General features: G+C 45.1%; 2 protein-coding genes and 2 long non-coding RNA genes across 4 annotated transcripts; all 4 read right to left on the bottom strand.

Annotated features, from left to right (window-relative positions):
• Positions 1 to 1,048: 1,048 nt before the first annotated feature.
• Positions 1,049 to 6,307, bottom strand: LOC310695138 (toxin 3FTx-Lei1-like). The gene is made up of 3 exons (XM_083479129.1): positions 6,154 to 6,307; positions 3,808 to 3,927; positions 1,049 to 1,308 (listed from the first exon to the last, which is right to left on the bottom strand). Exons 1-3 carry the CDS (start codon positions 6,203 to 6,205, stop codon positions 1,169 to 1,171), a joined length of 312 nt encoding a protein of 103 aa, XP_083335255.1. The 5' UTR covers positions 6,206 to 6,307; the 3' UTR covers positions 1,049 to 1,168.
• A 923-nt stretch (positions 6,308 to 7,230) lies between these two features.
• LOC310695839 lies at positions 7,231 to 12,824 on the bottom strand. The gene is made up of 3 exons (XR_014520272.1): positions 12,482 to 12,824; positions 9,994 to 10,113; positions 7,231 to 7,414 (listed from the first exon to the last, which is right to left on the bottom strand). It is a non-coding gene; the product is annotated as an uncharacterized lncRNA (long non-coding RNA).
• A 3,207-nt stretch (positions 12,825 to 16,031) lies between these two features.
• Positions 16,032 to 22,013, bottom strand: LOC310695886. The gene is made up of 2 exons (XR_014520335.1): positions 21,903 to 22,013; positions 16,032 to 16,564 (listed from the first exon to the last, which is right to left on the bottom strand). It is a non-coding gene; the product is annotated as an uncharacterized lncRNA (long non-coding RNA).
• Positions 22,014 to 32,556: 10,543 nt separating this feature from the next.
• ACRV1 (acrosomal vesicle protein 1) lies at positions 32,557 to 60,383 on the bottom strand. The gene is made up of 7 exons (XM_083480764.1): positions 60,310 to 60,383; positions 59,386 to 59,443; positions 58,072 to 58,193; positions 39,119 to 39,238; positions 35,176 to 35,264; positions 33,842 to 33,976; positions 32,557 to 32,802 (listed from the first exon to the last, which is right to left on the bottom strand). Exons 2-7 carry the CDS (start codon positions 59,416 to 59,418, stop codon positions 32,654 to 32,656), a joined length of 648 nt encoding a protein of 215 aa, XP_083336890.1. The 5' UTR covers positions 59,419 to 59,443; positions 60,310 to 60,383; the 3' UTR covers positions 32,557 to 32,653.
• Positions 60,384 to 111,528: the final 51,145 nt, after the last annotated feature.

Genomic DNA, 111,528 nt, shown 5'->3' with positions numbered 1-111,528 from the left:
TCTCCAAGGATAACTCTAGTGCTGGGTCCTAGGGGGCCACCTTCCTAACATCATCATTCTTATTTCCAATGGAAAGTAATGGGGCAAGGGGAAAACCACTCAGAACCATACCTAGAAAGTGTGGAACAAGCAGAAAACCACTCGGACCCATGCTCTCTAGGCATGGGACAAACGAAAGTGCGGGCGAGCCCTCAGCCTCAGCCTTGGATTTCCCCAACTTCCATAAATGAAGGAACTGCACGAAAGATTGTCTGAAAATAGGTATGAGTGAATCTGTCAGTTCTGGTTTCTCTTGTTTTTCAGGCTGAAGTAAAGTTATCCACATTCGTTTGTGGGGGAGAGGAGTTGTTGTTTTTAAGTCTTTGTGGAAATTTCTCCTTATATACACATGTCTGTATGCAATTTTGCCCAATACAGTCGTACCTTGGATCCTGAACACCTTGCGAGTCAAACATTTTGGCTCCCGAACGCCGCAAACCCAGAATTGAGTGTTCTGGTTTGTGAACGTTCTTTGGAACCCGAATGTCCATCACAGCTTCCGTGACTTCAGGAGCTTCCTGCAGCCAATTGGAAGCTGCACCTTGGTTTCCGAATGTTTTAGAAGTCGAATGGACTTCTGGAATGGATTCTGTTCAACTTCCAAGGTACCACTGTATATACATTTTTTGCAAAGTATTGCTCCCTAATCAAATGCATTTTGTGTGCTTTTTTCACTATCACATGCATTTTAATGCACATTTTACTTTAGTATATGCATGTTTGTGCAAATTACTTAGCTGGATAACTGCTTTGCCAAATTCAGAGAAGTGTGATTTTTTATGGAGGAAGGCTGTGTTACAGTTCATGTGTTGTTTTAGAAAGTGTGAATTACATTCTTTCCCCATTAAATGCAATGTGAATCTAATTTCTCCCCTATCCTTATCAGCAAGTAGCAAATAATTTAATCTGTGGGGGAGCCTCCCATGATTTGCACTGTAGCAAGGCATTGAAAAACATTTCCATGGATTTCGTGACGCAGCTGGCTGAGGGGGGAAAACCTGTAAGAATATTGTGTTTCTCAATTGCTGCATTTTATTAACAGACCAGTTCAAAAGCCAGAGGTTCTGAGAATCCACCTGATTTAACAAATCTGTCCCTGGTCAGTGTTCTTTTTCCTTTTTATACTGTATTAATGGTTGGCCCAGTAGCTGTGGGTGTTGCAAAGATCTCTCATACAGCACCGCATAGTTTCTTGATAGTTCTCTCTTGGTCTCTTTATACTATGGCACAGATAAGTGCAACCCCGGTCCACAATTGGTGAGACACCATCTGGAAAGGGATAGCATGTTTAGCATTTAAGAAATCAATCTTTACCCATTTGCAGAACACCACTTTACCAGTTATTTTTAGTTTGATTTTTTTTTGAAGGAGGGAGCAAGAGTTGTACAAATTCTGGTGTCGTGTTTAGTACACTATAACACCGAAATTCTTTTAAAATCTATTGGCTCTCTGTTTGTGTCAGTAGAGGCTGGTCCTGAAGATGCAGTTAGCTGACCTGGGTGTAGACGCATGTTTCGAACTGGCTCCTGTTTACTCTTACCTATCCTGACACCAAGATGGGTGTCATTTCATGACTATGTTTGAAAGAGCACAGTTCTGGGATTCATACGAATGCATCCCATTGGAGGTGCAAAGGGTGCAGGAATTGGGGCCATTTCAGCATGTTACTCATTTGGTATACTCCAAGTCATTATAGAGCTGTTGTTTAATGAGCATGCAAACCAAACCATTGTAATGAGATTAAGGGTTGAGCTGGATGACCACCAAGTCCTTTCCAGTCTCTTGATTGTAGGAATTAAGTATGCTACACTGGCCAAAACACTAGGATTGCTTGTGATTCCTTTGATAGCCTGTCAAAGAGTCCAGTTTTCCCTTTTGTGGGGTGATTTGCACTGATCCCCCAAGAGCAGCGGTTCTCAACCTGTGGGTCCCCAGATGTTGTTGGACTACAACTCCCATCATCCCCGACCACTGGTCATGCTGGCTAGGAATGATGGGAGTTGTAGTCTACCAACATCTGGGGACCCACATGTTGAGAAACACTGCCCTATAGTGACTGGCCTCTACGTGACTAAGGAAATGGCCATGGAGTTTCTAGGAGTGGGCTTGGCCCACCCAACCACCCTGGAATGTGCTCATGCAGAGTGAGTTTTGGAAGAAAACAGCTTGGTTAGTTGCAACCTGGAAATTAGGGAGCTAAGAGGAACTCTGGCAGATCTGGGGCATGGGTGCTTACAGCTGTGAACCTCCATCTGTGCCCACCTTGTATAATGCAGTATGATCACATCATACATGGGACTCGGTTCCAAGGGTTCTGAGTAGTCACAAAAACCATGTTTACTCAGACCCTTGGAACTGCACAATGACTAGCAGGTGGAGGGGACAGAGAAAGCATTCCCAACATTCCCAGAGCCTGTGCACCAAGCAGTCCTTGTCCCCCAAGTAATGTGGAGAGCTTAAAAACTCTTTTTGCATTCAGCGATTCAAGTGGAGCCAGGACAAAGAGAGCTTTTAACATCTTTGCCTTGCTTGGAAGGAAGGTCTGCTCAGCACACTGGGTCCGGAACGCTTAGGATGCTTGTGAGAGATCTCTCAGGAACCTCGATGGCCCCATGAGATCTCGCAAAGGCACCCCCGAGCCTGTGTGCTTAGCAGACCTTGTCCAAGCAAAGTGGATAGCTCAAAATCTTGTTCGATGCTAGTAAAACCGCAAGTGGACTTAGCACAAAAGGAGATTTGAAGCTCTTCCACTCACTTGCATTTAACTTGCACAATTTCAGCCAGACAGCCTTCAACAGGGGTACGGTTGAAATTGCACAGGTTAAATGTGTGATTGTATGATATTGTACTGCACAAAGCCAGTTGCCTGCAGGAAGTCCTTGGGGGGGAAAACCCCAAACCTCTTTTGGTTCAGAGAAACCAGTATCTGTTATCCACTAGGAAATATTGGAAAGTATTGCAGGGTTGGCAGCAGGGCCCATAAGTTGGAGTGAAGCAGCCACCCTTGGGGGAGGGGGAACCCTGCAGGGTGACCCCCCCATCCCTGCTGCCACTGTGTAACCCTGTGAGGCTTTGGCAGAGTGACTACAGGGTGGCAGTGGGGGTAACAGGGGACAGTACTTTCCCATTATGCCTCAGACAGGATGGGCTGCCCCTGGTTAGCAAGCTTGACCTGACAGCTCTCCTGTGAATTTGACAGCAGGTGCTGATTATCTGGGGAATTTTAGCTTCTTGTGGAGCTGTGCAAAGCATAGGAGCCCCGTCAACTAGCAAATCTATAGGAAAGGGCTGCCTGCCTGCATAGCAGAGTGTCATAGAGAATGAATACAGGCATCACGTATGCGTAGGATGAAAGAAGAAGCAATGACAACATAAGAAATATTTTTAAAATCTATGTGGACATGGCAAAGATGACAGGAAAGAAGAGTTCAAGGGATGACATGGACTTGGAACTCCCTATTTGGGCATCTTGAAATATCATATGTTAAATGGCATTGTGGTCAGGATTTAATTTTGAGCAGCAGATGGAAACTAAAATATAATAGTAATGAAATTACTGTGGAATAGCTAATTTAATACAGCATAGAAGGGTGGGATTAACACCACCATGGAAGAAGGGTGGGGACAACTTTTAAAGTATGTATTAAATTTGATATTAAAATTAATGTTAATTTGTTTTTTTAAATGAAAATCAATAAAATTCATTGGCAGAGAAGAAGAAAAGAATGAGTACTTTATGCTCTAAGAATAACAGTCTTCTGGATTCACCTTGGGTAGTGAGACGAGTGAAGCAGATGTTCTGCGATGGGGAACTGCACTGAGTTTCAGGCACCATGCAAGAGTTATCTTCAGCAACACTTTTACATTCAATGCATGTGATAGCTCCAGCTGCGCAAGAAGAAGACAAAGGGGAAACAGTAAGAAATTGGCTGCTCAGAGAATTTGCCCTATGGCCAACACTAGATATGTAACAAAGGAAATCCCCTGTGTTGCAAAAACAGACAAACTTAAGCAATAACAGGCAACACCATGGCTAATTATATACTAACAAAATCAATATTGTATGAACAAAATTAGAGAAGGTAGTCAATCAATATCACAGAGGCAAAGAAACCTATCAATAGTCCCAATCCTGTAATCATGCGATAATAGAAGCTCCAAGCGTAGCATTTCTTAAACAGAGAATATGTAATAGAAATACAGCACTGTTGCATGAACAAAATTAGACAATATAGTCCATCGGTACTGAAAGAGGCAAACAAGCCTTTCAACAGTCACAATCATGTAACCGTGCGATAATGGATGATCCAAAAAACGTAGACAGTTTTCCCAGATGACAAACTGTTTCGATGGTAATAATTCTTCATCAGCTAGCAATGATGTAAAATAAAATCCATTATATTTGCATACAATATACCGGTAAATATAAGAATGACAATCCTGTAAACATAACCAATCATGAATAATAAATACATACCATATGAATGGTCCTAACAGGTACATCAAGTAGCATAAGATCAGCACTCACTAAGGAGTGTAGAAAACTGAAACTAGGGGCCGAATCTGAGGCATTATATAGGCCATCCCGAGAGTGCTGAGTCATGTACAAATTCAGAAAATTTAAAGGTACCTAGGAAATGGACATGCCTGTCTCAAAAGCAACACATCAAGCTAGGGATCAATGTGCATCAGGGCTGCAGTGATTAATCCAGTAGACTTAAAAGCATTGAATTAACAACAATAAAAAGTCCCCTTGAAGAAATGACCAGGAGAGTTTTATGGGGGTTTTAAAAAAAATTAGTAGGACTGCTTCTAAAAACATCAGATGGTCAACACACCATCATAAAATAGGCTCATTTCCTTTTCTCACAGGAAGAATGTTGAAACCAACACAAAGCCTACTAGGATACATAGATGCAGTGGGGTTTTCCCTGGGGGTACTCAAGGGTATTCAGTGCTGGCACCTCCCCCCCCCCAAAAAAGTTGAAAGTGTAGCACTTACTGGAACAACTTCATGGTGAGTTCCAGAGCCATTTCATCCTTTTATAAAGCACTGCACAGATGCATCATTTAAGAGCAAACAAACTATGCTTCTTGCTTGAGGACTGTGTTTACCAAGCTATGCGTCAACGCTAAGAGATGAATTGGGGTAATTTATGGATCTCTCCCCCCGCCAGTCAGGATGCATTGTCAGTAAGACCCCCTCCCAAACGTCATATCGGAGCCCCCACAAACCTTTGGTCACCCTGTGCCCTGTTGTTTCTGCAGTTCTGTATCAGTTATACCTCTGTATTGTCATATATTTCTATTTTTCTCTACGTTCGTGGGCTTTGCAAAAAGCCAAGATACCCAAAATGTCACCTGAAGAACACTGAAGAACTCTGCTACATTAGTTTATGTTAGAGCACAGCAGTGGAGAAGTATCCCACCCTTTTAAAAATCTACTTTGTTCCATGTGAGGAGGCAAGAGTGACTGGTTCGTACCTCTGTCAATGTTTGCAGGAAGCTTCCCTGGTAATAATCAGTGTCAGGTTAGAGGGGACACCTCCTCCTCCGAGTGTGCAGAAATAAAAAAGAAACATTGACAGGGTGTTGTGGGCTTCAAAGAGAAAGAAAGGGGTGGAATGGAAAACAAGACAACTCCAGGAAAAACCCAACTGCAGCTGATGCTTACTTCAGGAATGTAATAAGGTATGGAGAGACGTTTTCTGGATGCTTCATAAAGTAGTAGCAATAAATGATAACACAGCATAAACAACAACAACAACAGCAAAAGGTAAGAATTTCATTAAATACCCGGGAAGCAATGCAAGCAGGATTTAAATCTCAATTTAAAATTGAGAGGCAACCTTTTCAAACCCAGTACCCACTTTTAACCCAAACAAGACCCATTTCTTAACTTCATAGAATATATTTGCAAAGTGGCACAGCTCCTGTTGCAACCCAGATTGGGTCAGGCCATGACCCATAGTGGAAGACCTGTGCTCTAGGACAGCCTTTGCTTATCAAGTGACCAGCACAGGTGGTGGCAGCTGTAGTCCAAAGTATCTAGAATGCACTGGGTTGGCAAAGGCTACTCTCTAATGTTTTGTTTGTATTGCGTTTGGGACATACCTGTGTTAAAGCACAGCCAGGCTAAGACACCCATTTCCAAGGCCTTGTTCATCCTGAGTTCCTTTCTCCAAGCAACAGTGGAAGAAAAGCCAAGGACCTCAAATAGAAGGGGACAGTGCGAAGTGGCGATCTTTCTATACTGGATGATGGGAAGAACAAAGTGGGTGAATTTCATTGGCCATCCTCATTATTAGAGCCTTATTATTGTGGGCACTGAGCATGAAGGACAGCAAGATACACATGTACTATCTGAAGGTCTGTCATGTTCCTGAGGAAGAATGGTGTGGGTGGGTGTTCCTCACGGTGTGTGAGGCCTTCACTTTTCATAAGACTGAGTCAGAGTTGAGGCCAAGGATGGACCTCAGAGATGAAGTCAAATGAGCCCAACAGTCCTGGAGTCTCACAAATGACCACCCTGAAAGTGTGGTCCCTTCCAACCATGAAGTTCTTTGATTCTTTGACATCTTGCCCTGAGGGGAAGGGAGAAGAAACTGTAACAGCTTTTTCTGAGCAAGCAAGTTGTCTATTCTATTCTATTCTATTCTATTCTATTCTATTCTATTCTATTCTATTCTATTCTATTCTATTCTATTCTATTCTATTCTATTCTACCTTCTACCTCAGTGAATCATTGTGCATCAAATTTCACCGGTTCTCATTGTGCATGTGCTGTTAAGAGCCATGTGTGAACATAGCATTGGGGGAACTTCAGACCTGGGGAACCACTGTGCTTGACCCTCAAAACTTTCTCCAAGCCACACACCTCATCAGTTTCCATGAGTGTTTTTGCCTGACTGGAGTGTTCCTTGAAACTCTGATAATGGCCTCTTGCTTGTCTGAAAGGAGGATGGGGTGTGTGTGTGTGTGTGTGTGTGTGTGTGTGTGTGTGTATGCATGGAGTTTAGTCTACTGCATAAAGGTAAAATTTACAGTAATTGTTCTCTCAGGACCTGCCCACCACGAGTCTGTGGCTCCTGGAATAATGCCCGGAAGGGAAAGTGGTCTTGAGGCTGAGAAAGGTTCCCAACCTTTGCATCCATAAGTCTGCTACTGTGGAAATTCAGGCAAAAACATAAATTCATTCCCAATAAAGATTTATTCTTTATCTCTCTGCTCAGAACTATTTATTTATTGTGCCACATGTTGTGTGTGTTGCAAAGGTTTCTCACGCAACACATCATTTTCTCATCGCGTTGACTTTTCATATTCTTTATGCTGCGACAAACCACAGAGCATCCCCGATCCACACTTGAGGTGGCTCCTGGATAAAAGAGAAAGAAAGACAAAAATGTACCATAGGACACCCCAACTTGATAAGCGTATTTCCCCCGAAAAAACCTTTCCTCCCTTACCATCTAATCACAAGTAGGATTAGGAAGGGTCTAACACATTCATTGCCATTGTGAGCGACACCCTTGGGATATTCCAGGGTGCTGGGTCCCTGCCCATGGGTGCTTTGGGTTGATATTGGAGCTGAGTTGCCCTTGCCTCTTCCCTGAGAACTGCATGCATTCCAGATAATAATAATAATAATAATAATAATAATAATAATAATAATAATATATTATTTATACCCCACCCATCTGGCTGGGCTTCCAACAAAATATTAAAATACAGTAATGCATCAAACATTAAAAGTTTCCCTTAACAGGGCTGCCTTCAGCTGCCTTCTATATGTCATATAGTTGTTTATTTCCTTGACATCTGATGGGAGGGTGTTCCACAGGGCGGGTGCCACTATCGAGAAGGCCCTCTGCCTGGTTCCCTGTAACTGTAACTGCCAGAAGGCCCTCGGCACTGGACCTCAGTGTGCGGGTAGAATGACGGAGGTGGAGACACTCCTTCAGATATATGGACCGAGATGTCTCCTGGTAGACAATGGCCCAACAGACTTGCAAGATTAAAGCAAAAAACAAAAAAAACCCCAGTCATGTGGAGTTTCATTTTTTTTTTAATAGTAAGCAACAACAAGCTAAATAAATTGCATTAATGATAACTATAACAGGATTAGCAGAAATGCCTCAGTTAGTACAGTGGGGAGGTTAGCTCTGAAAGGTCCTCCTGAGCTTCCTTTGGGTACATTCAATAGACATGTGATATGACATTTCTAGACTTGTGTCTCCCTCTCCTGTAACAAACTTCAGCCATTTACAGAGGACAAACTCTTACCAATTACAGCCATACCTTGGGTTGAAGTAGCTTCGGGAGAAGTATTTTTGGGTTGCACGCTGTGGCGACCTGGAAGTAACAGAGCACGTTACTTCCGGGTTTCACAGCTCGCGCATGCGCAGGCGGTCAAGATGAGGTCACATGCATGCGTGGAAGCGGGTTGCATTCGCTTCTGGATGCGAAGGGGCTCCGGAACGAATCCTGTTCGCATCTTTAGTGGAATGCAACCTTAACACACATTCCCCCCCCCATTTCCTATTTCTATTTTTTCAGTTGAGATAGCGAGGTGGCAGGGTTTTCATGGCAAATCACCTATGTATTTAACAGTACAGGTGACAAGCAAATATCTACCTAGAGCCAGTGTAGTGTAGTGGTTAAGAGCAGTAGTCTCGTAATCTGGGGAACCGGGTTCGCGTCTCCGCTCCTCCACATGCATCTGCTGGGTGACCTTGGGTCAGTCACACTTCTTTGAAGTCTCTCAGCCCCACTCACCTCACAGAGTGTTTGTTGTGGGGGAGGAAGGGAAAGGAGAATGTTAGCCGCTTTGAGACTCCTTAAAGGGAGTGAAAGGCAGGATATCAAATCCAAACTCTTCTTCTTCTTCTATCTTGGGACGCGGGTGGCACTGTGGTCTAAACCACTGAGCCTCTTGAGCTTGTCAATTGAAAGGTTGGTGGTTCGAATCCGCATGATAGGGTGAGCTCCCATTGCTCTGTCCCAGCTTCTGCCAGCCTAGCAGTTCGAAAGCATGCCAGTGCGAGTAGATAAATAGGTACCAATATGGCAGGAAAGTAAACATCGTTTCTGTGCACTCTGGCTTCTGTCCCACTGTTCCATTGTGCCAGAGGCAGTATAGTCATGCTGGCCACATGATCCAGAAAGCTGTCTGTGGACAAATGCCCGCTCCCTTAGCCTGAAAGTAGGATGAGCTCTGCAACCCCATAGTCACCTTTGACTGAACCTAACCATCCAGGGGTTCTTTACATTACCTTACCTACCTATCTTGCAGTCTTTTGAAAGAGAGAGTCTGGAAACTGGTATGCTTGTATAGTGATATACAAAGGGTATATATCGGTATAGAGAAGCAGCTATTCAATCGATAGACAAATTAAACATGCCAAGGATGACCATTCTTGAAAGATTGGAGTAAATATACAAGTTATCTGAAAGACAATTGTAACCAACTGACTACGCTTGTAGGACTACAAGAAGTTTTGTAAGGAGAACTATATGAAATATTGCAGAAACGATTTATGAGAATGGATTTTAAGCTATGGATTATTAAAAGTAATAGTTAGGTTCAAATATAAGATTAAGAGATGAGGTTTGAAAATCATTAGATGTGGTTGATGGAAGTCTCAGGCTAAAATAGCCAAAATGTTGTATAAGATGAGATGAGATTATATGTTCTGTTTGGGAAAATATGTAAAAACTAATAAAAATGTATATTAATAAAAAATAAATAACATGTCAAGGGTGAGTGGCACAGCCCCCCAACATCAGTAGGTCTTCACCAATAGGAGGCAACATCAGAAAGTGCTTTCTGTATGTCTGCAGCAAGATCTTGCAAAATGTATTTTAAGAACAAGATGGATTATAACTATTCCAGGAGAATTCTCTTTCCATTGTGTGTGCAGGATCCCAAAAGTAATCATTGCCTCCTGAACTCACCTTCAACCTTCAGCCGGGAATAGCAGAATCTCCACAATCTCGCTGAGCATGTTTTTTCTTCATGCGTACAGGTGTTATCTTGTGCAACTTTTTTACATTCCAGGCACTTTGGAGCTCCAGCTGAGCCAGATGAAGAGAAAGGGAAAACATTCAGTGAGTGGCTACTAAGAATGGGAAAATGTGTCATCATCTCTTAGAGTAATCAAATGAAACTTTAACACATGGCGTGATAAAAAGTCTGTAATTTTATCAAGACAAATTACTTGTGGTTTACTGTTGTAGCAATTGTTTTCTAAAAAATTATTTTCTGTACCATGAAAATGAATGAAAACAGGAAAGAAAGAAAGAAAGAAAGAAAGAAAGAAAGAAAGAAAGAAAGAAAGAAAGAAAGAAAATGGCTCCCCAAGCTAGAACAGGCAACAGCCATAGCTGCATGAAAAGCAGCACACTCGACAAGGGATCAGGAGAAGTTCTCTTATGCACAAAGTGGGGTGGAGCTATCTAAGATTCTGACCCCCCCCCCAAAAAACCCTTCAAAGCCATGGTTCAGCCATCACAGGAGAGAGCAATGATGACCTTTCGGCGCATGGTCAAAGCCTCCCCTCAGAAACCCCTTTAACGGGAAACCCTGGTATCACCGCTTCAAAGAGGAAGGGGGTGTGGGTCACTGCTGCACGCACCCCCCATTCAGGATGATAGACAAAGGATTCCGCCCAAGGCCTGATACCGCCAAAGTTGTGACGTTTTGCTACGGGAAAGGCAAAACCTGCCAACACACTCAGCAAGAGATCAGGGGAAGTTCTCTTATGCTCAAAGTGGGGTGGAGCTATCCAAGATTCTGACCCCCCCCCCACACACAAAAACCCTTCAAAGCCATGGTTCAGTCTTTCTCCTGTCACAGGAGGGAATCAGTAGCATCAATATATTTCCAATTACTGAGAGCCTTCTGTCAACCTTCTCTGCTTAGCCAGTCTAAAATCTCTAGCAATGGATCCCTTTTGACTAGAAAAAGCTAGGGAGAAAATGTCCGTGCCCACTTGTCCCTGCTTTTCTCATTGTTAGAAACCATGCCTCAAGGCACATAGCCTAAGCTCAGGCAGCAGGAGCCACACGAGCAGCAGATCCCAGTGTAGATCTTTCTCTGCCCTGCCCCCTGTTCCTGATGTAGATCTTCAACCACCCCGTCTTCCCTGACAGAGAGGGGGTTCACTTCTGGTGCCAACATGTCTTGGGCCAGACCTGGGTACTTGATTTCAGAGGGAATCTATTTTTCTCCAATGGGGGATGAAGGAAAGAGAGAATTCTGGAAGCTTCAGTTGAAATTACAAGCTGTCCAGTATACCGTATTTTTTGCTCTATAAGACTCAGTTTTTCCCTCCTAAAAAGTAAGGGGAAACGTGTGTGCATCTTATGGAGCGAATGCAGGCTGCGCAGATATCCCAGAAGCCAGAACAGCAAGAGGGATTGCTGCTTTCACTGTGCAGCGATCCCTTTTGCTGTTCTGGCTTCTGAGATTCAGTATATTTTTTTTCTTGTTTTCCTCCTCCAAAAGCTAGGTGCGTCTTGTGGTCTGGTGCGTCTTATAGAGCGAAAAATACAGTAATTTTCTTTACATTTAAGTGTAGAATGCTCTACCTGGGCTTTTTGTGGTGAGGAGGGAGGCAAACATTTAAGTTTCACGCGACACATTTTAACATGGTCTGATAAAAATAAAATTAAACTTTATTACTGAGCATTTGCTCAAGCAAACTTGGGCCTTGGGATAAAAATGGTTCCTCACTCCTGCTATAATTAATCTTGGTTTTTACAAATAGCTTGATATATTATAGGCCAGTGGTGTCCAAACTTCTTTCAAAGAGGGCCAGATTTGATGAAGTGAAGGGCCTTGGGGGCTGACCAAAGGCCAACCAAATTTTTTTTAGGATTGAAGTTGTTGAGCTGCTTTTTTGGAGTTGGAGCTGTGAGGGACTTTACCCAAGGAAATAAACTGCCACAGGGGCTGGTGGGCCGGATTAGGGCCCCAAAACGGATGGAATATAGGCCATCCAAATGTCCAGTTAGGTATCCAAATGAAGGTGGCACTTATGAAAAGTGTGTTCAAATGCAGCCAGGGCGTTAATGTTTTCAGACCCCTGTGTAATAGAGAGTGGGTGTTTATCTTTGATGGTCAACATACCATCTTAAAAGAAGCATGCCCCCCTTTCCCCCATGCAAGCCCCCAACTTGCAAGAGCGCCTTCACACTTAGAAAGGCTGAGCATATGGCAAAGGGTAAGAAATTGTGCAGGGAGTCTCCACTGCTAAAGAAGATTCTCCACTATTATTTGAGATGCATTTGTTACTATTATTCTCCACTACAGCAGTAAGCTATAGCAGCTTCAACAAGCACTGGGGTTCTCAAGACTAGGTGGTCTGAGTTAACTCAGCTCTCCCCAATGGCTTTTGTCCAAGCAGGTCCCTTTTACAACCCTTTGTTCTTCTTGACTTACCAGCATGAAGGTAGAGCAGGGCTAAGAAGCCTATTGCCAGAACGTTGCTCATCTTTTCGTTTCTTTCTTCCAAGGAAGGAACAAAAGCCGAGGACCTCAAAGTCAAATAAAAGCAACCGGTGAGACATTGCAGCCTCTTTGCTCTGGGTGATGGGAAGCAAATTCTGGAGGACTTCATTTTACAACCTTGACCCTGGTGAGTTTCCTTTTCTTTTTTTTAAAAGAGCTTTATGAGGGCGAAGAACAGTTAGAGACTCGTGTAGATTTGGCAGGCTTGCCGTGTACTTGAAGAAAAATGGTGTGGGTGTCATGCCTGAAACAATCTTACTGTCTTCATGTGGTTGAGGTTAGAACTGTGTGTTTTTATCACCGACCATTAGGGAATGGGAAAGAAATTCCATTCAGTTCACATTCAAAGCCCAAACCAGCAAATTTGGAGCAATAAGAGAACCAAGATGTAGTCATTCTCTGAAATTTGTCCTTGTCCAAAGTTTGCAATGCAGCTCTCCCACCAGTGTTTATAAAATGCACGTTTATGGGAAATGAGTGCATAAAAATGAATATATTAGTAAAAATACCAAAATATTAGAAGATGTGACGGGATGTGTAGATCAAGGTGTGATCTCAGGATACAAAGGCATCCTGAGATATCCGACAAGCTGGAGTGCATAAGAAAGATCAAATCTGATATAGGTCTTTAGCTTTAGGAACTGTGTCTAGATAGGGAAAACTGGATTATGTTTACATCTATGTTTGTTTGGCTGTACTTTTGCTCCATTAGGAGAAATTGCTTGTATGCATTGTAAACTGTCTTATGTTTAAACCTTTTTGTTTCTAAGAACAACTTTTTTATCCCATTAGTAAAGTGTTGATTTTGTTTCATCAATGACTTGTGATCTCCATTAATATTTCACTCCATGCTCAAGAGTCAAAGTCTAGGCCATCTTCAGGGTTCTGGAGGAGAAATGAGGAGAAGAAAGGAGGTTTTAAGCTGTGCTATTTTTCTACAGGGATGTGGGTGGCGCTGTGGGTTAAACCACAGAGCCTAGGACTTGCCAATCAGAAGGCTGGCGGTTCGAATCCCTGCGACAGAGTGAGCTCCCGTTGCTCGGTTCCTGCTCCTGCCAACCTAGCAGTTTGAAAGCATGTCAAAGTGCAAGTAGATACGGTAAATAGGTACGACTCCAGTGGGAAGGTAAACGGCATTTCCGTCCACTGCTCTGGTTCGCCAGAAGCAGCTTAGACATGCTGGCCACATGACCTGGAAGCTGTACTCCAGCTCCCTCGACCAATAAAGCGAGATGAGCACCGCAACCCCAGAGTCAGCCACGACTGGACTTAATGGTCAGGGGTCCCTTTACCTTTACTATTTTTCTAGAACAAGAGGTGCCGGAACTCACCATGAACACCTCCCTTGTTCTCTCATAATGGAAATAGCACCAATCTGGGGGGGGGGGGAGCTCTGGTTTTATGGGTGATTGGTAAAAGGCATCCTGTAGGAAACAAACTTTTTCACCTGGTGGCAGAAAGAGACTAATGGGAAGGGTGGGCAAGCAAGCAGAGAGAGAACACCCTGTTTTAGCTAGATCCCCCTTCCCCTCAGATTCCGCACCCAGGGAAGCTGTGGTGCCATGACTGGCATGTTTTTCATGTACATTTAAAAACAGGTTGAAAAATCTGTAGCACCTGGAAGTAACCAACTCAGAGAAGTATGAAATCTAAAGGATAACTATGTCTTCATCTGTGCATTAGTGTGGAAGGTATAAGGTAAAAAAGTAAAGGTAAAGGACCCCTGGACGGTTAAGTCCAGTCCAAGGCATCTATGGGGTGCGGTGCTCATCTTGCTTCAGGCTGAGGGAGTTGGTGTTTGTCCGCAGGCACCTTTCCAGGCCATGTGGCCAGCATGACTAAACTGCTTCCGGTGCAATGGGACACTGTGACGGAAGGCAGAGCACACGGAAACGCTATTTACCTTCCCGCCACAGCGTACCTATTTATCTACTCGCACTGGTATGCTTTTGAACTGCTAGGTTTGCAGGAGCTGGGAAAGAGCAACGGGAGCTCACCCCATCGCATGGATTCAAACCACCGACCTTCTGATCAGCAATCCCAAGAGTCTTTGTGGTTTAGACCGCAGCGCCACCCGCCATGGAAGGTATAATGTAGGTTAGTTTGCTTTAAAATGTGAACCAAACAAAATTATCTTCCCTCTGTATCTTGCAGCATTTTCAGTGGCGAAAATTTCCCAGTCTCCATGTTAAGGTGACAAGAGGAATGTATGGTTGGAAACCCCATTTCCCCTCTCCCATGACATCTTATTTTGTCCTGAGATGTATGGTAAAGAGACTGATGACCTGAAAACACAAACAGGCGTGACCTATAAACATAGCTTTTGTACCTACAAACAAGGGAATTTCTGAAGTGATAAATGAGTGGATTGTTCCAGTCTTTCAAAGTAGCTACCATGTGTCAGGTACATGATGAGTTACTTCCACCTGGCAGGTGTATAGACAGCAAGCAATAGCAGTGAGCTCTGACCAAACACAAAGAAAACAATAAGGTTTAGGTCCCATGCTGGGAGGAACATCCTAAGAATCAGGCTGGTGAAACGCTATGTCAGGTTGCCCCATGATTCTCTTCCATCACTCAAGGTCTGTAACAGGAAGTTGGCCAAACATTTGATTTTGGTGTGGGACTCTATCTATGATACAAAAAAAGATGAAGTGAGTACTCTCTTTAAAACAATATCTAGGCACAACAAAGAAGTGTTTCAGTTAAATGCATTGTAAACCTCATACACGGTGTGGGTTAAACCACAGAGCCTAGGACTTGCCGATCAGAAGGTCGGCGGTTCGAATCCCCGTGACGGGGTGAGCTCCCGTTGCTCAGTCCCTGCTCCTGCCAACCTAGAAGTTCGAAAGCACATCAAAGTTCAAGTAGATAAATAGGTACCGCTCCAGCGGGAAGGTAAACGGTGTTTCTTTGCGCTGCTCTGGTTCGCCAGAAGTGGCTTAGTCATGCTGGCCACATGACCCGGAAGCTGTACGCCGGCTCCATCGGCCAATAAAGCGAGATGAGCGCCGCAACCCCAGAGTCGGTCACGACTGGACCTAATGGTCAGGGGTCCCTTTACAAACCTCATACAGGAAAATCCGGTAGGGAAAGATGGGAGTCCACAGCGCCATCTGGTGTCACAGTGTTATATCACATATATATCACATATAAAACAATTTTTCTTTACTGATCTAGCTGAGTTCCTAGTTCAATATATTTTTGTGACTGTCATTGCCAATGAGGGGCATCTCCAGGTTTTAGGAGGCCCTTGGCAAAGTGTCCTTGTGGGCCTCTCCTCATAGCTGTCAACTTTTCCCTTTTCTTGCGAGGAATCCTATTCGGAATAATGGAATTTCCCTTTAAAAAAGGGAAACATTGACAGCTATGCCTCTCCTACTCTGGTGGGTTTATCTAACAATGATGTTGGTGATCTAATCTGTCTTGAAAATTGCACTTTAGAAACCCAGTGAGTCAGGGGGTATAGCATAACTATTGATCAAGACCAACTGCTTTGATATTTTATTACAATCAAGTAGTATATAAATCTTGTGAAATTATATGCATTAATCAGGCTGCAGTAGAAATTAATTCATTGGCTTATTGATACACACTGCTTCATCCAGAAAATGGATGAAGGAGAAAATATTATGAACTTTGAAGAATGATGTAGGGAAACATAAAGGGATAAAGGGAAACATTATATAGCATTTACAAAGTAAAACGGATTAAAAATGGCATAAATGTAACATGTAATTCCGTTGACAAAGTAATGCAAGCAAGATGGGTTGTGAATGGGAGTAGGGGAGAGAATGGGCACATTGCTACACAAGCTCCCAGAATCCCCGTCTCAAACCATTGTTATGCTATGTTATGTTATTATTAGCTCTGATGGGACATCATGGGGCCAGATATTTTCCGTATTGCAGAAATTAGTTTGACAGCACCAGGTAAGATTCCTATAGTGTGCATCTCGTCGTAGATGAATACAATTACCAACGCATCCTCGGTCCACGAACAGCGTTGCATCATCTGTGCCCATGAAAAGAGACAAAAATAGAGAAGAGTCAGCCTTGGGTGGCAACGAATTTGTGGTGGAAATATTTCAAACATTCCCGAATGTGAGATAACTCTATTTGGACAGGCATACAAAAATGTAGTTATGGTTTCCTAAGTACAACTGCTACCGCTAATATTTGAGGAGGTTCAAAAACAAACACTTCTCCAGAGAGGTATATAATTTAGATAAAAAAGTTGGCTTCCAGGTGGAAAAATCAAAGTTGGAAACAGAATTGTTAGACCCCAATACCAAGATTCTTTCATGAATGTATAACTTGCTGTTAAAATGGAATACTCAGGATGAAACAGTTAAATCTGCTATGATTAAATGGGCACAGGACGTTGGTCATAAAATTATGTTTGCTGACTGGGAACAGTTGTGGACCACAGGTATGAAATTTACGGCATGTAATGCCCTAAGAGAGAATATTATGAAAATGATTTATAGGTGGTACATGACACCAGTCAAGCTTGCAAAAATCTACCATTTGCCCAATAATAAATGTTGGAAATGTAAAGAGACTGAGGGTACATTCTTTCACCTTTGGTGGACGTGCCCAAGGATTAAGGCTTTCTGGGAAATGATATATAATGAATTGAAAAAGGTATTTAAATATACCTTCCTGAAGAAACCAGAGGCCTTTCTCCTGGGCATCGTCAGCCAATTGGTGTTAAAGAAGGATAGAACTTTCTTTATGTATGCAGCAGCAGCAGCAAGACTACTCATCGCGAAGTATTGGAAGACACAGGAGCTACCCACACTGGAAGAATGGCAGATGAGGGTCATGGACTATATGGAATTGACGGAGATGACTGGCAGAATCCGGGACCAGGGAGAAGAGTCGGTGGAGGAAGATTGGAAGAAGTTTAAAGATTACCTGCAGAAGCACTGTAAAATTAAAGAATGTTGAAATGACGTTTGATTGGAAATAAGTGGTACTGGTAAAGAGATGCTTAAGGAAATGTAAATAGGGATTGATAATTGGAAATGGACATTTATAATAATCGATTAATATATGGAGTAAGGATGAACATTAGAGGGTAAGGATTTGCTGAATTTAATATTTGAACTGGAATACAAAATGGGGGGTGTGAGGAGGTCAAGAAACTAGTGAAGAAAATATAAGATTTGAAAATATTAATCTATTTTTAGTTTTGATTTTTGGTTTTTCTTCCTGTCCTTATTCTTTATTCTTTATTTTTGATTTTTTCTCTTTTCTTCTATCAACTGTATTTCTACTGTGTATTTTTTATTTGTTATGTTTTTGTAGTTTAAATGTTGGAATTTGTTTTTATTGTCTGTGAAATATTAATAAATATCATTGTAATAAAAAACAAAAACAAACACTTCTCCAATTGCATTAATTCACTTTGCATCCCCCTTTACAGGAATTCAGGAGTCGCCTGATTAGGACACCCAGGTTTGCTGCTGTCACACATCTAATTTGGCCTCAGAGTTGCAGTGCGGGCATTCCACACAGGATTAACTCGGCACATATGGCGTTCAGCAAGGGTGAATCCACAGCAAAGTGCTCCACAAGTCAGCACTTTGAAAGGGGCTTCTGAAGTTCCAACAATGCTTTCAAAGAGGCTTGGTGAGATTTGGCTGCCAGCTGATTGTTGGGTCTTTAGGTGCCCCATGCAAAGCACTATCTTTGTAAGACCCATGTGGGCAAAAAAAGGTCAACTGGTGTCATTGTGACATCAGCATTTGTGGCTAGTGCCCATCGAAAGCAGACAGGCCAACAGTAGGTGAACACAGAGCCAATGATAGGCAGACCAAGCTTTAGTTTCTGCAATGGGGGATGACTACAGATCCCAGTTTGTTGACATCAAATAAAGACATGGCTCTAGTTCAGGGGTCAGCAACCTTTTTCAGCTGTGGACTGGTCCACCGTCCCTCAGACCATGTGGTGGACGAGACTATTTTTTTTGGGGGGGGGAATAAACGAATTCCTATGCCCCACAAATAACCCATAGATGCATTTTAAATAAAAGCACACATTCTACTGTACTCATGTAAAAACACCAGGCAGGCCCCACATTTTAAATAAATGCATTTTAAATAAAAGGGCACATTCTACTCATGTAAATGCATTTTAAATAAAAGGGCACATTCTACTCATGTAAAAACACACTGATTCCCGGGCCTTAGAAGGCGATTGGGCTGCATCCAGCCCCCGGGCCTTAGGTTGTCTACTTCTGCTCTAGTTTATCTAGCTATCTGTGCCTTTCCCTTTTCTTCTGGTCTGTGGTGGTTGGTGCTCTTTGGGGCTGGTGGGGCAGCAAGCAGGGAGCTCTGACAGTAAGTGAAACCAGAGTTCATGGAAGAGAGCCAATTCAAGTGTCCTCCCCCCTCAATCCTCCTCCTCATTGAGATTCAGGAGGAGGAAGCTGACCCCCCCCCCAGTTTCACCCTCTGGACTGTTTGTAATTAAGAAGGCAGGTGTTATGTACTGAGTTGATCCAAAAAAGCAGCAGTCTGATTGGTCCTAGAACAATAGGATTCAGAATGCAGCAGTCTGATTGGTCCTAAACAATAGGGTCCAGAATGCAGCAGTCTGATTGGTCCTAGAACAATGCAGCAGTATGATTGGTCCGCAGGAGCCACCCAATCCAGCTCCAGGTGGAAGTGAATCCGCTACCTGATTGGCCTATAGGAGAATCCCCAGAATTAGCCAATCACATGCGACCCATTGTGTAAATAATGTATAGAAAGCAGATATTTTGGGGGAACTTTCATTCCTCACTACTATGAGCTGAATAAAGAGCATGAAATCCATACTCGACTCCGAGTATATTTCAGCAGGGCAAGTGAGGGCTGGCTGAGGGCAGACTGAGTTTGGTGGGGCAGTGTCTCCTTGGCCCTAATAGGCCAGCCTTCACTGGGGATCAGGTGACTGAAAGTAGGATAACTCTGTTCACCTGTCAAAACCTGGTCTGCAATGGCTGAGGGAGATAATAATCTGGCTTGCCAGTCAAATCCAACTCCCCATCCCATTTTCCCTTTAAGACTCACCATAGCTCACCATTCTGTTGTAACAATACCCAGTGCTTTCAGTAATACAGGTGAATTTGTGTTTTACGCATTGATTGTCTGGTTGTACATCTTCACAGCCATGACACATGAGATCTCTGCTATTCGCTTTTACCTCTGAGGGGGGGAATTCAATACACTGATTAACTATGCAGTCCCACCAACCACTGTTCACGCAGCAGGTGATGTGATGTCATCAGTGCCATTTTTCTAGAAAAAGAGGGGCCGGAACTCACCATGAAACACCTCTCTCATTCTCTTAGAATGGCACTGGCATCCACCTGAAAGTTCTGACTGGAAAAAAATAATCTCTGGGTGTGACCAATACATGTCCACACAACTAGAGTTCTCCTACAAGAGAGGGGAACCTGAATAGACCCGAGTCTTCCTTCACACACTGAAGCTCTTAACACAGAGTCCCTTCATCCACTGCTGTGGGACATGTTCACTGAACACCACAGTGAGGGGGCAAACCTAGCCCGATTAGGCCTAGCCTCTTGCTCATTTAGTACTAAGACAGGGGTGGGGAACAGGACCCGGCTGGCAAGACAGACCTTGGTTTCCCTACCCTTGGGGGCCCATATCAAGAGGTGAACAGAAACTGCCTAGCCAAACAGGGCTTGAAGTGACTGCTAATGTTCAGCTCTGCTTTTCTGCTGGGATCAGTATTGCAGCTGATCCTTTTATGCTGAAAGCCAGTGCCAATCAGCTGATTGCCAGTTCACAATCAGGAGCATGCTTCAAGCCCCCCTGCATTGCACATTGGCAGCCACATTGCTACCTGACCAGCACCTGATGTCACATATCACATCAAGTGTGGGGCGGGGGGGGGTGTAAAAAGGTAAAGGTAAAGGAACCCTGACAGTTAAGTCCAGTCGCAGATGACTCTGGGGTTGTGGTGCTCATCTCGCTTTACAGTACAAGACAAGGGAGCCAGTGTTTGTCCGCAGACAGTTTTTCCGGGTCATGTGGCCAAATTAGACTGAGCTGCTTCTGGTGCAACGGAACACCGTGACGGAAACCAGAGTGCACGGAAACACTGTTTACCTTCCTGCCGGAGCAGTACCTATTTATCTACTTGTACTTTTTGGCATGCTTTCGAACTGCTAGGTTGGCAGGAGCTGGGACCAAGCAATGGGAGCTCACCCTGTTGTGGGGATTCAAACCGCCGACCTTCTGATCACCAAGCCCAAGAGGCTCAGTAGTTTATACCACAGCAGTCTGGGGTAAATGGTCCCAGGGGAGAAATGGGGACTCATGGCATGTCCAGTTAGGCCGGGGGGGCAGACATCCCCACCCCCACTAAGAGAATATAAGCTTGTTCCTCTTGTTGGGTCTCCTAAAAGGGGGTGACTATATAACCCCATTCACTTCCTCTTCTGTTAGTGGGGCAGTGAAGCGATTGTACCAGCTGTTCTATTTCAGTCCCAGTGTGGGATCTCCTTTCTGGTGCTTCTGGCAGGAACCTGTGGAAGAATGGCTAGTGGCCAACAGACCTGCCTAGGAATTGGCTTTGAAAGTGGCTGCTCTAAACCTGGCTTGCTGGGAATTGCAAGAAGGCAGGAGAAGATGTGCAGAACTGCCTGCATTTCAGTGCCAGGTGCAAGAGAAAGCATAGTTTGTGCTCCTTGATGTTACAAAACAGCCATCACAAATGTAGCTTTTCCTATCAAGGGTGGAAAAGATGCCTTTACATTGGAATTCTAAAACAAGGGGCTATGACCTTTAGAACTGGCTCAACAGAATACCTTTGGGAACAAGAATCTGTTTGTTATGGATACAATGTGGCATATATTAGATTTTTGTAATTGAAAATGAATAAAAAATATTTTCAAAAAGGAACAATAATCTGTTTATAGTGAATCTCTCTCTCTCTCTCTCTCTCTCTCTCTCTCTCTCTCTCTCGTGTGTGTGTGTGTGTGTGTGTTGCAAGTGACCTTTTGTTTTCCAATCATTTCCCCCCTTGATTTTTGAGTGTATGGTGAATTGGACTTTGCATTCCTGCCTATCTGCTTGCCTGCATATGTGTATATGGCAAGTTGCAAAGCTGGGTTCACACCACAGCTATTATCACTCTGAAAAATGTTCCCATAGCTTATGACTTCAACTTTCACTGAAAGATCTTTGTGAAAGATTCACAGCTTAATCCTAAGGGTGCTTACTCAGAACGAAGTCCTACTGAACTCACTGAGACTTTTTCTCAAAAAGGTTTGCACAGCCTTGCGGTTTTAGTGGCAATGACACCTCATTTGGACTGAGCAGACAAAGACTTACCAATGGTCTCCAAGCAGAGAGCAACTAAGAAACTGACAGCTGGCATCTTGTACCACATCTTCATTCCACTGATTCAAAATGTGGGACGAAGTTGCAGCAATAACAGAGAATCCAAAAGTCAGCCAAAGAATGAAGTGCTATTTATGGTCAAGGTTATAAACTGGATTGTAGGATGAATGGAGGTGGGTTTATATATTGGATCTTAAGCAGTAATCTATTAAAAATATCAATGTGCAAATTCATTACTGAAACACAAGGCCCCTCATATCTCATGCCCTTGGTAGGAATAATCTGTAACTCAAAGTGGTGGTAAAATATTCACTTACAAGTAGCATGCTGTGATTTCTAAAACCAGAAGAATTCCAGATCATTAGAACTTATCCCCGCTTAGAATCATAAAATTGTAGAGTTGGAAGGGACCCCAAGGGTCTTCTACAACCCCCTACAGTGTAGGAATAAAAACAGCTGTAATCCAGATAAATGCAGAAGTGGTCTGGTAGGATTTTGTTAAGGTCAAGCATTATTGAGTCTACAAAACCATGAACTTATTGGATAAGGAAAGAACATATAAAAGGCAAGTTGCAGAAAACGGCCATTTCATCAAGGGAGAAAGGGGTGGGGTGGGGATGCTAAATCTTAGCCTTATCCTGCCTGAGTCTCAAAATTCATGTGATGGCTCAGTTCTTCTCCCCTTGACAACGGCGCTGTAGTGGCAAATTCAGAAGTGCTGAAGTGGGGTAGTCACAGCTGTGCCCTGTTACAACCATGCACCTCATACATCCTTCTAATATTATACTTTATTTTACAATTATACAGTAATAATAATTTGGGGTGCAGCAATCAATGTATGTTTTGCCTTTGAAGTAGATCTATTCATCTGTTATAAGACCCAAGATCTTATGGCGAAGGGGGGGGGGTATATAAATGTATATACAGTGGTACCTCGGGTTAAGTACTTAATTCGTTCCAGAGGTCTGTTCTTAACCTGAAGCACCACTTTAGCTAATGGGGCCTCCTGCTACTGCCGCGCCACCGGAGCCCGATTTCTGTTCTTATCCTGAAGCAAAGTTCTTAACCTGAAGCACTATTTCTGGGTTAGCGAAGTGTGTAACCTGAAGCGTATGTAACCTGAAGCATATGTAACCCAAGGTACCACTGTAAATAACATAATAAACAAAGCTGTTATGAGAAGGAAAAAATGGACATAGGGAAAAACCAGGAGCACTGTCCTGAACTCCTTGAAGCATGGGCAGAATAATAATAATAATAAAATGAATAAAATGTCTCTGTAAAGTTTAGTTAGTGGGTTGTAACAATAATAAGCATTTCTCTGTCCAGTGTACCTATCACCTGGGATTTGGAGAGGCTTCTGTTTGAGTTATAAAGTTTTAAGCATATATGACTCACAGCTTGATTCTGTCAATGTTCATTCAGAATTAAATCCCACAGAGCTCATCACAAGGTGCTGCATTGTAGTGCAACCAACTGTTGTATGGATGCCCGAGAATTCTGGCAAAAACAACAACAAACAGAAGTGCAAATTGCCAATGTTCATTTTCTCTCTCTCAAGTCCGGAACAGAAATCAATCCAGTGAATGCCAGTTAACTGTTGTTGTTGCTTTCAGTCCAAAAATGTTGCATAACTGGTGGTCTTTCTCCCTTCATTGCATGGGATCTTTTTGCTTCTGGTACTTTGTATATTATTATTATTATTATTATTATTATTATTATTATTATTATTATTACTACTACTACTATTATTACTACTATTACTACTACTACTACTACTACTACTACTAATAATAATAATAATATTTCTTTACTGCCCTATACCTGGAGGTTTCAGGGAGGTTCACAGAACAAAATCAAAATATAAAACCACAATATATATAACAATATATATAATCAGAATAAAAACAACAACCTAATAACATCCCCCTGAAAAAAAACACCCACATTTTAAAAGAGCAAAGGATGTCAATCAAATCAACCAAAGGCCTGGTTAAAAAGGAACGCTTTTGCCTGGTTTTTGCCTAAAGGTGTATAATGAAGGCATCCCACAGACGGGGAACCATTGCAGAGAAGGATCATTCTCGTGTTGCCACCCTCCAGACCTCTCGAGGAGGAGGTACATGAAGGAGGGCCTCAGAAGATGATCAGGTAGGTTCATATGGAAAGATGATAACATCACTTTTAATCCAAACTGGCAGAGGAAGAAACAGAAAATGTAATTCTTAGATGATGAATAAATGGATCACTTTGTTCCCCCTTCAAAAGGTTGAACATTCACAGAGGGACCCACACATTTTATTTCTCCCGCAGGTGTTTGCTAGATCTGCCAAATACATGAAGGTGCCTATCTCTTCTATCTTCAGTAAGATTTCAGTCAAACTCCCAACTGTGGCCCGGTTGGGGCCTGCCTGCCTGCCTTTCCCATCCTCTAGTGTAGGAGGTGCTCAGCAATTCACTTGCTGCCTGTAGCCATCAGATTGCTTTCCTTCTCCAACCTAACTTTTCAGGATGAGCACAAAGTCTATGACTCTGGGGCTCCTTTTTCTGCTTTGCTTTGAACTAGGTAAATTGCCAACAGAAAACCCAAAGTCCTCCTCCTCCTGCTGCTGCTGCTGCTCAAGAAGCTTTTCTGTTGATACAATAGCAGGCTGAGGATAGAAAGCATCTTGAAGAAATGGTAGCTGTGGAACGGTTAGTTCCAGAAGACAAAATAAGGACCCTCGAATCCCTCCCACAAAATAGTGGCAGTTTGCAGACACAATAAGTGTGCATAGGACCTCAGTCAATATGAGGTTTCAGCTCAGTCCTGGAAACTGCTTCTAGTGCACCTGCCGTACAGATCCCCTGACATGACATAGATGAGTCCTTAAGGAGATGCTTTCTATTTTCTGCAGAATCTTTGTTGCTTCTCCATTCTAAGTGACCATCTTTAATGACTCCCCTTCCCTCTGCTGCTTTACACAGATGAAGCTATCCAATGCCATGTCTGTGACAATGTGAAGCAAGACAACACCTGTTTCCATAAATCATACATCTGTTCTGGGGGCATTACAGAAAGCTGCTTCACTCGGAGAGTTTCTCTAGGTGAGTCTTAAGAGGAGAGGTTGGAGGTTCCATGAAAGACCAGCCATGCAATTGGTTGCTCTAATGCTGGTCAGAACACAGTTTTATCCTGATACTAAGGAGGGGTGAATCTCTCAATTGCAGTTTCTCATTTTCCCAGTTTTAGGGTTGCATCCCATGCTAGTCCTGCTCAGAGCAGACCCTCTGAAGTTAAGAGACATGGCCACCTTGGGCCCATTCATTTCAACGGGTCTACACTGAGTAGGTTAGTGGAATATTTTTCTGTATTTGACTTCTTAACATTTCCCCATCAATTTCTGAATTCTTTTAAATCCCCATCAAAAAAATTCCACAATATACACATTTTTGCAAACTGTTCTGGTGAATATACACTCTTTTTGCAAAGCAATTTCCCCTAATAGAATGTATTTTATTTTCACCAATATATGCACACTTTGCACTAGCAGATGCATGTTTGCACAGATATGCAGCACCCTTCCAGGTTAGAGGGGTGGGGAGAGGGAGTTACAGTTCTCCATAAAAATTCCATCTCTCTGATCAAGGGATCAATCTACTCACGTCTGGCTTCAGGAGATTGTTTGTGGTGCTGGGCTAGAGAGACAGAATAAGGATTCTGTTAGTGCACGACCTGCCCTGCTCCTCTGTAACCTACCTGACCAAGTTGACAGAGGTGGTCTCAAATATGGTGTTGGAGAACCCTCACACATGTTGTTGGGGGACCTCAAAATCCAAGCCGAGGCTGCCTCAGATGAACTGGCTCAGGACTTCGTAGCCCCCATGACAACCATAGGGCTGTCTCAGTACCTCAATTATCTAGCACATGTAGTGGGGCATACCCTCAACCTGGTCTTTGACACAAAGCAGACTGGTAATACTCTTTTGATTGGGAGGCTCGTTGTGAGTCCATTATCAGGGATGGATGGAGTGAATGTAGCTACAGCAGTCGGCAAGAATGGGGGACCCATTGAGTTGGTCCACCCTCAGAGACTGATGGAATCTGATGGATTCTTGAATGGATTCCTCTGAGGGATTTCCTGGCTGGCATGGCTGGCACTCCTGCTGAGGCTCTTGCCTCACTGTGGGATGGTGAGATGCCAAGAGCCCCTGACTCGATCACCACTGAGCAGCTTTGCTGTTACTGTGGAACATGTAGATCACCTTGGTATTCTAGTGACCTGCATGCAACGAAGCAAGGGGATTGGAGGTTAGAGGGTAGATGGTGCAAGACTAGGTCCAAACCTAACCGAGGTGGCACCACTGTGCCTACCACATGGTGGTGGAGGTGGCAAAGGAGAAGAAAGCTTACTTCTCTGCTACCATTGCGTCTTCAAGTAGATGTTCAACAGAGCTTTTCTGAGTGATGAATGGGCTTTTCTCAGCTGGCCAAGAGAAGGTTCCTCTGACACTCTAGGAGGCCTGATGTAACCACTTTGCCAGGCTCTTTGGGGACAAAATCACTCAGATTTGGACAGTGTTAGATGCCATAGTTAGAGCAAGTAGGTGTCTAGAGCAAAGTCTGTTCCATCTAAGCTGGGTCAGTTTATATTGTTGTGGACGAGCTGTTGGAAGAAGTGTGGCTGATCACCGTGACCCTTGCCCATTTGAGCTTCTTGGAGGTAGCCATAGCAGGTTGACTGGGTGGGTCTAGTGAGTGATTAATGCTTCCATGGAGGTGGGAAGTACCATTTGTCTTGAGGGAGGCATAAAATAAAACAGAATGATATACAGAGATTTCATTCCTTTCTGCTCCCTGCAGCCCTCTGGCCAGAGAGATAAGCTCACAGACTCCCACAGACACTGGCGGACACTGAATCTTTCCTCCCACAGACATGCCCAGATAAAGAAATCTGGGGAGAATTCTCATTCCTAAGCAGAGTTGGCTCAAGTACAGATCTCCCCGAAGGATCATTTCAAGTTTATTTTGGAATCCACCAAAAATAAATACACTGTCATCCCATTGAGACTTCTGCTCAGGGTGACATAAAACTCTTTCTTACTGAAGGTGGCTGGTGAGGAAGCACACATGTCCCAAGCCTCATAATTTGGGGGAAGTAACAGTGACCATTAACCAAATGTTGCAGCTCCATCCCCAGCGTGAAACACCAGGCACCTTCACAGCAGTGCATCTCTTGGAAGTGTGCACTGCCAGCTTCTTCCACTTGAGGGCTTTGCATGCCTCACAACTGCTTCTCTCTCTGCCTCCTTCCTTAGGACCGGTGGTCGTGAAGATTCAGCGAGGCTGTGGTTCCACCTGCTATACAGTTGTTAACAAGCTCCGCTTCCGTAAAATAGAGTTCTTGTGCTGCAAGAAAAGCTTCTGCAATACCCATAACATCTGGCCTGAGACCCCAGACAAGAATATTCCATGGACTTTCTGAATATGAAACAACACAAGAAGAGCCCTGCTGGATAAAATCAAAGACCTCTAGACCATTTCCCACAGTGAGCAACCAGTTGTCTCTGGGAGACCAGTCAGCACAATGTGAGGACTCTTAATCTCAGGGTTGTGAGTTTGAGCTCCATTTGGGCAAAATATTCCTGCATTGCAAGGGGTTGGACTGGATGACCCTTGTGGTCCTTTCTTCCCCAGTTCAGATGTTAATTTGAGCTGGAGAAGAATTTAATGGCTTGCAGAGCTCCCCTGTCACTTGAAGCAGGTTTTGCAAATCCCATAGCTGGAGAACTTCAGCAACATCTCACACCACAACATGACATAGGGAGCGGGTTGTAACATTTGTTATTAATGGCAGCGTCACCAACCAAGAGTTGTTTGTTGTACTCACACAACCCAATTCCAAACAGCATATACAAAAGGCCACAGGATTGCCATGATTTTAAAAAGTCAACATCCACATGGGACCTAGGATATGGTTACCAGACGTCCCCGTTTCCCGGGGACAGTCCCCGGATTTACAAATCTGTCCCTGGACAAAACCCATCCCCGGAATGTCCCCGGATTTCGTTTAATGTCCCTGGGTTTATATTTTAAGTGTTGTAGATTTATTAGTAGGGAATAAATGTTGTGTGATTGGTTCAACGGCACAAGACACATCATATGGGGACTTCCGGTGAGGCAAAATGGTGGGCGCCATGACAGTGAGCAGCTCCTGAAGCCAGCCAGAGCCAACTGCGCTACCAGGCTGGCTCTGGGCTGCTGAGACTGCCACTGCTGAGAGGGAACTGGGGACGCCTGGCGTGTCAACTGGGGAAACCGCTGACCACCAACCCCCGTGACCCAAATCGAGCCGGGAGTGAGAGCACCTGGCCACCCGGCTGATGGCCCAGTGGTGCTCCGGGGCCAGTAAAACCCCTGGAGCTGATGCAGAGAGAAGGAGGAGAGGAGAAGGAGAAGGAGGAGAGAGAAAGAGGATGGAGAAAAAAGAGGGGAGCCCTGACCTTCTGCGCTGCCGCTGCCGCTGAGGAGGAGAGGTAGGAGAGCACTGGGAGGGCAAGGACCTGTGGCCAAGCCCAGGCCCAATCCGAGCCTACTCCACGGGGGCTAGTGCCCTAAGAGGGCAGGCCAGGGCCCAGAGGAAGGCCGCACAACAGAGGAGACCACAGAAGAGAAGATATTACTTATTTTATTTTATTTTATTTTTAAAAATTAATAACTTTTTTTCGTTTTAAAAAAAAAGTGTCCCCGAATTCTTTGAAAAAAATCTGGTAACCTTAACCTAGGACAGGGGTCTGCAACCCGTGGCTCCGGAGCCGCATGTGGCTCTTTTACACCTTTGCCACGGCTCCGGGATGGATACTAGTGAGGGGAGGAGGCGCATTGTGCGCCCCGACACTCCCCACTGTGGCGGGCGCTGTACTGGCTGTGACGTCGCATGGGGGCAGTGCGTGCGTTAGTCACCTTCCCACCCGCTGTCAGATCGGAGGGCAGCAGCGTGCATGCTTTAAATGTTGCAATGGTTTTGCGGCTCCCAGGTGTTTTTTTCTTCGGAAACGGGTCCAAGTGGCTCTTTTTGTCTTAAAGGTTGCAGACCCCTGACCTAGGATAACATGACCCCTATTGATGAATGGCCTTCATCTTCATCTTGAGTGAAGCTAGCCTAATACTAGCCAGCTGCTAGTCATGATGGCTACATTCCACCTCCACTGTCAGAGGCAGTATGGGAAGTTGTGGGAAGTCACAAATGGGGAAAGCACCCTTGCATTCTGGTCCTCCTTTGGCGTGCCTCATAGCCATCTGGTTGGTCACTGCGAGAACAGGATGCTGGTCTAGACTGGACTCTGGCCTCATCCACCACTCCTAGTCCTCTATTAGGTTGAATCTGAAATTCCAACTTTGCATTTTCACAGATTTCACAGACTCCAAATACGATTTAAGAGGGCTAAGAACCTAGAGAATTAGTAAAGCAGTTGCACTGTCTCACCAAGTCAGAAAATTACCTCTGCAGCCAAGAAAACCTGATGAGATTCTAATGCTAGCTGGGACAGGGTTACTGCCTACATCCAGACATTTCTCTTAAAATATCTCCAAGTCCTTGCTACAGACCATGCTATTGTCCTTGGGTAGAATGGGGCATTCTGACCTCTGTGCAATTGAATTCAAGGACAGCTTTTTGGCAGCTCAGGGTGTTGTGAAACTACAAAGACAAATGCCTTGGGTTTCTGTGGTCCACCCAGGATGAGAAATCTTTCTTTTTTCCCTTTAATGTGATTACTCTGGTGCTAACAAGCCAACTCTAATATCAGTGAAGGTTTGCCCCTCAGCCCACCCTGTGCAGAGGTTTAGCCTTCTAGTCTGGTCCCCATCTCTGACCTGGTCAATAGTTTGGATATGATGCTTTATTATTTCTTTCCCATCTCCAGGTATTATTACACAGAAGCTGATTTTTTAAATAGATCATTACCTCAAGCCACTGCATTTTGTTAGTTCCTATTGCAAACCAGCACATATATATTTTTTTACAAAATCTGGGCCCTTTAACTTCCGTCAGACTCAGAGCAGATCTATACTATGTACCTTTTCTCCTTTTTTTGGAAAATCAGGTTAACAATCCTGGCTCCCCCCCCCCCAATAATCCTGTGAATTACAATTTATTGAATAAATGAGACTCTTTAAAGATTTCTGCACACCAGGATTCCCTGAGGAATTACAAATAAACTGGTGCAAGGCTGCAATTGAGATATGCCATCATTAATACAATATCAAATATGAGCTAACTTTCAACAAAAGAATTTGACTTTACCCTCATTTTTCATCAGTGACAATATTGTTATTGTTATTGTTATTGTTATTGTTATTGTTATTTGCATGCACATCTTGGAGGCAAGCACATCAGTGAAAAAATAGTTAAATGTGTTTTTAAAAACACTAAAAACAATTAAAAGCATCTTAAAGCAATCAAAAAACTATAAAACATTAAAAACAAAAATTATTAGTTGCTTTATACCAAAAGAAAGTCTCAAAGCAACTTAACATTACAAGTAACTAAATCATGTACAGTGGTACCTCGCAAGACGAATGCCTCGCAAGACGAAAGAGTTTTTCATTTTTTTAGTTGCTTCGCAAGACGAATTTCCCTATGGGCTTGCTTCACAAGACGAAAACGTCTTGCAAGTTTGTTTCCTTTTTCTTAAAACCGTTAATACCGTTAAAACCGTGCTTCGCAAGACGAAAAATTCGCAAGACGAAAAAACTCTCAGAACAAATTAATTTCGTCTTGCGAGGCTCCACTGTATTTGGATATGCCTGCTGCAACAGATCAGTTTTCTTTTCTTTTTTAATTCAATCTTTCTTGGTTTATAAACAGCACAGACACACAAAGAAGAAAAAAGCAGCACATAACTCACAAAAGAAAAAAAGAAAAGAAAACAGTACCATGAGAAAACACAAAAATACTTCAGCCATCGACTTTTGACCTCCTTGGTGTGGGTTCTTGGTTTCCTTGTAACTTGCCTCTATTTTTCAATAAACTTAGCCCGTATTATATCTTATTTGTGTTCTTTATACCTGGTGCAATTCCGAGAGTTATTCAAAGCATTCTAAAGTTTTAATATGGGGACAATGTTCTTTTAAATATTGCCTATAAATCTTCCATTCCTTTTTAAACTTTTGGGTCGGTCGATCCCTGATCTTTTCCATCACATTCGCTAATTCCATATATTCAAGCAGTTTAACTTGCCTCTCCTCCTTTGATGGAACATACCGTATTTTTATATATATATATATATATATATATATATATATATATATATATATATATAATTTTTATTGGGTTTTCATAGTTTATATAGACATAACACAAACACACAAACACAAAGACAAACATGCATAATTTCAAAACCTTATTTTTTTAAACTACTTTCCATGACTTCCCCGCACCTCCCCTTCTTGCATCCTGATTCCAATAGTTAACTCAGCAAGTTCTTATTTTTATTTTTCGCCTTATAGGACGCACTTTTCCCCAAAAAATGAAGTGGAAATGTGTGTGCGTCTTATGGGGCAAATGCAGGCTTTCGCTGAAGCCTGGAGAGCAAGAGGCGTCGGTGCGGCTCTCCAGGCTTCGCGCAGCTCTCCGCAAGCCATGGGAGCCCGGCGCTGGGCTCCCACGGCTTGTGGAGAGTTGCCTGCATGCCGAAGCCTGGGCGCGCTGAGCTCAGTGCACCCAGGCTTCGAGCTTCCCGCAGCTCTCCTCAAGCAGTGGGAGCCCGGCGCTGGGCTCCCACGGCTTGCGAAGAGCTGCCTGTTCTGGGGGCTGGGGTCGGGGGAATTCCCCCCCCCCTTATTTCCCCCCCAAAAAACTAGGTGTGCCTTATGGTCCGGTGCGTCCTATGGGGTGAAAAATACGGTATTTTCAACAGATATCTACTGAAGATTCCTCCCTAATGTCAACAGGCAGAAAATTCCAGGCCACACTAAAGGAACTATTCCTTCCAGTGGTGTTAACCTGAATAAAATATGGAGTGAGGGGCAGGTAAGCCCCAACCCACATAATCACATGCACACTACCTGAATGACAATGCCCATCAACTTGGGGGGTGGAGCCCCTCAAATATTTTATAGGGTGCATGTGAAGGGACCTCAGCCCCATGAGTTGGCTTCTATGATTTCTTATGAATGCAGAATAAACCCAGTGAAACTTGCATGAAGATGGGTGAGAAATTTGGTTAAGTCTGCCCTTTCATAAGAACCCATCTAATTCACATGTCCTGAAAACAATGCATGAATCAAAAGGAAACTATCGTTCAGAATCCATGCTTCTCAGGATTTTGTAATACAGTCACCCAATTAAGAATGCATATAAAAATTTGTATATTAAAGGAAAATGTGCACAGAAGGACAAACATAAGTGAAAATACAATGTATAAGGGGAAAGTCCTTGATGAGTGTATTATGAAAAATTATATTAAAAGGTGGCAAATATTAGGAGAAATGCTATAACTTCTTTTTGCGAGGACTTTTAAAGAAAACCATAAAGTTGTACTGAAATATGGTCAAGATTTGGAAATACAGTCACAGCTGGGAAATGAGGAGGGACCAAAATTGCCAGACTCTCACAGCACTATTTGCAAATAAACATGTTTAGGGAGATCAAACACTCTTGAGTCTGCTCAAAGATGAGTTTATTGGACAAAGAGTTCACGTTCTCCATATATACAGAAGTTCTGAATTAGGGATGGGCAGCTTACCGCTCCAGCTTCTATTAGCTGTACTTGGAATCATCCCAGATGTTCACATCGTTGCACTTAGGGGTGCTGCCACAGCAGAAGGTAAAGTTCCTATAGTTTGAGTTTTCTTGTAGTCGTCTACATTTGGAAGTGCAGCCCCTGTCCACGAACAGAACTTCATAATCTGTGATGATGAGTTGAGAAAGAATGAGCAAAGAATGAGCTTCAAGGGCCAGTAACGTTCTGCAGGAAATATCTCAAACACTCCCTGACCTGAACACACACCCTCCAAGATTTCTCTGATAAAAATAGGGATGCCCTGTTCAACAACAACAACAACTTTTTTAATTTATACCCTGCACATCTGACTAGTTTGCCCCAGCCATTCTGGGTGGCTTCCAATAGCATAATAAAGCTATTCAGGGCTGCCTGCAGATGTCTTCTAAAGGCTGTATAGTTACTTATCTCCTTGATTCAGGGATCGCATAACTCCACACCCTCCAAGATTTCACCCATGAAAATAGGGATGTCCTAAGGAAAAGTGGGACATTCCGGGATCAAATCAGAAACAGGGATGGTTTTTGTAAATCCGGGACTATCCCTGGAAAATAGGGACACTTGGAGGGTCTGTGAACATCAAAGGAAATAACAAACACAATGTAATTTTTATTTTTTTCTAAAAAGAAATCTACATGTGCCTGTGACCTTTTTTTAAAAAACCAAACCATACCTTATTTATGTACCCCTATGATGTTATAGTTTATAATTATTGTGTTTTATTTCTGACTATCGGTCGAATAAAGGATTGATTGAAAAACCAAACCATTCCTCTGGGCTAAAGCCCTCCAGGACATTGGACTGGCAGTTCAACCACATCCAGTCCATCTGTCCACCTGCCAGTCTTAGGATTGCAGCCATAGGATTGCATTCAATGTTAGCCATACTCAGAGTAAATCTATTGAAAGGAAGGGGCTTTTAAATTTCAGTGAGTTTATTCTTGAGTAGAAGTTAGTTGGCTATAGCCCTAAGTATCCCAAGTATGAATGATGTCGGATTTAGATGAGAGGTCACCAGTGTAGTGCCTGTAGGCTCAAGGGCACCCTTGAGCTGGCTCTCTGGTGCCCACAAAAATCTCAGAGCAACCCCAAACACTGCCCCTTGGGTTACCCCTTTCTCCCAAGAAAATACATAGTTTCCCACCATCCCTTCCCATTATTACTCACTCCAGCTGACCATCCGGTTGTAGCAGAGCTCGTTCTTTTTGGTGATACAACTGCCTGATTTATTTGCACATTTACCATCTGGCTGTACGTCGGCACAGGTAAGACATATGAGAGGGCTATAACCACGAGGTACTTCTGTGGAGGGGGGAAAATCATTTGTTGAATGGCTGCAATCTATTGAGTTGGATAAACTTGGTCTAATGCACCAGAAAAAAATTCTTGGGTTACTGTAAACAAAACAAAACAAAGCAACCCAACCAAAAACCCTGCGACATTTTGCCAAATTTTAAAAATCCACCCAGTCGGAAATGTTAATCCTGAAAAAGAGGACGTGTCTGGGAAAGGCGGACATATGGTAACCGTAACGTGAGGATATTCAAGAAACAATCCCAGCTCTGTCGCCTGGGTGTTTACAAAGTCTCCCTGAACTCTTTGGGATTCACTCTGAAATAAGTCCACATGGGATTGCAGCGCTTGTTGCAACTATGCCTCACTTGGACTACTGTATTTTTCAGTGTATAAGACGAGGGTTTTATACTATAAAATAAGGTTTAAAAACTGGGAGTGTCTTATACACGGGTAGTGGGTAGGGGTGACGGGTGATTGGTTGCTGCTGTGAGCTGCAGGTTGTCATTGGCGATTTTTTGTGTGTGATTGGTGGCTGTGGCCAGGCTTGCTTTGTATTGGCTGATGGTGCGTTAAGTGTGTGTGTGAATGGTTGCTTCTTCAAAGGGCTGCTGTGGATTGGCTGCAGCTGTGGCAATTGTGCTTGCTATTTCCTGCTGCTGTTTGCGCTTGTTGCAGACGTGAGCGATTGTCAGCGATTTCAACTACAGTGGTACCTTGGGTTACATACGCTTCAGGTTACATATGCTTCAGGTTACAGACTCCACTAACCCAGAAATAGTGCCTTGGGTTAAGAACTTTGCTTCAGGATGAGAACAGAAATTGTGCTCCGGCGGTAGCGGGAGGCTCCATTAGCTAAAGTGGTGCTTCAGGTTAAGAACAGTTTCAGGTTAAGAACAGACCTCCGGAACGAATTAAGTTCTTAACCCGAGGTACCACTGTACATCATTAAAGACAGGTATTTTTCTACACTGCAGCAGGAGGCCCCATTAGCTAAAGTGGTGCTTCAGGTTAAGAACAGCTTCAGGTTAAGAACAGACCTCTGGAATGAATTAAGTACTTACCACTGTATTGGGTTAGTGGTTTACTGCACCCCCCCCCCAAAAAAGCTCAACAACTCTGGGTCATTGGAGTCTCCCAAAATAGAAGGCACCTTATACACAGGGGCATTTTATACACAGAAAGGTATGGTAATAATAATAACTTACGACTGCTTGCTAGGTAGACTGCGACTACGTAGCTCAGTGCCAGAATTTTGTACATCTTCTTTCCCTTTCCTTCAGGGCACACGAGGAAGCTGCAGAGACAAATATCAGAGGAACAGAGAATCCCAAAGCCAGCCAGAGAGGGGGAAATGTAAACTAGATGAGCCCTGCTGGCTGAGCCCAAAAAACCATGATAGTCCAGCATCTTGTTCTCACAGTGACTGACCAGGTGCCTATGGGAAGCCCAAAAGGAGGAGCTGAACGTAAAAGCTCTCTCCTGCTGCCTCTGGTGGTAGAAATGGAACTCAGCCATCATAGCTCATTGCCACCCTTTATAAATGTGTAAAACCCGAAGCTGAAAGTCATCCAGGTTGGTGCCCATCAATACTACTTGTGGGAGTGGATTCCATAAGTGTTGTGTGAAGATGATTTTTTATTTTATTTTGGGGGTCTCTCTTGGAACTTCCAATATTTGACTTCATTGGATGGCCCCAAGTTTGAGTACAGTGGTACCTCGGGTTAAGAACTTAATTCGTTCCGCAGGTCCGTTCTTAACCTGAAACTGTTCTTAACCTGAAGCACCACTTTAGCTAATGGGGCCTCCCACTGCTGCTGGGCCCCTGCTGCGTGATTTCTGTTCTCATCCTGAAGCAAATTCTTAACCCGAGGTACTATTTCTGGGTTAGTGGAGTCTGTAACCTGAAGTGTATGTAACCCCAGGTACCACTGTATTATGAGAGAGGGATACAAACTTCTCCCTGATCACTTTCCTCACTTGCATACATCATTATCATGTGCCCCTTTGCTCACATTCCCCCCCCCAAACTAAAAAGACCCAAATCTTGCAATCCTTCCTCTCTCCTTTCAACCCGCCGTCCTTTTCTCCTCTTGGAGTGGAGTTGGGTCTTTTTATGAAGTGAGGCATTTGTTTGTTTCTCGCTCTTCTACTGCCCCAAATTTATTTTAAAGCATAAAATAAACCCTTTGTATTGTCATCTATTTCATACATTTTAGGGCTGTCTCATCGTTGCTCTTTTTCAAGAGGGGGGTGCCTGCCCAAACAATGAAAGGCTGAAAGCAAACGAGAAGAAGAACGACACATTTCCTCAGCTGTGACCACATACTCAACCACCCTACCCCATCCATTAGAAATGACACTAGCATAATTCAATCCAACACACACACACACACAGAGAGAGAGAGAGAGAGAGAGAGAGAGAGAGAGAGAGGAAACCAATAGAAAAAGGTGCAATGAAACGAAACTGATAATAATAAAATAGCCAAGATAGAGGACCCCACAGAAAGAAAGAAAAAGGGGGGGGGAGAGGGGAGAATGCAGAGGGAGGAATATGCAAAGGAAAGACAAATGGGGAAACGTATGTGTATATATGCATATATGATTTGTTATAAGAAAAACCTGCTCCTTTTTCCCTTATGGGGCATCCAAGAGCCTCTATACAGCCTCTATACAGAGTCCTTATGTAGGTTCTCTATCGGTAGGGGAAAATAACAGAGGCCAACTAGAGAATATTGAGAAGCAAAGCAGCTAGTAAGCCTGTTGCAACAGGGTCCCCCACTCGCCCCAGGCAGGCAGGGAGGAGAGAAACCCAGAACTCTGGTGTGCAAGCTCTTCTATAGACTTTTGGAATTGCCTCCCCTGTAGCACAAGACCCCCCCCCCCAAAAAAAAACACACACACCATACATACATCACAGAAAGAGGTGGTCCCCAGCAGAAATTTGAGTATGTTGCTTCTCTCCTGTCTGCCAGGATACCTGATAATGCCTTATCTGATTGCTTTTTCTCGGTGGCCTGGCCATTCCTTTGAGATGGTAAATACCGGTACTTAGTTCCTGAATCTCTTACGCATACTGATAGCGTGCTCAGCTTAACAGATACTTGCCAGACTGTATTTACAGGGAGGTGTAAGCCCCTACAGTCCAAAGACGATTGGAAAGCTTTTCCTATTTCCTTCCTCCTTGCAGAGAAATATTTGAGCTCCATTTGGGAGAGTCAAAACAGTTTCAGGATTGTTCTCCTGTACTATTTCAGACACATGGTTTATATACTTATGTATGGGTTTGCCTTGTACATTTATGAATACAGTTGTACCTCGGGTTACATATGCTTCAGGTTACAGACGCTTCAGGTTTCAGACTCCACTAACCCAGAAATAGTACCTCGGGTTAAGAACTTTGTTTCAGGATGAGAACAGAAATCAAGCAGCAGCGGCGTGGCGGCAGCAGAAGGCCCCATTAGCTAAAGTGGTGCTTCAGGTTAAAAACAGTTTCAGGTTAAGAACAGATCTCCGGAACGAATTAAGTTCTTAACCCGAGGTACCACTATATATATAATGACCTTAGAATTCCTAAACTAACTTAGTTGGTCTTTAAGGTGCTACTGGAAGGAATTTTTTTATTTTGACTATGGCAGACCAACATGGCTACCTATCTGTAATTAGAATTCCTATAACAGTATAGTGCAGAAGTATTCTGAATTAGATGGTTGAAAATAGGTTGCAGAGGGGGGTGTTATCTCCAACACTTTTATCCCAATAGCACTTCTTTTGAGGTTCGCTAAATGAAATGGGGTAGCGGGGTGACTGATTGTTCTCTTAAGCCCCCTTAACAAACTACAATTCTCAGAGAGGTCCTAGGACTCAGCTACACTGGGAAAGAAAAAGCACTTTATATGCATTGTTTATGTATTCTACCATGGTGACACCAGATGGCGTTGTGGTGTCCCGTTTTTGCCAACCTTGGTTTCTCATACAAAGTTTACAGTGCGTTTAACTGAAACACTTCTTTGGCGTGTCTAGATCCAGCCCTAATTTCTGATCTGCCTCAGGTGCCAAAATGTGAGGATATGACTGCCCTCACAGGGCTCCAATAACCTCCCCATTTGCATTCCCCCCTTCCTCTAAGGAGCTTGAGGCTACCTACCTGTATATTCCCCCTGCTGTTTCTCAACTACAGTAGTAGTAGTAGTAGAAGAAGAAGAAGAAGAAGAGTTTGGATTTGATATCCCGCCTTTCACTCCCTTTAAGGAGTCTCAAAGCGGCTAACATTCTCCTTTCCCTTCCAACCCCACAACAAACACTCTGTGAGGTGAGTGGGGCTGAGAGACTTCAAAGAAGTGTGACTAGCCCAAGGTCACCCAGCAGCTGCATGTGGAGGAGCGGGGAAGCGAACCCGGTTCCCCAGATTACGAGTCCACCGCTCTTAACCACTACACCACGCTGGCCTCTGGTTACATAAACTTCACATTACGAAAGCGGCAAACCCAGAGGTATTGGACCGGGTTTCACCATGCTCACATGTGTAGAAGCAGTCCTCAGGTTGCAGAAATCCAGGATCCATCCAGTCCTCCAGAACGGATCCCATCCACAACCGGAGGTACCACTGTATCGTTGCTGGATACTCGCACCAGAAGTTTCACTCTTTAACATTCCTTATGGCAGAGTTAAGTAAAGCAATAGCTCCACCAGCTGGAAGTTAAAATCCATGCAAGGTATTGTGATGCTTTCTGTTCAATGCTTTAAAACGTGCCTCTCCATGTTTTAGGAAGGGGTTCGAGGGAGTGAGTGTGCAGAGTTTGAGACAGTTGTTACAGTGGAGATGAGAAGATTTGGGAGAGTTTGTTGGTGTGTTCATGGCTGCAGAAGAGATGAGTTATAAAGCTACAGAGGAGAAAGAGGCCTTGTAAATTAATATAAGAACTTTAAACATGGCCCGGTAATATATGGGCAGCCAATGCAAGCTTCTTAGTTATTTCATCTATCAAAATTTAGATACCACTTATCCCCCCAGTGTAGGATACTCACCAGAATTCCCTTTTAACCCATTAAAGCCAAGTGATAGCTTCGCTAGCTGGAGGTTAAAATCCATTAATAGCATTTCAATGTTTTCAGTGCTTTAACAACCAAACAAAATAATGCTGTGCCTACCTGGAAGATGCATCCGGATGGAGTGAAGGAAGGGAGAGGTCAAGACAGTGTGCAGAGCAAAGCGTTACTAAGGAGACTGGAATGTTGGGGAGGATGGAACTTGAAGCTCTGGGTACCCAGCTAGAGAGTCAGTGAGAGGAGCAAAAAGGGATGAGATGTGAAGATGGGGAAGTGGAAGGAGAGAGATTTTTTTTTTTTAATGTCCTCTCAATGGTTCTAAAAATCATTACAACTTCAATGTGATATAGAAAAATAGGGGTGGTTGGCTTTTGCTCCCAACTCCCCAAGGGACTGAGTCCCCTAAGTCCATGATCAGTGAAAGATGATTGGATGGAGGCAGGATGCCATGAAAGCAACAGAGTTCCCTCCCTCCTAGCAAGGAGGCAAGAGAGACCCAGAACCAAGAAGAAAGATCTCTTTGAAGGGTTTGCATTTCAGCGTGGGGAAGGAGGACACCCCTTCTACAAACAGTCAGAAATTATATCACACATAAGGTGAGGTTACTGTGGCTCAGGAAGGCCAAGGTGTGATATTCCTCAGGTTTTAGCAAGTTTTACATCATTCCAGACACAGTTTACACACAACATTAGTGTTAAGTCGTGGGTTGACATAGCAGCCGGCACAGCGATTTCTTCAAGTAGCTCTTTATTATGGTAAGCTGGAATAGAACTGACTGCGAACAGCTCAGCCGGCCTGTATTTATAGGCAGCCGGCTGTCAACATTGTAACCACAACAGCCCAGAGTTCCCGCCTAAAATAACTGCCGCGGACCTGAGTGAAAACTATCCACAGACCTGAGTGAAAACTATATACAGTATCCCCCTGTTGGCCCAGGGTGAAACTACACTACATAACACCCCTCCCCACCGAGATAAGGTGTTAGTTACAATCGTAATGGTTTCCTTATATACAGCACTACGCGTAATGGTTCAATTAAGCACAAAAGCATATCGGTTACATTTCCCATACTTAGACCAACAGTGATACCTGTCCAACAACATAGTCCTTTAAATAAGTTGGGCGCTTGGAAACTCTGCCAGACCGCCGGGGACTGGTAGCCAAGTCCGGAGGGCCACACAGTTCTCGCTGAGGCTGTGGTGCGACCCTAGGTGGCGTTGGAACCAACTCCCCTGGATCCGCTGCTGTGGGTGGAGCCTCCGCAAGTGGAGTGGTCTGAGTCTGTTCTGAAACGGCTTGGTTCGGCTCCACGCTGGCAGTTTGCGAGGGAGGTGTAGGTGGGGCCTCGCCATCTGTACGTGTCTCTTCTGGAGCCGCAAGCGCAGTTGGGGGCACCTCGGTAGTGTCCAAGTCCCCAACCCTGCGCCTAAGCTGGTCTATGTGCCGTCGCCACAAGCGTCCGTCTTCGAGTGCCACCTGGTACGAGCGAGGTCCAGTGACTCCCACTACTGTGGCTGGCACCCAAGGGATGTCCCCCACATAGTTCCGGGCAAAGACCTGGTTTCCTGGGACAAATGACCGTGGTGCGTTGGCACAGCCTGGGGGTTCAGCCACGGCAAAGTCTGGGTGTAGCCGGTCGAGCGGTGACCTGAGGCGGCGGCCCATAAGCAGTTCAGCAGGACTCCTCCCTGTGGCCGCATGAGGGGTGATGTGTTGCACGAACAAGTATTCGGCGACCCGCTCATGCCAGTCTCCCCGGTCCAGGCGCGCCAGTGCCTCTTTTGTCGAGCGCACCATTCTTTCCGCTTGCCCGTTGCTGGATGGATGAAAGGGTGCCGTTAGGGCATGGCGGATGCCCAGTCCCAAAAGATACCGCTCAAACGTGCCTGACGTGAACTGCGGTCCGTTGTCAGAGACAAGGACATCAGGACACCCATGTGTTGCAAACAGGCCTCGCAGCACCCGGATGACAGCTTCGGTAGTGGTGGAGGGCATCAGGGCGACCTCCAGCCATTTGGAATAGGCGTCCACCACTACCATAAAGGTCCGGCCGTGAAAGGGGCCAGCCAGATCGATGTGCACCCTCGACCAGGGTGTCTTTGGCGTCTCCCAGGTGTGTCCCTTAGCTGCCGGTGGTGCAGGCCTCGACTCCTGGCACGCTTGACAGGCGGACACCCAGGCAGTGATGGCATCGTCCATATTAGGCCACCAGACGTAACACCGAGCCAACGCCTTCATTTTGACAATTCCCGGGTGGCCAACGTGCAGAGCCTCCAGGACGCGCTGACGGAGTCCCTGGGGAATCACGACGCGGTCTCCCCACAGCAGGCAGCCACGATGAGCTGAGAGTTCATGTTGTCTGGTTGTGAAGGGCTGGAACTCCGATGCAAAAGGCCCTTGTGGCCACCCCCTCCACACCCAGTTGAGCACCCGGCTGATGGTGCGATCCTGGGCAGATGCGGAGGGCACAGTGGCAGCCGATACAGGCGCTGCCGGAAGATCCTCAATCAGAAGGAGCGATGAAGCTGGAGCCGGGTCTTCCACAAATGCTGGAAGAGGGCAACGGCTGAGGGCGTCGGCATGGCCCATCGATTTCCCCGGGCGATGGATGAGCCGGTAGTGGTAGGCAGCCAGGAAAACAGTCCATCGCAGCATGCGTGGTGAGAGGACCGGAGGAGTTGGACGATCACCGGCGAGGAGGCCCAGGAGTGGCTTGTGGTCAGTGATGAGGTCAAAAGTCCTGCCATAGAGGTATTCATGGAACCTCTTCACTCCAGCCACAAGTGCCAATGCCTCCTTGTCGAGCTGGCTGTAATTCCGTTCCGTCGGAGATAGTGTCCTGGAAAAGTAGGTGAGCGGTGCTTCTCTTCCATCTGGAAAACGGTGACTAAGGACAGCACCGATGCCAAAAGGTGAGGCGTCGCAGGCAAGGACCAGCGGCCTGGATTCACTGTACTGTACCAGCACACTGTCTGAAGAAAGGAGAGCCTTGACCGCATTGAAGGCCGCCGTCTCCCGATGACCCCAGGCCCAAGGCGTCTTAGTGCTAAGGAGTCGGTGAAGAGGCTCAGCCACTGTGGCTTTGTGGGGCAGGAACATGTTATAAAAGTTCAGCAGCCCCAGGAATGCCTGCAACTCCGTTTTGTTCTTTGGGGTGGGGGCCTGCTGGATAGCACGGATCTTGGATGTGGTTGGATGAAGACCGGAGGCATCAATAAGATAGCCCAGGAACTCTACCTGTGGAACGGCGATCTGGCACTTCTCCCTCTTTACCTTGAGCCCAGCCTCCTGGAACCTGGTCAGCACGGCACGGAGGCGCTCGAACAGCTGCTGGTGTGAGTCTGCAGACACCAAGACGTCATCAAAATATGGTACCACGCCCGGAAGCCCTTGCAGGAGACGCTCCATAAGGCTTTGGAAGATGCCAGGAGCCACACTCACCCTGAACTGCAACCGGCGGCAACGGAATGCCCCCCGGTGGGTGACGATCGTCTGGGCTTCAGCAGTGGCATCATCGACTGGCAGTTGTTGATAGGCTTGGGCAAGGTCCAGCTTAGCGAAGACCTTACCCTCACCCAGGGAATGCAGCAGGTGTTGGACAACAGGAACCGGATAAGCGTGCTGCTGAAGTGCCTTGTTGATCGTGCACTTGTAGTCAGCGCAGATTCTCACCGACCCATCTGGCTTGACAGGCGTGACGATGGGGGTTTCCCACTTTGCGTGGTCAACCGGCTCCAAAACTCCTTGGGCGATCAGTTTGTCCAGTTGTTCATCCACCTTATCCTTGAGAGCAAAGGGAACCCGGCGTGGCTTTAGCTTGATGGAGGCGACTTGTGGATCAAGGCTAAAGGAGATGGGCGTACCTGTATATTGGCCCAAGGTGCCGTCAAAAACCTCGGCAAAGTCTTTGACCAGACCCTCAGTCTCTGCGTTAGAGATGCAGTTGATGCCGGTGACTTCCAGGCCGAGGGCATCAAACCAGTCTAGCCCTAGGAGGCTTGGCCGCTGACCTTCGACCACCACCAACCGGAGCAGGCCCGAAAAATCCTTGAAGGCGATCCGGAACCGGCCAACGCCTACCACGGGAATGTCGTTTCCCTGGTAGTCTCTCAGGTGTACGCGGTGAGAGTCGAGTTGCCTTTTGGACACTCTGGGTACCAGTCTTTTGATGGTGCTCCATGACACGATGGACAGGGCAGACCCGGTGTCGATCTCCATGTCACATGGAGCTCCTTCAATGAGCACCGTGACGTTCAGCTTGCGTCGCGTAGGCGAGTCGGTTTGGCCAATCGTGGTTCCAGACGGGCAGCGGCAGTTGGTGAGAGCGAAACAACTTTCCTTGGCAGACTGGAGTGAAGACTTGGACTTGCGAATCGATGAAGGGGGGGTGTCAGACGGAGCCGATCGGCAGACCTTAGCGATGTGGCCCCTTCTGGAACACTTCCTACAGATGGCGTCTCTGAATCGACACTTGGCACGGGAATGGTTGCCTCCGCAGCCAGCATATTCCGGTTGGCCCTTGGACTTCTGTTGGAACTTCCTGCGCTCCCGCTTTGTCTGGTGCACGTCATCGTCTTCACTGGAGGATGCCTCCTCACTGCTGGCCTCTTCATGATGCACCGGAACTGGCTCCCTAGCAAGACGCGGGCTGCTGGACTTGCGGATCTCCTGGGCGGAGCATTCAGCAGCTTCTGAGGCCACAGCCTCCTCAATGGCTTTCCGTAGCGTGAGGTCTGGCTTGGCTAGGAGGCGCCGTTGCAGATGGATGTCCCGGACCCCGCAGACGATTCGATCCATCAGGGCATCGTCTAAGTCTCGGAACTCACAGTGCATTGCAGCCTGTCGCAGGGCGGTGGTGTAGTTGTTGATTGACTCCCCCTCTGCCTGGTTCCGGTGGTAGAACGCATGGTGGGCAGCAATCTTGGACGGCTTTGGTGCGTAGTGGTTGCGGAGCTTCTCTTGGATCGTGTCCCATGGTGTTGCCTGGACTGCTTCAGGCGCAACCAACGCTCGGGCCGTCTCAAACACCTCAGGCCCACAGAGGCTGAGGAATAGGCCCCGCTTCCGATCCTTTGATACTGCTGTCAGCTCGTTGGCTTGGAGGTAGCAGTCGAACCGAGCGAGGTAGGAGTCCCATGATTCAGAGGCTGGCGCAAACGGCGGTAGAGGCACAAGTGAAGCCATGATTCCGATGCCGGCGTGAAGGGTGATGGATGGAACACAGTGCTCTAGCCAGAACAGTCAGCTCTGAATTGGTTCTGCCCAGTGATTTCGCTCAGTGATTTCGCTCTGTGATTCAGCTCAGTGATTCAGCTCAGTTCAGAGGCTGGCCGCATCTGGCTGTGCTCTGATGTCCATCCATCCCATCCTCGTCGCCAGTGTTAAGTCGTGGGTTGACATAGCAGCCGGCACAGCGATTTCTTCAAGTAGCTCTTTATTATGGTAAGCTGGAATAGAACTGACTGCGAACAGCTCAGCCGGCCTGTATTTATAGGCAGCCGGCTGTCAACATTGTAACCACAACAGCCCAGAGTTCCCGCCTAAAATAACTGCCGCGGACCTGAGTGAAAACTATCTACAGACCTGAGTGAAAACTATATACAGTATCCCCCTGTTGGCCCAGGGTGAAACTACACTACATAACAATTAGTATTTGATAAGACAACCAGGATGCTCATCAGACATCCGTCAACACAGAGCACCTGGGCAAACAATGACAATTAATACAAAGGAGGTTCATAGATATAGGGAAGGAATCCCTTCAGAAACTCCCCCTGATTGCTATCTGCCTACTTGTTCTAAGGCAAAGGGGGATTAAGGAGGCAGAGGAAATATTTAGAGTCTTTAGGAGAGCCAATATGACTTTTGGATTGCTCTCCTGTACTATTTTAAACATCTGGTTTACAGTGGTGCCTCGTAAGACAAAAATAATTCGTTCCGCGAGTCTTTTCGTCTTGCGATGTTTTTCGTCTTGCGAAACACGGTCCGTCGCAACTGCGCCTCTTCAAGCGGTTTTAAGAAAAAAGCGCAAGACGTTTTCGTCTTGTGAAGCAAACCCATAGGGAAATTCGTCTAGCGAAGCAACGCAGAACCGAAAAACCCTTTCGTCTAGCGAGTTTTTCGTCTTGCGAGGCATTCGTCTTGCGGAGCACCACTGTATATACTTAAGTATGTGTGTTTACCCTGTGCAATTATCAACATTAATTCTATATTTGAGACCTCTGAATTCCTATAACAAATGAAACAGTGCTTATGAAAATCACTTCAAACCTAGCTAGCTTTCTAGCTGGCTAATAACTTTTTAATAACACAAATAAATGAATAATTGCAACACTTTCTGGGATCATTCCTCCAGGAATAAGGGGGCACATCACACTATCCTACCCCTTAAACCTAACCCAGACAGATGCCCCAGAAGGACACTGTGGTCAATGGTACTGAAAGCCACCAGGTCTAGGGGAACTAATGGAGTTATGCTGTGTCATTTATTCGCTTTCACAAATCATCCCCTTAGGTGACCAAGGATATTTCTACCTCAAACCTAGGCCTGAAGCTTGTTCCATATGCTCAGTATCTTCCAATGCCATCTGGATTTGAGAAGCCTCTTGAGTGTGGTCTTGTGGATGAACCGGATTCATACCGCACACAACTAACACATAACAATTTAACAAACCACAGCAACGTTTTGAAAACCTGCATGTATGTTTTTGATCAATGGGGTGGGGATGGCACCCAATTAACTTCTAGGGTGTGATTACTAACTTCTAGGGGCAAAACAGTGATGGAGAGCAGCATCTTTACCCTGCCCAGAATCTGACCACCCCTTTATTGTTTGCAATAAACTGAGTATCTCCTCTCTGCAGCTTTGAACATGAACATTATATAGTGCTCAAAATTCCTATCACATGTTTTTCTGACTTAAAACCCATGCGATTTTTATGACCTCCTGTGCAAAAGGAGAAGCTTGTAAAAACTCAACATTTATGGCATCAGACCACAACGGTAAATATTATTTGTATCGCTTTCGTGTGGTTTTCTAGTCATTATCCAACTTCAGGCTTGATTAGAGGAAAGATGGAGGAGTCTGCATACTGTATATAGGGAATCAAAACAGTTTGGCACTCGGCTTGCTGGTCAGCAGGTGGCAGACTTTGGCTTTGGAGTATGTAACTCTGGTTCAAAAATAAATCCTGCAAGCAGCGTTCTTGTGGATTCACTCCCACTATAATAAGCACACAAGAGCCCATACAGTTTCAAGATGAGTGTTGTACCTCATTATGTGTACAGTTGCATATGCAAAGGAATCGTATGCAATAAGAGCCATAGCCTGAAAAGCAGGTCTTTTGGTCACTTTGAATTGCCAGCTCATAAAACTATAGGTGGGGCCATGAAAAATTGGTGAGATTCTAACGCTGCCTAAACCAAAACATTTTGCTTAAAAGATCTCAAGTTCTTCAAACAGAGCATGCCATTATCTCCAGGTGGAATGGGGCATTCTGACCTCTGAGCAATCGAATTCAAGGACAGCTTTTTGGCAGCTCAGGATGTTGTGAAACCACAAAGACAAATGCCTTGGGTTTCTGTGGCCCACCCAGGATAGATGGGAGATCTTTTTTTTAAAAGAATGTGATTGCTGGTGAGCCAACTCTGATACCAGAAAGGCTATCTGCCCTCCCTACCCAGAGAAAGGATGAGCCTTGTAGCATGTTCCCATATCTAAACTGTTAGGGAGTTTCGAAATGATGCTTTATTATTGCTTTCTCATCTCATGTAATTGTGACATTGAAGTTGATTTTTTTTTGGGGGGGGGGGGAGAAGATCATTAGTTAGAGCCTTTGCTTTTTTAAATTTCTTACTTCAACTTGCATAATCCTGAAAGACAGAATTCAGAAACTTAGGCTGCATAATCGCTATCCCTTTAAAGCACATTCAAAGCATGTTCTCTCCCTCAAAGAATTCTTGGCACTGTATCTTGTTAAGGGTTGCTGGGGATTATGGTGACTCCCTGGGCAACTTTGGAAGTTTCTGAAAATACTTCTGATGATAACCCAGAGTGAGCCGTGGGTAGCTGGGTGGTGAGGAGACAACAGTGTCCTTTCCAGTGTAATGAATAAACATGTATCTTCCATAATTTTTATTGTTTATAGCCAATGGCCATCACAATACAGTATGAGCACAAATCACACAGCTACAAAACCAAAGACATTGCAGCAGACCAAGACTAATCTACAATGTCCAAAATTTAGGAACGTTCCTTATAGTCAGCATCCCTACAGTTTGGCACTTGCACTGTTAAGAAAAGTTGCCCTTATCTTTATTGCCAATAGTGCAAATAGTGCCACCCTATAGCTGATGCACTTATCGACATCTGCCAAGGATAAACATATACCGAACAGTTTCAAAATTATCTTTGATCTTTGTGTTCCTTCGTACTCTAAGATGCTGTGTACCACAGCCCCTCCCACCATACGCCTAGAGTTAAGTTTGTAGCTGCGTTCCAATATTCCAATATTTCTAGCAGCAAACATGAAAAAGATTAGCAGGTCCTTACACAGTAAATTCATGTAGCCATTGGATCAGCTTGTATCACCTGTCCCATCATCGAAAAACCTTTTTTGACTACCATTTTCCAAAAGGATAGTACTGATTTGCATGCCCGCCACATATGGAAATATGAACTTAGCTGTCGACATCCTCTCCAACATTAATAACTTGAATAAGAGATTAACCTGGGGAAAATATCCTTTCGATCATTTTTGAACTTGGCCTATTTTAAGGCAGGGTGAGCCGTTGTGGTACCCTCCAGATGTTGTGGGTTACAATGTTCATTGGCCCCACGTCAATACAGGCAACAGCGAAGAAAGATGGGAGTTGTTGTTGAGCAAAATCTGGAGGCAACATCTTTGGCTACCCCTGTGTTAATATCATCAGGAGTTGTCTTCGTATTATTTTACTATGTGCATCAATAATTTCCACATCCTCTTTCCCAAATCAGTCACGATTTTATGTGCTTAGATCATACTCCCCTTCACACACACCCATTTATAAACTGAAGAAAAGCAAAACATAACAGTTTTGAGTCTCTTCTCAGGGGAAAGCTGCCTCGCAGATTAGCAGTGCAAAATTAAAATATTCAGAGGAGAAGACAGCTGGATTTTTGAGATACTTACAAGCAATCCTAAAATCTTAGATTCCCATCCTCAAAATAGTTTAGCAAACAGAAACAGAAATTAATAGGCATGGCCAACTTAGATCCACTAATTCCAATGGGTCTCATTTGTGTACAAGTTAGCTGGATACAACTCGGTGTTTCTCCACTGGCCAGCAATATCCCTTTCTGGGTGGAGGTATCTCTATTTCAATACCAGAGAAATGTAGCGGGAAGACGAGATCCCTTAATGAAGGAGGGGCAAGCTAGCAAGTAGGTAACTCAAAGCTTGGTTTGTGGCATTTATTGTGATAAATGATATGCAGGTGTGTGCTCCTTGCTCCTTCCTATCTTGGTTGGCTCATTTATAATCTGCTTTTTGTCTTCAAATGAAGTCTTATTCAGCCATTACTGCAAACTGGAAAAATTCACATGCGTGTGTCAAGGAGAGGGCAGGAACATTCCTTCCACCCTCTGCAAGTTCAAGGGTGAGTGTCTCCAGTGGGGAGCCTGCATCTATCTTTGTAGGCTCCTTGGCAGGATGGAGAACCCTGATTTTTCCAGGTTCTACATCAAAAGCATCCACCGCTACAGGAGCGTTCTGTGCTGCAAACAGTCACTACTGAATTCATGGATTGCACTAGCAATGGAGGCATAGCTTAAAAACAAACAAACCCACAACCCTCATACCATGCCGCTCCTCACACTCAGAACTTCCAGTCTGCAGTAACTCCCAAACAGGACTTGAGATGTTTCTTTTGCAATGGATGAAATTACATTTGGCAAAATCTGAGGTTGTTTGGGGGGAAAGGGGGAACATTCTCAACACCTCCCTCTTTCTCCGTTTTTCCCCACGGAGGCCTGTTACATGCCCTTCCAAAATGGCACGCCCACAATGGAGCCCATTGCAAGGAGGAACTGGAAAGAGAATTTTGAAGTGTGTGTGTGTGTGTGTGTGTGTGTGTGTACTGGGAGACCCTGTCCACTTTTGGAGGGCAAGCATGGAGCCCAGCTTCTTGACAGAGAGAAAGCGCACCTGGCAGCCCTCTGCTCCCATAGCAACCAAATTTGTAAGCTTGTTTCTTGTCAAAGAAACATTCAGCTCAGGAGTAAAAGATTGGCTTGGGTACTGAAAAGCTGAAGGCTCCAGCCCTTTCTTGTTAACTCCTCTGTAGTGAACAAAATGTAGTGTGAATTTAGTCGTTGTGGCTGCTAGGGCTTGGGGAGAAATCAGGTGCAGTTCACATTTAAAGGCAAACTTATCTAATAGCAGTTTCTGGAACAATGTGCGAACCAAATTACAGCCATCCCACCTTAGGTATGCTCAGGTGGCAGAGCATGAGACTCTTAACGTCAGGGTCATGCGTTTGAGCCCGACATTGAGCAAAAGATTCCTGCCTTGCAGGGGGTTGAAGTAGGTGGCCCTTGTGGCCCATTTCAACTCTATAATTCTATAATATCTGCATGTGGCGATCACACAGGGCCCCCGGACGTTTGACGGTCTATTGACCCTGTGCCACCACTGTGATTGCTTTCTTCGCTGCCACCAACCCGTTTCTCACGGGTACACACGGAGTCCAGTCAGTTGTTAACATTAACAAATAATCAAGTTTATGTTATAGGCATGAACAAGCTTATGGTTTCAGTTAATTATTCTTGGCAGTTTCTTAATCTTAGATACTTTACTGAACTATTCGTTCCTAACAACTTCAAACTGATTATCCCAACTAACTATCTGACTCCACCTAACAATTCCTCTCACTCTCTCATAACTCGACCAACCCACAGACTATTCCTCGCTCTTCCTTCTCCAGCTCCCAACTCTCAACTGACTTCCACACAACACCCACTCTCACTCTAACTCATCCTATCAGTTTCCATTGGACAATCACATCACACTCATTTTAACCCTTTCCTTATGTCCCACCTAGGAGGCAAACGCTACACTGCACTTCTCTGAATTTTGCAATGCAATTCTCCAGTTAAATAATGTGTAAGAAAAATGCACATACAAGGGTTACAGCATGCATACAAATACATATTGTCATGGGATAGTGGGGGAATATGTACCATATTGTGGCCTTGAATATAAAGATGGTGAATAGAGTTTACTAGATTTTAATAGTCATGCAGCATTCCATGAAGTCTTTTATATGAAAGAACAGAATTCAGGAATCTTGCAACCTGTAATGTTCTATAAGAGTCAATGTCCTGGAGTAGATAGGCTAGATGTAATTCAGGTGGTTTAGCAACAGTTTCCAAAATGATTGAACTCAGAATCCTTGATTGGGGAACAATATATAAAGGACAATTAAACAAGATATGATAAAGGGATTCTATTGATTTGTTGTCACATGCGCATAAAACAGAGGTTTTACCGTTAGAAAATCTATTGTTCCGCACATTTGAGGGGAACACATTAAATCTGGCTCTAACAAAAGCAAATCTATGCGATGCAACCGATAAGGTAGACATACATCAAGGTATCTGGGACATAAATGTAATGCCCTGGTTTATCGGGGAACATGTACCACCACCTGTAGTAAGATTTTGTTATCAGTGAGTTCTGGTCTCCATAGATGGTTCTCCTGAGACAAAGGTGAGGCCTAGCCAGTTCCTGGAAGTGAGTTTACAACCACCCCCAGAGCCATCTGCAATGAGATGGCTCTCCTGTGGCAGGCAAGCCCATGAGGAAAGGCTCCGCCAACTTCAGCGGTCCTTAGTCAACAGCGAGACTCTTTCCTTTTGAGCATCTAGGAAAAGGAGAAAGCAAATTCAGGCCCTCTGTTATTTCATCTCAGCCTCTCCCTGGACTTCAGGGGAAATTCCTTCTCCAGACCCAATGCCTGTGCCATGTCTCATCGGTTTGGGGCTATTTACCTTTATTTAGCTTCATTTATCCATCAACAAGGCCCCTGAGAGCCCTGAGTGACTGTCCCAAAGATGGCTTGGATCTAAATCACTTTGATCTAAATTACAGAGGTCAGGAGACTAACTGAGGGTGAGGGGAGCTGGAGGATAATCAGAATGTCAAGCAGCCTTAGTTCTGTCTCTTTGAAACCAAAGAGAGAGAGAGAGTGTGTGTTCTCTGAGATAATTATCTTTTCTTCTTTCCCCTCTTGTTTCAAGCAAAGCAGGCCTTTCTTCTAGGACTGGGATGGGGAACCTTTGGTGCTTTAGATGTTGGTGGACTCCATCTCCCATCAGCCCCAGCCACCATAGCTCTTGGTCAGTGCTGATGGATGTTGTGGTACAACTATATCAGGAGGGCCTTAGGTTCCTCATCTCGGTTCTATCATACCCTCCAACATTTATTTGATGAAAATAGGGACGTCCTATTTAACAACAACAACAACAACAACTTTATTATTTATACACCACTGTAAGGCTCTGGGGAATTGGCTTCCTCCCCCATGACCATAAATGAGTAGATCAAATGAAAGGGAATTCTTACCAGTTTATTTCCTTGATAAACACAGTGAAGGTCAAAAGAAAGCATCTAACCAGAATGGCAGTGCTCCTAATTAAGGTCACTCCCCCCTCCGTCCCTATTAGTCTACGTCACTTCTACGTCTTGTAATCTGAGCTTGTACCCTCTGTGCTTTCTGTTCCTACACTTTCTGAATTCTCCGTGACTTCGGGGAAGGGGGGTGGATACCATCCAGAGACTGTGAATCTGTTAACTCTCTCTCTTTTGGTGTTTCTTCTGCTAGCTGTTCCCCATCCAGTATTTCCCAGCTTCTGCCTTCTAGGCCCCTCTGTAAACCACTGTGCAAATCTATACTGTCCTCCTGCTCCTGGGAAGATTCAGGATCAAGCTCAGGAGGAGGGGGTGGCTCCCACCGTTCTTCCTCAGTGCAGCCCTCCTCAGCACGATCCCTCACATCCACCCATGAAACATTTTTTAAAATCCCTATACAGGGCTGCCTTCAGAGGTCCTCTCAAGGTTGTATAGTTACTTATCTCCTTGGCTCAGGGCTGGCATAACTCCATGCCCTCCAGCATTTCTCCAGTGAAAATAGGGGCATCCTAAGAAAAAGCAGGGCATTCTGGGATCAAATGAGAAACCAGGACAGCTTCTCTAAATCCAGGAGTGTCCGTGGAAAATAGGAGCACTTGGAGGGTCTGTTCTGTACATAGCTGTCAACGTTTTCCTTTTTTTAAGGGAAACTCCCTTATTCCAAATAGGATTCCCCGCAAGAAAAGGGAAAAGTTGACAGCTATGGTTCTGTCAGCTTTTGCTGTGGCCCAAGGGGGTTAAACAAAACCATGATCCCACTAGGGCCCCAATTGTGCTATACATTTCAAGTGGTGTCATACCATTTTAAACATTCATGGTTTCCTCCAATGAATCCTGAGAACTGTTGTTAAATGTACCGGGAGTTGTTAAAAAAGGTAAAGGGGCCCCTGACCATTAGGTCCAGTCGTGACTGACTCTGGGGTTGCAGCGCTTATCTCGCTTTATTGGCCGAGGGAGCCGGCGTACAGCTTCTGTGTCATGTGGCCAGCATGACTAAGCCGCCTCTGGCGAACCAGAGCAGCACACGGAAACACCATTTACCTTCCCACTGGAGCGGTACCTATTTATCTACTTGCACTTTGACATGCTTTCGAACTGCTAGGTTGGCAGGAGCAGGGACCGAGCAACGGGAGCTCACCCCATTGCGGGGATTCGAACCACCGACCTTCTGATCGGCAAGTCCTAGGCTCTGTGGTTTAACCCACAGCGCCACCTGCGTCCCTCTGGGAGTTGTTAGGAGGCCCCTATTCCTCCATGGAGCCACAATTTCCAGAGTGGTTTTACAGTCAAACGCTGTTACCAAGGAACTTTTCTACCTTGGTAAAGGGGAAATTGATCCACATCACCTTAGGATATCACAGTGGGAAGGAGTGAAATAAAACCTACAGTGCTATCAGAACAGAACTTTGGGGCAGACATCCAGGACCCCACTCAGCAGAATGAACAGAAAGACCCACAAATGCAGCAGCAGGGCTGGCTTGCCACATTTTGAGGTAAGTGCAATAATACACACTACCATTTAAAAAGCAGCCCAACTCCCTGGTAAGTCTATCAAGTCCGGAGTCTAAAATTGTCTAATGTGTACTGCTTGGAGTCAGGTCAGTTTGGGGGGAAGCAACAGGGTCTTTGTTTCCTGTTAAGCCATTAGCTCAATGGATGGCCTTCAGCAAGGAACCCTCAACATCGAGCCACTACCATCTGTGTTCGAGGATAATAATAACAGTTTACAATACAGGGTGGTTGTAGAGCTTATTGCGTGGACAGGCGGAGTCCCCCAAACCCTGGGCACCCCCCCCCATGTGGAATAACAACTCAAAACAACGTGCTATGGGATTAAATTGGCCACAACTTTATTATATTTCAGATGTGGGTAGACCTTGGCTCAGGCATTGGACATTCTCCCTCCCCAGTCCCCAGCCGGGGATCTAGGCAACATCACGGTTATCCAGTGGGGGGGGGGATGGGCCGGCTCTGGAGAACATATGTTCAAGCAGAGATAGCCACCCCCATTACGCTGCCGTTGCAGGGGAGAGCAATGATGACCTCTCAGCGTACGGTCAAAGCCTCCCCTCAGAAACCCCTTTAACAGGGAACCCTGGTATTGCCGCTGCAAAGAGGAAGGAGGTGTGGGTCACTGCTGCACGCCCCCCCCCCCCCGTTCAGGAAGGTAGAGTAAAGGATTCCGCCCAAGGCCTGATACCGCCAAAGTTGTGACGTTTCGCTACGGGAAAGGCAAAACCTGCCAATGCAGGGAAATTCCTTTCCGGCCCTTCAACAGCGACCTTGACATGGCAGCGCCCGCATACCTATGAAGAAAAGGTTAACCTGCAAAATAAGACTTAACTGAGGGTGGGTAGGGTGGGAGAAGCTCTGGAACCAACTGAGGATTCCCAGGTAAGATCCTCCCTCTATTGTGTGGGCAGGTAGTCCCTCGCCTACCTGGCCTGGTCTCCTTGGCAACGCTTCCCCCAGGCGGGATTGGACTGAGGTAGGTGGAGACCTCCAGGTATCCCACCTGGGGGAAGGCAAAACCAAGCCTGTGCTGATGGAGCCGCGTGTCCAGGGGCTGTGCGTGTCCACACAAAGGGCGCCCCCCATTTAATGCGGGGAGCGGTCATTGTTATAAATATTAAGCAGTATTCTGTTATGTGATGTTTTTCAAGAAGTGCTTAATGGTTCTGGCAAAATCCAGAAAACCAGTGTGTGTGTGTGTGTGTGTGTGTGTGTGTGTGTGTGTTCGGGGGGGGCATGGAAAGGGACTTGGATCTCTGGCTAGTGCCCCAATGCTACGTTCGTTTTGTCAGAACAAACCATACCTGTCAACCATCCCGCTTTGAGTGAGACATCCTAGAATTTCAGAAGCTTCTGATTGGATCCTGGTATGCCCCATTTTTGCTCCCACAAGAGTGTGGCCCCAAAAGATGCCTGTATTGGGGGGGCATGCTCTTGTGTGAGTCACCTGGTTCCTATGACAGCACCCCCCAATTACATGCATTGGGGGGGGCTGTTGTTGCACGAGTTGCATGACTAACACGGGACCATGGACATGAAATAAGCATCTTCTTATTTTCCTCTGCGGCATGTTGGACAGTATGACCTACTCCTTTTGTTGATCTCAACACACTATGCATCTAAGTGAAGGGTCCCAGGATCACTCACGGGCTCATGCTTCCCTTCTGTTGTCGATCAGTTCTGGCTTTAGGCATCAAGGGATCCTTTATCATATAAAATTCATACAAAGTGAGTGTCGTGCATTCTTTTTGGAGTTAATAGAATAATAGGAGAAGGGGAATGGGGAAGGAAATTGGGGCCTATAACGAGAGGACAGTGCTTTGTGATGAATTCTGAAAAAAGAACCTTGAGGGATCAGTGCCAGAAAATATGATTCATAGCCTGGAGAACAGACTTGTTTGACAGGAGAAAAATTGGGTATTGCTGTATATAACTCGTTCCAAATTGGAACGAGGTGGAATCAAAACCACATTTCGTCAGAGTTCAGACACAGACCGGTACAAAAGAATGCTCACGTAGCCAAACCATAAAAGCCCCTTCAGAAAGGCTGAAACCAATATATATATATATATATATATATATATATATATATATATCTGAAAGTTTCATCCCTTTCACCCAAAAGGGGGGTGGGGTGGAACCTGATATTAATACGATCACTGAGCTGTGGTGTACTGGTAAATTTTGAAGTGTAGGGTCCCCAATAGCCATGCAAAGTATACACCCTTGTGCAAATTAATTGAAACAAACAATGTAGTTTATTGTACAAAACTCACATATACGTACATTAATCAACATCATGACAATCCTATGCATAGTTTCTCGGGAGAAAGTGTGACTGAACTTGTAGTGTATGCTTCTTTTATATATATATATAAAACTATTTTTATTTGTTTTCAATAACAATAATCCAATGTACACATCATTGTCTCAATAACGAATTATAATATCAATTCCAATATCAATCAATCAAATACCCAAATCTGACTGCATAGATTCAATACACACTGAAGTTTAACAAAAGACCTTCAGCCAGCTGAAATTCAACCTTTAGCTTCAAATTGGAAATGCGAACTATCTTGCAAACAAATCTAAACTGCGAGCATGAAGTAGGAATGCCATCAAAGAAAATGAAAAAAAAGTATCCTGTCTCTGTTTGATTCCATTCCCCCTTCTCTGACTTTCTGTATGCTTATCTGCTGCAAACAAACTTGAAAGCCTCATTCTCACCTCACCCGATTACCAGAGCAAATAAGGCCTTTCAATTGCCCTGAGGTTCCAGCAGATTAAGTCATTGCTTCTGCTCTGAAAGGTGCTGGAGCTGCCCTGCCCTGCGTTCTCACTCTCTCCAGCACACCACAGTCTCTGAGAGAAGCAAACACTCTTAAAAGCAACCGAACAAAGGATGTAGGAGTTAAACTGGAGGATTCCATGCTATGTCACCAGGAAAAGACTCCAGACTCCTGCAATGAGGAGAGAAAGAACAACACAGCCTGTTATCCATTTGGGTGGATTTCAAGCATAGGCTGTTAACCTCATTGTTGTGGGCTATTCCTCATCTCCGATTGATTTGGAAAGTATTTAATTTGGAAAGCATTTGAGACCTGGCTGTTGTTGCCTTTCTTCTTTCTCTTTTTTTCACTGATAGCAGGAACCATTGAGAGCAGTAAATGGAAAACATCGTTTTGTGTCTCTAAGGGGAAGCACAATAGGTTCTCGGAAATACAAGCTGACCCCCAAATAGGGAAATTGATTCACACACTCATTTAAAACAACCTTTTTAAAAATTAAATCATTTGTTCTCTGCTTGCCAAGGCCCAGATGTGGGATGATGAGGCCTTCAACGAAGTTGCGAAGCGAGACCCAGGAGGTGGGTTCAGTTTTTCTCACGTTTGTTTGAAGGCTTCCATAACTGCATCCTCACCACACACCTCAGCTGTGTAATTCATTCTCAGACCAACATTGTTGTCGAAGGGCTAAATTCACTTTGGGGATAAAAGTGGGTTGCTCAAGTGATTTCATTAAGGTTACACTTCTGAAATATACTCAGAGTCGAGTGTGGATTTCATGCTCTTTATTCAGCTCATAGCCATGAGGAATGAATGTTCCCCCAAAATATCTGCTTTATATACATTATTTACACAATTGGCCGCACGTGATTGGCTAATTCCTGGATTCTTCTGTAGGCCAATCAGGTTGCGGATTCACTTCCACCTGGAGCTGGATTGGGTGGCTCCTGCGGACCAAACATACTGCTGCATTGTTCTAGGACCAATCAGACTGCTGCATTTGGATTCTATTCAACTCAGTACATAACAACTTCTGTTTCCATTTTCCTTGCCAAAGTAAAAATAAAAATAGAAAAGTGGAACAAAAGCCCCCAAGGGGAGAAGAAGCAATCAGACCAGAGGAACTCCCATCAACCAAAGCAGAGAGGTTTTTTTTAAAAAACAACAACAACAAAAAACCTGAGAGCAAAACTAGGTGTGATGTAGAGAAATGTGAAAGCACGTTGTTTTCCCCAAAGAATTCTGGGAGCTGTAGTTTCTATTCCCTTTACAGAGCTGCAATTCCAACCAGCTGTTAGCAGGCTGAGCCTAGGCTCATTGTAGTAGAATGGTGAGGGAGAGATGGACTGAGGGGCAATGATTCTCCTCTGACGGAGAGGGCAGGGCAAAAGGAAGTGGTGTGCACACAAACATGCTTGTATGAGGAAGAGATAGAAGTCAAAAGATCTTCATCCATCTAACTGCTTTTCATCCAATTGCTGTTTGTGTGCCCTTTGCAGTATGTCTGCATAGGGCACTTCTGGATACACGGTGTGTGGAATTTCACATAATTAAATTATGTAATTAATTGCATTATTCTATGCTGTTAATTTAAGGGACGCAGGTGGCGCTGTAGTCTAAACCACTGAGCCTCTTGGGCTTGCCGATCAGAAGGCCGGCGGTTCAAATCCCAGCGACAGGGTGAGCTCCCATTGCTCGGTCTCTGCTCCTGCCAACCTCAAAAGCATGCTAAAAGTGCAAGTAGATAAATAGGTAGTGCTCTGGTGGGAAGGTAAACAGTGTTTCCCTGTGCTGCACTGATTTCGCTGCTCCGTTGCACCAGAAGCGGCTTAGTCATGCTGGCCACATGACCTGGAAAAACTGTTTGCGGAAAAACGCTGGCTCACTCGGCCTGTAAAGCGAGATGAGAGCCGCAACCCCAGAGTCGTTTGCAACTGGACTTAACTGTCAGGGATCCTTTACCTTACCTTTTTATGCTGTTCACTGGTAAACAAAGGAAATATAGCACATAAGCAGGAACAGACATCAAATAAGTATCATTTGCAGACTGAGAACAACAACTGTAGCAAACCCCAGTTGTATTCACTGGACTGATTCCATTGCGGACATGGGATGAGTAAGAGAACGCCAGCAATTTCTGCTCTCGGTTCTGTTTCTGTCAGGATTCTCACATCTACGTGTGCATCTTGCCTGTGCATTTTGTTCATGCTGGGTGGAAAAAACAACATGTACCGTAGATCCCTCTCTGTGTCATCACTGATTCTGTATCCTGACTCATCATTCCATAAAGCTCTTGGGTCCACCATTAGCTCAAGTTCAACAACCTATTACATTCGCAATGGGGGCATGAACTGGTTCTGTGCAAGTGTAGATAACCCCCCTGGTTTCACATTCTGATGCCATTAGCCACACCTGGCCCCGGCTGTTTAAAGTTATGCTTGGCCTGCTAATTATGAGTTAAAAGCTTTGGCTCCCTCTAGCATTGAGGCATCGAGGGAATGCACACCTGCCAGGGTCTGAAAAAGTCTAGGTTTTTGCTCCCTTCCTTGACCTCGTAGTTCCTGCCTCCTGGAAGCAAGGCAAAGAAAGCCAGATCAGGTATTCTAATATTTGGATTCATAACATTCCTAAAGTTATGCTAAAAGTGAAAACCATAAAAATACTTTGTGTTGCCATGTTTTACGGTTAAGAAAATAGACTGAAGCTGTTTTATTCTGCTCTGCCTACAAGTTCTGAGTTACATGATCATTTATTCCATCCTCATCAAATGGATCGCATTTTCATTAGTCTACCATGCAGTGCAGGGACACAGGTAGCGCTGTGAGTTAAACCACAGAGCCTAGGGCTTGCCGATCAGATGATCGGCAGTTCGAATACCCGTGAGCTCCCATTGCTCGGTCCCTGCTCCTGCCAACTTAGCAGTTCTAAAGCACATCAAAGTGCAAGTAGATAAATAGGTACTGCTTCGGCGGGAAGGTAAACGGCGTTTCCTTGTGCTGCTCTGGTTCGCCAGAAGTGGCTTAGTCATGCTGGCCACATGACCTAATAGCTGTCTGTGGACAAATGCCGGCTCCCTCGGCCAGTTAAGCGATATGAGCGCCGCAACCCCAGAGTCATCTGCAACTGAACCTAACAGTCAGGGGTCCTTTACCTTTACCATGCAGTGCAGCCAAATCCCTCTCCTACTGACAACCTGGTCACTTTTTGAGATGATTGAGACTGGAGACACAAACACTCCTAAGCACCGTCTCCCTCTAGAGAAAGTTTGTTCAAACTTTTTTTTTGGGGGGGGGGTCCCGCCAAGCTTCCAGGAAGCAATGGAATAGATGGGACAATGGCTAGGATGCAGGTGGAGGAAAACCTGAAGCAAATCCATCTAGTAAGGTCAGACAAAACTCACCTTGAAGCTGTGGTGGAAAACCTGTTGCCCCATCTGGAGGACTGCAGATTTCCTATCCCTGGTGAAGGTATTAAACAACATGAGTGGGTTCTGTGTCCTATATTACTGAGAGAACCTAGGACTACCATTGAATTTTTCCAAAAGAAAGATCTGGGGTTAACCTGGACTGATGTCTAAGGAATTCCAAGGGAAGAAGAAATAACTTCAGTAACCCCACCCCAAACCACTGAAAGTCTCCACCCAAATTTTGAAGCCTGAAGAAGAAGCTGCAAAAGCTGGAAGTGTGGGCAGGCAGTGAAAGACAGGAATGTCGACCCAGCACCGTCTGCTTAGGAGAAACCTCTGGAAGAAACCTCAAGGAAAGCAAAAAGACTTCCAGTAGGGCCGGTGGCATTTCTCAAGGGGTGGCTGGGTCTGCACATCATGGGGCTCTGTACTTTACCAACTGCACAGGAGGCAGGAATTCAACAGGGGCAGCTTTTTCCAAAGTTTCATCTTCATGATGAGGAAAAGTTTCATCTTCATGATGAGGAAAATTGCATGAGCTGACTTTTGGACTTTCTGCGCACCAGTTGAAGGCACAGAACTTCTCTCCAGACCTCAAGATGTCAACATCCAGACTTATTTTTCTATTTTCCCCAGTTACCCCTCTGCCACCTGCATTCTGATGTTCTGAAGGATGCTAAAGCTTGTGCGCATTTTGTCCTAATGAAGATGTTGCCCGACTTCAGGTTTTGAAGGGGTTTCCTGTATGGACTAACATGGCTGCCTGTTTTTCCCCCTTCTAATGTCCAGATAAAAAGAAAGTGCCAAATCTGTATGTGCAGAACCTGGCGTGTCAGGCAGTGGGGGCTAAGGGGTCTTCAGCCCCCCAAAAAAATTCAAGGAGGGGGTTGTGACCCTGCTCTGCCTCCTTCTCTTTACCCAATGCTCTTTGGAGAGAAGGAGGCATAGCTCTGCACTTCCCATTCCCCACCCGGTGCATAACACCAGCATTGCAGTGGCGGGACACATGTGTGTCCTGGCCAGACACGTAAGAACTGATGTCCTAGGCAGGGGCAGGACATGTCACTTGATGTGTCACATGATGTGCCCCTCCATGTGGGTGGCAAGTTGGTGCCCCGGTGCAGATCTTGGATGCTTCCTTCAGACACAATGTGGGGGTGGGAATGGAAAACACACTGTGGTTTCTGGACCTGTTAAAACTGTTTAACACGTTTAGCCCAAAACAAGTTACTTGGTTCATGCACAGCCTACAGATTTTGCTTTTTTAATGTCTGTAACCCATAAATGTGGTTTCTGGAGGGAGGAAAAAGAAAGGAAACACTATATATATATATATCTCCCCCAAAGGTTGAAACAAGGAACTGTCCCTTCTGAGCAGCAGCTGAGTGCCCAAATCCACATATCTACACAGTTTTGTTTTTAAATGCAACCCTCTAGGTTAGCCAGAGAGAAAAGGCCCAGTCTGTCCCATGTTTCCTTTTGCAGAAAAGTCTGCTCCATCTGGCAATTATGTCATGTGCAAAACATACCCCATGACCAGGACTAATGAGGCAAAAGGTGGTTGGGTGGGGGGAGAAGAGACCCAAAACATAAGACTCGTGTATTTAAGAGGGGGGAGTGAGGTAGCCTTCCCTCTGGCTAGAAATTGGCCTGGCTGAATTTCCTTATCCCAGTGTAAGCACCAGGGCCCCTGCTGAACAGACGCCAAGTCAGAACAGCTCTTGGAATCTGGTCTTTTTCTTGTCTACAGTTACGGAATTTTCCAGCAGGTTTTCTCCCAGTTCTGTTAAAAATGACTCTGTGGCTGTGTACACACTGTACATTCAAAGGGTGCCCCCCCCTTTCAAAAAGGGGGGGAAACAGAATCCTGGGAACTGTAGTTTACCCCTCACAAAGGTACAGTTTTCAGGAAACTTGAGGTGGGGAAAACACACCTTAAATGGGCTTCAAATGTATGGTGTGTGCGCAGCACAGAGGTCAAATTATCTGAAAGGGAAAAAACTACCATATTTTTCTCTCTATAAGACGCACTTTTTCTCTCCTAAAAAGTAAGGGGAAATGTGTGTGTGTCTTATGGAGCGAATGCAGACTGTGCAGCTATCACTGAAGCCAGAACAGCAAGAGGGATTGCTGCACAGTGATCCCTCTTGCTGTTCTGGCTTCAGGGATAGCCGTGCAAAACCTCTTCAGGGCAGTGGAAGCGTTCCTCCCGCTGCCCTGAATAGGTTTTGCATTGCTTTCACTTAAGCCAGAACAGCAAGAGGGATCACTGTGCAGCAATCCTTCTTGCTGTTCTGGCTTCTGGGATTCAGAATTCCCCCCCCCCCCTTGTTTTCCTCCTCCAAAATCTAGGTGCGTTTTATGGTCGGGTGCATCTTATACAGCGAAAAATACAGTATATTCATGCAAAGAAGACACTGCTCTTGAAAGGAAGGAGTATTTGGTCCATGTTACAATGTACAAGGTCCCTTGTGGGTAGAGTGGTTTGGTTTGTAAGAGCATGAGATACTTAATCTCAGGGTCGTGGGTTCGAGCCCCACATCATCATCATCATCATCATCATCATCATCATCATCATCATCATCATAATTTATTATTCATACCCCACTCATCTGGCCAGGCCTCCCCAGCCACTCTGGGTGGCTTCCAACAAAATATTAAAATACAGAATGGATCAAACATTAAAAGCTTCCCTAAACAGGGCTGCCTTCAGATGTCTTCTAAAAGTCTGGTAGTTGTTTTTCTCTTTGACATTTGGTGGGAGGGCGTCTGCAGGGCGGGTGCCACCACCGAGAAGGCCCTCTGCCTGGTTCCCTGTAACTTGGCTTCTCGCAGCGAGGGAACTGCCAGAAGGCCCTCAGCACTGGACCTCAGTGTCTGGGCTGAACGACGGGGGTGGAGATGCTCCTTCAGGTATACACTGAGCAAAGGAGTCCTGCGTTGCAGGGGGTTGGACAATATGACTCAATATGACCCCATCCAACTCTACAATTCTATGATTCTATAATTCCCTCTCTACCTCTTGTAATTTAACTGGTTCTGGGAAGAAAAACTGTGCATGCCAATCAGGGCAGGCATTGGCACATGTTATACTGATGAAAATGCCAGGGTCCCACTACTGCTGACCCCTGCTTGTGCCATTGCCCGGTCCTCTATACAAAAATTATCGGAACCTGGAACTTAGACAAGCACTAGGCAGCTGGATTCCCTGATTTCTTTTCTCATTTCATAACACTTCTCTAATATTCTAAGTCAATGTTGTAAACTGCAAATCACCTTGCGGTAAATGCATATGCAAATTTGGTAGCATTAGTAGCTATAGAAATTGTTACTTCTGGTTGTTGTTCTTCTATGTTAGCCAGAGAAAGAAGGCCCAGTCCGTCCTACATTTCCTTTTGCAGGTGTGGGGGACTCCCTGGTCCTGAATGGGGTAACTGTGCCCCTGAAGGACCAGGTGCTCAGCCTGTGGGTCATTTTGGACTCACAGCTGTCCATGGAGGCACAATTCTCACAGGTGAATTCTGCATCTAGGGTGGCTGTCTACCAGCTCCATCTGGTATGCAGGCTGAGACCCTACCTGCTTGCAAAGTGTCCAAACAGAGTGGTACATGCATTGGTTATCTCCCGCTTGGGCTACTGCAATGCACTCTATGTGGGGCTACATTCGAAGGTGACTCAGAACCTACGTGTGGCTGCCTGGACCATATAACACCAGTTCTAAAAGAACTACACTTCCAAGTGCAATTCAAAGTGTTGGCACTGACCTTTAAAGCCCTCCTAAATGGCTTTGGCCCTGTATCCCTGAAGGAGCCAGTTCACCCCAGGAGACACTGAGATCTAGCTCTGAGAGGCTTCTGGCGATTCCCTCAGTGTGATAATTGAGGTTACAGGGAACCAGTGATGTAGAAAATAGCTAAAGAAGCTGAAAACCAAGACCAAATAAACCAAATGAAGATGTCCTAAGAGAAATATGAACCTTTCCCTCAGTTTTGCCTGTTAGTCTGCTCTGCTTTTAATTCGTTGCTCCCATTATTCTTTTCCTTCAAATCCTTTCTTTCCTTTCTGTCAAATAAAGCGTTTTTCTTTCTTCCCTGCACTGCCCATTACCCTATTTCCTGAATTTACCCTATCTCTATTTAATTGTATCCAAGTATTTTCTTGTAATTGTCTCCAGGTAATTTTAAATTGTATCTAGCTATTTCTCTTGTAATTGTGTCTTTACTACATATAAATGTGAATCCCTTAGGTGATCCTTATGCAATTGTTACATTTGGAGTCTTTGCAATGGAATCGACCCCTTTCTATCCTTGTGCCTTATCAGTGTTTGTTCAAATTCTCAATGATTGTATCTGCTTTCAGGAAAATAGGAATTGGAACCCATATGTTCAAATTGCATCACTTTATTGTAACCACGAAAGCATAAATGTTATTTTTAGCCTCAACCCAATCACTTCCACTCAGCTCCCCTTTCTTCTTCTGTAAAGTGCCAGACCACCAGATCCATTTCCTTTGACCCTGCGGGGGAGAGGAATTCAGCTGTTAGATAAAACTCTCATCCCTATTGTTATTCTAGAAAAACCAGATTATCATATCATTTGCCATCTCATCCTAGATTTCTAGGTACATTGGTACCTTGGTTTAAGAACAGCTCAGTTTATGAACAACTTGGATTAAGAACGCTGCAAACCCGGAAGTAGGTGTTTTGGTTTGTGAACTTTGCCTTGGAATAATAACATATTTTGCTTCCTGTTGAGTGCGTTCCGTTTGTAAATTGAGTCCCCCCACTGCTATGGGAAAACACATCTTGGTTTAAGAACGCTTTTGTTTAAGAATGGACTTCCAGAATGGATTAAGTTCGTAAACCAAGGTACCACTGTATTACCTTACTCATATAGATAGGAATTTGCACCCCCACTTTGTATCTTGCACCCAAACCTCCCTTTTGCACCCTGCACCCATGTACTTCCCCCTTACCTTGTAAACTGCTGAACCTGTGATGAATAAGACCACCCACAGTTGTGACTGTATAAATTTCTGGGTTTAACTTTAGGCGGGGTTCCTCATACCTTTTGTCACCTTTGCGAAGGGAACCCGGTTGCACCCGAATAAAGGATCTTTGCTTTTAAAAAGTCGCTTGCTTCTTTCTCTCCTTGGTTGGATGTCACCAATCTTCTTCGACCGTAGATGACCCCTTTGGGGCCCCGAACCAAATTCTCTGTGCTTTACATCACCAGGCAGAGGGCTTTTTTAAAATATAGTGGTGCCCTCCCTGTGAAACACATTTCCATCAGATGTCAAACAGATAAACAACCATTTAACTTTTAGAATACATCTGAAGGCAGCCCCTGTACAAGTAAGTTTTTTTTAAAAAATGTTAAATGCTTTATTATGTTTTAATATATTTTGGAAGCCACCCAGAGTAGCTGGGGCAACCCAGTCAGATGGGTGGAGTATAAATAATTAAAGTATTAGTATTGACATCCCTATTTTCATCAGAGAAATGTTGGAGGGTATGACTTAATCATTGAAGGCTACAGTTCTGTACACACTGTTACCTTGGGGTAAGCCCTGCTGAAGGGACGCGGGTGGCACTGTAGGTTAAACCACAGAGCCTAGGACTTGCCGATCAGAAGGTCAGCGGTTCGAATCCCCGCAACGGGGTGAGCTCCCATTGCTCGGTCCCTGCTCCTGCCAACCTAGCAGTTTGAAAGCACATAAAAGTGCAAGTAGATAAACAGGTACCGCTCCGGTGGGAAGGTAAACGGCGTTTCCATGCGCTGCTCTGGTTTGCCAGAAGTGGCTTAGTCATGCTGACCACATGACCCAGAAGCTGTACACCGGCTCCCTCGGCCAATAAAGCGAGATGAGCGCCGCAACCCCAGAGTCGGCCATGACTGGACCTAATGGTCAGGGGTCCCTTTACCTTTACCTTTAAGCCCTGCTGAACGCAGTAGGACTTGCAACCTGCCGAAGAAACATATGTAGGCTTGTGTTGTATGAGTCCCGCAAGATAAAATAACCCAGAAGATCTTGCTGGGTCTGAGCCCCCTGTAATAATACGTTTTTTTGAAAAACTCCATTTATACAGTGAAAAAGACAGAGGATGTTTTGTTGGGCTTTGCAATGGGAGAGGCATTATTTGAAGGTATGAGGGGATGGACTGACCAGGTGTCTGTCCACAGCTGTTAATAGGCCTCATTCCTGGTGGGCTCACTCAGCTGCAGAGAAGAGGCTTCTTGCTTTCCTTGGTTTTAAATCAGTCTCCCTGCCACCCCTTTCACCTCTTAAGATTCCTGCCACGGGCTATACGGTGTGGAATGAAGCCTGATCCTTTACAAGAGGAAGGGAGAGGGCACTGGGGTTGCATTCCAAGGGCAGTGCTGAAGCCTGCAGGTGGACTGCCATGTAACTGACAACTCTGAAATGCAATGGGGAAATTAGAGGCCCAGGCCACCCATTTGGGTTGCTATAGACAGTTACCTGAGCGATGGCGCATTGTAATTTGCCACTGATTGCCTTTCAAAGGACGGGTGTCTATCAAGCCTCAAAGTGAGAGCGGGGAAATCCTTCCTCAACTTATTGAACAGCTCCCATACGTGGGGCTTCCATATGGACATTGCCAGGATTTCAAAGGCAGAATTGACGTGGGAGGGCATTTCTGAAAGGCAGTGCTTCGTCCTGGATCTTAGGCAAGTCAATTGAAAAACCGTGGGGTTTTTCCAACAACTTTGGGGTTTGTCTAAAAAAAAAGCTCAGGGTGTCCTGGTTTTTACTTTTTGAAATATGGCAACCCTACCATAAGTTTTGTGCTCTACTGCATTGCCATTAAGGGGTTTTGGGGGTTTTGGGGTTTTTTTTTTGTTTTTTTATTCATTTTTCATTTTTGTTCATTACATACATCTCAAATTCTTAACATTTACTATATATTCCTCCCTCCCTCCCCTCCAAGACTTCCCCCAACTTGCATTTCTGGTTTGTTTATATTTTCACCCACTTTGCTATCTCTCAGCAGAAAAAAAGTTATTAATAACATCACATCAAACCTTAAAAACATAAAAATAAAATTAAATACATCATCTTATTTCACTATCTTCCAAATGTTTTCTGGTGCTAATAATGTGGATGTTTATTTAAATCCTGCCATCAAGTCTATTGCCTTTCTTTGTTTCTGCAAATATAGTATGGACGGTTCCCAATCTTTTTCAAAGTCTCTGTTGTCTTTTTCTCTTAGTCTTTCTGTCATTTTTGCCAGTTCTGCATAGTTCATTCTTCAGTTAGTATTTCTCCAATCTTCCAAGACTGGAAAACTGGCCATTAAGGGGTTTTTGGACCAGACTCAGTCAAAGGCATCGGAGTCACATGGCAATGCCACTTCTAGCTCCATATCTGTGATCTGGGATGACAGGAAGTGGTCGCCTAGGCTTTGCTATTATTGTGCATAATTTCATGAGGTAACTAAGACGGCAAGGGGTCTCTTTCTGCCTGACCCGTAATGTTTGAAAGACCTCACCATATGGCTTTCTCTTATTAGGATTATTATATTTATTGCCTGCTATTCACCAGCAAGTCCCAGGGTGGCTTGCACCAATTTAAAATTCAGAATTCAAAGCAGTTTAATTCCCACCACAGGAATCCTGCAACGTGTTTAAGTTTTTACTCTGCTAACTATACAATGTAATCTACTCTGGATCAATAATGAGTAGAATTCAATGACACATCGAAGGCTACCTTACACTGAATAAGAAAACTGGTGCCTCTAGCTTAGTGTTGTCTCCTCATTATCTGGCAGTGGCTCTCCAGGGTTTTAGACAGTGGACATCCCCAGCCCCACCTGGAGATGCTGGGGATTGAACCTTCTGCATGCAAGGCAGATGTTCTCCTACCAAGCTACCAGCCCTTCCCACTTACTCATAACATCTGAAAAGGGATATGGTGTGCACAGAAACAGGCTTTGGACTTCTAGCTCTTCATCCACCATCCAGGAAGACTAGAAATGGCCATTAGGTAACCCAAGTCATTTTGCAATGTTCTGATGTTACACTGATTTCCATTTCATAAATGAGGTGCGAATGGGGATTAAGCATCAAAAAAATACCGCCGGGTGGCCATGTTTAGCCCTGCCAGCTTTGTTTAATAGTAACTAAGGACAAAATGAGATACAGTAGCTGATGGATTTGGAAATCACTCTTGGCCGGGGTGGGGTGGGGAGTAGGAAGGACAAAGAACGAAGAACAGCAGATAATCCTAAAAGTGATGGCAGGAGTGGAAAGCGAAGTGGGCCTGGTAAGAAATGAGCCATTGTTCCAGTCCCTGGTTGAGTCATGACAAGAGGCCCAATAAGTGGCTCAGTGGCTGCTCAAGGAGAGCACCCTACGGAGAGAGTAAGGGCTTCCCAGGGCTATTTTTGCAGCAGCTTTGTTCTTTCATTCCAGGCCCCAAAGTGGTCACTTTGGAAACTACAGTGGTACCTCTGGTTACGTACTTAATTCATTCTGGAGGTCTGTTCTTAACCTGAAACTGTTCTTAACCTGAAGCACCACTTTAGCTAATGGGGCCTCCTGCTGCTGCCGTGCCACGGCGGCGAGATTTCTGTTCTCATCCTGAAGCAAAGTTCTTAACCCGAGGTACTATTTCTGGGTTAGCGGAGTCTGTCACCTGAAGCGTATGTAATCTGAGGTACCACTGTATATGCTTTGATTCTCACCTCACCTTCTTTCTGTTTTGTCACCTTTGTAGGAATGAGTTCCTCCCCAGAGTCCCTCGGATTTATAATGCAAAACTGAGTTGCAGCGACACCTTCTAAAAAGGCAGAGTGAAAAACCAGGTTGCCATGGAATTATTATTATTTCTTTGTAGTGAGGAGGGAGTGACCCACACCTAGACGTGGCTGAATGCCTACTTCTAATCTGTGGCACGTTTGCATATTTTAATGCATAATTCTATTTTGTGTTTCCATGAATTTGTGCCCTTTTTAAAGGATGTAAATGTGCATTTTCTCTCCAAAGCATGTATTTAAAGGTGCCTTTAAAGCTGCCAAGGACTGTGTTGCAATGTCTGAGGAAGCATTAAATCTGGTGGGTAGCTAAATTCCAATCTGGACATTAGTCCAAGAAGTGCAGATCCAAGTCATTGCATAGTGGAATTTGCAAATGTCAAAATTCTCCAGGACCTCTACCCACGCTTCATAAATATGATTGTCTCGCTTGGCTCATAGTTCCTCTCTCTTATGTGACTTCCCCAGTAGGCCTCAGCTCCACACGAGTAGATATTCATGCAAGTATCATTAAATTTGGCCTTTTACGCCCAGATCCAACAGCTTTACTGTGTAAAAAATATTTCCTTTTAGGAACTCAGCATGTTGTGGGCTGGAAAAATATGGGACAGGAAGCACTGGATTGGCTCCACTGGTGTGCCCATACAGACCCAACTTTTCCACCATTTCCCCTCTCCACATCCCGGTTAAGCAGAAATGATACCGCTATCAGGAGCCTCTTGCTGCAGTTCTGTCCCACCGGGCCAGTCACTCCTGATTTCAAACCCAAGTCTCTCCTAATGCCTAATCTGACTTTCTGTCTATTACACCACAGTAGCCTCATATTATCCCAGTTCAGAGCTTGCCACAATGCGATATCTCTCAGCCAGTGTTGGTTCCCCATGGCTTGGATGCACCATTCGAATCACCCAGGGGCAGTGAGTTCTGTATTGTGGGCCCAGAACTGTCTTCCAGTTGAGGTCAGACAGGCTACCTCCCTGTAGAACATAAAGTGCTTGCTGAATACTTTTTAAAAATCCCTGCAGGCATTTAAACTGCATCCTGATATTACTGTTTTAACCAATTTTTATTTGCATTGAATTGTGTTCCTTGTATGCCGCTTAAGACATACCCAGCAACATTTCCCCAATGAAAATAGGGATGTTCTATTCATAATAATGTGGGATGCGGGTGGCACTGTGGTCTAAACCACTGAGCCTAGGGCTTGCCAGTTGGAAGGTCGGCAGTTCGAATCCCCGCAATGGGGTGAGCTCCCGTTGTTCAGTCCCAGCTCCTGCCCATCTAGGAATTCGAAAGCACATCAAAGTGCAAGTAGATAAATAGGTACCACTCCAGCAGGAAGGTAAACGGCGTTTCCATGCACTGCTCTGGTTCACCAGAAGCGGCTTAGTCATGCTGGCCACATGACCCGGAAGCTGTACGTTGGCTCCCTCAGCCAATAAAGAGAGATGAGCGTTGCAACCCCAGAGTCGTCCACGACTGGACCTAAGGGTCAGGGGTACCTTTACCTTTTATTCACAACAACAACAACAACAACAACAACAACAACAAATGCCCCACCCATCTGACTGGATTGCCCCAGCTACTCTGGGCGCTTCCAACATATATAAAATCATAACAAAACATTAAACATTTAAAAAAACTTCCCTATACAGGATTGTCTTCAGGTGTCTCCAAAAGTTTGTATAGCTAACATCTCCTTGGCTCAGGGGTCACATAACTCTGTACTGTCCAACATTTATCCAATGAAAAGAGGGACATCCTAAGGGAAAGTGGGACATTGTGGGATCAAATCAGAAACCGGAATGGCTCCTATGACTTGAAGACTGTCCCTGGAAAACAGGGACCCTTGGAGGTTAAGAGACAATTGCAATTAAGTACTGTATAAATCTTCTAAATTAATTCATAATTAGCAGTCACAGTGGAGCCAAAAGCAAGATCCTTTAAATCTGCAGGAGTATCAGGAAGTTCGGAAATATGGAAGCTGGTCTTTCTTATGACCATCCCTGCCACTGGGGTCAGGACTGTACGGAAACAAGGCAGACTCCTCAGCTCCCTGAAGTCTGAAAAAGCTAAGAAACGGGTGGGGGATGACAGGCGGGGCCTGGCAGTTATATGTCAGCACTTGTGATAGGGAAGGCTTCTTCCTAGCTTTGTGTCACTCATCCCTGAGCAATTTAACTGCCATCATGTCCTGCGATTCTGTCAGAGCGGGAGGCACAGAGAAGAGATCAGTCTTTTAATAGAGAAGGGCAGGGGGATGTCACATGACCAAGATGATACACTAGAGGCTTTGTTTCTGCCTTCTTCTTGGGTCACAGTTGGGATTCAGCAGCCCAACTATGGGGGAAGAGCGAAAGAGAGATGCGGGGGGGGGGGGAGAGAGAGAGGAGATACCAGATTTGACTAACTCTTCAGCAATCCTAGCAATTTGCTGCTTTGACTACCATGAGCAGCCCTTAAATGACGCCTGTGTGTTAACTCATTGATTATACAGCAGTCTTAACATTCCATAAGCTTTGCCCAGATTTGTTCTTCCAGCAGGGAAACTCAACTGGTGGCAAATTCCACTGCACTCTTCTCGGGCCTTGACCAAGGTGAAAGGCTAATGAGACCACGGTCTGTCTTCAGCCATGACAAGACTTGTCAGCATGGTACTATCTGCCTGCAAGGATAAGAGAAGCAGTGCCAAGAACGCTGCAACCGATAGGCCATTTTGGGAGAGTCCTCCGACTTCAAACCCCTGGGAACAAAGATTGATAAAGAGATGAGATTAAGCATTGTGGTGCCAGAGAATTAGTAGGCTGTGGACTTGAGGCATGCAGGTATTGCCCAACCGAGGCCTTGGTCTTCTTGTCTCAGAAAAATATAACCCTCTTTCACAAAGGAAGAAAACCGGAGAGCACATTTTGGCAAAGCACTGGTCAGCAGTTCTTAAGGGACATTTTAAGAGAATTCCTTTCAAAACTATGTATGTTTGTGTGCAGATGACCATCTCCAAATGCTGGCTCACATCTTCTGCTTTTGTTATTTTGGAAAGCTTTGTGTAAAGAGCTAATTACTCCATTATTATTACTTCACCTAAGGCTTTCATCTGTTTGGTTTTTTTAAGTGACTTTTAAGTGGTTTTCTTGCAAGCCAAGACAATCTGGTGACAGTGAGGCCTGCAAAATTTTGGGCAACTGCCATTGAAATGTATGGTGCTAGTATGGTGCTCTCTGCATCTTGATTCTTACAGTTGTTGATTTGTCCATTTCATTGGTTCTGTTGCATTTTTTTATGCTTGATATATATCTATAAATTGCAATGGCTGATGGCTGGTGCACAGTACATTTCTGGAGAGAGAGAGAGAGAGAGAGAGAGAGAGAGAGAGAGAGAGAGAGAGGATGTTCTGGTTGTGATCTGGCAACCCTACAACAGGGGAATAACAACACAATTGCACTTTTTAAATATTCTGCTGTTTGTAATCCCACCAGTGACAAAATGCCAAGATCAACTCCCTCAGAGCCAGTTTTAGTTTTCATCGTGGCCTCTCCTATCTCCTCCAAGTCCTTCTTGGCAGAAGCCTATGAAAAATCAGCCAGAACAATGTTTTGAAATGCTAAGGATGGGAAGGAAAATGCAGAAGTCCTTTTGGCCAAGAGATCTGAAGCCCTAGAGATGGATGTTTATGGTAACAAGAGCAATTGCTGGAAAACCTCTGAACTAAATCAAATTGTATGAGCCACTGAGACAAAACAATCAGCAGTTTGTGAGAGGACTGTTTTCCCCATATACAAATGTTTTCATTTAGATTAGGAGAAAATAACAAAGGCGGGGGGAACTTCTTGTAGCGAACCTCAGTCATCCATCTTTTAAACCAATTATTCCAACATCGCACCAGGAGCTTCACTAGAACTATACCAGTGATAGAATGATGTGAAAACTTCAGTCTGTTTAGTTTTCTTTGCTTAACTACACACAGTATGGCTGCCTATCACAATCAGCAGGAGAAACCACAACTTCAAGGGCAGCCCTACTATTAGGCATGGGTGAGGTAGCCCACTTCAGCTGGCAGTTGCTGGAGTACCTATGAAGGGCAGCAAATCGCTTATTTGTGGTGTTGTGTTTTTAGCACCAAGGTTTCACCATTAGAACTTCCCATCGCCGGCACCCAAATCTCCTGGACCATCCTTGAACACTTCTTTCAAATACACATCATGTGAAACAAAACGAAAAGCTTAATTGCTCAGAGCCAGCCCACCCATTGGGTAAGGGAGACAACTGACCTTCAAGTGGTGCCAAGCAGTTCTTTGCCAAGTATCAATTTCCAGAGCTTCTCTCACTTTGTGATGTGCTTTTCCTGTTTCAACCACATTTCCAGTCAACAGATTAGGCTCCAAATTGTCCTCGGTAATAGCAGCAGCTTTATGCTTGTACATAGAGTGGGGGGACAGCACAAGGGGGAGGGGTTAAAAACCCTGTCCTGTTCACTTTAGCAAAGCATGCCTGATGGTGAAGCACCACCACATAGCCCAGAAAGGTGACATTTGCAATTGATGTGACTCTTTATGCAACATGCTCCTCCCTCCCGAGCACCTGATATATTCATTTTTGTACGCATATTCTGTTTGGACAAGTGCACCACAAAATTCAGAGGAGTAACGAATTTTGAAGGATAGCTGTATATTTCAGTCCACATATTGCTTTGGAAAGTGAATTAGGTACCTTACACCAATCAGATAGAGCTTATAACTCATAACTGCTGCCTCCCACATTGTTTTACTGTGTTTGCAACACTGAAGTGACCTGAGCAGCGTGTATGGAGGTCCTGAGCTGCCCAGACAATGAGACCTCCCTCTCGGCCTCACTGATGTGGTCCAAAGGAAAGCAGAGCAACATGTTTAGCACCATCTTTGCTGCAGGAGTTGCCAAGGTGCCATCCAACTGCCTTGGGGACTCCACTCTAGATTTGTATAGGCTTTTGTCCTTGGCCTTTTCTTCTCCCAAAGATGAACTGCAAGGCAGCAGGTGTGGATTGTTCCTTGGTATTTACTCCCCAAGCCTTTCTCATGAATGAGAACAGCCACAAATCAGCAGAGATTTAGGAACAGAGTTTTCCTTCTCCTAGATCAGCCACCTTCCTAGGTCGACAAGTCCCACCTGCCCCTCATTTCCCTCAGCAGTACATGCAGAAACTGCTTTATTGACTGTTGGACCCACTATTGGTCTCGTCCATCGGTGCTCATTAAAATGCAAAGCGAAGCCAATTCTCCCCCACCCCTATCACAGCTGTTGTTGGATTACAGTTCCCCTCACCCCTGATTATTGGCTGTCTTGGCTCAGGCTGGTGAGAATTGGAGCCCAACTCTGGTTTCATGTGGTTGGAACGTTGGTGAAAAACTGCAGGGTCACAGCTTAGCCATGCCTGCTATATTGCTTCCCTCTGGGAGCATTCGGGATGAAGTTTCTCCTGTGCAAGGCAATGCTGAGCAGCAGGAAGGCAAGACCAGAAGGGTTGTAACTTATCTGCCTTGCATACAGAAGGCACCAGATTCAATTCCCAGCATCTCTAGGTAGCGCTAGGAGAGGATGATGCCTAAAACCCCAGGGACCCACTGCCAGTCAGTGTAGTCAATACTGAACTAGATGGACCAATGATCTGACTCAGTGTGAAGGAGCTGCTTGCATTCCTCTTTGCCGATTCTACCATGTCATGGCCTTTAGATTCCAAACACAAAAACAGTTTCCCGATTGTTCCATGTCCAAACCAGCAGCACAAGCTTGACTTCTGAGGTCAGGGTCAGGGCATTTCCAGGCTCCCATGAGCCTCCATTTTTTTCCTCCTTCAAAAGCACTCCCTCTGCTGGTTCACGTCAGAACAGTTTGGGGCTGTTATCTTCCAGTGTTAAAAGCAAATCTTTAAAACAACAACCGGGAGTAACGGCAGAAGCTTGACACAGCCACGCTGAAAAACCCTCAACAGCTGCAGCAAACTGGCTTCCCGCTTTCCCACTGAAGTTCTTATTTATTAGAATTATATGGGCATTATCTCAGCAGTAAAACGGAACATCTGGAACAGTTTCTTGAGCTGCCTCTAATTGCCTCATTACTAGCCCACAGAAAGCGTAACCTGCACTTGAGTAGCAGCCTGAAGAAATTCAATTGCTCTTCACCATACTTGATGTTCTGCAGCAGAGCACATGGCCTATGTTGATGTCAGAGAAAGTGGAAATACAGCTAAACTGGGTGGACCTGAAAAAGCAGGACTGGTGAACCATTCTTGTTGAAAGGCAGCATTCCCTTTGAGGCAGTGGTGCAGCATAGGGGGCCACAGGGGCAGTTGCCTCGGGTGCAAAAATTTTAGGGTGTGCAAAATTTCAACCCCCCCAGTGCTGCCTCAATACAGCTGTACACTTCCGTCACTGGGCTCCACTGAAAACGGCTTCTCCATGCAAACCAGGAAATGCCTCTCCAGACAATGGAATGCCTCTACTTTTTTGATATCTGTGGCTGTGATCTCCTGGGTGGCGCAGATGCCATTAGGCACTTGAATATGCATGCATATTCCATCCGTTTCCCTCCCACCCACCCCTCCACGCAGCCCCGGGCACTGGCAACCCACGCTACGCCACTGCTTGGAGGTAATCATTTGACGTCTGCATGCCAGAGCCAGTGGTGGTGAGACCAAAGCCAGCAGTGGGTGGGGGCAGAACTGATAATGGGGGGGGGGCAAAGCCAGGGAGGGGTGGAGCCAGAGCCAAAAGGGGATGGGAATCCTTTTATCCTCTCTCTTTCTGCCACTCCTTTTTTCTCTTTCTCCAGCTCACCTCTGGCCCCTCACTCCGTATTTTCACTGACTTTCCTACCACATGAAATCAGGCTGTGCATGGTACTGATGCCATTCAATTCAGTCATCATGTGTGTCAACTCCATTAACCAGCTCCATATTTCACTACCTGTCCAGTGCCACTTCTATTCCTGACACCTTGGAGCGATCTTCCTCTTCCCGAAAAATCACCTGTGGGAAATAAGTAAGTTATCTGCTTTAAGAGTGTGAAGTCTGCCTCTAATGGTGATTCAGGAAAGGAAAAATAACCTCTTCAGGGCCAAATATTGAACCCTGGACACCTGCTTTAAAAGGTCAATAATGCTTGCCACTTCTCTTAAAGCAGTCACTGGAAAGGAAGGGGAGAGAAGGGTACAGACTGGGACTCCAATGCAGAGGGAGAGCGGTTAAATAGTACCATTTCTCCTGGGCCATTCTCTCCCTGGAAGTTACCTCATCTCCCAAAATAATAATAATAATAATAATAATAATAAAATCTATTTATCCCTGAAGCTCTTTGCTGCTGATAGCATGTTTGGGGTTCAAAACACAGCTTCATGGGGGTACATTTGGCAGGGAAATGGTGTGAAAGTAAAGGTTAAATAAAGCCTGCCTCTTTATGGTTTTGATTTGAACTAGAATGTATCTCGCTTTGAAAGCAATGCCAGTAAAAAGAGGGGATGACCCTGATCTAGTTGCATTTATCTTGTTGCATCTCCTACCATCCCCCTTTTTTCCTCCACTGGCTTAAATCCTCATTAACAGACCAAGAGCTCTTAATTATCATGTGTGCTTTCCGACGATAGAGCAGCCTGGAGCCTCCTCAACAGAGAGAAACATGTTTCCCTGAGATCATCACAAGCCTTGCGGCTTTCCTTCATGAATAATCCCCTTGTTTTCTGTCTGGAGTGGTTTGGAGTGGTGTGGGGGGCTGAGAATATATTGAGTGGAGGAGAGGGGGGTAGCCCGGGAGCGAAGGAGATTCACTTTCTCTTCAGCGGCGAGCTGGCAGGGGGTACAATCGGATACCGTCCCAGGCAGGGAAGGCGGCAGCGATCGGGCTAGGCATGCGTGTGTGAAAAGGGCGAGCGAAGAAGCGAGCAGCACATCTGCATGAGAAAAGAAATTCTTGGCCACAACCTCGCCTTTTCACAGGGGCGACCCCTGAAGGTGGTTCCTTTTGTGGGCTCCTTATGGAGTTGGTATAGCACAGCCAGCCAATTTTACCAGCCATTGTATGGCCCACTTCATCCTTTAGGGATTAGACACAGCCCTGACAATCGCCCAGAGTGGACTTGAACGGTGCAAGTTCCTACCCCTTCTTCTCCCCTCTTGAACCATAATATATTCTGTTTGGCTGCCTAAGTGAGAACAATATAATCTCTTGCTCCCAAGAGAGGACAGGTTCCAAGAACACAGTCTCGTTTGGGTTTTTCAAAAAAAAAAACACAAACCCCTCCACGTTTTAGGGATGGGGGAGGGTGTTCAATGACATATTAAATGCCAAAGGCTAGGAGCACCTTCGCTGGGTTCACTAGCTACGACAAAAGTGACAAGGCCACTGTAACTTCCAGCTTGGAATACTGCAATGTGCTTTATGTGGGGCTGCCCTTGAACATGATTTGGTCAAAAAGCTCCATAACTTTGCCAAAAAAAAAAAAGCTCAACAACTTTTCTTCCCAGAATTTCACTGTTTGAAGCATGGCAAACCCTACCTATAGCCCCATGTATTAGGTTGGAGGCCTAAATGTAGGTCGGTGTGTGGACCAAGCGAAGTTCTCCTTCTGCCCTTTGATAAGTTCACCTGGTGTGCTTCAAATGATTATGTTTTCATGCGCTGAGAAATACCCACAGCTGCCTGTTTTCCACAGCTGGTGGGTAGTTGCACCCACTGGAAGAGGAGCCCAGGTGCTTGCTGAATTTCTCCATGATGAAGATAGTGTTGACCTATCCATCACACACCTCTTTCTTCAGATGGGAGCAAGAATGCACCCACCCACGGAGATTATCTGAATGAAATACAGTCCTAAGCACTATCGTTTGAATTAAAAATGGCTGTTCCTTGCAGCCCACTTCACATCTGCAATAGTCTTGTACACAAGTTCAAAAGCAGCTGGAAACCAATCCAGAAACAGAGCTACTGATAAAAAATAAACAGAGGGATATAACACAGCTTCCACAACAGCCCCTCACCCTGGGTCTCTCTATTCTGGCTAGGGATGGACTATAGTTGAGACAGCTGTTCTGTTCTGACTCAGCACATCCTTTGTGAATAAATGGGAGACATCCTGAAGTTCTAACAGTCTCTTCCCTCCTCCCTCCTCTGCAACATCTTGACCTTGGTCACATGGGAGAGGTTGCGGATATAAAAGGTTAATACCCGGTCACATGTAGAGGTCAAGTAGCTGCTCACTCAAGGAGCTACTGTTGCATATTTTGCCCTCTGTGTATCCCAGATCACTGTCCCTCCCTGCTTGCCCACAAAGGGAATAACCTGAGCAAGTCTGGCTAATGTAGTATAAGAATTTTGCTGTAGGAACAAGGTAGTTCATTGTGACAGTGGGTTATTTTTAACCCATGGTATTTATTAGAAGGTCATATGAGCTCCCGTTGCTCGGTCCCTGCTCCTGCCAACCTAGCAGTTCGAAAGCACACAGTGCAAGTAGATAAACAGGTACCGCTCTGGCGGGAAGGTAAATGTCGTTTCCGTGTGCTGCACTGGTTCGCCAGAAGCGGCTTAGTCATGCTGGCCACATGACCCAGAAAAACAGGGGGTGAGGGACTCCCTGGTCCTGAATGGGGTAACTGTGCCCCTGAAGGTGCACAGCCTGGGAGTCATTTTGGACTCACAGCTGTCCATGGAGGCACAGGTTAATTCTGTGTCCAGGGCAGCTGTCTACCAGCTCCATCTGGTACTCAGCCTGAGACCCTACCTGCCTGAGGACGGTCCTGCCAGAGTAGTGCATGCTCTAGTTATCTCCTGCTTGGACTACTGCAACACACTCTATGTGGGGCTAGCTTTGAAGGTGACCCGGAAACTATAACTAATCCAGAATGTGGCAGCTAGACTGGTGACTGGCAGCAGCTGCTGAGACCACATAACACCAGTCCTGAAAGACCTACACTGGCTCCCAGTACATTTCCGAGCACAATTCAAAGTGCTGGTGCTGACCTTTAAAGCCCTAAATGACCGCGGCCCAGTATACCTGAAGGAGTGTCTCCACCCCCATCAGTCAACCCGGCCACTGAGGTCCAGCTCTGAGGGCCTTCTGGTGGTTTCCTCACTGTGAGAAGCGATGTTACAGGGAACCAAGTGGAGGGCCCTCTCGGTAGTGGTGCCCACCTTGTGGATCATCCTCCCATCAGATGTCAAAGAAATAAACAACTATCTGATGTTTAGAAGACATCTGAAGGCAGCCCTGTTTAGGGAAGTTTTAAATGACTGATGTTTTAATGTATTTTCAATCTTTTGTTGGAAGCTGCCCAGAGTGGCTGGAGAAACCCAGCCAGATGGGCGGGGTATAAATAATATATCATCATCATCATCATCATCATCATCATCATCATCATTGGTGTCCCTGGCTAGCAGGAGCCAGTGCAATGAGTCCCACTAGTGCAACAGGGCTTTCTCCCCTCTCCTCCCTCAGTGCCCTGCCCAATTTTTTTCTGGAGGGTCGGGGGAATCCCCAGAACAACCTGCAGGAGGAGGAGAGTGGAGATTTTCCACCCGGCAGGCAAAAATACTTGTACTCATGGGATTGATGAGCTTTCTGTGATGCTGAATTCCACCCTAACCTTTTTTCTTTCTTGTAATCATGCATTAGTTCATTGGATGCTGTGTTGTATAGAAAAAGTCATATGAAATAAAATATTTATTTACAATAGTGAAAAACAATGAATCTGGCTTTTTAACAGGTGGCGCATCTTTGATGTTCTGTGCAACATAGAAGACCCTCCTCAAGCAATGCCTTCTCTTACAATGCACCTCTCATGGATCAGTGATGCATCTGAATGCAAAATGTCCTTCCTTTGAGGAAACAATGAGGAAGGAAAGGAACGGACAGCTGCTTCGCACATCTTTGTTCCTGAAATAGAGAGAACATCCCTGAACAAGCCCAAATATGGACATTGTCCTATGAGAAGACAGGTGTCTCCATCATGCTTCCCAGCCTTTGTACTCAGAGTAAAATAAATGTTCATATTCATATCCAAAACATATTTTCCCCCCTTCACAGAGATGATCCAATGTGAAGTGGTCGATTGTGATATATGATTCCGGTTTCCAAAGCATGGGCAATGTGTGTGCATAGCTTGTTGTGCCCTGAAGGTGGCAGCACATGTCTCAGAAGAGCAACCATTGTTCCTTCATCTGAGTATCTCGTTACAGAACCACATTTTTGGCTGAAGTTGACATCCTGAGTTTTGAACAGAAAATGCGCCCAAACGGGCTGTGTTGGGAAGACAGTAAGACAGTGGCTGATGGAGCCAATAAAAACAGGTGCAGGAAGGAAACAGGATTCCTATCAGTAAACCACAGGGGAGCGGTTCACCCTAAGCACCAGATGACTCCATATGGGATCTTGCAACTTTAGCAGATATGTAGGGGACAATTGGATGACCTAGTTGTTAATTCATAGAAGTGAAGTTTCTTGATTTCAGTTCCTTCTTCAATCTCTGTTGAATTCCAGTGGTATAGTAATGGAAGGTTTGTTCAGATGCTGTTTGTGGGATAGATGTTAAGGAGAATGTGAGTGGTTACTGTGCATAAAAACTGGCCGTTGTGCATATTCACCAGGCCTCCTGGAGAATGTGCACATAAACTATCCATGAAGAGGGAATGGCGCACATTTTTCATCCAGTATCCATAATCTCCAACAGGCCCTGGGGAGTGTGTATATATTGATTGAAAGCCGTACATCCTCCAGTCATTATGCATAATCTCCAACAGATGCATTTTGTACTTTCTCTGGCCATGTACTTTCTGACTAAATTTATGTACTTATATACCACCTTTATTCCAATATGGAGCCAAATTTAGCATGCACAGCACTCCCTTAAAATCTCTTATCCAAACATTCACTGGACCCAGACAGAACACTGCTGCCTAGTTTCAGTTCACAACCTGAGACCACCTAAATATTTGAAATGAATTCTACTCATTGGGGCTCAAATAGAGACATTGCTTTTATTTTCCAGTACAGTTTAGGATTTATTTTTTTAAAAGCAATGCAAATATATTTGTATATTCACCAATTGCTTCTCTTGTGAATTATTTTGCACATATTTAAACTTTAAATGAATAGTCACAGACTGTGCCTTTTGCATTTCCTGATCATTTTAACTTGATGGTTTACATATTTTCCTACTCTACAAACTTTGTATATCTGCCTGCTTACTGAGGATAACACTTTGTGGATCTTGATTTGGGATGCTACAAAATTCTTGGACACAAATTCCCTCCTCTGCCCTACATTGTTGTAGTGCTCTTTTTCTAATGACCCCAAGCTTCTGTTCTGTGATGGTCGGAGCCAGATAGTTGCTTAAGCCCAAGTAATAGGTAAAGGTAAAGGGACCCCTGACTGTTAGGTCCAGTCGCAGACGACTCTGGGGTTGCGGCACTCATCTTGCTTTACTAGCCGAGGGAGCCAGCATACAGCTTCCGTGTCATGTGGCCAGCATGACTAAGCCGCTTCTGGTGAACCAGAGCAGCACACGGAAATGCCGTTTACCTTCCCGCCGGAGTGGTACCTATTTATCTACTTGCACTTTGTGCTTTTGAACTGCTAGGTTGGCAGGAGCAGGGACCAAACAATGGGAACTCACCCCGTCATGGGGATTCGAACTGCCGACCTTCTGATCGGCAAGCCCTAGGCTCTGTGGTTAAACTCACAGTGCCACCCGCGTCCCTAAGCCCAAGTAGTGAGTACCAAAATGAGTTCTAGTTCAAGGCAAGACTTCTAGTTCAAGATAAAACCTTGTACAGCTCCAAATGGAGCTCATTTTGAAGAATTTCCCTCCCTCCCTCCCACACACATACAAGCAAGCCCTAGACCAGGGGTTGTCAACCTGGTCCCTCCAGCCCACTAGTGGATGTTTCAGGATTCTAGGTGGGCGGTAGGGGGTTCTACGGCACAAACTAAATCCTCCTTCCATTGAGCACTGGCAGGCGATAAGGAAATTTTAGCATCAGGACAGATGCATTAGTAGGCGGTAGGTATAAAAAGGTTGATTACCCCTGCCCTAGACCAAGGGTGGGGCAACTGTGGCCCTGTGATGGCCTGGGAATCCGATTTAGAGGATGAACCGGAGGAATCCCAGCCTGCACAGGAGTCCCCGCCTCCAGGGCCGGCTGAACTGGGGCAGGGCCTTGATTCTGAGGCGCCTACACCTGTGCCGGATCCTCAGGAGCAGGCACCAGGTGAATCCATTCTGGCTCCAGAGGTGGTTGAGGACTCAGTGCCTACAGGTGAGTCTCCCCCTGGGCCCAGTAACCCTTCAGCCTCTCCTGAACTGCAGAGGCTCAGGGCAGAGAGGCGAAGGGAACTGGTTTCTCCCAGGAGGAGTGCTCGCCTTAAGGCCAGGAGAGGCGGGTCTCCTGGGGGCCGGGACCGCCCCTGGCCTCAGAGAAGATAAAGGCCAGTCAGCCCGGTCCCAGGTTGCGGAAGCAACGTCGTCGTTGAGTACCTGCTCCTACCCGGACCCAGACCTGACCTTCCAGTGTTCCTGTCCCCTCCCTGCTTCCTGCTTCTGACCTTCCAGTGTTCCTGTCCCCGCCCGGCTTCCTGCTTCGGACCTCACCTTGCTCCTTGTGAACTGTTTCCAGGCTAGTGACTCAGGACTGGACTTTGACTACGACAACGGTAACCTTCCCCCCGGGACTAGCACAGGCCCTCTAGGTGTTGATAGATTTCAGCTGCCGTCAGCCACAGGGACAATGGTCAACAATGATGGGGAGTTGTGGTCTAGAAACATTTGGAGCGGTACAGATTCCCTAGCTCTGTCCTTGATCAAGACCTAAATAGGACTGTAGCTCCACCTCTGCTGGGAGACACCTCTTGTATTAAAATGGTTCCTGCCTATCCTAGCAACTTTTGGATCCAAGAATGCTGGATATAGTTCTATGCCAAAAATGACTTCTATATTTTAGATCATTCTTCATTAATTAGTTAAGTGGAAAAGAAACTGCATTCAAAGATTATCAAATGAGAGTGAACATTTCAGTGAAATTGTCATGGGAATAGTGCAGGGGTTTTGGTGCGTTTACTTTTCTTCTGAGGTAGCTGAGTGTTGGGGATGCGGGTGGCACTATGGTCTAAACCACTGAGTCTCTTGGGCTTGCCGATCAGAAGGTTAGCGGTTTGAATCCCCACGACGGGGTGAGCTCCCATTGTTCAGTCCCAGCTCCTGCCCACCTAGCAGTTTGAAAGCACGTCAAAGTGCAAGTAGATAAATAGGCACCGCTGCGGTGGGAAGGTAAATTGTGTTTCCATGCACTGCTCTGGTTTGCCAGGAGTGGTTTACTCATGCTGGCCACATGACCTGGAAGCTGTCTGCGGACAAACGCCGGCTCCCTTGGCCTATAGAGCGAGATGAGCGCGCAACCCCAGAGTCATCCACGACTGGACCTAACCTTTACCTTTAGCTGAGCGTTCTTTTTTCATGCTGTAAACCATCTCTCCAGTAGAGAGCAATCTGCAGCCTCCCCAGGTGACAGCGCTTTCTAAAAACTCCATAAAGGCTGGGCTTTCTTGTAGATGTGGGAAGTTGCAGGATCTGGCTGCTATACTCTTGACAGCTGCGCTTCTGGCAGCTGTTAATTGTTTTTTGTTTTTGTGTATAAAGAAGTGACATCTTTTAACTTTTGAATAAATCAGTGCAGAAATATTTTAAAAGTAAAGAGGATTTCCTTTAAAAACAAAATAAGCAAGCATACTGATCTGAGGCACATGGCAGACAATCTCCCCGGTTTCCCATGCTTAAATTAAAGCTTAGGAGAAGACCTCAAGAGGTAACGTCTCTGATGGAGCTTTTTCAGATCAGGAAGTTCAGGCATCTGGGGAGGCTGCAGAATGCTGGAGGAAAAAAAGAAAGAATATTGGTTGTGTCAAAACAATAAAGTAAACTCGGAGCACACTCACCAAAATTACAAAGAAATTCTAAAGTGCCGAGTGAATGAAGCAGAGTAGCTGAAGTCTCCTTCTAGTGGGTAGGAAACTTTTTGAGAAATTAGTTGACAGGTCTCATAGTAGAACAAATAGGAAGGACTGTGGTCTAATATGGTTTCCCTGGTTGAGCCATTGGAATCTAAGGACAAAGGCAGCATAACCTTGTCAGGCTGGGGAGGTGGTGACAAAATGGGCTTCTCAGTTCTGGGGCCTCTGGGAGATCTTATCTTACATCTGAACTGGCTCAAGGAGAAGGGCCAGGACTTGGAATCATTGAGACATTTAACGTTTGCAAATTTTGATACAGACTAATTTGAAATGCACCTTTTAGATTAATGTTTTTTAATGTCTGATGTTTTATCATATTATTATCATCATCATCATCATCATTAATTCTGTTGGGAGCCACCCAGAGTGGCTGGGGAATTAATAATAATAATAATAATAATAATAATAATAATAATAATAATAATAATAATAATAATAATATCTTTATTGTCATTGCCCCCTCTCGGGGACAACGAAATTACTTATTGTTATTGTTATTGTTGTTGTTGTTGTTATTATTATTATTATTATTATTATTATTATTATTATTATTATATATTATTATTATTAATGGGTGTTCAGAACTTAACTATCCATTGGATGTTGAACTTCTTTGAGTGTGGCCATCACAGTTCCATGCAGCACATTTCAATAAGAGAAAATAAGTTTTGCAATGCATATAGAGAGGGAGGGAGGTGGAGCAAGTGCTCAAAAACACATATTTGAATATGTTTTGATGCAAATTTTTGTGTGCACTTTTTTAAAAAAAGAACAACAACCCAGTAACAATTTGAAAATTAACTTGAAAGTGGGATGGAACAGAATTCTACTGGAGTGTTGCCCTGACATTCTTAAATTATGACCAACATGTTGTGGGGGAGGGGAGTGATTGAGATTACACCCCTCCCTAGATTCCACCCAGACCTGCCGTCATTATGTTGATTGGACCTTGTGTACGAAACGTCTGTGTGTAGAGGTTCTGAATGCTAGATACGTAGGCTGCAGGCTCTGTAGCTGGAGTCATACCCTACACAGCTTTTGCAAGTTACAGATCCTGCACACCTGCTGCTTCTATGCGTGCCAAGTCTGATGAATGCACAGAGATTGGGATAGATCCAGTTGGTGTGATCCTGATTCCCCCTCCTACTTCCATGCATTGATGGAACCTGCTTTAGGAACATCTGCGGAAGACTTGAACCACAAGGGATCTCTGAAGCACACCCACAAAGGAAGACCCATTTGTTTCAAAAGTGGCAACAGCATAGGTCAAAATATCAGTGCTTTACAACTCTCTCTCTCTCTCTCTCTTTCTTGGACAGTGCTCTGTTGACCAGACTGTGTGCCATATTATGTATGATTGTTTGGATGCTAGTGTGAAATGATGTTTATACGTACAGTGAGGGGGGAAAGTATTTGATCCCCTGAAAAATTTGCCTGTTTTCCCTCTGACGATGGACGGGAACATGTATAGTCAAATCTTGGGTGAGCACCTCCTTCCCTGATCCAGGGCATTGAAAATGGGTCGAGGATGGGTATTCCAGCATGACAATGACCCAAAACACACAGCCAAGGAAACAAAGGAGTGGCTCAAGAAGAAGCACATTAAGGTCCTGAATTGGCCTAGCCAGTCTCCAGATCATAATCCCATTGAAAATCTGTGGAGGGAGCTGAAATCTTGCTGACTTGGAGAGGATCTGCAAAGAGGAGTGGAACAAAATACCTTCTGAGATGTGTGCAAACCTGGTGGCCACCTATAAGAAACATCTGACCTCTGTAATTGCCAACAAGGGTTTTGCCACCAAGTATTAAGTCATTTTATGCAAAGGGATCAACTACTTATTTCACTCATTATAATGCACATCAATCTCTGACTTTTGTCTCCTGGGTTTCTGGGGTTTTTCCTCGTGTTATTCTGTCTCTCACAGCTACAATAAACCTGCCATTAAAATTATGGACTGGTAATTTCTTCATCAGAGGGCAAACGGGCAAATTTAGCAGGGGATTTTCAATTTCATTGATTTTCATTTTCATTGTTCTGTATGGGACAATGACAATAAAGATATCGTATATCGGATCAAATACTTTCCCCCCTCACTGTCCCTGTACATGTATACTTGACTACATTGTCTACGTTGAGCTGGGTGCTGCTCTCTCAAGCATTTAAAGATAAGCACAACCCAGAGGCTATTATATAAAGAAAATCACTGTAAATAAAATCACTTGGCTTCAGTGGCATCCTGATTTCCTGAAACTCAGTGCCCCCCTCCTTGGCTATGACTACTAATCTGGGAACAAGGCAGGAAGAACCAAGGCAGAGGGGGTGGGGGTGGGGAGAGCTAGCGTGTCCCTCACAGTGTTGTGTTTAATGAGGTGACTTCCAGTTGTAATTGAAACAGAGGGCGGGGTACATTGTATGAACTTTGACCACTGCTGTCCATCTCGGCTTTTATCCGGGAGTTTTATGAGCTGCATAAGCTTCTCTGAGAGACCCACCACAGCTTTGGAGCACTGCGGCCAGACTGGGAAAAAAGGAATTGGGAGGGGGGTGCGGACGGCAAGAGCCCTTGTGAGAAGGGAAGAGGGGGCAGAGGAAAGTGTTGCAGGCTCAGAGGAAAGAGGACAAGGGGTGGGGGAGGTGGCTGGGAGGAGCTGGAGGTTTGAAGAGCCCTCCTCCGACTTGACAATGAACTTGTGTTACGCTCCCAGTTAGAGATGGAGAAGAAATCTGTTCTGAATGGGTTTCAGCTAGGGATTGGGGAACAGAATGGATTCAATTCATGTTTAAAGGTGAACTTACATTTTTTTTAAAAAAAAACAAATTCTTTATAGTGTCACATACAATTCTCAGCTTGTAGGTACAAAAGTGTATGTGGAACATAAAAATCATGAATTATTCCCCCCACCCCCAAAGTGCTTATTATTCAGATGTAATTATGATAAGGGAAATGGGAAGCAAGCACGTTCACAAGTCAGCACAAAATGTAACAATCAATTCTGAAAAACCACAAATTTAAGGCACAAAGTTTTTCACTCTCCCCAAAAGGCAAGTCTCTTAGCTCCATTGGTTCTTAATTTTGCTTCCTACAGTAAACTGCAGGTTTTGAATTATAACCACCTCATTTTAAGTCACCTTGACTTGAATATTAGAGAGAACATGAAAATTTCACATAATTCACACTTTCCCACCCAAAGAATGGGCCAACCGAAACTCAGCCATCCTTCAAAATTTGCAGTTCTCTAGAGATTCGAATGCAGTTCTCCAGCCAAGCAATGTGTACAAAAATGCACATACTGGGGGTAAAGGGTGCATTAGCTGTCCTTAAATGGGTGAAGATAGCGTAAAAAAATGTGTTATGTCCGGCAGGGATTGGTTTGGGTGGGTGCATGCAAAAATGTATTATGAGAAATTTGCAACAATGTGCTGATGAATTTTTGTGAGGAGTTAAAAAAAAAAATCCAACGCACTGATGTGGGAAAGTGGAGAACTGAATATAACATTGTAAAAATGAGAAGCAAATTGGCAAACTCCTGCACCCCTAGATACAGTTTTTGACAGTTTCAGCCCTCTCAAGCTTTGTTCGCATTGAGCTGCCTCTTGCATGGAAGCACCCTGCTTATACATCATCATTTGGCTTTTTATTTTAATGCCTGGCTAACTATATGCAAAATTATAAACAGAAATTGCACATATTATAGGTAGAATGAAGTAGAATGAGGTATGTTTCTGCAGCATATTTTTAAAAAATAAATGTTAATATATAAGTATTTATGTTTCTGTTCATTGTTGCATTCATTCCTGCTGATGCGCTAATTACTGTAGGAAACCTGGACTGTGTATGCATATATTGTTTGTATAATATTTTGCATCCAGTGAATCTAGTAATGCAGTTAATAAGCAAGAATTGTTTGTATTTTTGATGGGGGGGGGGAGGGAAATTAAGATCACCAGAAAATTCCATCCCACCTTTCCAAGTTGTGTATTTCTCCTCCTTAAATTCCCCACGTACAGGGAAATGCTTTGTCCTTGCCTCCTGATGCAGTTTTAGGCTACTAATTACATTTCATGCTGATTAGCATTCTGAGCACGTTGAGAAGCATATTTATTAATGTTCAACAAAAATTATAATGCTCCTCTAGCACAGAAGTGAGGAACCTTTTTCAGCCTGAAAAGGTCATGAACCAGAGGTGGGTGTGGCCAGAAGCAAAGGAGGTGGATCAATGGATGTGACTCTTTGCTGCATTCTGGCCAATCAAGCATCGGAGGGCAGATCTGTGCCCTTCATTTGAAGTGTTGTGCTAGATGCTGTGTGATTCTTAATAGTATGCAAACATGCCATGAATCCACCTGAATAAACTTGTGGGCAGTGCTGGATTTACGTATAAGCTAAACAAGCTATAGCTTAGGGCCCCACTCTCTTGGGCCCACCCCCAAAAAAAATTAAAGGAAAAAAACCTGGATGTACATTTACCAAATATAAGATAAAAAACAAATAATATGGCTTGGGATGCGGGTGGCGCTGTGGGTTAAACCACAGAGCCTAGGACTTGCTGATCAGAAGGTCGGCGGTTCAAATCCCCGCAACGGTTCCTGTTGCTTGGTCCCTGCTCCTGCCAACCTAGTAGTTTGAAAGCATGTCAAAGTGCAAGTAGATAAATAGGTACTGCTCCGGCGGGAAGGTAAACAGCGTTTCCGTGCGCTGCTCTGGTTCGCCAGTAGCGGCTTAGTCATGCTGGCCACATGACCTGGAAGCTGTATGCTGGCTCCCTCGGTCAATAAAGTGAGATGAGCACTGCAACCCCAGAGTTGGTCACGACTGGACCTATTGGTCAGGGGTCCCTTTACCTTTACCTAGATACCTATTAGGTCCAGAAATTACCATATAGCATATATTCGACACAAAAAACAGTGACAATTTGTTGTTGACAAAGGACAGCTGGAGATATAAAGGGCCCCATTACCTTCAATAGCTTAGGGCCTCATCAAACCTTCAATAGCTTAGGGCCATGAACCACAGTTTGGGAACTCCTGGTCTAGAGGGTGCCATGCTGACTCCCCCTGTTCTACTGTATGGTAATCAAAGCTTTTGATCCCCTTCCTCCCCCCACCCAAAAAGTCACAATTTAGTGATGAAATTGGGTGATATGCTTGTTTGTTTCTCCCAAACATCCCCAACGTTACCTTAGTACTCTAAGCTTGGTGATGAATGCATGGGAAAAATGTTCTGCTGGTACGCCAAACCTCCCCATTCCTACCCAATTTCACAGCTGCCTAAAGCAGAGGAGTGCGGGCGCACTCTCCCCACAGCTTTTGTCCCTCCGGTTTAAAAGCTCAGAGAGGGAAAGCTGGTGGCGATTCCCTACAAAGAGTCCTTGGGCACGCAAGGAGTTAACCAGCTTCACGCATTCATAGATGGACCTTAATAAAACCAACAGGCGTGTTGTGTTCGTCCCCACAATGGGCCAATGCTCCCAATCACACTCGTCTGTCAGAATGAGGAATGATTGAAGTCTCCAGCAGCAGGGGTGGGAGGTGGAAAGGAATTCCTCAGCCTCCATCAGCCATCAAATTCTGGGAAAGACGCATGGCCCTCCTGCCCCCTCTCACTCCTTCTTCCTCTCCAAGGACACAGCAATTTATTTATGTATTTGTTTGTTTGTTTTAAAGAAAAGAAGGCATTGCTGAAGTCATAGTCATTGTCCGTTGACGTATATACTGCATTTCCCACAAATATATGTGTGCTCAAAGCTGTTCATATTATTATTATTATTATTATTATTATTATTATTATTATTATTATTGTTTGATAGTAGGTTTTACAAACAACAAGAGCAGTGGAGATGGTGATGAAGAAGCAAACATTGACTTGGATATCACCGTATTTTAAGTGCTTCAGTTTGTAAGGGGGGGGGGGACCATAAAACAGAAAAGAGCTCTTTTTGGTTGAAAACAGAGCATCTGGTACAATGGCTGTACAGCTGTGTTGATCCATCAAAAATGTTGATTTTTTAAAAATGCAGTTGGGTGGGAGCAAAATAAACTCGCCGCCTGGTGAAATATCACTGCAGAGGGAGAGAAAGAAATTTCTCCTTAACTGACATGGATCTCACTTAAACTTACAAGGTGTCTGGCGGTTTCCCTCTCCCTCCCCACCCCTAACTTTTCAAAATAGCCACGTGCTGCTTGTGGCAGTGTTAAGGCTCTCTTTCTGCAGCTTCCGGTCAACCACACTTCCTGGAATAGCTTGGGCACTTTGCATTGCATCATTCTCAAGGCATACAAGGAAGTGTGAAAGAGAAGCTCTTCCTGCAACTTTCTGCAGGCTGCCCTTCTTGTTGACACCCAGTAGGGCAAGTGGCGTCCCAGAGAAGGCTGCACTCAGCATTGTGGGCCTAATTTTGATAAGAATATGGCTTGCCAGATCCAGACGTTGAGTAGGTTTCTGGTGCCTTTGGAATGGGAAGAGAAAACCACCAGCCACAATTTCTCTTGTTACTGTGGCGCTATAAAGTATAAAGCTGCACCAGGTGAAATTCTGTCTTCTCACTATAATTCTCAAATGTATAATTGCCCTCTTTCTCTAACCCCACTTACAACTATATCCCAGTGCCTTCATTCATGTGTTCAGTGAGAGAAAAAGGCAGATACATTTCCATTCTCCAGGTAAGGGCAGGCGCCCTTGTGCTCTGCAAACTCCACCGAATGCTTACGGCATTTGTGAATGGCTGAGCATATAGTGTTAGCTCTTAAGGACTGTTTAATTCCCCCATGTTTTGATTTATTTATTCATTTTTAAAAAGAAATAAGAAGCTCTCCAGGCAGGACATTCTTTCTTTCTTTCTTTCTTTCTTTCTTTCTTTCTTTCTTTCTTTCTTTCTTTCTTTCTTTCTTTCTTTCTTCCAAGCTGCAAGATCTAAACTGCAACCTCACCGGAATGAAAAAAGCCTGAAAGTCCACTATTATGTGGTCTGCAGAGATGGCTGGCAATGAAGAATGGATGAATCAGGGATCTCTGACATCTGCCTGAAGCATGGCACAGTTGTCGCTGGCAGGGAAAGAGCAGCTACGTTTAGCCCAAACAAAAGCAGCCCTCATTGCAGGATGGGAAAGTCAGACATTGAAAGCAAGAACATGTTTCTGGTGCATCTGAGGCCTAGACAAAGTCAGCCACATAAGGTAAGTGCCTTGTAGATACAGGGTTGTCATCCAATGTTAGTCCTACTCAAAGCAAATCCATTGAAAATAATGCCATTTAGGAGCTCCATTAATCTCAATGCATATACAGTTGTACCTCGGTTTTTGAACGCCTCTGTAGTCAAACGTTTGAGAACTCAAATGCCGAAAACCCAGAAGTAAGTGCCTCAGTTTTTGAACACGTCTTGGAAGTCGAACAGGAAGCAGAGCTTCCATTTTGAGTTTTCCGTATTGTGAGGCTTCTGTTTTGAGGCTTCCATTTTCAGTTTTTGAAGGTTTCAGAACTCAAACAGACTTCGGGAACGGATTACGTTTGAAAGCCAAGGTACCACTGTATTCTGAATAAAACCTAATAATCAAACCCATGTGGGATGCGGGTGGCGCTGTGGTCTAAACCACTGAGCCTAGGGCTTGCTGATCAGAAGGACTCCTGGATGGTTAGGTACAGTCAAAGGCGACTATGGTGTTGCAGCACTCATTTCGCTTTCAGGCCAAAGGAGCCAGAGTTTGTCCACAGGCAGCTTTCCAGGTCATGTGGCCACCATGACTAAAATGCTTCTGGCAAAATGGAACACCATGATGGAAACCAGAGTGCACAGAAATGCCATTTACCTTCCCACTGCAGTGGTACCTATTTATCTACTTGCACTGGTGTGCTTTCGAACTGGCAGGAGCTGGGACAGAGCAACATGAGCTCACCCTGTTGCGGGGATTCAAACCACCGACCTTCGAATCAGCAAGTCCAAGAGGCTCAGTGGTTTAGACCACAGCACCAACCGCGTCCCCCTTTGAATGTATTTTATGTTCACCTTACTCCAGGTTCATGCAACTGCTCCATTTGACTGCATAGCCCCTGTCTCACCAGATACTAGCTTCAGACACTGGTAAGTTTATCCTGGGTGTTAGGTGTAGCAACTTTAAATTTATTGCAATGGGAGGGACCAATGGGGATAACTGCATCCATTATAGCCCTTGTGCTTATGAATGGTGTTGCAGCACTCCCGTATGGAATTTTCCCATGGAACTCACATTTCTCTCTTGGCCTGAGAACTTTCGAGAGTGGGTTACAACAAACACCTCTCAGGAGGAGGTGAGCAATGACCCTTTGCGGAAACATGAGATCAGTCTCCGTCTACGTCCAAGGAGAATGGACTCCCGTTGCTGGTATGCAGTGAATGGTGGCAGCAGAGGCGGGGATCTGGCTAGAGACAGATCCAGCTCTATGTTATTCTGTGTCCATGGGATGGCGGGGCTATTGATGGACCAGCCTCGTCTCATTTTACCCTTAGACATGTGCCAAGAAAAAAAAATCCTTATACAAAGTGCTTTCCTCTACACAACCACCATCAGCGTTAAAGCGTGGGAGACAGGGATAGTCAGTGATTTCCCTCCAGATACAATTGTACCACAAATCCCATCATCCTTGCCCACTGGCCATATTGGCTGGAGATGATGAGCATTGTAGACTGACAATTTCTGGAGGGCCACAGGTTCCACATCCCTAGCACATGGCAAGGCTTCCATTGTGAACATTGTTAAGTGACCCCCAAAGCCAGGAATTGCTCTTTGGGTCTACTGGACATCAGGTCTACTGGACATCAGGTCTACTTTGGGTCTACTGGACATCAGCACAGCTTCAAACAACAAAATAATAATAATAATAATAATAATAATAATAATAATAATAATAATAATAATAATAATTTATTATTTATACCCCACCCATATGGCTGGGTTTCCCCAGGCACTCTGGGTGGCTTCCAACCGAATATTAAAAACAATACAGTGTCAAACATTAAAAACTTCCCTAAACAGGGCTGCCTTCAGTTGTCTTTTAAAAGTAAAATAGTTGTTTATTGCCTTGACATCTGCTGGAAGGGCGTTCCACAGGGCAGGCACCACTACTGAGAAAGCCCTCTGCCTGGTTCCCTGTAATCTCACAGATAGGGAACCGCCAGAAGGCCCCCAGTGCTGGAACTCAGTGTCCGGGCTGGATAATGGGGGTGGAGACCCTCCTTCAGGTATACTGGGCTGAGGCTGTTTAGGGCTTTTAAGGTCACCACCAACACTTTGAATTGTGCTCGGAAATGTACTGGGAGCCAATGAAGATATTTCAGGACCGGTGTTATATGGTCTTAGCGGCCACTCCCAGTCACCAGTCTAGCTCCCGCATTATAGATTAATTGCTGAATTGTTTAGCTTGGCAGCGGGGCCACCATCGTCCTTTGGCTTCCGCCGTGCGATTTCTGCACGGGCCATTTTAGGGATTGTGGCATGAGGAAGGTGTATTTGTGGGCAAGGAGGGTGTCAGGTCAGAGAGAGAACTATTGCAGCACCCGGAGAGCGGGGAGGGAAGCTGCATGGTCACGCTGCCTGCACTGAGTAAGCTGCGGCTAACCTAACTACACCGCTGAGTCAATGTAAAATAAACAGAGCCGAGGACAGCTTGCAGGCTCTGTGCAGCGGGAATGGGCACTTGATTGGCTGACTGCTCTCTCCTATTCCATCTCTCGGGAATGAAAGCTTTGATTCTCTCTCTCCCCCCGCCCCGAGTTCTTGGCAGTGTTTTTGGAAAGACACTTTGAGAGATTTCACAGTAAATAAACTCTCTTGCTCACAAAGAGCCTCCGAAGAATAATTGAAATAAGATTGCTATCAACTATCGTAAGGGGCAGGCTGCTGGTTTGCTGGAAAGTATGGTTCCTGCCGTCTGGCATGAAATGACACCTCTTTTAAGCAGGGATCCAACCACAGGCCAGAAGGCTGAGTGTAGCCCTCTAAATCCTGCTCTCCTGTCCATGGGACTCTCAATAGGCCATGCCTTCAACACCTTTGCCCTGGGCACACCTGACTCTGGCCTGTCATCACCCCCTCCTTGAGTGCTTTTGCCTGATTAGAATGAGTCCTTGAACTGGGATCGTGGTTGCGTGGCAAGTCCCCTCCCCCATGTGAAATGAAGACACTGGACACATTATTTAAGGTTAATGGGCATAAAAAGGCCACAACTTTATTGATTACAGAATTGAAAGGTATTGGCCTTAGGCATTGGCTCCTATCGACTACCCGGCATGGAGACCGGGAAGGGTTATCCACCGGCCGTGGGAGTCCTGTTGAAGTACGCCAACTAGGATCCCACGGGTGTCACTGCTCGGGGGCGTGCCGGAGGCCCTTACCTCCCTAGGTTTCGGACAAGGCAACGCCCCCCAGAGTCCTCTACCGGACTGCCAATACCGCGGAAGTTGTGACGTTTGCTACGAGGTAGGCGAAAAAACCAAAAGGCTGACAGTGTGCCAAATTGGAAAAATTCCTACCAGGCCCCTTGCGGTGACCAACCGGAGTCCATAGCAAGGTCATAGCTAGCTAAGCCTAAGGGTGGGTGGGATGGGAAAACCGCTCAGCTGGCCAGGGGAAAGAGGGCGGTCCCCGGGCGTGCCTGGCCTTAAGTAGGCTAGGCCACGTCTCCCCAGCCCGCCGATTGGCAGGCCAGGTCGCAGGCACGCCCAGGGATTCCCTGGATCTCGCGGGGGCAAAAGGCCAGCCCCCGCGTGTGTGGGAGGGGGTAACCCACAACCCCCTCTCCTCCCAAGCTTGGAAATGGCTTTCTTGCCAGCGTGGAAGGAGAGATGCATTTGTGTGGGTTGGTGTAAACCAACTCTGGCTTTTGTGTTGCTAGAATGTACAAAGAGATCCATAGATCCACCCACTTCTGCTTCTGGCCACACCCACGTCTGGCATGTACCCCAAGGTTCCTCTCAAAGGAATGTGGTCCTTGTGCAGAAAAAGTTATCCACCCCAACTTATAGCATTGAACCAAGGTTTTAGCTGCAGGACAGGCATTGTGAGTTCAGCATAGTTGAGCATTTGCCAAGGGGCTCCATCCCAGCAGGAGACTCCACTGATATGAGCCCTCTGGACCTGCTTCTCAGTCTGAACGCCTTCCATTCTGGACCAGACTATGGTAGTGATGAGAAAGAGGAGCAGTAGATGCCCCTGTGACATTGGCACTCTGACTGGCAAGCAAGCAAGCAGGTAGCAGCAATGCTAAGAGGGGGGGAGGAATGACAGGATTAGCTGGTGGTGAGGAGGTAGACTAGCTGAGGGACGTGAGCCCATGGAGAAAGTCTTGCCCATGAGCTCACCAAAAACTGAAGCTGACACCTTCTGAGTGTTTCCTATCTGTCCTTCATCAGTATCACTGCTTCTGGAGACTGTGAGGTAATGCGTTAGAGACCAGCATTCCTTCAAACATGACAAACATCCCTTGAAATGAGGAGAATCTCATACTAAGGTTTTCATCTCCATCACACTAAACAGGAACAAGACTCTGATTCACCATGAGCCTTCTAAAAGTGGCAACTCTGGCCAGGACAGATCATAGTGGGCGTCACCAATGCCAAGGGGAATTGGCCAGAAAATTAAAGGATACTGAAGAAGTGTGATTCAGAGCTGGTATGGGCCAGTTGATGGAATGTTATACTTTGAGCCAATGCACACATACAGGAAACAGTGCATGGCACTGCCTTCTTGGGGAATAGACTGTAGCTCTGTGCTAGACCACAGGAGTTGCATGCAAAAGTCCAAAGTTTCAGTCCTTTGTGGGATTGAGAGATCTGTGTTTTGTTTTGTTTTGTTTTGTTTTGTTTTGTTTTGATGGAGATGCAAGGGATTAAACCTAGAACCTTCTGTGTTCTACCATTGACCCCATGTTCCTTTCCAGGAGATCTCTGCAAATACATTTTCTGGAATGTGTAGGTTGTGGTGTTTTTAAAATAATAGTAACAACAACAACAACAACAACAACAACTCAGAAACACAAGTGTTTTGAATGCACAGTTTCAGGTAGGAATGACAGGAACCCAAATAGTTTTTTGTAGTAAATATAGATACCAAGAGAACTCCAGCTTCGTATTCAGGCAAGAAAGTTGGATGTGTCATCTCTTCCAAAAGAGTCAGAAGGACATTGGGCTGGGGATGACACTCTGTAGACCCCCTCCCTGCAGAGGAAAAAAAACTGTTAGCCTTTCAGTATATGGAAAGTGCTCCAGCATCTTGATTATCTGGGTTATTTTTTCCTGAGTTTTCCCAGCTCTATGGTTCCTTCCATCCTTCTTTTTCTTTTTCTGAGCTTGGGCAGTAGGAAGGTTATAAACCTGCCCACACTCTTCTTACCGGATCCAGCACAATTGGACAAATGCTGTTTTGCATTGTTTCCCAGTGAAACATATGGGTCCCAAGCGACATTCTCTTCCTTTAAGTATTCTCTTGTAAAACCTTAGCCCCACAATGGCTGCAAAATGACTAGACAGTTGTTGAGCAGGTGGCACCAACTGTGACATTTACTTGCATCTCCGCTCCTAAATACCTTTCCTCATTCTTTGCATCCACCTGTTGCCTCTTGTTAAACTGTGATTGTAAATTTCTTTGTTCAGTTGTCTCAGGGTCCACTTCTTTCATTCCAAACTGATATTACTGATGGGTGACTGGCCCAAGGTCACTCAGTGAGCTTCTTAGCTGAGTGGGGATTTGATCCTCAGTCTTTCTCGTCCTAGCCCAATACTCTACTCAGTTACACCATGCTGGCTCTCCACAGTTGAATTCCTCACAGATTTTATAGTTCCAGATTACTCTAGTCCTCCTCAGGGGCAGCCTAAACATGCAAAGAGGTAACCAGGAGTGCATGTGGTTAGCTCTGCCCCATTCAATGGTATTATGCACAGTGGGCACATTCTCTGATTGAGGAGTAATTGGCATCCATCTGAAATTTCCAACATGAGGACTCCAACTATGATCGACCAGGGTAGTCATTCCTATGTTCGAAACGGTCACCTTCAGTCTAATGCAGATTGTGCAATGGTCAGCAAACATACCAGTTTGCTGCAACTTTTAGTTCCTTCAGTTCATTTGGGCCCTACGACTGCCACCACACCCCCAATGTAGCTAACACACCGCATAAAAAAATATCTATATGTAATTGTATCAATATTCATTTTGTGCTGTGTTTTACCAGTGTGCATAAGAATGTGTCTCCATCAGCAAAGCAGTCTTTTACTGCACCACAACAGCCTTTTCAACCATGCTTCAGTGCACATCAGAAACACAGAGGGAGAAAATGCACAGAGACAGAAAAGTGTGTCAGATTGTGCATGCTCTCATTCTGAAATGAAGTTCCAAAAGTCTCCTAGAACCTAAATCAGGCTTCAAGAGGAGCAAAACGCAGGGTAGACTTAACCCATATAGAACAATCAGAGGGTGGAATGAAAGGAACCCACTTATCCATCATACCCAGATAAACATTCTTTCAGCTGAAGGGATGGCCTCAAAAGCAGAAAGGGACAAAAAGGGGATTATTTGCAGCAACAAACAGGTTTCCGAATAATAATAATAATAATAATAATAATAATAATAATAATAATTTATACCCGCCCTCCCCAGCCAGAACAGGGCTCAGGGCGGCTAACACCAAAAAAATTACAATACAACGTAAAAGAAGAAGAAAAAACAGTTAATTAAAATATGGGTACAAATACGGGTTAAAATGCAATTTAAAATGCATCCTCATTTTAGTAGTAGCCCATAAGGGGAGGGAAACATAAGGGTCAGACTGAGTCCAAACCAAAGGCCAGGTGGAACAGCTCTGTCTTGCAGGCCCTGTGGAAAGATGTCAAATCCCACAGGGCCCTGGTCTCTTGTGACAGAGCGTTCCACCAAGTAGGGGTCAATACTGAAAAGACCCTGGCCCTAGTTGAGACCAATCTAATCACCTTGTGGCTCAGGACCTCCAAAGTGTTGTTATTTGTGGACCTTAAGGTCCTCCGCGGGGCATACCAGGAGAGGTGGTCCTGTAGGTACGAGGGTCCTAGGCTTTAAAGGTCAAAACCAGCACCTTAAACCTGACCCTGTACTCCACCGGGAGCCAGTGCAGCTGGTAAAGCACTGGATGAATGTGGTCCCGCAGCAAGGACCCCGTGAGGAGCCTCGCCGCGGCATTCTGCACCCGCTAGAGTTTCTGGGTCAGCTTCAAGGGCAGCCCTGCGTAGAGCGAGTTACAGTAATCAAGCCTGGAGGTGACCATCGCATGGATCACTGTGGCCAGATCAGGGCGAGAAAGGTAACAGAATAGTCAGAGCAGCATTGTCTCCCTTACAGGAAGACAACAAGACTTTGTGGAAATCTTAGAAAGGGGAGTTAATCCTAACTGCCTGGTTGCAGTGCTTGGCTTTGCAACTGTTGCAATAACATAAATCCAGCCTGCTCATGTCTGGCTTATCTCTGACTTGAAACTGAGCAATGCCTTGATTGCAATGCTTATGCTCCACTCCTGATTTACTGCTATCGTGTCTAATGGTGCATCCATCACTGTTGCCTGACGTCAGTTCCAATATATCATTTCCCCTGAAGGATTCTCTTGCTCGCACGCCCTTGGGAGGACAGTGAGATATCAGCCTGGCTTGCTACCTTTGGGTAAAAAGGTCAGCTGTCTGGCATTGACTGTGAGATGTAGCCAGGCCTGGAATTTCTGGGGATGAAATAACATAAGCTCAGGATATGGGTCTTGCTGTTTTCCACCTCTAAAGGACTTGATTTATGGGAGCTGAAATAATCCTACTGCATTCCCGAGAAACCGAGAGTCTTCAGTTGCAGCTCTCGTGTTAACTGTAGTTCCGATATGATGTTTCAGGCTATTCTGGGTTCCATTCATGCTCTGTAAATAACACTGGTTGGGGGGCTAATGGCATGGGGAAATGGCAGGTCCCCATGTTAGGAATAGAGGAAGTAGTCTTATTCTGAGTCAGACTGCTGGCCCGTCTAGTTCAGCATTGCCTAGATAGTGATGTATGGAAGTGAGAGCTGGACCATAAAGAAGACTGATCGCCGAAGAATTGATGCTTTTGAATTATGGTGCTGGAGGAGGCTCTTGAGAGTCCCATGGACTGCAAGAAGATCAAACCTATCCATTCTGAAGGAAATCAGCCCTGAGTGCTCACTGGAAGTACAGATCCTGAGGCTGAGGCTCCAATACTTTGGCCACCTCATAAGAAGAGAAGACTCCCTGGAAAAGACCCTGATGTTGGGAAAGATGGAGGGCACAAGGAGAAGGGGACGACAGAGGACCAGATGGTTGGACAGTGTTCTCGAAGCTACTAACATGAGTTTGACCAAACTGTGGGAGGCAGTGGAAGACAGGAGTGCCTGGCGTGCTCTGGTCCATGGGGTCACGAAGAGTCGGATACAACTAAACAACAAAGCTTAATAGCAGCTTTCCAGGGTGTCAGGCAGGGGGTTTTCTCAGTCCTTTGGAGGTGCCAGAGGTTGAAAGTGGGAGTAAGGTGCTCTACCACTGAAACCTTCCCAAAGTGTCTTATCTGGAAACCAAACCTGAGACCTCTGGACCTAACCTGAGAACTGTGGCACTAGACCAGGGTTACTGCACCTGTGGTCCTCTAGTCTAGAGGATGTTGGACCCTTATTCCCATCAACCCATGCTAGTCTGGCTAAGGGTCAAGGATGATGGCAGAAGGAGTTCACCACCATCAGAAGGGGATGCAGGTGTTCCCCTCCCTGCAACACTAGACCAACAAGCTAGAAGCTGTGTTAAAAGACAGGTTGTCACCAAATTAGTATAAAGTAGGCTTGGTGTTGGAAGAAAGAACAGAGTGTAGAATTTTACCCTTGGCGGCTGCTGCCTTTCACTTGCCAACTCCCTCCCACTACAGTAGTACCTTGGTTCTCAAACTGAATCTGTTCCAGAAGTCCGTTCCAAAACCAAAGTGTTCCCAAACCAAGGCATGCTTTCCCATAGAAAGTAAGGCAAAACGGATTAATCCGTTCCAGACTTTTAAAAACAACCTCTAAAACAGCAGTTTAATATGAATTTTACTATCCAACGAAACCATTGATCCATAAATGAAATCAATAATCAATGTACAGTACTATAAAATAAGTAAGACAGTATTGTAGATGATAAAAATTAAAATTGTTAATTTTTTTTTCTTGCACTGATGATAGGCACTGTTTGGATGGGAGGCTTTTATCCATTTCCGCAGTCACACAATCAGTCAATCAATCAGTAGCTGAACTGGGTTCCACATAGTCACAAAAACAAATTAACCCAAAAAGCCTCAAAAACAAAAGCACCAAATAAATAGCTAAAAACAAAAGCGCCAAACTTAATCCATTCTGAAAGTCTGTTTGACTTCCAAAATGTTTGAAAACCAAGGCGCAGCTTCTGATTGGTGCAGGTGCCCTGGAAACAATAGCCGACAACCGCATCAGATGTTCGGCTTCCAAAAAAATGTTTGAAAACCGAAACACCTACTTTTTGGTGTTTGAGTACCAGTGCATTTGAGAATCAAGGTACCACTGTATTAGCTTTTCTGCTCATGGACCATCAAGATCAACATCAAGTCCCAGCACCTTAGGGCCTAAAGCAAAATATAAGGCCAATGTGTACAGTCCAACTGAAAAAAAAAACATATTTAAAGGCATTTCAACTGCTGCCAAAAATAAAGTTGCTAATAGAGCACCCAGATATTGAGAAGGGTGACCCACATCTCTAAGGACAGATATAGATGCTATGGAATGAACACTGCTACCACCACAGCAACAACCTTTCTGCATCTTCCCTCCTCCACTAATGAAGTTGTGAAACAAGGCACCAACAACATTGGGAAGGAGTGATTCCCCACATTTCTGCAGGAATTTGCAATAAAACTAAAAATCATGAAAAATCCATTCAACAGTTTAAAGCGAATTTCTCCTGATATACACAATATTGTATGCAGTTTTGACTAATATACACATCTTTACATGCAATTTCTCCACATATCATGTTTTGTTTTTTGTTTTTTACACATTGTTTGGTTGGAGACCTGCATCACAAAATTCAGAGATGTGCAAATCTTGAAGAAGAATTGCATTTCAATTTGCATATTGGTTAGAGAAGTGTGAATCAAATAATTTCTCATGAAAATGCAAATTTTAATTGGATTTCTTATCCCCAGCCTCACAGAGCTGATTTCTGTTCATGAGTTTCCCTGCCAGCATTATTGGCTGCAGGTTTTGCAGGGACAGGAAACTTCACGACACAATGATGTTGGTTGAAGGTTTTGTAAAGGTTGACATTATGGTTCCCCACTGCCACCCACCAGTAGGGCTTTTCATTGGCTCCTTCCTTCAGGAGAAGATGGTGCCCCATGACACTGCCAGATGGAAGTGGGAAATCTCTCCCCCCCCCCAGCCCCATGGCAAAGCTGCGTGGTGGAACACCTTCCATCTTGTTGACTTGGCAAGAGGAGAGGCATTCTGCAGAGCTTTGTCACCAATCTCCCTCTGCCCCAAGTTGACCAGCAGAAAAGCTGGGCAGCGGAACAGGATACCACCCCTTGGGGGATGCTGCCTGAGGCAGCTTCCTCACCCAGCCTCATAGGCTCTGGGTGGGGTGGCAACAGAAGGGGATGTGGGGTATCCTTTTTTGGTGGCATCACATCAACTTCTGGCCTAAGTGTCTTTCTCCAGATTTCACCAAAAGCCAGCTCCAAAGCACTCTGAAATTCTGATACACAGGAATGAAACATTGAACAGACAAGCTCCTTCTCAACAAACATGATCACCAGTGGCTTGCAATGTGGTTTTGCTGCCTCTCCAGGACATTCAAATACAGCAAATCTGTTAAACCAATCTGAACACATCAAGCATTGTCAGTGGTTATCTGTGGGTTTAAGGTTTCAAGACCGAGGAATAACTGCAAGGAGAACTCATTTCATCTTAAAATCCTTATAACGGGAACCCCACAGCTATAGCTGTGTTTGCCATCCCTGGCAGGAACTGGTCTCAATTACGCTTCAGAGCTGGTTGGTGGGGGAAGAGAAGTGGTGAGAATCTGGATTTTAGACAATTTGGAAATAGATCAACCAACAAAAAACATAGCTTAGCGATGGATTTTCCACGTTTCCCATCTGGCTCAGAACTCTGTCTGGTTGTCACATGCAGTTGAGATTAACAGGCAAATTCACAAAGCGGGCCGTGCCATTCTGGCTGGCTGTGTGTAACTGAAGAACACAGCGCTTCTTTTGAGCCACACAATCTGGCCTCTTCATTTAGGGGAGGAAAATACGATCCTTACCTCTTGGTCGCCTCTGAAATGATTTATGGTGGAACCTACTTGTGCAGATCCGGTCCTTTGGAAGACCGACTCAAGGTGTCTGGCTTATCCACTTTGGTGCGATGGGTAGAAAGTTTGATGAAATTAAAACAAGAAGAATAACCACCACCACCACAATTTATGTTCAAGTGACTCACTTGGAAACACACCAACTCCTTTCAACACAGAGCACACGGTAGGACCAGGATCATTTTGGCTTCCCACTTAAGCTATATTTTATACTTCAATTGATTTTTTTCAGGGGGGAGGTTATTTATTTGTTTGTTTATCTGAAAAATGAGAGGGAACTTTTGCTACAGGCTTGCAGTCCAAACCATTGTAACCATGCATATCATGAACAATGATTGCCATTTCATATTGCCTGCAACTCTTTGTCTTTGGGTTGGCTCCAGGGTCAAGGAGACCCTGGAGAAATTATTCTCCATGCACCATCTCATCCATCAGTAGGAATATACCCAACCACTATACAGTCATACCTCATGTTACGTCCACTTCAGGTTGCGTGTTTTTGTCTTGTATCCCGTAGCAACCCGGAAGTAGCAGAATGGGTTACTTCCGGGTTTTCCATTTGCGCATGAACAGAAGCGCTATATCACCGCACACCTGCGCAGATGTGGCGCTTCGAGTTGCAGGCTTTTCACATTACAGACGGGCCTCCAGAACAGATCTTGTTCGTAACACGAGGTACCACTGTACCCAAAGGGCCACCTTTTCCATATAAATCTGCCCAGACCTTGATATCATCATCCAAGGTCCTTCTCTGCATGCCACATCCAAGGCAGGTCTGGGGATTGGTGATGAGAGAAGAGAGCCTTCTCTGTAGGAGCCTCCCATTTATGCAATGCTCTCCCCTGGGAGTCCCGCCTGGCACCAACCTTGTTGTCCTTTTCATGTTAGGCAAATATATTTATCCCCAGGCATTTGGGCATTTGTATAATATTGTACTGCTAAATAATGCCTTTACTGATGTTTATGTGATTTTATTGTATTCCCCCCCCCCACCCTGGTTGCTTCAGGACTTTTTATCTTTTTCTTTTAGTGAGAAGTGATGTATACATTAAATAATCCTAAACCTAATCCTGTTTTTGTGGTGATAGCAGCAGCACAGCTGGCTTTTAAACATTCCTCACAAAGTCCCCAACACCCCTGGTTTATGGCCATATTCTCCAAGATTGTAAGCCTGCAAACAAAACTTGTTTTCCCCCCATGTGGGGATGCTTCAGAAATCCTCATCTGAGGTCTTCCCTGGATTTTGGAGTTCTGAATGTTGTGCTTTTTGCTTCCAAAGTAGAACTGCTGCGTTAGGTATTCTTAACTGCTGCATTAAAAAAAATAATCAAAGTTTTAAGACTAGACTAATTTTTACAAGTAATTCAGGAACAGAGGACTCAGTGTACATTGAGTGGCAGAAGTTCTCTAGGAATTCTGACAGGATCTCTCCCAGACCTTTCTCAGGATGCTCCCTCCCCAGCCATATCTGCACAAAGGCATGTTTCCTTGGAAAAGCCATTGCACTCGCCTGACCAATGGCCTTCTGCTATTCCCATCCCACGTGTTTTGGTGGTGGTTTAAAAAGCTGCCTGCTGGGCAGCTGGAACACTCAGAGCATCTCATCCCGAGACACTAGCAGGGAGTTCACCAGCTGAATCTCTTGCAGGCACAATGCATCTTGTTCAGATTTTCTCAGTCGGAGGTCTTGGCAGAAATGCTTCATTTCCGGAGACAGAACGAGCTTTTAATCTACCAAGAGAAAACTTATTTGGGGAGAGAAAAGGAGAGAGGGAAAAGAGAAGTCATAAAATTCTGATAAAGTGAAGCCACATTTTTTTCCCCTTTAAGAATCCATGTTTTCTCTTGGAGCAGATTTGATTGATATGAACAGGCACTTTCCAAAGCTGAGTGTTCTGACGGCATCCACAACAGACAGGCTTTCAGGCTCTTTATCTCTGCAGAGCCCAACCTTTTAGGAAATAGAAGGAGCCATCATTTCATTCTCCTTCCAGACATTCAGAGATGGAAGACTAGAGCATGGGTAGGCAAACTAAGGCCCGGGGGCTGGATCCGGCCCAACCGCCTTCTAAATCCAGCCTACAGACGGTCCGGGAATCAGCAAGTTTTTACATGAGTAGAATGTGTCCTTTTATTTAAAGTGCATCTCTGGGTTATTTGTGGGGCATAGGAATTTGTTCATTCCCCCCCCCCAAAAAAAAATTATAGTCCGGCCCCCCACAAGATCTGAGGGACAGTGGGCCAGCCCCCTGCTGAAAAAGTTTGCTGGCCCCTGGACTAGAGGGTGAGGAAGTAGACAGCTCAAAATCCCAAAGAAGGTAGTCTGACTTCTTGGCAGCAGTCCAAATGCTGTCCTATCAGGGGATTGGCCATCGCTCACTGGCAGAGCATCCCCTTTGTACACAGGTGGTCCCTGTTACGATATAGAAGCAATGCGGCCACGAGCTGGTAGCTTGAAAGCAAAACATAATGGGAATGTTGGGACTGTTCCGTGGGAAACAGAGGGACGGTCTTTTCACAGTGCGAAGCACCGGAATTAGCTCAGAGTGTAATATGAGCTGTACAGGAAGTACAGGAGGAGTTTGTCTCTTGGCTGTTGGAGTTTGAAGAGAGCAGACGTGTTTTTCTGTAACGCTGCAAAGACAGAAATAAAGGCATGTAAATACGTTTCTGTCTATCTCTTTCCCCTGCCCGGGGGGGGGCAGGAAAGAGGGGGTGTGTTCTTCTCACGCTGAGAAGGATCGCCTATCGCGACCTAGCCTGTATCCTGCCGGGGAATGCAGACAGGGAGGTCAACCGGAGATCAAGCCGGGTGCCTGGAGAGTGGCCAGTTTCTCCTGATAAAGGCTTGATTCCCAACAGTCCCATGGACAATCCCTGACATCTTCAGGTAGGGCTGAGAGAGAAACCTTGGAGAGTCATGACAGGTCTGTGTAGGCAATGCTGAGCTAGGTGAACTCATGATATGAGGAAACTTTCCATGTTCCTATCAGATGGGATATAGCATAAGGTTGGACATTTTGAAGAGATGTTAGGTGGCTACATTTCAAGGATGTGAGTAGTCTCTGAATGTTTATCCTTGAGTGAAATGAGGAGGCTTTGGGATCCTGTTTGAGGGAAAGGGAAAAGAGCGTCAACGAGGTTGGCAATATTTCTTAGAGGTCTTCATCATATCCCTACCTTGTGCTATACTATCCATCTACATGATGACAAGTGAAGGCAAGTGAGAATGATGACAATTTAAATGAAGAAGCACTTTTTCTTCAAAAGAAAAGTGCCAACTTTGTTCTGAGAACTGCCCCAAGGCCTCTGGGTATAGGGCAGTATACAAATAAAAAAAAAAAGCTTTCTACATTGCCAAAAATATCCACATAAAAAGTGCGTAGTTTGAACCCAGCTCTCGTTGCCGTAACATTTCTTCTAAGGCAAATTTGCAATATTGAGGTGGACGGTCTGAGAATGAAATGCCTATGTGTGTGCACATGCATGTGCGAGTTCTTGTGAAACTCTCCCCGCCCTTCTTGCTCCCTTTCAAGCTGTAAAAAGTTTGAGCCAGAATGCTGAGCTGCTTTTCTCCAAGGCCATCCATTCAAAGCATTCTTATATCACCTTAACAGCCATGGCTTCCCTCCAAAGCATCCTGGGAGCTGCAGCTTGTTAAGGGTGCGGAGAGTTGTTGGGAGACTGCTATTCCCTTCACAGAGCTACAGTTTCTGTGGGATGTGATCCATGAGAGTCAGTCAAGTACAACATTCTTTGTAATGCTAGAGAAGACATGCGAGGGAATGTTTGGTCCAGCCAGTCAAAACCTCCTGTTCTTCCTAGCTGGAGCATCCTTCCTTTTGCATGTGGGCGTGACCTAACCTGTCCAGGTAACAAAAGGACAAGTCACACAGCACAGCTCTCTCTTTTTGACTTCCTTCTTCATTTGACCAGCTTCTAGCTAGGACTGCTCTGCTAGCTCTCAGCTAGCAGAAGCACTGGGATTATTCCCCCATATGGAGTAGACCCACATGTACATATTTGTAACTAAGTCTGCCTTCAGGAATCCAACTGTGAACTGATGTGAGTAAACTTCTTTTATTGACTTTGAATAAGATTGTCGCGTCTTTATTCTTTTAAGAGGGATTCAAGGGAATTTACAAGGAACGTACAATTCAGTCTGAGACAGATTGAATTGTATAATAATGAGAGGCTCACATGAGCCTGCAACCAGCTATCTGCTGTGCATATAAAAGGGGAATGTAACTCTGCTACATAAATGAACTTGCTAGAGCAAGTTAGGAAGGCTATTAATAAACAGTATAACCTCTCCCACCACCCTGAACATCCCCACAGTTTCCAGCATGGTTTATCAAACAATCCCAGCAAACTCTGGAAATTGTAGCTTGGTTAGAGGAACTCTCACCACGCTTAACAAACTACAGCTCCCAGGATTGCTGCAGGAGGAGCCATAACCGTTATAACACGGCATAAGCATCTTTAAATGTAAGGCATGGATGTGGCCTACTCTGCAGCAAAAAGCTCCTTGCATGCTAACTGGTCTGCAGCCTTCCCTTCTCTGCTCCTGAAGGAATGCCAACCCATTGCTAATCCTCTGTGTGGGCAGGATTAGCTGGAACAACCTAGCAGCGCAGCGAGACATGCCAGGCACGGGGTGTGCGTTGTTGTGAGGGAGGCTCAGTGGCGCATCTCCCTGCCTGACACCGCAGAGGATCCATGAGGAAGGTGAGCCAATTGGAACACTCTGCTATTACCTCTTGGCAGGCAGGAGTGCTTTTTTTCTACATCACTTCCTGTGCTTTCTTTTCCATCCTTGGCTGGCTGACTCTAAATGACCCAGATGGAGGCTTTGACAATGGGAGGGGGCCAAACCCAGCTTTCTTTTTGAGCCAATTCACTAAGAAGGTCTTCAGCACGTAAAGAAAATCCAGGCTGCAGACAGATGATATAGCTTTAGAAGAGGGGTTTTTGGTTTTGTTTTTTAGGACACAGAGAGAAAGGAGTGGGTTGGAGAGGGAGATGAACATTTGTGTTATGAGCATTACTTTCTGCAATGCTGCAACTGTCTCTGAGCAAATGGGCTTTGAAGTGGCTGACGCATGGCTGCAGTGACCACTGAATGCCTTATCCCCAAAAGAAGAACAGATCTGCATACAATTTGCATGTGCTAACTTATATGTATGCATATACCCTTTTAAAATCTGGCTATTTTGTGGGCGGATATTATTGGGTTAGGGATGCGGGTGGCACTGTGGGTTAAACCAGTGTTTCCCAACCTTGGGCCTCCAGCTGTTTTTGAACTACAATTCCCATCATCCCTGACCACTGGTCTTGCTAGCTAGGGATGACGGGAGTTGTAGTCCAAAAACAGCTGGAGGCCCAAGGTTGGGAAACACTGGGTTAAACCACTGTGCCGCTTGGGCTTGCTGATCGAAAGGTTGGCAGTTCGAATCCCCGCGATGGGGTGAGCTCCCATTGTTCGGTCCCAGCTCCTGCCAACCTAGCAGTTCGAAAGCACGCCAGTGCAAGTAGATAAATTGGTACCACTTCGGCGGGAAGGTAAACGGCGTTTCTATGCACTGCTCTGGTTTCACCAGAAGCAGCTTAGTCATGCTGGCCACATGACCCGGAAAAACTGTCTGCGGAAACGGACGAACACCGGCTCCCTTGGCCTGTAAAGTGAGATGAGTGCCACAACCCCAGAGTCATTCGCGACTGGACTTGTCAGGGTTCCCTTCACCTTTATTATTGGGTTATTGCCTTTATTTTTATTTTACATACTGTGATCTTTTTATGTGAACCACTCTGAGACCTCCGGGTATAGGGTGGTATATAAATTCAATTAATAATAATAATAATGCTAATAATAATGCATGCAAATTTAGAAAGAATAATTATAGCATTAATAGATATACATCTCACCATGATAGGGAAGGCTGACTTCACTTCTTCACCATACATCTGAAGTGCTCTTATACCAATTTAAAAGTTATGGCTTCCCCCAAAGAAACTTGGGGCTCCAGTTTATTAACAGTGCTGGAGATTGTGGCTTTGTGACAGACTGACTAAACATCGGAGGGGGGAATGAGGGGAATTCTGATAGTAAGAGCTGTTCAACAGTGGAACGGTCTCCCCTTGGGAGGTTGTGGATTCTCAACCACAGTGTGGAGAGCCAGTGTGGTGTAGTGGTTAAGAGCGGTAGTCTCGTAATCTGGTGAACCGGGTTCGCGTCTCCGCTCCTCCACATGCAGCTGCTGGGTGACCTTGGGCCAGTCACACTTCTTTGAAGTCTCTCAGCCCCACTCACCTCACAGAGTGTTTGTAGTGGGGGAGAAAGGGAAAGGAGATTGTTAGCTGCTTTGAGACTCCTTCGGGTAGTGATAAAGCGGGATATCAAATCCAAACTCTTCTTCTTCTTCTTCCTTCCTTGGTTTTTAAGCCAGGGTTGGATGGCCATCTGACATGGATGCTTTAGCTGAGATTCCTGCATTGCAGGGGGTTGGACTACATTGTGCTCCCTTGTGGTCCCTTCCAGCGCTACAGTTCTATGATTCTAGGAACCCACAGTTCCCAGGATTCCTTGGGAGAAACTATGAATCTTAAGGTGGTATGAGAGTGCTTTAAAAGTGTGGTGCAGATGTGACCTGTGAGCCAGCTCAGTCTGCTGTCCAGGTACTAACCATTGATGGGCAACACCAAGGTATCTCCTGCTCTCCTCCCTTCTTATGACTCTTTGGACTGGACTCAACTAGCTCAGTGCAGTGGCAAGTCCTTGCCAGTGCAAGGACTCCTGCAAGTTCAAGGGTGCTTCCCTGCTCTCCTTCCCCCTGGCACTTCCCCCAAATCCACTCTAGTTGGTTGGGAGAACCCTCAGTACAACATGTAGGAGATGAGAAAGGAGATATGTTTTTGCTGACAAAACAGTCATAATAACACAGTATTGAATTCCACCCTATATCTGTAAATGGAGATTCAAAGACAGGACTGCCCTCTCTAACTGCCCTCCAAAGACAGGCCTGTCCAGACTAAAGTTGGGCACATGGGCATCCTGTGTATAGCAAGATAAACAAACAAAAAACTGTTTGGTCAGACATTAGGTAACTTTTGGTCAGACCAGTCCAAATTTCTGCAATGTCCCTAGCCATAAACTTAACCAGTGGCAGTTGTGGTAGGTGGCCATTTTAATTTCCCACAATGCCCGTGTGCATTAAAATGGCCGCTGCCACTACTGTCACTGGGTAAACCCAAAACTAGCCCAGACAAACATAGGAAAAGGCAAGCAAGAGAGCAGTTTATGGAAGGCCCCCTCAGACTTGGAAACTTTGGCCCAGTCACTGTCTCTCAACCTCGTGTCAGCCAAAGCAAGAGAGATGGTTCATGTCAGGTGCTGGGTTTAAGGGGGAAATGGCATCATCGCAAAAACTAATGTCATAGAAGCTTGTATTTGCATTTCAAAGCTTCATAAACATTTAATAGGGTTCCTCCCCCCAAACAAAAATAAAGTTGAAATTGAGAACAATATTAGAACAGATGCTCCAAGCCATTTCTTTCAGCTCCAAGCTGATTTCCTGAGGTAGCCCATGAAGATCGCAGTTGATATAAACTGATGTGTGACATCCACACCTTCCTGTTTCATTATATCCTCTGACTGAAACAAAATGAATAGAACAGAAGAGCAGGGAGAATCTTTTAAAATATTGTTGCTGGAAGAGAAGCCTGGCACAAAGCTGTGCTTTCCACTGTAACTACAACATGACTTCTCCAAAACAAACTGAGACCTAGAAGAGCGGAATGATTGAAGTGTTACGAAGATACACTACCCAATGGAATATCCAGTGTTTTCTTGTTTCCCATCCTTTGCTCTTCTTGATCAAAACATTCCCTGGCAGATGAGGAAGAGGAAGAGAAGGGGAAGTTCAGATAGCATGAAGTTTGTCAGAGGCTGATTGATGGAGGGTGCTATAACTCATCGAAGAGTGCAGCTCAGAGTCTGGCACAAGTTTATGACCGCCTTTGAGGTGGAATCTCAAAGAAAACAATCCATGGCTACTGTCAAGTTTACACCAGACCTTTTCCATCTGCTGTGTGTTTGCTTGCTTGCTTGCACCAAGAGGAACGTTTTTCCCTAAGAAGTAGAGGGGAGTGTTGACGATGCCTTCTAACATCCCTAGTTACAGGAAACGTCTCAGCCTGTGGATCAAACAGCATGAAGACTAGGCCTTAAAATCAGGCCTTAAATCAGGATTCCCTGTTGAGCCTGAAGGGTCCTGCCTGCCTCTTTCCACCTGGCTTGGGGCGGGGCCTAGAGGGCTCCATAAAGGACTGCTGCTGCTGCTGCTGCTCAACAGAGAGCCAGTATGGTGTAGTGCGATAGACTCGTAATCGGGGGAACCAGGTTCGCGTCTCCGCTCCTCCACATGCAGCTGCTGGGTGACCTTGGGCTAGTCACACTTTGAAGTCTCTCAGCCCCACTCACCTCACAGAGTGTTTGTTGTGAGGGAGGAAGGGAAAGAAGATTGTTAACCACTTTGAGACTCCTTCGGGGAGTGATAAAGCAGGATATCAAATCAAAACTCTTCTTCTCAACAGAGATGGCTCCTTTTTAAAAAATATTATTTTTTATCTACGTCATTTTCAATTGTTATTGATATTAATGTTGTAATTTTTTAGTTTTAGATTTTATGATTTATGTGGACAGTGTTTTCCATTTGATTGTGTACCTTTTGATGTGCTCTATTTATTGTTTATGACTTTTGTTATGTTGGTCATTATGTAAATCTCATCATGTTGTAAGCCGCCTTGGGCACAGTTTCAACTATGGAAAGGCGGCATACAAATAATCAATCAATCAGGCCGAGGAAGGCATTTTCTAGTTGGTGGAGAAATGCAAAGAGGTGGCGATTCTGGTAAGCAAGGAGGTTGGTAAATTAAATAGGAACCTAGCATAAATCCAGCTTCATCCCACCTTCCCCTCTTACCTCTTGAGATACGACTCACCAGAGAAAGGCAAACATGAGAACTGAATATGCACATTCATTTTAATTAGTAAGAGGGTCTTGGGACCCTCCCCCCCCCCCACTGCCAGGAGCAGCACAGTGTTGGCAGTGAGGGAACATGAACAGAGAGCATGGATCATTTTCAGATTTATACTGTGAGGGAGGCATGGTAAATACTTCCAAGTCCCTGCCAGGCATCTTGGCATAGCTACTGCATCAGCTTGAATGGGAAACCTTTCGCCCTCACATTCTTTCCTCCCAGATGTGTCCAAGTAAGATATACTCTGAGAATCAGGAGCCAAGGCTGAGGAGGGAGCCTACCTACCTGTCATCTGATTTCAGAGGGGCAGCATCTCAAAGTTGAGCTGGCTGGCTTTCACTTGAAATAATCTGCTTTTTAACCAAAAGCCCCACTGGATTATAAAGCCATCAAAGCTTTCATGAGATGACTAATCCTTTCAAGGCCTTGCTGCTTAATACACACTGGCTGATGATACGGCCAGCTTCATTTACTGAGCTCCTCAGGTCTAATGGATCTTAGAAGATCTACACTTCTAAAAGGAAGGATATTAATTCCACTTTGTGGCAATGCTAAGGCAGCATTGATTGGTCTATACTAGTGAGCGGCCTGTGATTACGACCAGCTTTCTGAATTTAATGGAGCCAGGGAAAAGGCATGGAAGACAATTGCTTTTAAACTCTGGGGGGTGGATTTCTATAGGGAAAGCTCAAATCTGCATCTCAGGGGACTCATTCAGCAGGTTGAACCAGTCACTCTGTCCCAAACAACAAATTTGTGTTGTGAATGCAGTGAGAAGGATACATTAAAGAAAATAATCACAGTCCCTTGCTAATGTTGACATTTATTGGCAATTTTTAAGAGGCCTGGTGGAAAATGTCAGAAAATGATGACATTGATTAGCAAATATCAAGGCAAATCAAGTCCAGGCTGAGAAGCAAAGAGCTCCTGATGTTGCACCTT

Source organism: Podarcis liolepis (assembly GCF_965112155.1).
Source record: "Podarcis liolepis genome assembly, chromosome: 16".
In the NCBI taxonomy this organism is placed as follows: Eukaryota; Metazoa; Chordata; class Lepidosauria; order Squamata; family Lacertidae; genus Podarcis; species Podarcis liolepis.
Note: the sequence above shows the minus strand (reverse complement) of the source record. Positions and strands in the feature narration are given on the sequence as shown.

What these genes read in the sequence shown, in the direction of transcription:
- LOC310695138 (XM_083479129.1), bottom strand. Translation starts at nt 6,205, where the DNA reads ATGAACAAGGCCTTGGAAATGGGTGTCTTAGCCTGGCTGTGCTTTAAC. An exon ending in CTGGCTGTGCTTTAACACAG is followed by an intron (nt 3,928 to 6,153) that starts GTATGTCCCAAA and finishes CTTCTTGCGCAG; the next exon opens with CTGGAGCTATCACATGCATT. An exon ending in CACTCGTCTCACTACCCAAG is followed by an intron (nt 1,309 to 3,807) that starts GTGAATCCAGAA and finishes ATCCCTTTCCAG; the next exon opens with ATGGTGTCTCACCAATTGTG.
- ACRV1 (XM_083480764.1), bottom strand. Translation starts at nt 59,418, where the DNA reads ATGGGGCAACAGGTTTTCCACCACAGCTTCAAG. An exon ending in TTTTCCACCACAGCTTCAAG is followed by an intron (nt 58,194 to 59,385) that starts GTGAGTTTTGTC and finishes TTTTCCACCCAG; the next exon opens with CATGAACAAAATGCACAGGC. An exon ending in TCCGCAATGGAATCAGTCCA is followed by an intron (nt 39,239 to 58,071) that starts GTGAATACAACT and finishes CTGACTCTCTAG; the next exon opens with CTGGGTACCCAGAGCTTCAA.